Here is a 144,179-nt window from a genome sequence, read left to right on the forward strand (position 1 = left end):
GCGTTTCGGTTTGAAGGTTGGGGCAGCCGTTGTAACTACCTAATTCTTGAGACCTTAGAACTTATATCTCAAGGTGGGTGGCGCATTTACGTTGTGGATAGCTATGGGCTCCAGTAACCACTTAACACCAGGTGGGCTGTGAACACGTCTACCCATAAAATCAATAAAAATAAAATTAAAAAAAAACTTTAGACAACAAAAGGAATCCGACGGACGGACACATCAAAGGAAAAACAAAATTGTTATTTTTATTTAATTCCGAGCATTTTCATTTTTATCTATCTTTTAAACTTTCTCTGGAGTTTCACAAATAATTCAAGACTAAAATTAGCCAAATCGGTCCAGCCGTTCTCGAGTTTTAGCGAGAGTAACGAACAGCAATTAATTTTTATATATATAGATTATTAAGATTTAAATTTCCTTCAATTTCCTTTATTAAATAAACATACAGGAGTAGATATCCACGCAACACACCTGGTGCAAATGATAATACCATTGAAATAGCAGTAATGTTATTTAACAGGAATGTATTGGACGAGATCAGTAAGATTGTGCCAGTAATTCATGCGGGCTTACAACTTACCCGTTTGAAAATTGATTTACATGCTAGCAGCGTGAAGTGGAAACGCATTGAAAATTGCATTAGTGTAAAACAAAAACTTACCATTCTTTTTTATGGGAAATCCACATTCAAATTCCCTTTTTGGGGAATTTCAACTGCTTCGTATACATTGTCATACACATACATAACAAAGGGGAATGCCCACTCTCCATAGTGTGCTAGGCCCAAGGTGGACATCAAATATTACTATAAAAATGGACTGATTCAAATTCTTAAATGTATTAGATATCTAAAAAATATATTGAAATTGACGCCACTATTATAAAAAATATAATAAAAATAAAAACTCGTTTTGAGGTTAATTTTCTATATAAATACCTCAAGAACTTTTCTTTTTTTAATGTTTAAGATGTTCCTAATATATTTTTATCCAATTGTAGTTATTAGGGTATAAAAAACACACATACTTCTTTAAATATCTATATTATTCTATATTTTCTTCATCTTCATACACAATTAGTAAATCATCTAAAAATAGCACAGGAGAGCATATACACGGTTTTAAGTCTCGGTCAGGTTAAAACCACAATAAAATTCACACAATGGTTTTCAGCCGTAGTATGAAACGTTATTGATAAAAGCAAAATAAATCGAAGAAAAATCAAAACACATCCATTTTGAACGCAAGCACAAGCAGCAAGCGAAGTGTCAGTCAGTCAGATTAAAATCAGTGCTGTCAGTATAAAGAAAAATAATTACATGAAATTCATATATCGATCATTTTTTTAAATAACCGATATTGGATTTATTTCTTAATTTTTTTTTTACGAGTACACATTATATTTTATTTTTTATGTTTTTGTTTTAGTTGTACATATTTAAATAACAATACAAGTTGAGTTTTTTTTTTATTGCTTAGATGGGTGGACGATCTCACAGCCACCCCGGTGTTAAGTGGTTACTGGAGCCCACAAACATCTACAACGTAAATGCGCCACCCACCTTGAGATATAAGTTCTAAGGTCTCAAGTATAGTAACAAGTTAAAGTCCAATGGGTATGTCTTTGATGTTATTTTATGTGCTTAAAATCGATTGATTAATGATAATATTTAAAATGATTTATTTATATATTTTTTTAAATACTTAAAATGTTTACTTAATACGTAAAAGGTTTTGATGTTGGCAATATTTTTCCCGCAAAAATAAAATTCTTGTTTTTTTCAATAGAGTTACTTTTTTTAAACTACTTATTGTAAACTGTAGTGGCGCTTATTTGGAAGAAAGTAAATGCATATTTATTTATGACAAAATTAATGCACTAAGTATTTTTTCTCTAATCTATTGTCCGCTTTGGGCCTGAAATGGGCCGTCCCCTTTAATACTCTTAGTTGGTGCATGAATGAGGAAATAAAAACGTGAACGCACCTATGCGTATTTTTTTTTTGGAACGAACTTCCTTATGTGACGATGCGGATGGGTACCCTAACCGGGGAAAAACGTCCGTAACGTAAGATTTTTATTAGTAATGCACACTGTGTACGACTTAACTTTGTAATAACGTACAAAAAATAACATATTTTTTATCATTCATTGATATACGCAATACACTAACTGTTATGCAAACAACCGTGAATGTAGTGTACCACAATAAGTTCGCACGTTACCGAATGACCGTGGGGTGTTGCGAAACCTCCAGTTTTATTTTTTTTATACCTTGAATAGATTTTTAAATTAATATTTTTATATTAAGGAACTTCGTTCCTATCCGGTGTCACACGGCGGCACCACACATTTTTGAAATATTATGTCTAGTTTAAAATCGCTCTCGCTACGCTTCGACTGTGTACCGAACTTTATACAGATGAATTTTCGTCATCTCCGTTTTATTTTCGTTTTATTGTCAACAGTGAGGCGCGACACGAATTACACGAGGCTACGGCTTTTTTTAAATCTCACTTAATCTTATCTGTTACGAAATGTTTCAAAAATATTTTTGCAAGAATTTTTCATGTTTCCAAGTTCACTTAAAATGAAAATTTTCTCTAATTCTTATATTTCTTACATATATTTTTCTATAAACACGAATTATACGAAACTATAATAATATACAACAGCGAATTCAATGTCTGAGGCATTCTATATCAGGCAACCAAAGGAGATGCAGAAATTTATAGTAGATGCATTATATCTATAAATAAATTAACACATAAATTACAATAAAAATAATAATACCTATATAAACAAAACTAAAACTCTATTAAATAAAACCAATTATGATACATAGGTAGATCTTATCTTATCTAAATTTCAAATATAATTTTATTACGTCTATTTTATATTTATTATGTCTGCGTATGTATTCGTTTTTAATATTTAAGAATTAGATATATAAATATAGTAGATATTATTATATATTAATATTATATTATAATGTATGTATATAACTATATCTAGTATCTATATAATAACACAACATAATAATATACTTAAAAAAACATAATATATATCTATTCAAGATGATTCTGGTAATTTTTCTAACACATTCACTGTGAAATTTATTACGTATACAGAATCATGAAATATTCATCAATTTTTCTTAATCTTCTTTTCCTTTCAATCAAGATATATATTTATTATTTTTAATTTTTCTTTTCTATATTACTGAGACGGATGAACGAGCTTATTGCTCACCTGGTATTAAGTGGTCACCGGAGCCCATAGATATTAACTACGTCAATACCGCCACCCATCTTGAGACACGAGCTCTAAATCTCAGTTTTTACAGTATAACGGCTGCCACATCCTTCAAGCAGAAACGCATTACTGCTTCATGGTAAAAATGAACAGGGGTTCTAGTGTTAGCAACGTCCTCAGGTTAGAGCGCCGTGAGCTCACCTACTCGCCCGGTTACGCTGGCATAACCCCATAGGCATCTTAGGTAGAAAAACAAAAAAAGGCAGGGTGGTGGCACCCACCCGCGCGAGCTCACACAATACCCTACCACTAGCAATTACGCGTTTTTTTTACTCTTTTTTGTAGACAATAAAATATCACTATTACACTGATTTAATTAAGAGAGTAAATTATTCAACGTTGGAGTGACACCTCGTTAATACCTAAAGCTCTAGGGTTGTCGATTAAGAAGTTTTTTGAATCAACAATGCTTGATAAAAAAAATTGAGTGAACTGAGTGCCTACACAGGTTGTTACTATCATTTCTGTGTAACGAAGTCGGATATTGTGGATTGAGGCTTGATTTTTTAAATGGATACTTAACTGCTTCAAGAAACAAACGGTCACACTACGGTTGGCAACACATACATCAACGAAAACCTTTAGGGCGTTTAATAATGTTAGTGTTAAAATAAAAATAATAGATAAACGAAATGCTTTTTGAAGTGATATATTCCTTAAGCACTATTGTGATTTCAGGTTTGATGAAACGAAAAAGGTCTTAAGATGCGAAGCGATAGGCAGCGGCTTACAATTAAGCAAAAATGAGCGATGAGGTCTTTAATCTTTAACAAGTAAAAAAACATTATTTAATGTTTTAAACTTTAACGGACCTTTTGACAGCCCTACATAATAAACACATTTGCTCACGCATTCGAGCATGCCTGACGAAAGTTCTCAAACGTCGCGTCTCATTCTCGTGTCAACTCGGGAACGTCCCGTTTGTATAAGAATCTCAAATTGGATTTTGGATGGGACGAAACCCCGTAGAAGATTCGTTGATGGCTGATGCTTCTTTTAAAGATGTAAAAATGTGTGTGGGTGCAAGTCACACACGGTAGAAGTGAAGCTTATAAAAAACAAGAATAATCGCAAGGGTCAACCACCAACCACTCCGCAGTGCAATGGAGCAGCCTCACCCTGGGGGAACCGCCTGCATGATCACGGTGTCTCTACGCCTGGTAAGTATGATTTAGCAAGAGAAATACTAGAACGTCTAACAACTTTTGAAGTCGTCGTGGCCTAAAAGATAAGACGTCCGGAACATTCGTGTTGAAGCGATGCACCGGTGTTCGAATCCCGCAGGCGGGTACCAATATTTCTAATGAAATACGTACTCAACAAATGTTTACGATTGGCTTCCACGGTGAAGGAATAACATCGTGTAATAAAAGTGAAACCCGCAAAATTATAATTTGCGTAATTACTGGTGGTAGGACCTGTTGTGAGTCCGCGCGGGTAGGTACCACCGCCCTGCCTATTTCTGCCGTGAAGCAGTAATACGTTTCGGTTTGAAGGGTGGGGCAGCCGTTTTTACTATACTGAGACCTTACAACTTATATCTCAAGGTGGGTGGCGCATTTACGTTGTAGATGTATATGGGCTCCAGTAACCACTTAACACCAGGTGGGCTGTGAGCTCGTCCAACCATCTAAGCAATAAAAAAAATAAAAAAAAAGTGTAACATCTCGTCATCGCGATTCAGGAATTGTTGAATTTACGAGCAGCGACATCTGTTGATAACAAACTAAATAGAAATAATTGTAAATTATCTTTTATAGTATGAGGTAGCGCTCTCTGTGATATTTTAACTTCACGTTTCATTTTTTCGTTTCATCGAGTTTTAAATCACACCCAACGATTCTAAAGAAGTTTCACTTCAATAACGTAGCAATTTATATACCTAAATTAATATTGGCTCTATTTGCTCGAGGACTGACTCGGTGGTGCAGAAGTTAGCGCGCTTGACTGTTGCGCCAAGGGTTGTGAGTTCAATTCCCACATCGGACAAACATTCGTTGTCTTTTTTATTTTAATTTATTATTACTGTTATTTATAATTGCCCTCGTAGGCAAACCGGTATACAGCCCACCTTGGTGAGTGGTTACCGTCGCCCATGGACTTCAGCAGTGCCAGGGGCAGAGCCAAGCCTCTGCGTTCCGATAACTGATTATGATATTGGGAGGTGAACGACTTGTGACCTTCTAATGCCCTTGTCTTTATTTATACATACCTCACGGTTCCACCTTATTTTAACAAGACACGTCACGAAATACCGTCAAATTAATCAGACGTCTCTCACAGAAATTACAGTGGCACGCTCTGCGACTCGTATTTCGCAAAATTACAACATTTTAACTGAATTACTGTAATTCACGTGAAAAACCCACAAAACGCCAAGTCACTAATTAGGCTGAGGTCTCATTATGAACGTGTTATTACCCGGACAACCGTGTGCACCGCCCTAATGGAGTATAATAAAGAGATGGAATGTTACAAGGCATAATTAAAATCTACTAAGTAATTTGATAGTTCGTCGTGAACTGTATCTTTAGAAAAACATTAATATTTGAAATTCTTTGAATGCAAAAAAAAACTAAATAAGTAGTTTCCGTCGAGAAGGTCATTTAAATGACCAATAGGTAATTGTGATATTTTAAATTGATTTATGAATTCTTACCGTTTGCATGGTGAATAGTAAGCCTGCACGTGTAAGTGAAATAACTCTTTCTATCACGAATCAGTCATGCATGCAGATTTGAAAGGTTGAGACGTTTACTATACAAATGTGACTTAGACATCGTATCTCAGAGTTCAAGGTTTCATCAGTGCGATTTTCGATCACACCTTCTAACCACTTGGACTGGGAGCTCATTTTATCTATGGTAGTAGTCCTGGGGTACCCCGCTGGTACATAGGGCCCTCACAAGATGTCTCCACTACACCCTGTCTTGCACTTGCTCCTTAACATCGCTCCACGTCAGGCTGCAGTCCTCCTCTCATTCTCCACAGTACATCGCTAAGTGCGTACAGAGCGACCAGATCTTCTCCTATCACGAGGTTGCCACTCAAATGCGATCAATGCTGAGCTGACTCCACTACGCCGCAGAGTATGTCCTATCCGGCGCCATTGCGATAGGTAACTCTATCAATTCTACCCATATGTGGGCCGGCCACATATGCCGTCGCACTTACAATCGGTGGAGCACAAAAATACTGGAGTGGAGAGTTCGTACTGGACGTCGTAACGTGGGCAGATAGCCAAGTAGGTGGACCGAAGACCATGACCATGATGATGATAGCCAAGTGGTTGGTGGAGACTGGATGAGAAAGAAGAGATCGAAGAGAATGGGGTGCATTCGAAGAGACCTACACTCAGCATTGGATGGACACGGGTTGAAGAAGAGATCCATAGAAAACAACAAATAAAAAAAATTACAGAAAAAATTCAAATTAGTACTCACTCATCGATTTCACCAGATTTTTGTTATGACTTCTAAATGGAACCCATAACTACTGCTACAGGCGATTCATGAATTCGCAACACAGCGACAATTCAAACGATTTACATTATAATCTATTGGACTTTGGACACGCTACAAATCAACTAAATGATCTCCCCACATCAAATATCGTCCCTTAACAGAATTTAATGTTTTTGCTTTATAGTCGCAGTGCACGGTCATTTCAAAGGATCAGAGGGCGGCTCTCTCGCTGTGGGCAACCGCAAAACTGGTAATATAAGGGAAAATACTAGAGGCGCTTATGTGTGAGTTAAAACACGATAGTGTCAATATACCTCAACGGACTTTCTTGCATTTTGACTTCGATAACATTAAGTAGATTTAACAAAATGTCAATATTTATTTGCTTTGTTGCGTTTAATTTTGAATGTTGATTAATTCGTGTAATAATGCTTGGAAAAACTATTCTATTTTAGTTTTCCCTTATTCTTTTATGAAATAAATACTACAGTTTCAACGAATTTCGAGTAACGTTTTTTCTTCTCTATATTTTTGTTTTCTTTTATAAGGAACCACAAAATCGTTCAAAGTGCCGAAACGTAAATATTTAATGCACAAAAGCTGAATATATTATGGTCCCTCTCGAATGTTCGACAGATAACCGGACCAGTTTTGCCCGCATCTAGCGAATTCGCGAATTTCAGCATAATAATATAGTCGGACTATTTAGTCGTGGGTTGACCCGCACTGCGTTATCCGGTGCGCAGTTACCGCAAGCAATGTACCCTATTCGCTGCCACTTCAACCTCGCAACCCATCGGCTTTTAACCGTTACCAAGGCTCTCCAATTCGATGGCGCTAGCAAACTCCGACCATAGTTTTTGTCTATTTGTCCATTGCTCCCTATGCGTCTTAGAGCCTTTAGAAAGGGCTTCTTATTATTATTTTTATTATCAGTGTACACGGCTATCAACTATCATCCACTACATTATTGAAATGTCCATGCCTCACCGGCACGAGTAACGTGCCCAGTGTAGTCGAAGCGATTGAATCGGCTACACCAAGGTTCAAATATGGTACATCTTCACGAACTGTTTTCACGGGAATAGCAACTTGGGTTGTATGCTCACCCAGAGCCATAAAAAAAGGTATAAACACGATCTAGAACAATTTAATAGTTTGGATTTTGCGTTATTCATATTCTGTGGTGATAATTTATTATGGATGGAGGCTAGGCTAGTGCGGGAGACACAAGCGATACTCGTTCAATGTTTGACTGCTCTTTGTTTAAGAGCATTGAAGACTGAGTTGGAAGATAAAATGGTAAATGACAAATTCTAATTAAAAAATCATTACCATTAATTCTAGAAAGAATTAAATAAAAGCCACCAGCTAATAAAAAAAATAAACTATTTTCAATGTCGAATTAAAACTTTATCACAAAACTCTTCACGTCACATCATAAGCTCCAGCTTGGACACTTTTTTTTATTGCGTTGATGGTTGGACGAGCTCACGACGCATCTGTTGTTAAGTGGTTACCGGAGCCCATAGACATCTACAGCGTAAATTTCGGCACCTACTTTGAGATCTAAGGTCTCAGCTTTTACAGTAGGCTGCTTCACGGCAGAAACAGGCAGGGTGGTGGTACCTACGCGCACGGACTCACAAGACGTCCTAACACCAGTAAATCACCTCTTTAGTGTTATTGGAAAATATTTCTTTCGATAAGCAGTACTGCTTTGTATAACTTTAACTTTTGTTATATTTCCGCACGTTTTTAGTGTATAACTAGCTGACCCGGCAGACTTCGTATTGCCTCAATCGATAAATAAAAGACCTAAGCTTTTGTATAAAATAAACTTAAAACAAATAAAAGGAATCCGTCCGACGGGGGACACATCAAAGGAAAAACAAAATTTTATTTTTATTTAATTCCGAGAGTTTTCATATTTATTTACCTTTTAAACCTTATCTGGACTTCCACAAATAATTCAAGACCAAAATTAGCCAAATCGGTCCAGCCGTTCTCGAGTTTTAGCAAAACTAACGAACAGCAATTCATTTTTATATCTATACTATAATATTATAAAGAGGAAAGATTTGTTTGTTTGTTTGTTTCGAATAGGCTCCGAAACTACTGGACCGATTTAAAAAAATATTTTTCCATTAGAAGCCGACATTGTCCCTGATGAACATAGGCTACTTTTTTAATATTTTTTTTTATTTAGTTTTTTGGTTTCATGTGTGTTTTAATGTTTCCGAAGCGAAGCGAGGGCGGGTCGCTAGTATATAGATAAATAAATGCTGCTTACAACATTCGGCCACGCAACAATCCGGCTCCCACCTATAAATAGGGGCTGCAAAATTTTGTTTAAAGAAGGGAAGGTTCGAAAACAAGTTCAGCCACGCGTAAACATTTGCTCCCGAACTTTATTGATGTTGGTCACCGCGGCACAACTACAGCGACGCACGACGAGCGCCCCACTTTAATACAATTTACGAATTTCCACTTCGTTGACTGCGATACTTTGATGTTTTCTTTGCAGTCTCTCCGGCTCAAGACATCGGACGTATTAGCTACTTTATAACATGCCAATGACACCGGGCCGCGTCCGCTGTCATTGTCTGACGCACATTATTGAAGTCACATAAGCACTGTTTGTCGTATGTCGATTGTATGATGTATTAAAACCTTCCCAGGTATCCCAAAAATAGTTGCATTCGTTGCAAATCAATCGGATAAACATCACTTCGACGTAAAACACGAACAAATAAACAAAAACACATATTATGTTCGTTATAATGAAATAGTAGAAAAGAAGCAAATCCTTTTTCCATTACATAAGAACAAAAAACCTAAAATAAGCTATAGGTAATGTTTTTAAATTGCATATAACAGAAAAGCAAGAATATGAGAATGACGCTCTAACAAGAGTGAAAAACAGAGATTAATGGTATTAAGTGATAGATAGCGTACGAAATTCAAAAGACGATAGTTGACAGAGTGATAATTATATAGAATAAGGGCTAAAATATAGCATAATATATATAGCATAAGGGCTAAAAAATAAGCTACTATATTTTGGGCAAACGAACTTTAAAGCAAATAAAATCAGTTAAAGCATTATTTTAATCTACATTATTGCATATAAACTTAAAGACGCCGAATCACTTAACAATAAGAATAAAAGGTAAAGAACGTTAAAACTATTCACAAAACTAATTCAAACTGAAAGCATTATAATTTAATTGAAAGCAAAGATAAATTAAAATCCGAATCGAAAACCTTCTCTATAAAAGATACATCATTTTTGTTTACGCAATAATTAGGTAAGAAATGTAACAAAGACATTACGTTTTATTAACATGAAAAAAAAATCATGTTTCAAACTAAGAAAAGACGACGAAGTTCCATAATACTGGATTTATACTGGTTCCATAATACATTTTTTTGCAATTCGAACTCATTTTGTAAAAAGGAAAAGAACTTGAGTACACTTTTTTTAGTTACAAATAATATACTAATTGGATTATATTATTTGAATCATGCGGAATATTTTAATGCAATTGTTGAGTATTTGGATTCCTGACGGCGCACGGTCGGTTGGGTATGCATGCAAATAGCACGTCTAGGGGACACGGATAACTACATGCAATGAATGCAAATGCTCTAAGATCTCAACGCGAATTCCATGTTATTACTGTCCAAATTATTATTACCAATCAAATTGGGTCTAAATAGTACTTTTTGATTCTATTCTCCCATGATATGTTTTCCGTATTTTGGTAAAAGAGATAGAGCCGCATAAGATAACTAACTATACCTAACGTATAAAAAATCAGTCGTAGGCAAATGGATAATTCCTGCATTCGCTTTTACTAAAAAATAATAATACATAGCGCATTTCTAAAACCATTTAGTAAAACAGAAAAAGATAAGAAAAGAAATCATTAGACGTTTTCCATAAAGGATAAAAGCAAGAATTTTTGACGACAGGTGAAACTGGCAACTTGCAAAGGGAAAACCGTGCGAGTCTAATTCTGCACGGGCGGGCTACCTTCATTTACGAGGTATTGTGTCTGCAGGATTATTGCCCCCTTTTACTCTGAGATGTACTAAGGAAAACAGGGGTCTTAACCCACGCGACATAATAACAAATAAAACTAATGAGCACTCGTTAATTATTTTCTACGCCAGTTTGGCGCAATTGCCACTCTTTTTGCTTATGCAAACCAAATCAATTTTACAAATCTGTTACGAAAATAAGGTAGACAAAATTACTATTATATCTCAGAGCTTTTAACTAAACATTTATTTTATGTTTATATAATTTTAGAGCCGCAGTTGGCTTAAAAAAAGAGCGATGTCTGAGATTTTTCATGTCGAGGTTAAGGTTGTCCCGCCTGAACCAAAATATTTTGACGTCTGTCTGAAAGCTCAAGAAGTGTGACGAAATGTTGTTTACATTTGTATCTCCAAATATCAAAATGTTAAAAATGGATATATTTCTAAATCCATCCCTGTAACCCCTCAATATCCACTGAGCCCCTCTTCTGTAATGAGTGGAATTATGACTTTTTTGTGCACAAATTACTCTTAAGCCGAGGAAAGAAGCGTATATTTAAGTACAACAAAGACCCTACCTACAAGTCATTGTGAAGTTTACTGATAAAATATGTAGGTAGGTACGCATTTTCTTGAGATTGTTACGATAAGATGCTCATAATAAGTTGTATCTAGCATTTGAAAACTGAGCTAGATAAGATGTTTTTTCTTGCTTTCTCATTTGTTGTTAATTTCTTTTACCTAGTATAGTGAACAAAATACCCCCTTCACTGCTACTCCACATTTCGGTTATTTTAAAATTTATATTTCCCTTTTAAAGTAAAATTTAGATGTAAGGCATTTGTTGAAGCTTACTTTTACTTGATTATATTATTATTATTATTACTTATTGGTTGAACTATTATCATAATTCTGTTTAATTATTTTTCCCCCGAGATCTGACTTACTATTATTTGGTTACTTTTACAATTTTATTTCATATTCTATACTTAAAAAATATTTTTAAAGCTATTTTAAATTCTATTCTGTTTAAGTTACGTTTAATTTTTTCTTGCGCACTTGTTAAATCTCTTTGTTACGTTTTTCTTGTTATCTTATTATTTTATCTTTATCTACCTTCATAGTATTTCTTGAGCGATTTCCCATTTGAGGTCAAAACCATAATAAGAATAATAACAAACATATTTTTTCAAAATTAAAAAAGAAGCGTTCATATTTATGCATACTTTCAGACATTACCGGTGCTAACTCAGCAACTAAATTGAGTTTCAAAATTTTAGTGACACGCCTCAGATAACTACTAGTTTTGTGCAGAATTTTACTAACGAAAATGTATAAAGAAAAAAATCGGGGAAATATTTTAGGTCATACCTTTCTGTATGTGAGATAGTCTAATACAATAATTTTCATTAAAAGACAAGGATTTTGATGAATTTGATAAAGAAATTCCGTTTTCAAACACAGTGAGATAGCTTGTAACTTGTCATATTTCAACAGTTACGTTTAGAAATCCCTGTATTCTTCTAGACTAAATAAGACACAGGAAAACAGATAATTTATTGAAAGAGCCCTTTTAAGTGACATTATTAATTGAGAAAATTTAGTACCAATTAACTTTGAAAAGGTTTGTTATCTACATCATAAAATCAAGTTGAATTGAAACTCGAAACAGAAATAGGAAATCGGATTAATTCCACATCAAAATCTAATAAATTAAATTACTGAATAATAGCTGAGTACATTTTATCCGCCATTTCATCGCGAGGGGAAGACCGGCAGATCTCCAAGTTACTCGACAAAAACTTTGTCATTTTCTTTCATGCAAAATTACATTCGTAAAAGTCCTCTCACGCATAGGAACATTTTTGAGTTAGGTTTTTCGACGGCGACGTAACGTAAACGTGACGATTTAGATGGAAAACAAGCTCGCTTATCTGATGCTACTTGCGTCTGTCTTAATTTTTGCAGTTAAACTGAAATGTTGGTATTTCTATAAACTTATTATCTAAGCAACTTTAAGTTACTATTTTCACTAAGCTTTGGATTATTAAAATATAAATCGGATTTGTTATTAACATATTTAGGAAATACAATTGTTCGCATGAAAAGCTTGTCATGCGCGTGGTATCCTTTTTTATTTCTTGGATGGGTGGACGAGTTCACGGCCCACCTTATTTTGAGTGGTTACCAGAGCCCATCATCTACAGCGTAAATGCCATTTGAAAAGTACATACAATAATTGCAATTCAAGCTTATAACAGTACAACGGCAGCCCTGTCTTTCAAGTCGAAACGTATTTCTGCTTCACGGTAGAAATAGGCAGGGTGGTGATACCTACCCGTGCGGACTCATAAGATGTCCTAGGACAAGTCATATTGTTTTGGCTTAAAGTTTTTTTGAATTATTACTCGTACGGGTGGACGAGCTCACGGCCCACCTTAAATTGAGTGGTTACCAGAGCCCAACATCTACAACGTAAATGCCATTTGAAAAGTACATACAATAATTGCAATTCAAGCTTATAACAGTACAACGGCTGCCCCGCCCTTCAAGTCGAAACGCATTACTGCTTCACGACAGAAATAGGCAGGGTGGTGATACCTACCCGTGCGGACTCACAAGACGTCCTACCATCAGTACCATTCTTTTACCATCCGTTTGCCTTACCGTTCTTTTGCTACGACTGGGTTTTTTTTATCGTTATTGCACGATCCTTGTAGTAGCACCACGATTAATAGAGTCACCGGTTTACGTTACTGTTAGTGCGGAAGAGTATGAGCTTGGGTGTATAGCCACAATTTTCTTAAGCTTTACGCAGTGTAACATATTTTCCGTATGATAATTAGAAATCATATTCAATTAGAGAGTCAATAAATGTTTTATCTACTAATAACCAGAAACAAAATTAAGTTGTATTTATCAAATTTGAAGGACTAAATCAATAAAGCTAGGTATTATATGCATGGTTTCAGTAAATGTTGAATTTATTTTAATCCATACTAATACAAATGCGTTAGTGACGTTGTTTGTCATTTTATTATGACTTCTTAATCTTATGTTAGCTTCTGAACATTATCAAGGAGACCGCGAAAATAAATCGTAAATAAAAAGAATAACTAATACCGTGTAAAAGTATAGAAATCAGATACATAAATTGACAGATAAACATTTAGATTGATTGGACTTCACTTTGTTGAATAATAAATGTCTGATACTTGTGTACTTAATTCTTACTACACATTTCTGGCACGTCACTCGTGTGTATTGCCTTTCTTGTCACACCTAACCGTCTTGCGTTTGATCCAATCTCTTCTATCTCACTCACTCATTCACTTAATCAATATTTGAGAAGTCTCGTATCGTATCGTCAGATTATGAACAGACCTTTAAGCTCCGCATCACATTGAGCGGTGAGAATATTAAAAAACTTTCGGTCGGCCAAGTTGGATTGTCTTTTTTCAAAGACTGTTTACTCCTAGGGATCAGGGTTTTTATTTAGTTTTTGTTCCCAAGACTTCCCAAGCGGAGGCCCGTGACCCAAATCCCGATAACACGTGTTGATATTTTGTATTTTTTCGTATTTTAGTACGCTTTTATTAGCTTCAGACGTATGTATGTAACGGAATCTTTGAACATGATTTTGACCCCCTTCAAAACGTCGGATTAAGTCGAAACTAGGCATACTTATTAAAAGCCGATGACAATTCAATATTTAAAAAACAGATTAGTAGAAGAGTTATTTTGATAATATCCTGAAAAGCAACCCACGCTTGTTTTACAATAAAATCATTTTTTCGTATACTATTTTTAATTCAAATTTATTAAAATTTATTTTCTATTTTTTAGTTGGTTTTTCTATAAAAGCGTATTTTTTTAGTTTTTTGAAACTATTATTTATTTAGAATAAAATCTACCTTCATATTAGATTACTTCAGTGTTAATTAATACACAACCTATTAATGACAGTGAAAGTAATCATGGTACTCATGTCCAAAATAATACATCTTCTAATAGTAAATCTTAAGGATATTCGACTGGTATACACATAAAAAAAAAACTACAGTATCTAGCAGTTGGGTTATGAAGCCATGACGTGCCGTAAGAACAAAAAGTACAATGAGTTGACGCTTGTGATAGATCGTCAAAGCTTGACGTGAGATGAGACGATTATTTCAGATGGTTTGGATTGAGCTATGGGAAATTCGATTTGAATAGAGCCAAGGTTGCATTGTTGTCTATAGTAAATAACTAGTTTATTGGAACGAAAAAGATGAAATCTTTCACGGGCTGGGTGTTTTGCTCGATAAAGCAACTTTTTTTTTCCTACCTAAGCTGATAGCCTTGAGAGGCTATTTCAGCGTAACCTTAACTAGTAGGTGAGCTCACGGGGCTCGAGCCTGACGACGATGCTAACACGAACCCTAGCAAGAGCCGTGCTTCGCAGAATCTACCACCGAACTGGAAACGCGACCCATTGAGAAGATCCGGCGATGAAGCAACAGTTAGAATTTTTCTTAATCAAGATGTTTATGAAAATTTCATTGGCGCGATTTAGGATTTAATTATTTTCTGTTATAGCTACAACGCGATTATGTTTTACGAAGTTTCATTTTTTTTATTTCTCTTATAGGTAGACATTCATACAACCCACCTGATGGTGAGTGGTTACCATCGCCCAAGGACGTCAGCAATGCCAGGGGCACAGCGTAGCTGCCCACCGTTAATGTGCGATCATCTTGTAGATAATCAATAGAAACTAACTAAAATTCGTGTTCCAAATACAAATTTAAAACGGAAACGGAATTTCGTGTTAATCGACCGCATTCTGCTTAGTAAACGGCGCTAATGTTGACTTAGCGATGCGATCCGTTGGAGAGCAGACGCTTTTGTGGGAACGCTTTGAAAACATTTTTGATTCGTTTCTGTTTTTAGTGAAATACACGTTTCGTATGAATGTTGTTGTTGTTTTAGGTGGCGCATTACGTAAGGAATTGCTTTAAGGTTTATGAGCGACTTTTCAACATTTAATAGGAATCGCAAGAAATATTATGTAACATAATGAAAAGGTTTTATGTAAAAAAAAATGTATTGCTTGTTGTTGTGGAATATCAAATAGCACCGATTGTATTAGTTCTCTAGAATACAATTTAACAGGATTTATTTGCTAATAGAACGCTCATAATCTGTACAACTGACGAAATGCATTGATAATCGTGCAAATTTCTTTAGTTCAAATATAATTTTCATAAATATACAGCATTATGCATTTGTATTAACAACTTTTATACAAAAATATCTCCTCTGCAGCTTTACCTACTATAAATTGCTTCAGGATTTTTAATTTAATAACATTATCTTATCAGTTGCCTTTTATTACCGAATATATTTATGACTTTTTTTAACGTTTATACCAATTATCGTTGAAAGTTTTTCGTATAGCTTTATTTATATTACCACCTACCAAATGGACTGATGATTTGGTGAAAATCGCTGGGTCACGTTGGATCCAGGTGACTACGGACCAACCCCACTGGACATCAGTTGGAGAGGTCATGTTCTGCATGGGACTATGGGACAGGTTGAGATGATGATTATTTATATACCACGTATAATTGAAAGAAAAGATGTATTTTACACGACTTCATAACCACATGTCTCACAAATTGAATGTTTAGAAAAGATTCAGAGACCTTGGTAATAAGTTGGTTTCAGTTTTATCATGATGATATCTAATGAAAAATAAAAGTATTCTAAACATACAACACTATCGTATTTAGATAGAGCATTTTGCATTGAATAGAATTCATCCGCCTTCCAATTACATGTAAAGTTCTGATGGCTTTCGAGCCAATAGTTGCAGTTTAGTCTTCTAGTGTGTTTAGTGCGAGTTTTTTAACGTTCTCGATAGCGTTAAAGTTAACTCAAATATGTATGCAGTTGGAACAAAGCCCCAAGCGGCAAACATTGGCAAACCTTCCAACTCCATACAAATTTAACACTTATTCTATCGTGAACGTTAAAAAAAACTCGCACAAGCACATAGATACACGAATTCACGGCCTAAACAGTGATAGCGGGCTACTGCCAAAACAATGATTCTAAGGGACCCACAACACGTCCTAACAGAAGCATAATAATATGTGCCTATGGAACCTTAATAATTTCATGTGAGTCCACACGAGTAGGTACCACCACCTTAACTATTTCTGTCGGGAAGCAGTAATGGGAGGATGAAGTAATTGTACTATAAAACTGAGACTTTAAACTCATGTCTTGAGGTGGGTGACGGCATTGATAGCTATGGGGGTCTGGTAACTACCTAACGTCAGGTGGGTTGTGAGTTCGTCCACCTATCTACGCAATAATTAATAATAATGATATCCGACCTTTTGGATTCGATATCAATGGTTGGTATAACCGTTGTACCGTCGACGTATTCATTTTCAGGACTTTTTGGCGGGAGCGTGAGGAGTGAAGTTGTGTGATTTGTTTTATTTTGTCTATTTACTGTTTCTTCAGGTTTCAATGAGTAATAACGGTGGTTTATTGACTGTTTAATATCTGTTAAAGTGCACAAATATGGGAAAGTGAAACAAAGTTGCTGGACGTAACTACTCGGGATCTTCCAAAAAGTCCACTGAAAAAATCTCTGTAAATGACCACCATTTTACTGAGATTTTTTATTGAGATTATATTTTATCCCATATTATCTCATCTCATTTCATTTAATTTCATCCCAGTTGATTAATGTTTCAAATTAATCATCTTCATTAATTCATTTCACTCCATATTATCGTTTTTCATAAAATTAAGAATATAAATTAAAATAAGACATGACTTAAAGGTTACCAGGTCATAAAATCCCTTACAATAATTTTCAATTCCTCTACAGTAATATATTAGTCGACAAAAACAATGGATGCCAATTCGCACGTAGGGCTTAACGCCAAACATTAACATTAATTACTTTTAAAACCTGGAAGAGTACTGAAATCCACTCGCCGCAATTTGAATTGAAATTGGCAAACGGCGGAGTGCCCGTGGATCCCATTATGGTGATATAGAAGCACTGGATCAGACAAAACTTTTTTCAGATGATCTGTTTTTGTTATCAAGTCACTAAAAATCTTTATAACATAATTGTATTTTCTATGTCTTTTTTATGTATATTATGCTATTTAAGCGCCTGTGATTTATTGAACACTCCGGTTAACGAGCTCATGGCTACCTTGATGTTAAGCTATTACCGGGATCCAAAAGCGGTTATTTTTATTGCTTAAATTGGTGGATATGGCCCACCAGGTTTTAAATGGTTGCCGGTAAATGCCGCCACCTACCTTAAGATATGATTTCTAAGGACTCAGTATTTATAGTACAACTACCCCACCCTCCAACAGAAACGCCTTATTGCTACACAGCAGAAATAGACAGGGCGGTGGTACCTACCCGTGTGGACTTACAATACGTCCTACCACTTGAAACTTTAGAACTTATATCTCAAGGTGGGTGGCCCATTTACGTTGTAGAAGTCTATGGGCTCCAGTAACCACTTAACACCAGGTGGGATGTGAGCTTGATGTTGAGCGAAATGTCTTTTAAACAAGTCTTTCAATCCTCGATACAATGTACCTGTGCCATTTCCATTGGTTATATTTCGACAATGGTACCGCCGGTGATCGATGTCCGCAAATTAGCTGCGACAGGCTGCGTTCCGGCGCGCCGCCGAGACCACGAGGTGATTATTCACGCTAAACTTTTAAAAGGATCTCTTATATGTAATTATACATTTGTGTTTCTGCGCTTTAGAGGCGGAATTCAGACTTCGATCATTGCGAAAAGTATGTGCGTTGAAAAAGAATCGTTTGGGATACATTTTATTTTATTTTCATTACTTAGATGGGTGGACGAGCTCACAGCCCACCTGGTGTTAAGTGGTTACTGGAGCCCATAGACATCTACAACGTAAATGCACCACCCACCTTGAGATAAGTTCTAAGGTCTCTGTATAGTTCAACTGCCGCCCCACCCTTCAAACTGAAACGCATTACTGCTTTACGGCAGAAATAGGCAGGGTGGTGGTACTTACCCGTGCGGACTCACAAGAGGTCCTACCACCAGTGATTAAATATTAAGCACGTAAACTTGCTTGGATGCCTGTATCGGATTTGGCTGGGCCGAAGCTGAAAAGGAGGCTGATACCAATTTATTTTTTTAAATATTCCGTTACATTTTATAAGTCGTCGTGGCCTAAAGGATAAAACGTTCGGTGCATTCGTATGTAGCGATGCACCGGTGTTCGAATCCCGCAGGCGGGTACCAATTTTTCTAATGAAATACGTACTCAACAAATGTTCACGATTGACTTCCACGGTGAAGGAATAACATCGTGTAATAAAAATCAAACTCGCAAAATTATAATTTGCGTAAGTACTGGTGGTAGGACCTCTTGTGAGTCCGCACGGGTAGGTACCACCACCCTGCCTATTTCTGCCGTAAAGCAGTAATGCGTTTCGGTTTGAAGGGTGGGGCGGCAGTTGAACTCATTTCTCAAGGTGTGTGGCGCATTTACGTTGTAGATGTTTATGGGCTCCAGTAACCACTTAACACCAGGTGGGCTGTGAGCTCGTCCACACATCTAAGTAATAAAAAAAAAAAAATAAAAAAAAAAACATATTTAACGTCAACAATGACTTCCAAATTCAAATACTCAAAAACTTTATTGCTTCTTCCCCGGTGATACCATTTTGTGAAATTCGATTGGTAAAATCCATAGCCGTCGATGTCTATTGCAAATCACCGTGTTATATATTTTTGCAACGGATAAAAGATATGTAAGTATTTTTTCTTCAGTCTAAAAAAATATCCTTTTTATCGTACATACTCGCTCTCTCTTTCTACCGTGACGCTTTTGGTTCTCAAGTGTTTTTGTTGAGAATCCCACATTTCTCCACAATATGTCATGTCATACATACTCTCTCTCTTTCTACCGTGACACTTTTGGTTCTCACGTGTTTTTGTTGAGAATTCGTCATTTATCCATAATATGACATGATAAATGTATTCCTCAGTAGACAAAACTTTAGTTTTCCATATTAAGTAATAAAAATGCGAAAGCGTATTTTACTCTGTTCATAAAACCGCCTTTATCCGACCTCAATTTTACTTATTAAGCGCGTATATTCGTACAGGGGGAGAGGATGCGGCGCACCAAATTGTAGATTTAAAGTATTTTTAGATTAATTGATGGATTGGAGGCGTCGCCTGTGAGTGCATTCTCGAGGGGCGAGAGAAATTATAGATACTTAATTTATATATATATATTTGAAAGCCGCGCTTGTTAAATCAAGATTATTTAAAAAGCAATAGCTATTGTATCGACGTACGGTGGGCTTACGTCCCACCAATTGTAAAGGAGATGTTCCTTCGAGCCGATTGGTGCCAACACTCATTCTCCGCGATATAATTTTAATTGTACAGTGTTGATACATATCTATTCTGTTTTGATGTGTTTTTGTGGAACGTTTGAATAAAAATAGTTTTATTTTACTAGTTTTTAATTTCACATTATTTTGAACATTTGCGATTAACAATTACCGTTATTCATCGAAATAGTTCTCTCGCTTTGTTAAAACTTTTCTTACGAGGTAGCAGATATAGACCGAGGAGAGAATAACGAAATAAGTTCAAGTAAAAAGCTCTAGTAACTTTCCGTTCAGTGTCGGAAAGACAAAGTTCAGCAATTTCCTGGCAACGAAGACACTTGACATTCCATCAGTCAGTGTGTTGACAGCGCGTGGGTGCGACTGGAGGTGTGTACTGGACACAGTCTAAATAAAAAGCAGTTATGAAACATCATATTATTTTGAATAATGTGAGTTCTTATATTATTATATTGTTTTAATTTGTAGTCCTTCCAAGTACTTCAACTACTACACAAGACAAATTATATTATTACTCTAAAACCCGGGAGAGGTAAGAGGGCAACTGCGGTCAACAACCCCGAAGTCACGAAAACAACTCTACGTCTACTATACCGGTCAGCGCCCAATTAGACCGCCCAGGCTCAGCCGTAAACAGCCCACCGGGTAAAAACCCGGTACACAGGCCAGTAGGTAAATCATTAAGTCCCAATCTTCAACTGGAGGGGGTTTACGCTACGGGTTGTTCCTTCTACAGATTTTATTGTTTAACCTAGAAACGCAAATATGAATGATCAATGATCTATAAACACTCCTAATAATCATAGTTTTATAAATTTAATTTTCGTGAACTAAGCCGTTTTGCTTTTATAAATCACTAGCGACCCGCCCTCGCTTCGCTTCGGAAACATTAAAACTACACATGAAACCAAAAAAAAAAAAATATAAAAAAAAAAAAAGTAGCCTATGTTCATCAGGGACAATGTCGGCTTCTAATGGAAAAATATTTTTTCAAATCGGTCCAGTAGTTTCGGAGCCTATTCGAAACAAACAAACAAACAAATCTTTCCTCTTTATAATATTAGTATAGATTAACATTGTTGTAAACTAGCCGTAAAGCATTTGCACTGTATTCATGCGGTTAAGGCCGCCTTCGAATACCGCACGCTGACCCATTGTTACTTCAACAACTCGCATAGCTGCATTCACCAAACACGGACTCAAAGGGAATGCTTTACACTGTGACGCGATGATGAGAGGTATTTGGATAAAGCGCGGAGTATGTTTGTGGCGCCCTTTGTACGGTACTAAAGAGCTGAATACATGTTTCCTGCAATGCACCGACCATATATTTTTGTAAAATTTTGTTAATCGTTGTCTTTAATTAACATAGGCAAGACAACTGGTGTAATATTTGCATCATACAGGGTGTTGTTTTATTCAATTGCATTTGTAGACCGCCTAATTTATGGTCTATTAGGACTGATGACGCTTTGTACGTGTTAGTCCTAATTATTTCGGATGCAATGGAAATTTTTCAGTATTTTTTTTTAAATGACATTCAATGTCACTACTCCTACCCGCTGAGTTCCGCTGGATCTTCTTTGAGAATCTTGGAGGCGCTCGTGCGATTGTTAGCAAGCACCACTACTTCTACCAAGCTGGAAAGACCTTCGGGCTCTCACTTATATTCCATCATACACAGCTCAATACAGTGAAATACATATAGGCAGGGTACTTACCACCACCCTGCCTATTTCTTCCGTGAGGCAGTAATGCGTTTCGGTTTGAAGGGTGGGGCAGCCATTGTACTGTAAAAACTGAAACCTTAGAATTCATATCTCAAGGTAGCTGGCGCCAGTTACGTTGGGGTCCGGTAACCACTTAATACCAGGCGTGAGCTCGCGCACTCTCCTAAATAATAAAAAAACCAAAACATAAATTTCCTAATATAAGCTACACGCAAATATATTTTTCACTTTAAGCTTGCCCTAAAACAAAAAAGCTGTTAAATTAAATTTCCTTACATATCGCGCACGTCAATAACATAGTTATTGTGATGTTACTTTTTTGACGCTTAAAAATATCTTGACTGAGTTTTCTCTATAAGACAATGTATGTGAGAAGAAAATTACAAAATAACGCTTGTATCAAAGGAAGTTTCTTTGTGGTTAGAGAAGCAAGCGCTGGCCGATACAATTTCGAGCCATGTACCCATCACTGAATTAAAGGCTTGAGTTGTGAGCGTTTTTTGAAAAATAATTCAGTGCTCTTCATATGCGACATCTTCAACGTAAGAATGATATCATCCGCCATGAGAAATCAGGTATTTTTTTGCCTAGCACTGGCCATTACAAACCGGAAGGTATTTTTGACTCGTGGTAGAAATTGGCATAATTCAAATTACCTGTGGCAATTCGATCTGCGAGCTGGTATGGATTGTTTTATTTCTGCTGTAAAGCAAAGATAGATTACTGTTTGATACTTCAATGAAATCCGCATATTTATTGCACTGGCAATACTGGTTATACTGGTGATTTAATATAGGTATATATGTACATATGTACACTTTTAAGTGGTATTGACGCCGTGAGCGACGACCATACCTTGGCATTAACGCTTGAGACAAACAATAAAAATGTCACCTGAAGATGTTGTAAATTAAACGGGAATAAAAAAAAGTTACGTAACATAATTATTTCAGAGATTCTTATGCAGTTTTAAATCCGAATAAAATATAGAGACAGACCAATGAAATCCCTAACCGCTTTCGCATATCGAGCGAAAACTTAAATTTATTCCACACTAGCGTTTCTCTTAAAACTTCCACCATCGCCACTAAACGTCGCTACAACACGGCGATCTGCGGAAATTGGCAGAATCGAATTAAACTTACCCATTAGATACATTAAGCTCTGGAACCCAATAAAAAACCGATAATCGCTTCAAAGCCACCTTCTACATTTTACTACACCGGTTTGTGTAATTTTAATAGTCAGCAAACATTTTGAGGTATCTTTATGAGTTCCATAATTGTTTCAGATTCCTTTATATTTGGTTTTAAATTGACTTCTACGCGAGTTTTACTAATGAAATTTTCAAGTAAAATTACACCTACTTTATTGTAACATCGTAAAACTTTGCAAAATAATTATTTGCTGTAATTACTAGCAAAATTTTGTATCATCATTTATTTGGTGGATCTGATTTAACTATGAAGAAAATTCTTGGAAGATGGTAGTAGAATCAACTTTTTTGTTTGGACTAATAAAATTGATTTTCGCTACCCTCAATTTAAACTTCCTTTTTACGTTTAAGTTAAATATCCTTCAATTCGATCCAAAAATGGACCAAATGTTGGTGCCGGTACAGACGTAGAGTAAATAACATTATAATTTCCATATTCAACTCGAGAATAAGACTATACGAGTTTTGCTGATTACAGCTTTGTACAACATAGTTATTATACAAAAAAACTAAATGTTTTGAAATTCTTAATGTATATGAAGGCCATCAGCATTAAAGTGGCCTAACCCACAATTTTTCAAAATTGGTGCTTATAAATTGCAAACGCAAAAAAATTTACGCCAAACCGGCCTATCCTTAGTTTCACCCATAGATGGCTTTGTAAATATTATTTTCGCGGGTATTATTTTTGCCTACGAAGCAGTGTAAAAGTAAATTCTAACCTCGATATCTCCACACTAACTAGGGTGGTCTTAGGCCACTTTTGCGCTGACGGCCTTATATAGCAGCACAGTCTTAATGAAGAATGAATTTACTGGTGGTAGGACCTCTTGTGAGTCCGCGCGAGAAGGAACCACCACCCTGCCTATGTCCGCCGTGAAGCAGTAAGCGTTTCGGTGTGAAGCGTAGGGGCAGCCGTTGTAACTATACTTGAGACCTTAGAACTTATATCTCAAGTTGGGTGGCGCATTTACGTTGTAGATGTCTATGGGCTCCAGTAACCGCTTAACACCAGGTGGGCTGTGAGCTCGTCCACCCATCTTAGCAATAAAAAATAAAAATGACGTCTATAAGCTCCAATAACCACTTAATACCAAGTAAGCTCGTCTAAAGCAGTGCAAGAACTGAAAATCGTCGCTAAAAACAACGACAAAGCACACGGATTTGCTATTGTTACGGGTTCTGTACATATGGCGATTTGCCAGAACGCAGTGAACTTTTTTTTTTTTTTTTTTTCCTACCTAAGCTGAGAGCCTTGAGAGGCTATGTCAGCGTAACCCTAACTTTTGTAGGTGAGCTCACGGGGCTCAAACCTGATGACGTTGCTAACACGAACCCTAGCAAGAGTCGTGCTTCGCAGAATCTACCACCGGATCGGAAACGCGACCCACTGAGAAGATCCGGCGAGAAACTCAGTGGGCAATCGCAGTGAACTAGCTGACCACTTAACTGTGGCTCAGAATTTTTTGTTATGAAAATGCTTGTATGTACCTGCCACTATTAAAATTTGTCGATCAAGATCAAAACAATAAAGACGAAATGCGGTAAAATTAAGTGATAATATTAGGGTAAGATAGACCTACCATGAATACAATCGATCAATTATTATCTATACATGTAAAATTAGGTAGTAGGGTCATGTGCCAAAGTATTGAATTATCGGTAATTTTACTCACACGCGTCATCCCGTGTTACGTTCGACAAAAGATGCCCTATCGAATTTTTATTTATTAACACGCTTTTCTTAGCTTGATACGTAGGATTCTATGTAACTAAAAGATTTGAACGTAATTTTCTCCGACATTAAGACGTCCAATTAACTTAACCTTACTAACCATCATGCTCACATCAAGAAGCGATGACAATAATAACCTTTTATAACTTCACTCCAATATCCTGAGTAGTATCGCAAGGATTTAACCCTTTAACGTATTCGATATATACGTATGTAGTTTAGTTTTATTTATATACACAAAAAATAACAAGTAAAAAAAGAAAAAAAAAAAAAAAAGATTTTATTTGTTGGTTCAGTTTATTATTCAAGCGTGTTTTGTTTATGTTTTTAAACTGCATATATTATATGTTATTAAGTATTATCCTATTACTGTTTTGGTAAGGCTAGTATATAATTGGATAATAATGCCATTGTTCGTCCGAATTAATTAAAAACCATTGAACACTGTATTTACAACGTATTCTTCACTTACGTAAATGTGATAAACGTCCATTTTCTGTATAGCCACGTGCGTCATTTGCAATACGTTAATATATTATATATAGTAATATGAGAGAAACTATGCCTAAATTAATAGAAACAATTTTTTTTTTTTATTGCCCTTGTACGCAGACGAGCATACGGCCCACCTGATAGTGAGTGGTTACTGTCGCCCATGGACTTTAACAATGCCAGGGGCAGAGCCAAGCCGCTGCCTACCGCTTAATACTCTCCACAAGCTGAGCTCATTCCATAGCCGGATGGTACGTGGCAAAAAAGACCTCTGGAAACGCACTGTGGATGACCGCAGTGGCTCCAGGTAGTATGGATGAACTCTACTCCGGTGGCGGGCGGTGCGATGGTAAAAACGAGATGCCGGTATCATCTCGAACAATTCCTCAGAGCACTCCCCATGCTCCCCTGCACTCCCCGCAATTTTATCAAAATCGGATAAACTCATAAAGACAACACACACACACACACACACACACACACACATGCGTTTGTTGTTACGCATCTAAATTATAATGAAATTAACTTCACCTTCATTGACGTTAAAGGATTGATCAATTACACAAATCGATCCATTCTCGAATTACCAGCTAAACCGATAAGTTTAAGTACGCACTGGTTTTATTGCTTATCCTTAAAATGATGCTTAAAAAAAAAAAAAAAAAAAAAAAAAAAAAAACAGGAATCACTTAACACCAGGTGGGCTGTGAGCTCGTCCAACCATCTAAGCAATAAAAAAAAAATGCAAATGGTTTGCTGGAAGAAAACTCATGAATGACTTAAGCTCGCCTTTGTACATAGTATTTAGACATTCTTTAAATCTGTTTTTATTGTATTTTCTTTTTGTGTACAATAAGTATAAATAAGTATAAATAATAAAAAAAAAAGTCACTATACATAAATAATTCTCTTGCAACAAAATCCCTTCAAATTGTTTTGTTTTACAATTTGTAGCAGCATTTTAGTACACATCCGACAAACGAAGATCTCCTGGGGGAGTGTAAGCCCTCATTGCTATGTATCAGATATTGCTTACTTTACAAGGTTTTGTAATCTAATTCATGCTCATCATACGGGACTTCTTGTCGAACCGCTCTTTTCGATATCGAGTAGAGGGAACCCGCTCCTCCCCACGACCTCTCACAGCTGGAGTCCCGCAAGGCTCTGTCCTTTCACCCCTCCTATTTAGCTTATTCGTTAACGATATTCCCCGGTCGCCGCCGACCCATTTAGCTTTATTCGCCGACGACACGACTGTTTACTATTCCAGTAGAAACAAGTCCCTAATCGCGAAGAAGCTTCAGAGCGCAGCCCTAGCCCTAGGACAGTGGTTCCGAAAATGGCGCATAGACATCAACCCAACGAAAAGTACTGCGGTGCTATTTCAGAGGGGAAGCTCCACACGGATTTCCTCCCGTATTAGGAGGAGGAATCTCACACCCCCGATTACTCTCTTTAGTCAATCCATACCCTGGGCCAGGAAGGTCAAGTACCTGGGCGTTACCCTGGATGCATCGATGACATTCCGCCCGCATATAAAATCAGTCCGTGACCGTGCCGCGTTTATTCTCGGTAGACTCTACCCCATGATCTGTAAGCGGAGTAAAATGTCCCTTCGGAACAAGGTGACACTTTAGAAAACTTGCATAAGGCCCGTCATGACTTACGCGAGTGTGGTATTCGCTCACGCGGCCCGCACACACATAGACACCCTTCAATCTCTACAATCCCGCTTTTGCAGGTTAGCCGTCGGAGCTCCGTGGTTCGTGAGGAACGTTGACCTACACGAAGACCTGGGCCTCGAATCTATACAGAAATACATGAAGTCAGCGTCGGAACGGTACTTCGATAAGGCTATGCGTTACGATAATCGCCGTATCGTAGCCGCCGCTGACTACTCCCCGAATCCTGATCATGCAGGAGCCAGTCACCGTCGACGCCCTAGACACGTCCTTACGGATCCATCAGATCCAATAACCTTTGCACTAGACGCCTTCAGCTCTAGGAGCAGGCTTAGGGACCTCGGTAACCGTACTCGTCGAACTCGACAAAGAGTTCGCCGTGCAACCTAACCCATGAATCAGCTCGCTGAGTTTCTCGCCGGATCTTCTCAGCGGGTCGCGATTCCGATCCGGTAGTAGATTCATTCGCGAAACAATTGCTCTTGAGTTGTTAGGTCTCCTTCGGAGGCGCTCGGGCAGTTGTTAGCAAATCCCACCCCTCTTGGCTGAGCCTTTGCTCGCCCACCTGTCCTGGTGAAACTGGAAAGGCCTCCGGGCAACCAGTAATACTTCAATCATAAAAAAAAATAAAAAAAAAAAAAAAAAAAAAAAAAAAAAAAAAAAAAAAAAAAAAAAAAAAAAAAAAAAAATCTAATTCATACATTTCAAAGCTTACAGAAATTTCGTGAATTCCCTTTTCAATAAATCAAAAGTAGCTGAAGCCAGCGATACAATTAATTCAAAATCAGTAAATATATAAAGGAACATAACGTGGTTTTAAACAGAGACTGGTGGTAGGGCGTTATGTGAACTAGCAGGGGTATGGACCACAATCTGCTGTGAAGCAGTAAAGCGTATCAGATTGAAAGGCGGGGCAGCCGTTGTACTATTAAACCGTGATTTAGAACTCATGTCTCAAGATGGTATGGCATCATTTACGTTATTAATGCACATGGACTCCGATCACTACTTAGCATCAAATGGAATTTGAACTCGCATATCTGAGCAATTAAAAGAACGCGTTAACGCGTTATTATTGTCTTGCATAAGATAATATAATAAAAAGTAACATATTACAATGTGTCGACATCAAATAAATTTGGTGGAAAGTATTAAACGGTAGGCAGCGGCTTGGCTCTGCCCCTGGCATTGCTGACGTCCATGAGCGACGGTAACCACTCACCATCAGGTGGGCCGTATGCCCGTCTGCCTACGCGGGCAAAAAAAGAAGTTCGTCTATGTATCAAACAGAAAACAACATTTCGAACTTGAATCATTCAAAACGTTTCCATTTTAAAATTAAAAAATATGTATATTTTTTTCATTCAAACATTTCACGATTGTGACACTAGCAACGTGGACGTTCTGGGAATACCCAGAAAATCGATAGTCAATAAGCAATGAGAAAAATGTCCAACGAAATACGTTATGATATTGTAACCGACTTCAAAAAAGGAGGAGGTTCTCAATTGTTTTTTTATGTTTGCTACCTCATAACTTTTGACTGGGTGAATCGATTTTGATAATTCTTTTTTTAGAACGAAGTTCCTTATGGGACGATGCGGAAGGGTACCCTAATCGGGAAAAAACGTCCGTAACGTAAGATTTTATGTTTGTTACCTCATAACTTTTGACTGGGTGAATCGATTTTGATGATTCTTTTATATTAGAAAGTTGACGCTTCCCGTCTGGTCCCATCTCAATTTAGTCTAGTTCTGAAATGGTATCCCTGAGAAAACCATATAAGTCTTAAATTTGCATTAAGTACGTGCGCGACAAATAACTCAATAAATAACTCGATATCACGCCAACCGATTTCGATGATTATTGTTTTTAGTGCATATTAATTTGTTTTGGAATATCTTTTTTTTTCCTATTTGAAGTAGGTTTCTGTTAAAGCATGTCTATTTACAATTATTTGTTAATGCTTAAGGGCAGAGCTTGCAGTGCTTACCAGAGCCTGAGTGATCCACAACATTATTATTTCCCTTAAACTGTAGGATGGACGTACCACTTATGAATTATCTATATATTAATAAGTGAAGCAAAAACTTTGTACCCCTTTTTACGAAAATTGCGTGGACGGAGGAGTATGAAATGTCCCACACTTATAGAGAATAAAGAAAGGGGTGCAGAATGTTAATATTTTTTTTTAATTATGCATAAAAAATACTTTAAATCAATAAAAATTAAAAAACATTACACACACTACCATGTTCTTGACACACATACGCTTGCATACTATTTGTTTATTGTCAAACTTTTCTTATTACTGATAGCTATAGTCTATGGTCAAATTGAGAATAGAGTAATATTGTTTATCTTTATTTAAATATTTGTCTAAAGCGTAGTCTGTAATTATAGAAGTATCTCAATTATACATTAAAGAAGTATAATAGTCTTTGATAATAGAATCATAATACTGTACAAACTTATAATTTCAATTATTTATAGTTGAATTCCGACAACCAGGGGACCACTAGCTATCTTTAAAAAAATCTCAAGAACTAGGTGGTATTTGCTTAAAGATTTCAAAGCGATTACTTATTTAAAATAGCTAGACCAGATATTACTGAATATTAAGATTACTTTTAGGGGGTGTACGTAAATAATAATAATCATAGGTTTTTATTTCAGAATATAAACTTCATAAAGTCGTTAGTAGCAACCCTATATTTAATATAAGTAAAACTAGCCTATGGTTTGGATTAGAAAATACTGCTAACCGGCGTTTTGGAACATTGGTTGTTCAAATGAACCCGCTGCTGATATAAAAAAGGACTATCCATATTTTGCGACAATGCCTTCAAAATAATGTCAGAGCTCACAGTAAAAAGAGTTATTTTTTTTATTGCTTCGATGGATGGACGAGCTCACAGCCCACCTGGTGTTTAGTGGTTACTGGAGCCCATAGACATCCACAACGTAAATGCGCCACCCACCTTGAGATATAAGCTCCAAGGTCTCAAGTATAGTTACAACGGCTGTCCTACCCTTCAAACCGAGACGCATTACTGCTTCATGGCAGAAATAGGCAGGGTGGTGGTACCTACCCGTGCGAACTCACAAAAAGTCCTACCACCAGTAACAATCCAGTAAACTATAATATATTTTCAGATAATATTATTAATATGGGAAGACTGTAAATTCAATTAGTCAAAACTAAGTCCGTTAAAACAAGTCTGTTTATACTTAGAACAGATTTTCTCAAGATGGGCGGCGGCATTAACGTGCTTAATGTCTATGAGCTCCGGTGACCACTCAACACCAGATTGACCGTGAATAAGTTCACCTATCTTAGGAATAAAAGAACCATTTTCATTTCGTCGTTAGACCATTGACCATAAAAACCTGTCAAGGCAACATTGATCGTGTCTCTATAAGTCTACAAACTCTCTTACAATTGCGACCACGTAATATATTGACTCGTAGATGTAAGCGTCCTCTTGTGACCTGCGAAGATACCTCTATCGTATCATAATTTCGGCACGCCGTAAGAATACAAACATGGCATGAATTGTGTTTATGTTAGTATCCGCAAAAAAACATACTTTTTTCTGGTGGACTAACTTGAAAAAATTTTCAAACAACTTTCGCATACGCTCGTAGCTCTGTGATGGTAGGACCTCTTGTGAGTCCGCACGGGTAGGTACCACCACCCTGACTATTTCTGCCTGGAAGTAGTAATGCGTTTCGGTTTGAAGGGCGGGGCAGCCGTTGTAACTATTCTTGAGACCTTAGAACTTATATCTCAAAGTGGGTGGCGCATTTACGTTGTAGATGTCTATGGGCTCCAGTAACCACTTAACATCAGGTGTTAAATTGTTCGATTAACGCAATATCCAAAGATAAAGAAATCGACAAAAGAATGCAGTATTATTTATTTATACTAATATACCATACACATTTTTTCCGATGAGTAAAAATATGTACATATTTTTATTACAGACAATAACAATCAAAGAAAAACAAATGAAATTTAATAAGAAGAAAAGGTATATTGTGTGTTAAGAAATAAAATATTTTATTACTTTATTATTTTCTAAAGCCAATCATAATATGTGTGTCTGTGTGTGTCTTTGTATTTTTTTAACTGCGTTTACTTATTTTGAAATGGCATAAGTGATTTAGGTTTGTAGATATCTCAAAATGAAATATTTTTATTTGTCTATTTGGAAAAGTGGTGTGTGGAATCCACACCTTTTAGAAACATGTATTCGAACTTTGAAACAATTGGAACGCTGTTCATAAATTTGTACAATAATTTACTGGTGGTAGGACCTCTTGTAAGTCCGCACGGGTAGGCACCACCACCCTGCCTATTTCTACCGTGAAGCAGTAATGCGTTTCGGTTCGAAGTGTGGGGCAGCCGCTGTAACTATACTTGAGACCTTAGAACTTATATCTCAAGGTGGGTGGCGCATTTACGTTGTAGATGTCTTTGGTCTCCAGTAACCACTTAACACCAGGTGGGCTGTGAGCTCGTCCACCCATTTAAGCAATAAAAAAATGTATCATAAACCTAAATTCAGCTTAAGTTAATCTCAATGGGATACTTTATAAATAGACTTTTTATTTTTGCTTGACAATTTTTTTTTTAAACGATTTGACGACCCACCTGATGGTAGGTAGTAACATTCGCTCATGGACGTCAGCAATACTGGGAGCACAGCTAAGCCACTGTCTACCGTACCTCAGTACATGTTAAATTTCCAGTTTCGTATCTTCATGTATGACGTCAGTTTGCCAAGGAGACTGATAACTTTGCAAGACCATAATAAAACAAGATAACAATACATAAACATAAACTCCGGCATCGCAGCTCTACACTTAAAATATACAATAAAATGATTCCCAGTGAAATCCGAAGAGTTTGGATGGAACAGAGCAAATTCCGTTTGGAGCATTCCGAACTCGGCTTCGCGAAAGTTCTCAAGTTATAACTTAAAACGTTTACGATTCAGAGCCTCGGATTTTGACGAGCTCTGCAGCGTTCTGATATCGTTTGTTAAGAAATTAAGGCATTGAATTGCGTTACTAAAACATTGAGAGAACGAGAAATAAGAGAAATATTACATGAAATATTACCTGTGTTATAATATATTCATTAATAATACTTGGATATACAGCTATCCACAAACACAAGCCACATTTAGGACAAGAAATAAAAGAATGCAATAACAAAAAACATGTTTTCACGCGCGGGAGAAGTAAAACCAGCACATATATTCTATCTCATTCTCTCCTTTAGATGTTTGGATCGCTTTTCGAGTTTTGTTTTTCTTTCATCTTGCTTCTAAAGACAACGGTTCTAAAGAAGACACACACAGACAGAAAACGGTTTCTCTGCTCGAATTAAGAAAACAAGTTAATCGTCTAGATATAGGCATTTTATCAATACGAGATAGTTAAATTTTATGATTTTCACAGCCATTACCTGTACATACATTTAAATTAACTCTAAATAAATATTTGTGAACCGCCAACCACTCCGCAGTACAATGGAGCACCCTCACCCTGGGGGAACCGCCTGCATGATCACGGTTTGTCTACGCCTGGTAAGTATGATTTGGCAAGAGAAATACGAGAACGTCTATCAACTGTGTAACATCTCGTCATCGCGATTCAGGAATTGTTGAAATTACGTGCAGCTACATCTGTTGATGACAAACCAAATAGAAATACCTAATTGTAAATCATCTTTTATAGTATGAGGTGTCAATTGATATTTTAACTTCACCTTTCATTTTTTCGTTTCATTGAGTTTGAAATCACATCACAACGATTCTAAAGAAGTTTCACTTCAAAAATAGACAGAGCACCTTGCGAACCAATCGACCGTGAAGAGAGGAAAAGGACAAAGCGAGCTAGGTCACTTCTCTTATACAAAGCATTCCCTATTACAAGAGATATTTGATTTAAGGATGGAAAATGAAGAAAACCACAACACAACACACCGCAAAAGAAGATGCACTTCTTTACGTGCACCTGGTGGTAGGGTTCTGTGTAGAAGCCCGCCCGGGTTGGTACCACCGTCCTGTCTATTTCTGCCGCAAAACAGTAATACTGTGTTCCGGTCTGAAGGACAGGATAGCCGGTGTAACATACAAAAGGCTGCCCATCCAGGCCAGGATAGGCAGCGCATCTGAGTCACTGATGTAGTTTGGATGTCTATGGGCGACGGTTATCATTTCCCATCAGATGAGCCGTAAGCTTGTCTGCCTATCGAAAGCAATAAAAAAAAAAAAAAAACCAAGCTACACGCGCCCCATTTTTTTAAACCAATTTTTCATCAGTGTGTCCTAATAGAAAAAAAAAAACTTTGACGTTCCCACCGCCAGAATTTTGATGGCATATTTACGGAGCGGCATGTATATTTATGTTACGTCAAGTTTTGTTTTCAGTTATAGGAAATCAGTGGAAATGAGCAAAAACTCGTAGCCCCGTAGTCACAGGTAATGACGCGAGCTATCAGTTGTTCACACACCATCTCCGATGATCGGCGTCTTTCGGTGTAAATAAACATTTTGTTTACTAACATGTTTCTCATAAAATCTTTGGCGCGTGAAGAAGGATCAAATTTAGTTTATATAACATCAAATAGTTAATTAATGCTAATACGTAAAGTAAGTTACTAAATTGGATATAATCACGTTCCATAATCACGGTCTTCTGATCGAAGTGACTAATGACAATACTAAGTAGAGATTAAACCGTAATAATAGTTTTAATTATGTCTATGACTCGAGGAAACTAAAGAAAATACTTAGGATATATTGTATTCTTTTAAATTAGTGTTTCAAAGACACCGTCCTGGCCTGAAAGGATAAGACACCTAGTGCATCAAGCGATGCGAATGTGCCGGTGTTCGAATCCCGTAGACAGATACCAGTTTTACTAATCATTACGTATGACACATACCAGTTTCACTATTCATTACATATTTAACACATACTAGAGGTCCCGCAGTAGTCGAAATTCGACTATAAATAATCGGAATTGTAAGTTTGTACACTGTTATGATTGTATTTTATACTTCTTTAATCACAAATTTCGCCAAGACTGCACTATAAAAATATTAACAAAGACAAACAATATTTTTAATCTCAATTTGACAACAGACGTCAAGAACAAAAGTTTGACAATAAATAGTATGCATGTAATAGCAACCTAAGCTGACACTATATATTTGTTGAATTGAATATTGAAGCATAGTTCAAAACAGTTACTTCATCAGAAACATCTATCTATTGAGTAATAATAATACCATTATGTAATAATCATTGTATATTCATTTATTTATTAAATGGCAAATAGAAACATTTTACATACATAATAATATTTATTTAATAACGTAATAATTATACTTATCTTTTAATTCACAATGTCCACACTTATACACAGTATCAAGCCAGAGAGAGAGCTCCGCACCGCCCGACGTCTCAACCGAGAATGACTCGAGATTGGTCGGCGCAGGGGCTTTTGTAGGCGGTGACAAACAACTATGCGTCATACTTGTTTGTCATCGCTCGAACGTTGGCTTTAATTTAAAATTGTATTTACTGCAATTATTTATAAATATATTATTACTTAATTTACTAACATTATTTGCGTTATATTTCTATACTATATTATTACTTAATTTACTAACATTATTTGTGTTATATATCTATACCTATACATAGGCATAAGCTATCACGGCCATACTGACAGTACTTCGTCCTCGAAGTATTGTGTTACTATTTTATTTATAATATATGAGTAGGTATATTCGATTCATTAATCAACATAATATACATGGCACAGAAAAAAAAAGAAAGTAGTCAAAACTTTTCAAACAAGTCGAATCAACCATTTGCATAGACACGATGGTCCCCTTTAAATAAGTAACAGAGTATTCTTGCCAACTACATAGACATGTCGATCACATTCACCCGCTGCTTGTGAGATAATCGACACCAAATAGAAGGCCGACCAGCGGTACTCTGACTTCGAGTAATGCCAACTACATAGACATGTCAATCACATTCACCCGCTGCTTGTGAGATAATTGACACCAAATAGAAGGCCGACCAGCGGTACTCGGATTGAAAAATTATTGAGTAATGCCAACTACATAGACATGTCAATCACATTCACCCGCTGCCTGTGAGATAATTGACACCAAATAGAAGGCCGACCAGCGGTACTCGGATTGAAAAATTATTGAGTAATGCCAACTACATAGACATGTCAATCACATTCACCCGCTGCCTGTGAGATAATTGACACCAAATAGAAGGCCGACCAGCGGTACTCGGATTGAAAAATTATTGAGTAATGCCAACTACATAGACATGTCAATCACATTCACCCGCTGCCTGTGAGATAATTGACACCAAATAGAAGGCCGACCAGCGGTACTCAGACATAAAATTTAAAGCCAAATATTTTTACTCATTCACAATATGACGTGAGTTTCTCAATTTCTTTTTGTACCATGTATATATTTTTAGTAACATTTTATGTAGGTAACCTATGTTCCTAAAAAAAACTTTAATTTAAACCAATCTAGTTAGTACAAAACATTCAAACAATTATAATCTTGAAATCTATGCAATCACAAATTATCATCAACCCATTCTCCTGGCCTAAACCGTAATTTTTCCCGTTGCCTTTCAGAGTATAGCGATCATTTGGAGGGATAGATTGAATTTCGTAAGGGCCCATAAATCTAGATCTTAATTTATCATTACGCCTATGATCCTGGCTAACATAGACCAAATCACCTATATTGTATTGTTTAGTATTCCGCCTAACATGATCAAATCGTTGCTTAAATGTTTCTGCTATTTTTTGTAGCCTCTGTTTGGCTATTTCACGATCAGCTTGGACGTCAATATTGGGATGTAAATCCTCATCATTAATAATTCCGTTTAGATGAGATTGTACTATAGGTATATTTGCTTCTATACCGGTTAGTAAACGTATGGGGGTGAAACCAGTCGATTTTTGTACTGTCGTGTTAATTTACTGCTGTACTTTTAGCAATACGTTCGGCCACTCTGACGGCTCCTCGCACATAGTATTTAACATATTGACTACAGTAGTCACATAACACTCAACCTGACCATTGCCTCTAGGTGTACCAGTAGCTATCATATAGTGTTCGATATTCAGTTCTCTAAAAAGGTCTTGGATTTGATTAGAGCTAAAATTCGTACTACGATCAGTTATTACCAATGATAGTAACTATACGAAGAATAACCTTTTCCATGATTTTAATCTCGAGTAAATTCATAGTCGTTTTTCCACGTAAACGATAGTATACTTGCGCTAGGAATAGCAATACGCGAATAGCAGAGTGAATGGTGAACGAAAATAAAATCCGGCAAATAAATGTTGTTGTACAACGGCATAGTGTAAAAGCATACATAATGTCAACTCGATTTTGCCGTATTTTAGTGTGAAAAAGTAGCTGAAGTGTAAGAGAGAGAGAATTCTTTAATGTACACCAAAAAAACAAATAAACAGTTCGATACATTATCAAGATATCTAGCTGTCAAACGTATTAATTTTATTTGTTGTTTATTTGAGGGAATTGTCAAGTTTTGTCGCGTAGTTTTATCTTTTTTCGTTTAAACGTTGCATTATACAATGCCAGACTATTAATAATAATTTAGTGCATTCCGTTGACTTGAAATCAAAACAATAAATATTTATGAAATGACAGAAATCAGATGGACTGACTGACGCCATTCTAGGAATAGCTCCGTTATTCCGTGCGCAACGGCGGTATAGTAACAATTTCCGAATAGGCCCACTATCCTTAGAATTGTAGATGGTAAAACGTAAAATTGATTTACTCTCGATTAACTGACGAGTTATTCTAAGAATAAGATTTACTCTTGTTTGGTCGAATCGACCCTTACTGTTTTAAGGGGTTTTAAGAGACAAAATTTTGTGAAACCATCAACTAACAATAGAATGTGTTTAAAGCCTTCCGTGGTTGTTGGAAAAGGCCCTGTGCAATCTAAATGTATGGTATGGAATGGTACAGCAATTTTAGCGATCGGATGTAATACCCCTTGTTTAGGACCAGAGAATCCCTTCTTTTTAACCCAAGTAAGACAATGGTTAATATATTTTTTTGATAAAAGATGTTATCCCTGGGAACCAAAAAAATATTGTCGGATTTTATGTAAAACCTTATCGAACCCCAAAGGACAATTTTCATCACGAAATAGTTTTAAGATTTTTAACCTACATCCCTTCGGCGCAAACAACCTCGGCTCAGCATCAGGACTAGTTTTATAATGCAATAAATTATTTTTAATTACATATTGGTTAGTGTCTAAGTTACCGACTTGCAATTGCGACATTAGGGTCTGGGTTTCGGGGTCGTTTGTTTGCGCGATTTTTAACCAAGACTCGCGACTTATATTATCGGATATTATCGGCTTCAATAAAATTTACTTTAAGATAATGCTGCCGTTCTGAAGGAGCGGAAACAGGATTGCGATTTAGAAAATCAACATATTGAAAATCCTGCATAAAGGTCCACCAACGTGCTACCCTAGGTGACAAATCTTTTTTCGGCATGGTTGATTTTATTGCATTGCAATCAGTAAAATGGCAAGTGCTTCTAGGTCATAAGAGCCGTACATGGATTCTGCTGGACTTGTCCGTTCACTATAATAAGCGACCACCTTATTCACGTTACCTAACTTGTAATAATATTGTTCCATAACCTATAGCACTAGCATCGGTGTGTAACTGTTAGACGCTGTGGGTCAAATATTGTCAAAAGAGGTTTGGAGGTAAGATGATCAATTACATACTTTCGTGCTCTATCTTGTTCAATGCCCCATTCCCATTTTTCGGTGTTTCTAGTTAATTTTAGAAGGGTCCGTTTTGGGTTTATATCTACAGTAAGAATCTAAATGCCCGGGTTTTTTTGCAATCCAACATTGTTGTTTGGTGTGACCGATTTTACCACAGTTAAAACACTTTATGTCATCGGGTTTAGAATCAGTCTTAAAGCGCTTACGGGGGTTGCGAATTGTAAGGGTTTTTACTGTCTATTGGCCTTCGCGTAAGAAGTAAATAGGGCAATTAATTCTGAAGTAGTTTTAACATTGCTGTTAAACGAAGCCATTTTTACATTAACATCGCATATACTGCCACAGACTAATTCAGTCAATTATAATTCCGTAAATGTAATTTTTGTATTCTTTAGTAACCTTTTTTTTTTTTTTTTTCTTGCGTACTCGCAATAAGAATCTGCAGTTTCAGACGTGCATAGTACTGCCTTTTGAAGTTTTTCTGCTAGATTCTTTTTCTCAGGGAATAAAGTTACCAGCTCTAAACGTAAATTGTCCCACGAACGACCCTCAGCCGGGTCCCATGTTTCAAACCACAATAAGGCGGATCCCTTACGGGCCTTACCAGCTTTGGCGACTGTTGCGGCGTTACTCCATCCAAACTCTTTGGATGAGGATTTAAATATTGTTGCACCATGATTCAGCACCAAGGTCACTTTTAGCTGGATCAAATACTGGCAGAGCGACCTCGCTGTCGTTCTGGCGGGAACCGGAAACTGCGTCTTTGATGGCCTTCAGAAGCGCTTAGGTAAATCCATCTGGAAACTTTAAAAGGAAAATATCAGTTAACAAGCATGGATTATCGTATCCCACTTCTGATAATAGCAACCTAAGCTGACACTATATATTTGTTGAATTGAATATTGAAGCATAGTTCAAAACAGTTACTTCATCAGAAACATCTATCTATTGAGTAATAATAATACCATTATGTAATAATCATTGTATATTCATTTATTTATTAAATGGCAAATAGAAACATTTTACATACATAATAATATTTATTTAATAACGTAATAATTATACTTATCTTTTAATTCACAATGTCCACACTTATACACAGTATCAAGCCAGAGAGAGAGCTCCGCACCGCCCGACGTCTCAACCGAGAATGACTCGAGATTGGTCGGCGCAGGGGCTTTTGTAGGCGGTGACAAACAACTATGCGTCATACTTGTTTGTCATCGCTCGAACGTTGGCTTTAATTTAAAATTGTATTTACTGCAATTATTTATAAATATATTATTACTTAATTTACTAACATTATTTGCGTTATATTTCTATACTATATTATTACTTAATTTACTAACATTATTTGTGTTATATATCTATACCTATACATAGGCATAAGCTATCACATGCGTGTGTGCGTCAAATACATGGTATGTAGTGTGTTTAATGCTTTCTTTATTGATTTAATGTATCTTTTATGCATTATTAAAAAAAAAAATAGCATTGTGCACTTCTTCTCTATTATCCCTATAAGTGTGAAAAATTTCATACTCCTCCGTCCGCGCAATTTTCGTAAAAAGTGATACAAAGTTTTTGCTTCACGTATTAATATATAGATTTTAAAAATCTAATTTACCTGCGGTAGACAGTCTTGTGACCTAAACGGATAGGTATCACCACCACCCTAGATATTTCTGCCCTAATATAATGCCTATAATGCGTTTCGGTTTGAAACGTGGGGCAGCCGTTGTAAATATAAAACTTAGAACTCATAATTATCTCAAGATGGGTGGTGCTATTTACCTTGTTGTCATAATATATCGTCTTTTCGCATTAAAAGGGTGCAATTTCCAAAAATATTCGAAATTGAGTTAATATGCGGAATCATTTGGTATCACCAGCGTTTTTCTCATAAATACTGTCAAAAGAGCATAGTTTAGTTTTAATTTTTTTTTTTTTTTAGTTTACCTATGTTTTGACTACTATTAACAAAATTTATAAATAATTTTATCTTACTTTAAAAAACAGATAACCTAACTGGTAAAAAATAAAAAATTAATGTTGCAAAGATAATTAAAGATGATGATGAGATATTAAAAATATCACATGTTAAGCCTTTAAAACACTCTCCTGTAAAATTTGTAAGTTTTGAAATTATACAGTTTTAATGCGAGAAGACGATATAGGTGCTCCTGTAACTGGTACTGCTTAAAATCCGGTGGGCCGTGACCTCATCTATCCACCTAAGTGATAAATAAAAGCAATCGTACAGAATACTGCTGAAGAACGTCTTCAAGCCAAAGTGTGCCATGAAAAATACGACTTGTTTGTAAAGAGACTAAATACATATTACTTTGCTCCCGTGTGAGGTTAACGAAGGCCATTCTACTTGAGATGACGATTAAATTTGTCCGAATTTCCTACTACAAAATGTTTGACCGCCGAATAACACTGAAATAAGCAACAATGGCGAAATGACGTTAATATTTAAAGGAAAAAATAATAATAAATTTTCAGCATGCCAAATCTATTCTCATATTCTGTGAGACACTGTTTTTTTTATTACTCATAATAATTACAAGCCGCCTATACATAAACAAAGACATTTGAACCACATGCGAACAATAACATAATGGGAATGAATTCAATGGATCATTCAAAAGCGTCGAGCAACGCAAATGTATCTTGGCAAAACAATTTCATTATATGACGTTTGATTACATGAAAACAAAACAAAAAATTAATTATCACCGTTATCAATTATATCAGCATTCAATAAATCAAATTGTTGCATTAATTTCAATTGAAAACTGAATGAAAATAACTATTCTTACTAAACTGACACTTGCGCAGGTGTTGAGCTCCGCTTTCGATGTATATAAAATGCCACATCACATAATATAATGAGCACTTAGTTCTTCCAAACGAAACGTGAAACATACAAGCGACAATGAAAGCCTTCAATTTACTTCTACTGCTTTGCTTGGTAAGTTAAATTTAATAATCACTAGACTATTAATTTCTGGGCGATTTAAAGAACGATAGATATACCTGTTTCAATGAATTAAAGTTCGGTTTCAATCTTCGGCTATTATTTTCTTTATTTATAGCTTAGTTGGGTGTAAGGGCACAGCCTACCCACTACATTTAAGGGTACCATAAATTAACAGCACTCAAAACGCGATCCCTTTGCACGTTTTAGTAGAATACTCAACTGACTTAGTAGTGCAGTAAGTAAGGAGCGCCCCGGAAAATGATAAAAATTCGTCAAATATGTTTAATATCTATTTATGTAAACTTATATACCTATTTGTTTCAGTCTCTTCTCATAATACACATAGATCCAGATTACGGCTAAATTTGTGTGACTTGCCTCGGTCATTTTTTTTCCTGCATTAAGGTTACATGATATAGGATTTTTACATGTCGGTGTTAACTGACATGTAAAAATCTATGCGTTAGCACAGAAACAACCCACTGAGTTTCTCGCTGGATCTTCTCATTGTTTCCGATCAGTTATTAGATTCAACGAAGCGCTGCTTTTTCTAGAGTAGATGTTAACAAATTCTCTCCCCCAGCCATGACGAGCCAGAATAGCCCTTCGAGGACTAATTGGGTTGAAGGGCGGTTAGGTAGGTAAAAAAAGGTTATTATCATTGGTACTAAGCCACTAATTCGTTTATTACAGCTGTACTGCATTGCGGTCGCTCCAAGCTACGCTCAAAACGATGACGACGAAAAGGATATATGTGATAGTATAGTAGTGGACGTCGATGCATTAAATGGAGGCCTTTGAAAAATAAACAATTACATTCTTACGAATACAATTTTTTTTAATAATAAACTCAAAAAAAACATTTTATACAACCAATGTAAATATATAAAATGGATGAATGGAAAGAATGAGTTATAATATCCTCTGATTACTTTTCTTGATATCTCTTACTTTTAAAAGATTTGATATTTCTTTGAAAACTACGATGTGTCTAGCGATGCTCTCTATACTTTGTGTTACATGGGAAATGGTACAGCATCTCCCCACTAGGTACCTACCTGACTCTGTGTATTTTTATAGCGAAACAAAAAAGCGTTCCAGTATTAGAAATGGGACAGCCGTTATATGGTACTATGCAATAAGACTTACATCTTATGTCTCTGGGTGCGTGGTGGTATTCGTGGTCTCCTATAACCACTTAAAACCAGGTGGGCGGCAAATTCGTTCCACGGTATATGCAATAGAAATCATAGACTCTCTGCACAGTGAATTCTAAGAAAACATTTAGACTACGTACAGTGTAGAAGCTTATAAACGCAAATGGATTTTCTAGGCCTTGTGATATATCCTTTATCTAATAAAGTAATATACAAATGTATCTAACTGGATACACAACGGATTAATTATGCTCCTGACATTACTGCCAGCGTCAGATATAATAATAAAAATACAGAAAAATTAATAAAATATGATATTTGCATCTTTTTCATATCTTAATATCTAAATCTTAGTATAAATGATTTTAATAATAAAATGCAACTGGAACCAGAAAGTGTTGAAGTAATAGAAAGACCAAAAGAAGAAACAGAAAAACTCCCCTCTTATAGTACTTTGGAATTGATATATGGACATCGTGGATCAGGCAGACGGCTGGTCGTAAAACTAATGTTTTTATTTATTATTGCTTAGGTGGGTGGACGAGCTCATGAGCCACCTGGTGTTAAGTGGTTACCGGAATCCAAAGGCACCTACGACGTAAATACCGCCACCCACCTCGAGACATAAGTACTAAGGTCTCCGTTTTTACAGTACAACGGCTGCTCCACCCTTCAAACCGAAACTACTGCTTCACGGCATAAATAGGCAGGGTGGTGGTACCTACCCTTTCGGACTTACAAGACGTCCTACCACCAGTAATTACGCAAATAATAATTTGCTAAATCCCTATGCAGTATGATAACAGGATATTCTTCGATGACTTCACATAATGTGGTATAAGAGCGAGAAGAAGAAGAAATAAGAGTGTCAGCGTCTGTCTTGCCTTGTCACCAAGTTGGCCCAACCTCCATAATGATAACAAAAAAAAAAGCAAATTTAGTCATCAAATGGATCCTTTAAAAATTAAAAATTAATGAATCGAATTCCAATTCTACGACAATCGCTATTCTCCTTTACGACTAAAATGGTCTAAACCTCAGCAGTGTAAATTCTGTTGTAAAGTTTTGAACCTGGGAATCGTTCCCCAGGGGATGTTTGACTTGGAAACTCAAACCCCTTGCCCTTTTGTCTCTTTAACTTTCGATTTTGCCACACTTCTTTAACATCGACTTTACCCTCCTAATATTTAATGTGAATTATATTCTCTGTATGTATTTGAGATGATACCATGCTTTTCGGATGTGAAATGGTCAGAATTGTAATAGGTGTGAGCTTTGTGCCATTTCAACATGTGGTAAAAATCTTAGCATTACCAAAGATTATTGACAACTATTTTAGACACCCGGTCCATCTCTAACTACGTCACAATACATCTTCAATAGAATAATAGTGTGTATTAATATGATAATCTAGTTACTGCCTACGTTCACGCTAAGTTTCTGCAAAATATTTTTTTTCCTACCTAATCTGATGGTCTTGAGAAGCCATTTCAGCGTAGCCTTAACTAGTAGGTGAGCTCACGGGGCTTAAACCTGACCTCTCTAATACTAACCCTAGCAAAAGAGCAGTGCTTCGCAGAATCTACCACGTAAACGCGACCTACTGATCCGGCGAGAAACTCAGTGGGCTCTGTGGGTTAATTTATTTGCCGAGCCCTGCGTCGCAAGCGACGTGTTCGACGAGAACGATGACCAGTTCTGCAGAGTTTACTCATGTTTTCGTTGATAATTATTTAAAGCTCAATTCATTTAAGGAATGCTTCAGATTAAATTTAAATAACATGATTTATTTAGTGTATAACTTATATTTATTGAGCGTGACGTCACTTAAGGTAATCGAAGTGAATACAGTAAATCACGTCACACGTATGTAGAACTAATGATTTGCACCTGTCAAAACATCAACAGTTAAATATGACGTTTTCTCCGGTACTTTCCAGTATATAACTAGTGATTTCATTGAATTTAACTACAATACAAGAGCTGTTAATAACGTGCACATGTTATATCTGCAAAAATGAAAATCTTCAATCTGTTCCTGATTATGTGCGTGGCAAGTTATAAAAGATAATACTGATAAATTGTCCATAAAATCTTCCGATCGATTTGAGCGTTACTTTATCTATTCTTCTTCTTTTTTATCACCTTATCCCACTAGGTGGGGTCTGCACAGCAAATTTTTCTCTTCCATTCTCTTCTATCAGCGGTAATCTCAACACTCACTCCTCTCTCTCTCATATCGTCATTCACACACTCCATCCATGTCATTTTCGGTCGACCTCTTCCCCCTCTATCCCTTACTTTTTTATTAACTAGTATAAAACTTTGCGTAAATGTCGTGGAATTTTTCAATATCGAGTATTTAATTTAAAAAAAGGCTCATCATAATGTTCATATCGATGAAGAATATACAGAAAACAAAACAAGTTACAATAAAAGTAACTAAAAAAAAACCTTACTTACTAAGCAAATGCCAGAAATTGAAAATATAATTCCAAATATTTTAAATAAAATTCATTTCGATTTCGAATCTATTAACAACCATACATTAATACTTTTCAAATGGCTAGTATTGTAAAACAGCAACTACATAGGTAACCATCCAAGACCTCGTAATTTTATGTTACTGACGCCATCTGGGCGGGCTCTAGATAGACTGCCGACCGAGAGGGCTGGTGGTCGAGGGGGAGGGTGATGGGAAGGATGTGCTCCGCACTAAGCGCCTTACTCTCCCCCTTTTGCATTTCCATGAGTTCTGTCTCATGCGAGGTTCGGACGCGGGTTGTTGAGCGACAGGAGGTTTTTAGTTGGTTCGACTGTGACATGCCCCGCCCGCCATCCCCAGTGGAGGGTGGGAGCGCGGCGATTTCCTCCTGACCAAAAAAGGAAAAAGAAACGTGATGTTGCATTGTCACCAGTATCAATAGACACTACAGCGTGTAAATCGCCGACTTTGTGTCATGCGGTTGAAGCATAAAATCTTTCGTATCACTGGTCCCCTTAACCTATCGAATCAGAACACTACTGTTTCGTAGCAGAAATAGGTCCAATTGTATCGCCTACACGGTGCTATTTATTCATTTAAAAATTCGTTCGTGAACACATCCTAGGTTTTTGTTTTTTTTTTTATAGTAAAAAAACCTGGTTGCAGTATATTTTTACCGATTAGTGATATATATATATTTTTTAATAGCATCTCAATCGTCCTTTAAGTTGCAACGTTTGACTATTTTGCAGCAGATATAAGCAGGATACCTATCTGCGCTAAATTATTAGATTACATCTTATTTATTATTTATTAGAAGTCGAATTGTATATGTTACTATCCGTACTCGCCCGCTTCGTCCGGGCATTGAAAATGAACATTATTATTTATTGTCATTATTATTAGGGAGTCCAACACTCTTTTAAATATTAACCTATCCATTACGTACATGTATTTTCTACATGGATACCAAGTTTCAAGTCAATCGGATGGGTGGTTTAGTAGTTATAACGGAACATCCGTAAAAACCACTGTAGATTTTTAAATTAGTAAACTAGTCAGGTCATAAGTATTGTCACACAGTAAAAACTTTTCTTTTAGAATGCTGGCCACAAAAAAGTTTGTTGAATTCGAATTTCGAATTGTTCATGAAAATAAAAATGTATACTTTTAGAATTTTACTCATTTTTAAATATGGAGTGGGCGCTTAAAGAAGACCGTGTTGCAGTTATTGCGTTGCATCGTTGCGGTTACGCGCCAATTCAAATTTTTAACATACTGAAAAATTTGAATATAACCAAAAGATTCGTTTATCGTACCATCAAACGATACAATGAAGACTCTAGTGTAGATGACAGGTCAAGAAGTGGTCGCCCTCAGTCTGTTAGGACTCCAGCAGTGATAAAAGCTGTGAAGGCGCGAATTCAAAGAAATCCCAAACGTAAGCAGAAACTGTTGGCCCTTCAGATGGGGTTAAGCAGAACCACGGTGAAAAGGGTTTTAAATGAAGACTTAGGGCTTCGGGCATATCGAAGAAAAACAGGACATCGTTTGAATGCTCGTCTAATGGACCTGAGACTGAAGAGATGCCGCGCTTTGTTGAAGCGGTACGCAGGAAAAAATATCGGGAAATTCTTTTTTCGGATGAAAAAATTTTTGCCGTACAAGAGAGCTACAACAAACAAAATGATAAGGTGTACGCACACAGTAGTGAAGAAGCGAGCAACCGTATTCCGCGTGTCCAACGAGGTCATTTTCCATCCTCACTCATGGTATGGTTGGGAGTTTCTTATTGGGGCTTAACAGAGGTACATTTTTGTGAGAAAGGTGTAAAAACGAATGCAGTTGTGTATCAAAATACAGTCCTGACGAACCTTGTGGAACCTGTTTCTCATACCATGTTCAATAACAGGCACTGGGTATTCCAACAAGATTCGGCGCCAGCTCATAGAGCGAAGAGCACACAAGACTGGCTGGCGGCGCGTGAAATCGACTTCATCCGGCACGAAGACTGGCCCTCCTCCAGTCCAGATTTGAATCCATTAGATTACTAGATATGGCAACACTTGGAGGAAAAGGCGTGCTCAAAGCCTCATCCCAATTTGGAGTCACTCAAGACATCCTTGATTAAGGCAGCCGCCGATATTGACATGGACCTCGTTCGTGCTGCGATAGACGACTGGCCGCGCAGATTGAAGGCCTGTATTTAAAATCACGAAGGTCATTTTGAATAAACTTTAGTGTCATAAGAATCCATGTTTTGTTAAGTTCAGTTATATGAATGGTTACATAATGAATAAACTTGTTTCAATTATTTTACATTAAATATGTGACAGAATTTATGACCTGACTAGGTATATTTGGCATAAAAATTGATGTTATCTGCTAGATATATTATATATGGAATTATAACATGCTTTTCTCATGCATTATTGCAAATAAATGATCAATTTGGAAAGTGGTAATAAAAGATAAATAACTAATATATAAAATAAAATCACTCGCTGTCATTTTTTAATTATAAGAAACCTGAGACCTATAAATACGGCCAAATCTCTAAAACAAAAGAGGAAACCCTCTCAGAGAATCTATATATTAATACGTGAAGCAAAAACTTTGTATCCCTTTTTACGAAAATTGTGCGAACGGAGGAATATGAAATTTTCCACACTTATAGAGAATATAGAGAAGAAGTGCACAATGTTAATTTTTTTTTTAAATAATGCATGAAAGATACATTAAATCAATAAAGAAAACATTACACACACTACATACCATGTATTTGACGCACACACGCATACATACTATTTATTGTCAAACTTTTGTTCTTGACGTCTGTGATGAAATTGATAAATATTGTTTGTCTTTATTAATATATTTTTATAGTGTAGCCTTGGCGAAATTTGTGATTATAGAAGTATAAAATACAATCATAATAGTGTACAAACTTAGAATTCCAATAATTTATAGTCGAATTTCGACTACTGTGGGACCTCTAGTACTCAATAATAATTTGAAGTATTTGTCTTATTTCGAATACGCACCCGCTATTGGTAATCAATACGTGCTTTACTTTTGCCATGTGATGTATGTAATGTATGTGACGTGAGATCGTAAACCCATCTACAATGTTATTAAAAGCTCTGTCCACTACAACTTGATTGAGAAATTTGAATGAGAAATCCGGATTTTTCATAGTTTAAAAAGCCTATCTAGCGGCTACGTCTCAATACCGTATATTATATTACACGCGGTGGTTGTGGAATTTCATGTCCTTATAATAAAATAACATCAATTGCAAAATCAGGCACACGCTAAATATCGCCAAGTTCAATTAGATTCATTGGAGAGTATTTTTCCACTGTAAGCCCAATTAACAGGCTCAGCGAGTTAAAATAGCCAACCTTAAATCTGTTAGTAACTACATGAAAAGGTATGGTACGATAATGGTACATATAATAAATAATATAATATGGTACATAATAATATAATGATACGATAATATATGCTGAACACACCCAATAATAGACTCTACTATTGTTATGATGCCAAAGATATTGTAAACTTTAAGCGAATTCCACGAAGGTAGTATCGATGGCTTGGCGTAGTTTGTCTTCCTTTGTGTAATATGATCATTAGAAAGAAGGAGCGGTCTATCTATCTTCCATCAATTGCGGGAGCCTAAAACAAATTTTTCTATGCCTCCAATGAACACTACGCTAACTCCAAATTCGTAGGTCTACAGGAGGAGCGTTTAAACGAAAAAAGTCGATAAAATCTTTGTTATTGCAGATATATTTATGATTTTTTTTGTGTAGCTAGCTGATTTACTGTTGCTTCGAACCCCATAAATAATTATTTCTAAATCTTTTTGGTTATAGTTTTAGCCCCACTTAGTGGAATGTAACAGGAAAAACTCTAATTCAAATTTAGGATACACTCCGCTAACTCACTGTTGGCGGAATATATAAGGGAATATTAGAGAATACAGCGCAATAAATTAAATACTTATCAGAACAAAAACACGTAAGTATTAGTTAAGTCAATAATCGAACGTAAATGCGTTATAATACTGTAAATTAGTTACAAATTTGTAAATTTGTAGTCCAAAATCGAAAGTCGGGGCTAAAATTAAAACCAAAAAGATTTACAAATCATTTTGATGGGGTTCGAAGCAACAGTAAATCAGCTAGTTACAAAAAAAAATCATAAATTTATCTGCAATAACAAAGATTTTATCGACTTTTTTCGTTTAAACGCTCCTCCTGTAGACCTACGAATTTGGAGTTAGCGTAGTGTTCATTGAAGGCATCGTTTTGATCGCAACGCACTACCTGTATGTGCTGACACTTGACCATATCCCACTTTGTCAGTTCTCTTAGCGTCTATATTGTATGAAGTTTTTCTTTTTAATTGCTTAGATGGGTGGACGAGCCTCAACCCATCTGGTGTTAAGTGGTTACTGGAGCCCATAGTCATCTACAACCTAAATGCGCCACCCACCTTGAGATATGAGTTCTAAGGTCTCAGTATAGTTACAACGGCTGCCCCACCCTTCAAACCGAAACGCATTACTGCTTCAAGGCAGAAATAGGCAGGGCGGTGGTACCTACCCGTGTGAACTCACAAGAGGTCCTACCACCAGTTGACAATTATGACATGAATGCCTTCGCGTCTTCGAATATGAGTATTTTTTTTTTATTGCCCTTGTAAGCAGACGAGCTTACGGCCCACCTGATGGTGAGTGGTTACCGTCGCCCATGGACTTCAGCAATGCCAGGGGCAGAGCCAAGCCGCTGCCTACCGCTTAATACTCTCCACACGCCTCTTTTAAAGAAGGACATGTCATAGCGCTCGGGAAACACCGTGGAGGGGGCTCATTCCATAGCCGGATGGTACGTGGCAAAAAAGACCTCTGGAAACGCACTGTCGATGACCGCAGTGGCTCCAGGTAGTATGGATGAACTCTACTCCGGTAGCGGGCGGTGCGATGGTAAAAACGAGATGCCAGTATCATCTCGAACAATTCCTCAGAGCACTCCCCATGGAACATTCGGTACAAAATACAGAGGGAACCGAAGTCCCTCCGCAGACCCAAAGGTTCCAAACGATCCGCGAGAATGGGATTATCGACGATTCGAACGGCCCTCCTCTGTATGGAGTCAAATGGAAGAAGCTGGTATTTGGGAGCCCCGGCCCAGAGATGGGAGCAGTACTCCACGCGAGGCCGGACTTGTGCTTTATAAAGCAAAAGTCTTTGTCCAGGCGTGAAATACCGCTTCGCTCTGTTGAGGACTCCCAGCATTTTGGACGCCAACTTGGCTTTGCCTTCCAAATGACTCCGAAATTGGACATCACTCGAAACGTCGAGCCCAAGTATCCCGATACTCGCGGAAGGTTGCAGGGATACTCCTTGGAATTGTGACGCCATGACAAAGGGGTCCTTCTTCGCAGTGAACGCGCAAACTTGTGTCTTCAACGGGTTGAATTGAACTAAGTTCGATTCACCCCACTCGGAGACTCGCCCCAGAGAGTTCTCCACTTCAGACACAAGTTTTGATCGTCTCTCTTGCTCCACGCTCCGAGAAAGACTCTGATGGCCGATATATCGCGCATCCCCCGTCCTAAAAAAATCCATTTTATATCCACGGACCATGTGTAAAATAAAAAAGCGAAGCTAAACAATGAAAATTGTTTTCACTTAGCCGTGTCCCGAGAAGATAAAACTAGTATATATTTTATATGTATTGTCGTAGTCACGAACCAGTGTGAATCAATTAAATCACGTCACCACGTACGTAGACCTGGTCGCTTGCACCTGGCAAAACATCAACAGTTAATTATGACGCTTTCTTTAGTACTTTCCAGTATATAAACAGTGATTTCACCGAATGTAATTCAAATACTATAGCTGTTAACAACGTGTACATAGCGCATAGGCAAAAATGAAAATATTCAACCTTTTATTATTTATGTGCGTGGTAAGTATTCCTTTTTCTTCTTTCTTTTTCTTTACCCTCATTGTACTAGTTGGTCCGACACCAAATTTTTTAGTTTATACCAAACGATCCGACATCGTTGACTCCATAATATTGGGCAATTGATCGTAGAATCTGAAATTAGTCGGAGAATTCAGTTCCGAAAACAAAGGGAGCTTAACAAAGCTTTTAGGGCCGAATTGAATCGCCCGGTCGTCACACGTTGACGAACATAAAAGCTAACAAACATCATCATTGTTTTTCCACTTAAGTGTTCGACCCCTCCGAGACAAAGATTGGAAAAGGAAACAAGAGAAGCAAACTACATACCTACCTACTCATTTGAAACTACCTAAACGAGTTTTGGCTCATTATATCTTATCTTATACGTACGTATATATATATAACTAGTCAGGTCATCAGTCCGGCAGTCAGTTGACGGGGACGAGAACGAGCTCCCTCGACTCGATATCGAAAAGAGCGGTTCGACAAGAAGTCCCGTATGATGAGTACGAGACTATCCGGCACGCCCATGTTGAATAGTTTGAAAATCAAACCGTTGTGCCAGACTTTGTCGAACGCTTTTGCGACGTCGAAGAAGAGAGCTCCCGTGTATAACGGTTTTGGTCGATAAAGCCTCACAAGAATGTGCTCCGTGAGGCGGTGCACCTGTTGAACGCATGAGTGATTTGTATGGAATCCGAATTGTTCATCGATGAGAATGCCCTTGGATGAGACGAAGTCTCTGAGGCGTTGGTAGAGCAGACGCTCATACAGTTTGCCTAGAGACAGGAGGCTAATCGGGCGGTAGCTCGTCGGATGATTTTTTGGTTTACCGGGTTTATGTATGCCGATAACGTCCGCTTCTTTCCACACCGCGGGAAAGATACAGTTCGCCATAGCGGCATTGAAAATAGATGCCAACACCACGATGAGTTGGACGGGTAGAAGTTTAATAACGCGGTTGGATATACCGTCGGAACCGGGAGCCTTGCGAGGACGTAGGTCTTTGAGCAATTCTTGTATATTAATATATACCTATATAATTTGAATCTCGGAAACGGCTCCAACGATTTTCATAAAATTTGGTATACAGGGGATTTCGGGGGCGATCAATCGATCTAGCTACGATTTATTTTCAGAAAATGTTGTTTTATTCGTGTTTTCAATAATCAACTTTATCGATAATCAGCTCTATGACTTTTCCCGACATCTATTGACGAATAATAATACTATTTTTCTTAATTGGGGGCCACTAACCGCATTAAAGACAACAAGATGACGTTATCAAAAAAAAAAAACGAGCAAAGCTCGGTCAACATCTAGTGTTTATTAATTTCAGAGAGCTTGTATTCCATCTGATTTGAGTACCATCGTGGTACCATCTGATGCAATAAAATTAGAACAGTATAGTTGTTTCGGTCGCAGAAATAGACAAAACAATACCAGGTGTCAATTATTATTCATGCTGCTCAAAAAATACCTTATCACCAATTAAACTGAAACAGTGAGTTATTTATCTCTCTGATTTAAATTGAAGAGGTGATTTGTTAAATTTAGAGATTTTTGAGAATTATGTTCAAGGTTAAGAACCATTCACAATCTAATTATTGTTCATCTTATTCAAACATCATGAAAATAATAACAATAAAATGTTTTAAATCTACCTAATTCAAGATAAACGTATTTATTTCTTAATTATAATATTATTAATATTAAATAATAATAATAATAGTATTAATATTTACAATTGAACAAATGTAATACTAATCTTTTTTAAATAGAGGTTTTGCCGCTGTTTTAAGCCGAAATTAAAGTTCAGCTAAGCTTTTTATAACAAGACTTAAACATGATGAGCGTGCTGTCATCAATCACCATCAACTTACCTATTTCTCCAAACGTTAGAAGAGACGTAATTATAAAAAAATTAATACTTCACTGTGATAATTATACGTGGGTGGTGACATGAAGTCGTCGTGGCCTAACGGATAAGACGTCCGGTGCACTCGTGTTGAGCGATGCACCGGTGTTCGAATCTCAGGCGGGTACCAATTTTTCTAATGAAATACGTACTCAACAAATGTTCACGATTGACTTCCACGGTGAAGGAATAGCATCGTGTAATAAAAATCAAACCCGCAAAATTATAATTTGCGTAATTACTGGTGGTAGGACCTATTGTGAGTCCGCGCGGGTAGATACCACCGCCCTGCCTATTTCTGCCGTGAAGCAGTAATACGTTTCGGTTTGAAGGGTGGGGCAGCCGCTGTAACTATACTGAGACCTTAGAACTCATATCTCAAGGTGGGTGGCGACATTTACGTTGTAGATGTTTATGAGCTCCAGTAACCATTTAACACCAGGTGGGCTGTGAGCTCGTCCACCCATATAAGCAATAAAAAAAATAAAAAAAATTTACTGCCGCTGTCGATCTTGAGACTGTATACTATAGTTAGCATTGGAGCACAGAAATGTTGTCTCCACTTTTGGAACTGTTTAGTATTGTCTATATACTCAAATAAGTACATTAATTGACGCCTTTGTTAAATGTTGCAATAATTAATAATTTATTTGTTTAATAGTTGAATCTTCAAAACTACAGACCGAAATTACCTAGATTTTTGACCCGTTAACTTTTGAATGCACTAAATTTTTTAAATTTTAAAACTATTTTTTCCGACTGCACGCACCCTTTTAAATTTAGGTAGCTGACGAGATGATTATACTCATATTAACTGAGGGAGCATGGCACTAGTTGGAAATAGCCGTCGTCGCAAATCTATGTCGCCAAATAACTATCCATACAGTCTATTATCATTTTAGGATAATAATAGTTAGAAATAGTGTAGTGCTCATGATAAACTCGATTTGAACATAAACTTTCTCCTGTACTTCGCCTATACTACGCCTTACCGACAAAAGTATATCGATGCGGTGGGCAGCGCCTTGGCTCTGTCCCTGGCATTGCTGAAGTCCATGGGCGACGGTAACCACTCACCATAAGATGGACCGTATGCTAAGTATGCCTACAACTGCAATAAATAAAGAAGATGTTTGGTGTCGTGGGACACCGGATAGGAACAAAGTTCCTTATTATAAAAATATTAATTTTAAGTTCTATTCGAGGTATAAAGAAAATAAAACTGGAGATTTCGCAACAACCCACGGTCATTTGGTAGCGTGCGAACTTATTGTGGTACACTTCATTCACGGTTGTTTGCATAAGAGTTAGTGTATTGCGCAAACGAACGCTCTGAGATCGTGGTCAATCAATGATAAAAAAATATTTTATTTTTTATACGTCATTACAAAATTAAGTCGTACACTGTGTGCATTACTAATTTGTACGTTATTATAAGGTGAAGTCGTACACTGTGTGCATTACTAATAAAAAATCTTACGTTACGGAAGTTTTTTCCCGTTTCATCGTCCCATAAAAAACTTTGTTCCAAAAAGATAAAAAAAAAAAATATTCTATTTAATGACGTTTATTTTTACAGTTTTACTGCCTTACAGCCACATCTTGTTATGCCCTAGAAGAAGGTGAAGAAGGTAAATAAGGTTTTCCGATGTCTGAGGGCAGCAATGACCACTGTCTGTCGCCAGTCGCTTGCCGGACGCATGCATTTTATCTATTGATGCAACAACAAAAAGCTTAAAACAATAAACTTTGTTTTTTGGATTGTTTTCTTAAATAAAATGTTGTAATTGTCTTGTTTATATTGTATTTCTAAAGGATTCACAGAATTCACCCATGGCCAATTCAGATTTCTATGGACAATGGGACAGACTGCCAGAAATTATTAGTATGGTGCCCTTGTGGGCTCATATAGGGCTCATAAAAGAATTTATTATTTAAACTGCATTTAAAAATAATAACAATATGGTAACACATATAAATTTTAATTTGAATAAATTAACAAGAGTTCTCATGTAATATTATATAAATTATTTTTATAGGTGTTTACACAATGCAAATATAAATATAATTTAACAAGCAAGCTTGTATAAAACATATGCGTCTCATTTAAGGGCTTATTTTCACAATCGGGGTAATATTTAATGAATAATTTTAGACGAAATTATAATTCGGATATGCTGCAATGTCCCATAGTCCCATGCGCTGGTGCGATCAGATTAAGACGACTTTGGAATCCAGCATCAATGTCGCTATCCACTGCGCGGAGGACAGGAGTCAATGGAGGAACATAGTCCTAACAAAAGTACTCCGTAAAGGTCAGCACTGAGGAATACGATGCACGGAGGAGGGGAAGATGCTGCAACACTGTTATATTAGCATTCTGCTCGACTTGGGCTACACTTTAAATCGAGTCCACATCAGTTTTAGAAGTCGTCGTGGCCTAAAGGATAAGACACCGGTGCATTCGTATGTAGCGATGCACCGATGTTCGAATCCCGCAGGCGGGTACCAATTATTTCTAATGAAATACGTACTCAACAAATGTTCACGATTGACTTCCACGGTGAAGGAATAACATCGTGTAATAAAAACCAAACCCGCAAAATTATAATTTGCGTAATCACTGGTGGTAGGACCTCTTGTGAGTCCGCACGGGTAGGTACCACCACCCCGCCTATTTCCGCCGTGAAGCAGTAATGCGTTTCGGTTCGAAGGGTGGGGTAGCCGTTGTAACTATACTGAGACCTTAGAACTTATATCTCGAGGTGGGTGGCGCATTTACGTTGTAGATGTCTATGGGCTCCAGTAACCACTTAACACCAGGTGGGCTGTGAGCTCGTCCATCCATCTAAGCAATAAAAAAAAAAAAAAAAAAAAAAAAGTTGGCTGAAAGGTGATATTAATTTTTTTCCCGGGTTCAAGCTAACTTCTCCAATACGAAATTCTATAAAATAACTTCATCGAAGTTGATTTCATCGTTTGACCTGAAAACGTAACAAACAAACAGAGCCACTTTCCTATTAATAAGATTCAATATGTAACTTCTCACGTCTAACAGCGTCAAAGGAAATTGAAAAAAAATTATGAACAAACTATATTTACAAATCCATCTATTATAGTTATGGATTTTATTTAAATACAGACTACACTCTAATCCAAGTTAATCTCTGTTTATGTGTGAATGGTACATGAAAAAGTACTCACTAGTTCTGGAGATGCTAGAACAAAGATAAATATAACTATAATTATAAAAATTGCTACTTTGTGTTCTATTACTCATTTCACTATTACTTATTACTCATTCAACTTACTTCAAACACTACAATTTATTTGATAAAAACTAAAACCACATACAAAAATTAATGAAAATAATTCAAGTGCAGCTTAACAAAAAATACACTTGACACAATATTCATAATTTAGTGTTAAAATTTTAAAATTGATACTCAGTAATCGACTCGTGACTCACTTGATGTTCTCCAAGTCCAGGTCCTCGTCAGTGGTAGCGAAGCAGTTTACAATATCAGTGAAAGTACTAACATATGATGCGATAGCTGTGGTTAAATTGAGTTCAATTTAGATATTAATATTTTACGAGCTGTGCGCAAAGAAGCGGGAATGCGAATAGTTCTGTAATTGTGTGTGAGTTCCAAATTTTAAATTACGTTTTTTGATTATACATTTTCGAAAATCCTTCATATTCAAGGAAGAGTCGCTGTATCCCAAAGAAGCAGTATCACAGGGATGTAAACCCTAAATTCTAAGCTGTGTTGTAGAAGACGCTCATTCATCATTTATTTTTTTAATATCAATCCCAGTCTTTATACGAACATTTACAATTTTGGCTTGACTAAATTTACCATAACCATTAATAGTAAAATTTCAGCTACGAATTTTAAACGATTAGGTATGTACATCTATCTATATGGGTCGGGTAGATCAACAATTGGAATGCAGCATCTTTTCTTTTAAACAAACTACAAACCTACAAATGACAGTGAAAAATCCTTCAAAAAGCAAAAAAATCCCAGATTTTAAAGTGTTCATAGTGACCCTGATGAATTAATGATGATGCATTCCTGTCTTCACCTATCTTAACTAGTTTTTGGAAGTATATATATTTTTAATACCCTCAACTTGAATATCATGACAAAATAAACCTCACACCAACATTATTTCTGTTTTTGACCATACTAGGTGCAATATTTTGTCGTCGTGGCCTAACGGATAAGACGTCCGGTGCATTAGTGTTGAGCGATGCAACGGTGTTCGAATCTCAGGCGGGTACCATTTTTTCTAATGAAATACGTATTTAACAAATGTTCACGATTGACTTCCACGGTGAAGGAATAACATCGTGTAATAAAAATGAAACCCGCAAAATTATAATTTGCGTAATTGCTGTTAGTAAAGATTTCTTGTGAGTCCGCGCGGGTGGGTACCACCACCATGCCTATTTCTGCCGTGAAGCAGTAATGCTTTTCGGTTTGAAGGGTAGGGCAGCCGTTGTAACTATACTTGAGACCTTAGAACTTATATCTCAAGGTGGGTGGCGCATTTACGTTCTGGATGTCTATGGGCTCCAATAATCACTTAACACCAGGTGGGCTGTGATCTCGTCCACCTATGTAAGCAATACAAAAAAAATAGGAATTAGTAGTATAAGTGTATTTAATTTCTCTGTTTCACTTAAGGCGTTCAAGTAGATGATGGTTTTCAAATCAAATCTTCATCAACCTTAAGACTGGGCTCTAATTCCAGGGCTCTAATTCCACGTCCCAGTAATCCCTAAGGTGCTAACATTAAATTAGTAAGTTTTTACAAGGAAATACAATAAAACCCGAAAGATGATTGCAAACTAGCCCTAACCATATGAATACAAACATAAACAAAACCAACATGCAACTTATTTATTAATAATATACACCTGTAAAAATAATAAGATTAATGAGGCGTTAAATATCGGATTCAGTAACACAACGTCGGATGTCCAATTATGAAACCATGAAATCTAAACTTTACAAGAAATATCATAATGTTTCATTTTAAAGTTCGGTTAGAATTATAATACCTAATTGGTTAAGTATCCAAAATAGCTATAAGTAGCGATCAAAGATTTGAAACATTCAATTGCATCAAGAAAAAAAACAAAGAGAACGCCTTGCAAAATGGAAACGCTTAACATATTCTTCGTATTGTGTTTGGTAAGTTTTCTTGTTTCATTATTTTAATATCTAAAAACCTTAAAAAATCCCGAATTTTAAACATTAATAGTAGTTAACCAAATAAAAATTACTAAATGCTTTTTCGAATGAGTTTAGTTTCAAGTGGTGGTACTTTTAACGTGGATATGTGGACAATTTCACGACTTACCTATTTTTCTAAAACGGGAATACATTATTATTATTATTATCAAGGTACCACTGATTAGCCTTACTCCATCACGATATTTGGTTTCTCACAACTTTACTTCATCGCTTTCGCTCAAGTTCTTCAAGGACTCTTACTCAAAGCAATGGCGATAATTGTGACACTAAAGGCTTAATAAACTTGAAACTTCTCGACCAGCATAAAATAATGAGCGCCGATATGCATTCAGTATTGCTTAGCTTGTTGCGTAACTATAGAGAAATACTTAAAAAGGCACCTCAATCGATGGTTATTACCTTCAATGTCGCGACCACCTTAGATTTTTCGTTTGACCTCCCTACAACCACAGAGAATAAGCACGAAAGTTTATGTATGCCAACTTTGACCATATTAACACAATGAAATAAAATCAATATTTATCACATTCGCCAAAAAATATAAATAAATTTTACATAAAAAAATTGAATTTGGTCACATAAACCCGGATGTAATAAATGACTACAAAAACTTCGATAAACAGTAGCCATAACTTATTTTAATCCTTCTAGCTCTAGAAGGATTAAAAGAAAGATTGATCAATCAAAGTACTTAATCAGTGGAATCAACGAGGATAAATAAATGGATTCACCATATTCAGCCATTATTCTAATATTGTTTGTTACAGCTTTTCTTCATCGCTTTCACTCAAGTTGCTCAAGGAGCCCCAGGTCAAGGAGGTTCAGATTCTGGAGTCACTAAAGGCCTGGCAAACGTGGACGCATTGAATTTTTCTCATTAATTAGTCCCATTATATGATTTTGTAGCACTAAATAAAATTATTCTCAATATATATTCGTTTCCTTTTTAACGAGGGCGGCACTGAAAATTTCGAGAATGAACGAAGTGACACAACATTACTATTTAAAAATGTATTTATTGCATTTAGAAGTATTCTCCGCGAAATTTGACACATTTTTCCATACGATGGAACCAATCATTGAAGCAACCATTCCATTCCGAAGTTGGGGTCTCCAAAATGGCCGTTTTGTAGGCGTCCACAGCTTCTTCAGGTGATGAAAATCTCTGTCCACGCAATTTATTCTTTATTTTAGGGAAAGTATAGAAATCATTAGGGCTTAGGTCGGGGCTGTACGGCGGATGGTCTAATAATTCTATGTTTTTTTGCTCTAAAAACTCTTTTGTTCTGTGCGCGGTGTGAGAACTCGCATTGTCGTGATGGAGGATGATGCAGCGGCTGCAATTCTCTTTACGGAGTTCCGAAACGACCTGTGGCAAACAAATGCTAGCATACCATTCTGCATTAACCGTTCTTTGTCCCTCAAGAGAAATAGTCGTAACATGGCCGGTTTTGGAGACAAACGTGGCCACCATTTTTTTTGCAACACTCCGTGAACGAACAATTTTTATTGGCTTTAACTCATTTTCGAACACCCAAACTCGTGACTGGTTTTTTGTTTCGGGTTCGTACGCGTATATCCAGGATTCGTCACCTGATACAATGTTGTATACAGCATTTGAGGATCCTGCGTGGAATCTTTCGAGAGTTCTGACACACCAAGTAACGCGAGCCGCTTTTTGCTCTTCACAGAGCGAATGCGGTATCCATCGGGAAAACAACTTTTTTACACCTAATTGTTCATGTAAGATTATTTGTATTTGACTCATGCCAATGACTAAAGTTGCCTGAATTTCGCGGTATGTCACATGTCGATGTTCCTCAATCACCTTACGCACAGCATCAACGTTTTCTTGGGTGACTGCAGTTTTTGGACGACCTTGACGGGGATCATCACTGAGCTTGACACGTCCACGTTGAAACTCAGCAAACCAGCGATTAATTGTGGTTTTGGATGGGGCTTCATCACCAAATGCAGAAATCATCCGGTCAACACACTGTTTTTGTGTTAAACCACTTCGAAAGTCATAATAAATCATCGCTCTTGAATTTTCTCGAGTCTATTCCACTTTTTCAACGACTAAACAAGTTTGACAAAACCTCGTGACAAGACCGAGAATCTTTTTTTTTAAATAAATAAATGGTATTCGATTTTTAAAACCAAGGAGTTTTCAATTAAAAAAAAATTAACATGACAGGAACAGTGGAAATATTCCATTCCCGATACTTTTAGTGCAGCCTAGTAACACTCTATTGCTAGAAGCCACACTTGATGATGTAGTTATTGAATAAGCACTAGCACTTGAACCAATCCTGGAACCAGAAGATTTACTGGGCGCTGTTGTTGCTAATGTAGTAGCTTAAGTACTTTACGCTGCTACTACGGCTTTTGAAGGTGCGTTAGTATTTGCAATAGTTGCATTTGTAGAGCATTCTGCATTATTATTTATTTAATTAATCAAAGTATGCAATTTCGATGCAGTGGTAGATTCAGCGAAGCCCTGCTCTTCCTAGGGGTACTGTTAGCAAGCTCTCTCAAATTGAGCCCGTGAGCTCACTTACCCAACCCACCGTAGCTAGAATAACCCCTTAGGCTACCAGGACTTAACCCGGCGAGCATGAGGTGAAAAAAAGTTACATCAAGAATGTGGCAGTGTATGACATACCTCATAGGAGAGGACCTCTCGCTGCCGCGCGTCGTGGCTACGATGCTCGGCAGCGACGTGTCCTGGCAGGCGATGCTCGACTTCTGCGAGTCCACCATCTCGCAGAAGGAGGCGGCGGAGCGAGAGTGGGAGAGCTCTTCCCTTTCCGCACCGATCTGTCGCCGTCGAGCCGGGGGCTGGAGGTGGAAATACGCCCGCACGTCCCGGCCCCTGTAGGTAGCGGCCTCCCCCCGGTGAAGGTCAAGGGGCGACCTGAGGGGGTGAGTCCGCGCGGCGCGCTACCAGCACTCTAGCGCGCTGCCGTGGAGTGATTAGAGCGACCGGTCGACGGTGTATCGCGTCCCGACCCGGCAGGCTAGTTCTGGTCCAGCGGGGTATTCCGGGACACCAGCGGCACCGTCTGGGCGGCCCGACGGGCTGCCGTACCGAGACGGCCGACGTTTCAGAGCCTTCGATTCGCCTCGAAGGCTCCGTCGGCTGGGCGTCCTTGGGGTGAGCCGCGCCGTCTGGTTGTAGTGTTGACCGCGGTAGCCCCCCTACCTCATCCGGGTTCTGACCTCGGAGGGGATCGGACGTCGGGTGTAAGAGTGCAGGGGAGTCGTTTAGTGGGTGGGTCCTAAAATCCTTGGGCCCGCGGTCTGCTCACAACACCATGCAGATCGTTGAGTCTCACATACCCCGCGCGCCCCTTTTGCGCGGGGACCTCGTAGAAGGTTCGGCCCTCTACACGAAAAAAAAAAAAAATGGGTATAACATACCCGAAACAGGTTTGCACACGAATATCCCGCCGGTGTCCCGTGCCACACTGCGATCACGCCACTATCACCTCCCGCACGCTCTTGCCTCCAGCTACTGAGCGCGCTAGTGTTGTCAGACGAAAATTTTATATAATACACAACTTTAAAATTTTACCAGGGTATGAGATACCCTGCCTCATGCTCGCCGGGTTAAGTAGGGAACTAACCAAAAAAGTTAAAAAAATCTCTCCACAATTTTTTACCAATTAATCGTTTTTTTAACATTAGAACGTACTGTTATATATCCCTACCGAACCCTAAACTGCTGACACCCTCGAACCGCTGACTAGACGGTCCGAGGTAGAGACTTGATAGGAGACCGGAGAACGGTCAGTAGTGAGTGAACTGTGTTAGAGTACGGGTGCGGCTGCCGGGATTACTCTGAGTGTCATTATCCATATTATTCAATATCCAATAAATAGTTGTGTCCTAAGAATTTTCCTTTTTTAAAACGACCTCAGAGAGAATTCCCATAACAAATTGGTGGCAGCGGTGGGATCCGAAAATCGCCAGTTCGCGCATCCCAAAAACATAAAAACTGAAACTTTATAAACTGTGCCGTGCCCGGTGAAAAGTGAACAAAACTTCAAGTGCTAACAGTTCATCAAATCCACTCGAAGAAGAAAATCTAATTCAAAAAAAAGAAGACCACAATCTCAACATCCAAATCCAAGAACACCCAAACTTTAGTGCAGAAATTTGAATATCCATCTGCAAATAAAAATCATCGAAATACGACATCCACGTCCAGACGTCGCCTTATCGGTCCGGAATGCACCGAGTTGCAGTTTTGAGCTGCGTTATCTTAAACCTGTAAGTCTCTGGTCATTGCAAATTAATAATTAAGTTAGGGATCCTTGATAGAAAATAAAACCATTTTATATTTTATGTCTATGTCCGAATTTAAATTAAAATAACTTTAATTGTAGTTAATAGATCTTGATGACACTGTTTATTAATTTCTTTAAATATCAAAACATCAAATTGTTTCATCGTAATGGTTAAGGGTGCCACAATATCAAAGTCCGAAGACAATAAACTACACTTAGACATCCCAGAATTACCTCCATCCCCCGAACCGGTAAAGTCACCTAGGGTGACAAGGTCAACTTCTGTACAACATATTAATATGGAGTTAAACACATTATTTAAATTTATCAAATCCTATGACGGTTGTCGTGAAACACTAAACTCGTTCTTAATAAATTGCACTAACGCCCATGATTTGGCTACGGAACCACAAAAACCTATACTGTTTAAATATATTCTAAGTCAACTCCAAGGTAAAGCGGAGCTTGCTTGCTCGGTCAAGGACTTTACATCCTGGGACCAACTCAGAGAATTCTTGAGAACACAATTCTCGGAACAAAAACATTATACTCATCTACTAGCCGAGCTTCAAGAGAGTAAACAAGGCCCGCAAGAAAACGTCAGTCAATTCGCACTCAGAGTAGAATCGTGTTTATCACAACTGCTAACAGAGGTCTCCCTAGCATGTAACAATAAAAAAGCGGAAATCGTAGGACGCACCGCAGCGATGGAAGACCTTGCATTACACCACTTTTTGATGGGTCTACATCCACAATTATCAAATATAGTAAGGTGTCGTAGCCCCAAAAACTTAAATACAGCTATAAGTCTCGCTATTTCCGAAGAAAGAATCCAACTAATGCTATATAAAAGATTTATCCCTCAACCTGATCCAAGAACAAATATTAACAACATTAGGCGACCACCGCCGAGATTCCATCAACCCAGATATCCTTCACCGCGCTTTCCTGCTATTCAACAACGCATGCCTACTCCTCATCCACGAGGTCAAATTCAAAATGCATTCTGTAGGTATTGCAAAACGATAGGACACGATATACAAGATTGCAAGAAGCGAGAATTCTACAATAACCGCTATAACGTGCAACCACACAACAGACCTTCGGGATCGAATCCTAATTATAACTTTAGAAACGTAAACTACGTAGAAGAAATAGTAGATGAAAATGTAAAATATCCCGAAGCTTTAAACGAATAGACGTCCCGTTAAGGTGTCGCACGAGACGGCTAAGGCCAGACACCATTAAAGTCGTTACACAACAGGGTAACCAGCCCCAAACCGGAAACGCACAAATACTAAAAAATGAAGTCGTTACACAACAGGGTAACCAGCCCCAAATCGGAAACGCACAAATATCCAAAATAAAGTCGTTACACAACAGGGTAACCAGCCCCAAATCGGAAACGCACAAATATCAAAAAAATAAAGTCGTTACACAACAGGGTAACCAGCCCCAAATCGGAAACGCTCAAATATCCAAAACCGAAAATCCTATTCAATTAAATAAAGAAAATAAGAATCCAACATCCATATATGAAATTAATATCGATACCACGAAAAAATTATTACCACACATCCTAGTTCATACACAAATTTCGGATATCCCTATAACCCTTTTAATTGATTCCGGTTCAGCCATATGCCTATTAAAGGAAACATGTATACTTAAGTATCCGTCACTCACGAAGGAAGTTGTCCAACTTAAGGGTATAGACCCTGGAAATGATACCACACCAACACTTGGTCATTTTAAATTAAATCTACAATTCGATGTAAAGAAACACATTAGCTATAAATTTCACGTTATTAAGGATATCAACTTGCCTTATGATGGGATAATAGGGTCCGACTTTCTTACTACTTTCGGATGTAGTATTGATTACAACAACGATACCCTTCACTTTAAAAAATTCAGTGTGAATCTTCATTTCTTCGATCCAATTTATATCATACCACCCCGAACTGAAACCGTAATCGAATGCACAGTCAAAAACCCCGAAATAAAAGAAGGGATTATAACAGATCAACACTTATCCGAATCCTTATTAATAGCTAATTGTATTGTAAAAGTAAAAGAAAATAACAAAATTAACATCACAGTTGCGAATACATCCGACCACCCAATAAATGTTAATGCCAATCTAAAATTAACAGTCGAACCACTACACACTTGTGCCACAATATTAACCCAAGGGCCTGTAGAACATACATATAACCGCACCCAAAAGGTTATAAATTCATTACGAACTGAACACCTCAATGTCGAAGAACTAACAAATTTAACAGAACTCTGCAGTAAGTATTCCGATATATTTCATTTACCTGAAGAAGCATTAACTTATACTTCCGCCCTAAAACATCAAATTAAAACCACTACTGATATCCCTGTCCACACAAAATCCTATCGTTTCCCCGAATGCCACAAGAAAGAAGTGGAAAAACAAATAACCAAAATGCTTCAAGATAAAATAATTGAACCATCGTCCTCACCTTGGAGCTCACCCATATGGATCGTGCCTAAAAAACTAAACTCACAAGGGGAACGAACTTGGAGAATTGTAATCGATTATAGAAACCTAAATAACATCACTGTTGGGGAGACATATCCTATCCCACAGATATCCGAAATACTAGATCAACTAGGTAATAGCAGATACTTCAGTACTCTCGACCTTACTTCAGGCTTTCACCAAATTCTAATTGATCCCTTAGATGCACCAAAGACGGCTTTCTCAGTGCCGCAAGGTCATTTCCAATTTAACAGAATGCCATTTGGCCTTAAAAATGCACCTACAACGTTCCAAAAACTCATGAACAATTGCCTTTCTGGCCTACAAGGTAATAGGTGTTTCGTTTATCTCGATGATATTGTTATATATAGCTATGATCTTAAATCACACATCAATAACCTCAGTAAAGTATTTGAGAGAATCAGGAACTATAACTTAAAGTTGCAACCGGAAAAATGCGAATTTCTCCGGAAAGAAGTAGGGTATCTAGGTCATATCATCAACGAAGAAGGAGTACAACCGAACCCTGATAAAATTCAAGCCGTGGCAAAATTCCCCACACCGAAGTCACCGAAGGATATAAAATCCTTCCTAGGACTTGTCTCTTACTATAGACGTTTTATCCCCGATTTCTCTAAGTTAGCCAAACCCCTGACATCCCTTCTTAAAAAGGACATTGCCTTCAACTGGCAAAATGAACAACAGTTATCCTTCGAAACCCTAAAATCCAAACTCATATCAGCTCCTATCCTAGCGTATCCTGACTTTTCACAACCATTCCTGCTTACCTGCGACGCTTCAAATTATGCCATTTCCGCCATCCTATCCCAAGGACAGATCGGAAAAGACCGTCCTATCGCGTTTGCATCTAGAACCCTCAACAAAGCGGAATGCAACTATACCGTGACGGAAAAAGAGTGTCTCGCAGTAATTTTTGGAACAAAAATCTTTAGACCATACATCTACGGTCATCATTTTACTGTCATAACAGACCATAAGCCTTTAGAATGGCTATTTAGATGTAAAGATCCTGGTTCTAGGCTTGTACGCTGGAGACTTATCCTAGAAGAATTTGAGTACGATATTAAATATAAAAAGGGAAAGCTCAATACAAATGCCGATGCATTATCCCGTTTTTCGGTAAATCCCATCCAGCCTGTAAACCTTCCTGAATCAAATCAAATTATTGAAGATCAACAGAGTATGAGGTTAGATGAAAATTTGATGGACTTACTAATACCACCACCTTCATTTAATCCAGATGAAATAACCAACTTATCCCCAAATCCTTTATCCGCTGAAGAACACGCCTTTAGTCCGTTAACACTGAATGACCTCGACGTCCATGCTGGTTCTTCTCCTACATTCCTTGATCTTGATGATATTAATGCTCGAAAGAATAGTTCATCAGAAAACAAAGCCCCTGGCAAACTTAACGATGAAAATCCATCCTCATCCGTTCGACAACACCCCACAACGGACAGCTCATTAATAGGAAGTTCACCTTCTTGTATCCCTAGGAAAATCTCCACAAACACTAACTCTTCTACACCTTCTGATGTAAATACAGAAAACCCAGTTTCTCGATCCCCAGTAGAACAACCTCGAGACTCAGACTCACCAATAGAAAACGCTATAATGACTGACGACTACTCCGTTTTCCTCAAATCTATGTCAGATCCTAATAAACATTATAATGTACAGATAGAAGAGCATAATCAAAACCTATTAAAAGGCCAATCGAAAACACTCTTAATACCTACCTCAATCGATCTCGACGAATCCAACCCTTATGTTCAAGAAATCATAGGTAATTTGCCGACTGGCAGCAATATACCTAACATCGAAAAAGAATTACACTCCTTCTGTAAAATTGACTCGAATAATAAAACCTTTTATTTAATATTTATTAAAGTTCACCATTTTGACGAAGCTTCATATCCCGAAATATTCGAGACCCTTAAACGCATCCGCAATGAATTATTAATAAATGATAATACAAAAGACATAGGAATAACGGATTTCAAAAATCCATTTGAAAAACATTCGTTTGTTAAAATTTATAATATGTTAAATTATCTATTCCATAATACAGATATTAAAATTAATATATACCATAATAATATAACCTTCCCGTCTCCAACTGAGATTAAGAAAATCTTATTCGACAATCATGATATCCCAATTGCTGGACACCTCGGCTCAAACCGTATGTTCAACAGGATTAAAGAGAGTTATTATTGGAAAGGTATGCGTAGCGACATTGAAGCCTATGTTAAACAATGTAAGCAATGTCAAGAAAATAAAGCATTGAGGAAAATTAACAGAGCCCCGATGCAAATCACTAGTACGTCCACTGCACCATGTCAACGCATATCCCTTGACATCGTCGGTCCATTGCCAGAAGCAGGTCCTGCAAAACTGAAATACATCCTAACCGTCCAAGATGACCTAACGAAATTCTCCACTGCATATCCCATCCGAAGTACAACCGCTGAAGAAACCAGCGAATGCCTCCTTCACTTCATATCCATTTTCGGTATCCCGAAAATTATCCTAACTGACCAAGGCACAAATTTTACTTCCGAATTATTCCAAAGAACTTGCAATTTCCTTAAGATCAAACAGTTATGGTCATCGCCCTACCATCCCCAGACCCAGGGTGCACTTGAGAGGAGTCACTCTACCCTCAAAGAGTATCTCAAGTCGTATGTAAACGAAGGCCAAGATAACTGGCCCCGCTATGTTTACACCGCGATGTTAGCATATAATACGGCCGTACATTCAACAACTCATTTTACACCATACGAGTTAATGTTTGGAAATAAACCTTTCATACCAAATTCAGTCTTCCAAGAACCGACCGGAACGACATACCCCGAATACGTCCGGATGCTCCAAAATCGATTAAAATACTCTCGTCAAAAAGCAGTAGAACATATCCAGAAATCCAAAGGCATATCTAAAACATACTATGACTCGCGTAGCCGCCCTGCATATTACCAAACCGGAGATTACGTATACCTCAAAAATCACCTGAGATCAAGAAAAGCCTTATCACCTGTATGGAAAGGCCCTTACAGGGTGATTAAAATACACGGTAACAATACTTTATCACTATTGATAAACCGTCGTCACGTGCGGCACCATTACGATGAAATTAAGCCCGCGACTTTGAATGAAAACGTATAATTATAATTATTCGCTAAAGTAACAGATTTAGGCTAAATAACATAATATCTTTAAATAATATACTATTAGGATTAAGCGTATACCTATCTAGTTAATCTCATAGTCTTTTAAATAACTTTTAGAAAATTTAATTCGTAAAATAAGAAATCCTTGTTCTCATTATATAATATCATTTCCAGCATGTCAGCTAAGAGTCAAATCCAACAAGAATTTGTACAACAAATCAATGCAAGTTCCGGACTATATTTGGACAGTTTGGGTCAAATCAAAATATCCAGCGGCCAACTTAATATACTTATACCATTAGATATATCACATTTCAAACCATATTTAGAAAATATCGAAAATGCTATCAATAAAGCACGAGCGCTGTGTCTCGAGACTAACGTCATAGAAAATTTGGAATGTCATAGTATAATTCAACCCTTAGTAATACGATATCACGATATTATCCGTCAATTCACATCCATATCTGAGTTGTTAGATACTAAAGCAAAACGTAGTGCTTGGTTCGGAGGAGTCGGGACAGTAATTAAACACATATTCGGAAACTTGGACGAGACCGATGGCCTTAGATACGATGAAGCAATTGATGCAATACAATATGATCAAAACAAAGTAGCTACATTAATTAAGGAAAATGTTATGGTTACTACTTCAGTCATCTCGTCGTACAATAAAACAATTAATAATATTAAAATTAATGAAGCTAATTTGAACACCGCTATTAATAATTTGTCAGAACATGTTAAGAATATTTCTAGTGCATCTAACGAATTGTATATCCTATCATCCGCTAACCAAGTCATACATTATTTAGAAACTAATATTCTTGCCATATCTTTTCAACTCGAAGACATGATAAATGCTATCTTATTCAGCAGTCAAAATATACTTCATCCTTCAATAATAACACCACGACAATTGTTCCATGAACTCGCCAATAATGTTCGACTCTTGGAGGATGATAAACAATTCCCCGTACCTTTAGAGATAAGCTCGATGCACGTTATTATGAATGTTTCTAGTGTAGTTAGTTATTTTAGTAAGAATAGAATAATTTTTGTCTTAAGAATTCCTTTAGTATGTCCTATTGTGTATAATTTATATCATGCTTTAGCATTACCAACGCCACATGAGGCTCAAAATCCAAGAATGTATTCTATGTTAATACCAAGTAGCAAATATATAGCAATGACCAGAGACAAAACACGTTACTGCACTTTGGACGACCTAAATGTATGTAAAATATTGCATACCGAACTTTACATCTGTGACATAGTGACCATATATCCGACGAGCATCAACCCTAGCTGTGAAGTGGAACTGATGATAAAAGTGACCAGTGATTTACCAGTGCAGTGCAATAACAAATTCATTTACGGAAGTGTTAATGTTTGGCAAACGATTTCTAATAACCGATGGATCTTCGTGCAATCCAATCTAACTAAAGTAAGCGTTGATTGTCCCAAATCTGAATTGTATGAATTTAACATCATAGGTACTGGTATATTAAACATCCCTCACGGATGTACCGGTTATACTAAGGACATTAAGTTTATATCTAAATATGTTAATAACATAACAATTACAGAATATACTTTAGATTTTAATATAAATAATAAGTCATGTTGTAATACTAATAAGATTAAGAACTTTATAGATAGTGTATCCCCTACTCCTGTGGTTTTAAAGAACATTGATTTAGATGACCTATCCTTAAAAAATAATGAGATTATCCTCGATTCCATATTAAGTGGTGCCGATGACGTCATTCATACGCCACACATAGTTAAGTACGGAATACATTACTCTACAGTGACTATCCTTTTACTTATATGTCTATTTAGTTATTTAGCTTTTAAGCTGTATGTAAAATGTAAACCTGGCAGCACACCTAAAGATATAGATCTTTTCAAACGCATGAGATTTAAAAGTAAGCCCGCTACTATAGAAGAAGTTGAATATGCTGATATCCCTGAGGTAGCCCCAGCTTCTGTCAGACGTCACTTATAAATAAACTTCGGACTCTTTCCCGAAGTTTATTAAATATGGGGGGAGGTGTTATATATCCCTACCGAACCCTAAACTGCTGACACCCTCGAACCGCTGACTAGACGGTCCGAGGTAGAGACTTGATAGGAGACCGGAGAACGGTCAGTAGTGAGTGAACTGTGTTAGAGTACGGGTGCGGCTGCCGGGATTACTCTGAGTGTCATTATCCATATTATTCAATATCCAATAAATAGTTGTGTCCTAAGAATTTTCCTTTTTTAAAACGACCTCAGAGAGAATTCCCATAACAGTACGCATAAGACGTTACTGTGTTTTAAACGTCCGTACCGTCGTTATATTCTAAAGATTCTGATGAAGACAATTACAACATAGGACAATTTTGAATTAATTGTAAGTATTGTTATCGGTCGTACCTACCAGATGGACCGACGACCTAGTGAAAATCGCTGGGTCACGTTGGATGCAGGCGGCAGCAGACCGGACGAACTGGAGATCGATTGGACAGGGCTATTTTCAGCAGTGGACAACTTAGTGATTTCTTAAAATAAATCGCAAGGAAGTCAGGGGTCAAACTTTAACTGATACTAACAACGTTACATCGATATGGATATGCGTCATGATAATCGCCTTATCGTTGCCGCTGCTAACTACTCCCCGAATCCTGATCACGCAGGAGCCAGTCATCGTCGTCGCCCTAGACACATACTTACAGATCCATCAGATCCAATAACTCTTGCATTAGACGCTTTCAGCTCTACCACTAGGAGCAGGCAGGGACACCGGTAACTGTACTCCTAGAACTCGGCAAGAAGCTCAACCTGCAACTTAACCTAAGCATCAGCCTGCTGACATTCCGACCGGCCCTTTTCAGCGGGTCGCAATTCCGACCCGGTAGTAGATTCATTCGCGAAGCAGCTGCTCTTGATTGTTAAGTCTCCTTTGGAAGCGATCGAGTAGCTGTTAGCAAATCTCGCCCATCCTGCCTTTGCCCTCAAGCCCCGGCTCGACCACCCATCCCGGTGAAACTGGAAAGGCCTCCGGCTACCAGTAATCCACCAATAATAAAAAAAAAAAATTAACAGAATTCACCCATGGCCCATTCAGACTTCTATGGACCATGGGACAGACTGCCAGAAATTATTAGTATGGTGCCCTTGTGGGCTCATATAGGGCTCATAAAAGAATTTATTATTTGAAATGCATTTAAGAATAATAACAATATGGTAACGCATGTAAATTTTAATTTGAATAAATTTACATGAGTTCTCATGTAATATTATATATGACGGAGGGGAAACCTGCGTAATGTTTTTAAAAGTGTGACGTCAGCATTGCTAACTGTGACGTCAGCATTGCTTATTACTTTCTTTGACGATGACTCATGTTTGGGCTTTCGAAACAAAACTTCACGGGAACTTGGTGAGCTGCGTATATTTCACGAGGAGCGTAACAACGTTCCAGAGAGTTCGGACACGAATGACCGAGCGCTTTTTTTTTCCTACCTAACGGTCTGGCCCCGGGGATCGGTGGTGCGAACGACGAAGCGGTGGATGAGGCGACTATTCGTGCAGCACCGTTTGCAGGCCACGGGTACTCACGTTCGCCGCCGCGACTAGTAAGCAAGTCCGACAGCGAAATGTCTATATCGAAATTATCTCGATATTACTTACAAATTAATAGTTTTTTGGTTCACGACCTATTTGGAAAAGATTGTGGAGTTCATGATTTGAATAAGAATCGGAGTATAGATGGCAAATTCCACAAGAAGTACGATAAATACTTTGGGTGGCTAGACTTCCAAATAGCTGGTCTAGCTAGTATTTCAGCTATAAATTTTATTTTTTTAGGGCTTAGATTGGTGGACGAGCTCACAGCCTACCTTGTGCTAAGTGGTTACTGGAGCCCATAAACATCCACTACGTAAATGCGCCACCCACCTTGAGATATAAGTTTTAAGTTTTCAGTATAGTTACAACGGCTGCCCCATCCTTCAAACCGAAATGCATTACTACTTCACGGCAGAAATAGGCAGGGTGGTGGTAACCACCCGCGCGGACTCACAAGAGGTCCTACCACCAGTAATTACGCAAATTATAATTTTGAGGGTTTCATTTTTATTACACGATGCTATTCCTTAACCGTGGAAATCAATCGTGAACATTTGTTGAGTAGGTACGTATTTCATTAGAAAAATTGGAACCCGCCTGAGATTCAAACACCGGTGTATCGCTCAACACGATTGCACCGGACGGACGTCTTATCCGTTAGGCCACGACGACTTTAAAAATATAAAATATATGTCGGGGGAGATACAGATGGAACGTTTTTAAAAAGTGTGACGTCAGCATTGCTGACGTCACGGCTATTGCTTTGTTGACGACAACTCATGTTTGGGTTTCCGAAACAAAACTTCACGAGAACTTCACAAGAACTTCGTATATTGCACGAGAAGCATAACAACGTTACAGAGATATCCGTACAGTACAACGGCTCGGACACGAATCAATCAGTGCTAGACAGCACGGCCGTATTTATGGGGCTTCGTACCCGTGAGCGTGTTGACACGTTTTAAACACGTGAGCGTGTTTACACGTTTTTCAAACACGTGAGCGGGTTTACACGTTTTTCAAACACGTTTTAAAGTATTGAAATTACAATAAAAGGAACTGTTTAACATTAATTTCTTATCACAGAGTAATTAGTTGATGATCAGTAGGTAAATAGTCATATTTGCGCCGACACGGCCATACTGACAGGCGGTGCGCGCTCTGCACCAGCCGCCCATGTATGGTGTATCACCAGAGAGTTCTTGGAGTCCATCTGAAACAATGGAATGTCTGTTTCTGAGATTGGTATCTGTGTACCTTTTTATGTTACTTTGAAAGTAACTTATTTTGTGTAGTTTTATATTGTGACGTACACTGTGGTACTATGTAGTGGACGTACACTGTGGTACTATGTAGTGGACGTACACTGTGGTACTTATGTAGTGGACGTACACTGTGGTACTTATGTAGTGGACGTACACTGTGGTACTTATGTAGTGGACGTACACTGTGGTACTTATGTAGTGGACGTACACTGTGGTACTTATGTAGTGGACGTACACTGTGGTACTTATGTAGTGGACGTACACTGTGGTACTTATGCAGTGGGCGTACACTGTGGTACTTATGTAGTGGGCGTACACTGTGGTACTTATGTAGTACAGAATAAAGATTGAGAAGCTTTATTCAAAATTGTTATAAGTATAGGAATGCTGTACATGGGAGGTGAGCGATGATATTGAAGTGCTTGTAATGCTCCACGCTTACTCGCACGATTTATGTACTCGTAGATATATCGATACAAATGCTCCACGCATAATTGCACGATTTGATTTCTCGTAGATAGGATTGATGCTGTGGCGCTGAGCGGTCTCGAACGCCGTGGTCCACAGGGGCTCTAATGGAAGTGGGAACTAGGACGATGCTGGGGCCTAGGCCTAAGTCGGTCAAAGTTAGTCAGTCATAGTCAATCATTTTGACCGTGGTCCCCAGAGGCTCTGAAAAGTAATGTTTTTCTTGCCTTTTGTTTAGGCTTATGAGGGTTTGATGCTGTGGTGCTGAGCGGTCTCGTACGCCGTGGTCCACAGGGGCTCTAAAGGATTGTGAAGGTCGATGCTGTGGCCTGGGCCTTATATTTATGACCGTGGTCCACAGAGGCTCTGAAAATAAATAGCGTAATGAAGAGCTCACATGGGAATGATGCTGTGGTGCTGAGCGGTCTCGTACGCCGTGGTCCACAGGGGCTCTAAAGGATGTAGGTAGGACGATGCTGTGGCCTAGGCCTTATGTATTATGACCGTGGTCCACAGGGGCTCTGAAATTGGTTCAAGGAAGGAAAATAGGATAGGGGTAATGTACAGGCTTACTTTTAATGATGGTCGACCCGTCAACAAAGACAAAGGCCAACGGCTGGATCTTACTGCTAATGTTGATACTGACTTTCTCATAAATTGGTAAACATTTTAAGTAACTATCAAGATAGCAGTAAGAAATATAAATCGGCGCGCGGCGGGGATGGTTAAGCGGTAGTTTCCGTTATCACTCGTGTTCGATTGAACTCAGTTTAGTCAATAAAACTTTTTGAATAATAATTATTGAAACCCAACACACACAACTTTCACAATGACAGGGTAAACCGACAGTTTCGTGCCACATACCAACAGACTGACTGACTGCCAGAGACTCATTGACTCTGACGGACGGACCGTCTGATACGGACTGGATGACTGTCTGACACGGAACGCCACGACTCTGTCCACGTACCGCCATTTTATACTGTGGCGTTACGGAGTCTACCCTACATTTTGTGATATTTATCAAAACAGCATTTCATCATTTAAAATAATAGTCAAAATAACGTCTTAATATTACTAAAAGTCTTTAATCACGACACGGCCATTCTGACATGTCACACGTCCCTGTGTGACGCTCCTGCTAGAAAAATAACCTTCTGTAATATCAAACAGGTTTCGTCTCGGCCAATCCTGATTCATTCAAGATTGAGGATTGGGATTCTTTCATTACAAAACATAACGTTAGCTTTCAACAAGATCTTTAACCTGTGTGAGTAGATAATTTAATTACCCAATTATTAGCGACACACTATACAACTGGAAAATTTCATTAACGCTCAATAAGCATTAGAAACCAGAGTCATTACAAAACTAAGTAATGTGAGTAGTATTTCATCAGTATTCAGTATCAATCACAAACTGTCGTTACAATCACCTCCATCTAGTGTGAGTAACTCATGCCACCTATATCGAGTGACGATAACCTTGATACCTCCATCGAGCGACGCAAATAAGTGGGACCTCCATCCGGCACCCAACTTCAACATAAAACACACGCTCGATTTAGGTGATGTGTTCAATTACCAGTTTTATAAATGACACCGAATACTTATCTTTACTAATCACACAAAATAGGACAACAAAAATCCTTACTTTAATCAGTTAGTTGTATCGTGGTCTTTTGACTCTACATCTTCTAAATCACTAGTTTCAACAAAATCGTATTTAGGGATTGCACTACATTTTGATGAATTAAGCACACACACATAGTAAAAGCTTAGAAAATTCTCAAGTATACGGAAATAATTGATCACAATAAACTTCTAGAGCAAATTAAAGAGCGGAGGATGATCAGAGCCTTGTACCACCGTCGTTTATTCATTCAACCATTTAATTAAGCATAATTAAATTATCGAAACTTCACATAAGCCTCTCTATCGCCACGGCTCTCCCGCCGACCAGCAATCGCAATTGCCCTCATGATGCGCATCCACAGCGTGAATCGCCCGTGTGCATCACCCCCTGACTACACACGATGGTATTTACAGACCCCGACCTCCGTCAGAGCCAAACGCGCACCGCGCACCCACGGACTACTTGAGTTGCCTCAAGAGACATCGATTTCTACCGGGCTATGACTACGTAATAGCTACTAGTACGGTCGAACACAATACGGCCGATAGAGTCTTACTAGAGTTTCCAGCACAACTTAGGCTCACTCATCTTCAATAGGATCATTGTCAACATCAACTTCGACTGGTACATGACCTACTGATATCCTCCTCAACCTATCGTGTGCATATTTGTACGTACGCTTACCGGAAAATTTTAAATTTTCGCCTTTGTTTGATTAAATCGCGCCTTATCATAATCTTTTGTTCTCATACGCTATCTCGCGAATTTCGTCAATATCAATTTCAGTCTACATCGCTACACATCAACGACGGTCTTGCAACCTTGCCGATTAAAAGCTCGAGTGGCGATGCTTTCGTTACACGACTCATCGTGCAATTAATAGCTAGCTGAACCTCACCTACAACATCTTGCCACGATCTGGTATCGCTAGTCTACCGCTGTTAATATTGCTTTTAGGACACTCATAACGCGCTCTACCTGTCCATTAGTACGAGGGGAACCGGTTGCTCTCTGGTCTCGTCAAGGTTAATCTCTTGTTTTCAGTATCATTTAAAGTAAAAAGATTTTCGGGGTATGGTACACGAATTATTAAAAGCTCAAGAGGGCTCACCCTTTTTATACGTTGGATAGAACAATTTAAAAAATATGTGCTTCTAGCACTTCTTGTCAAGAACATGTCAAGAACAATTCCATGAGCTAATTGCGAGCTTGGTCAGCAATAACGCAAGTGTGGGCTTCGAATAAGGACACACTAGATTTAAGTGCTTATTTCGCTGAATGCTCAATCTCACTGAACCGATTAAAACAACTATCGGGTAGTACATGACATTAAAATGGTTAAGCAATAAATCATCGCAAAGGATTTGTTCCGTACAGTTTTGGTCAAAACAACAGACCCTTTATGAGAACCATCGCATAAAATTCCTGAATTATGAAGCTACTACTAATAGATTTCTCGACAAGAGAACATTCGGCATCAGATTCCAAATAAAAGTAAAACGACTCACCAGATTTTTCTCATTTACCAAAACACCCGATGTTACGCAGCTACCGGCACGTCGCTCTGCTGCTGCGTTGCTCGCGGCCGTCGATGACATCGCGCCATCAATTTGCCTCGGCGGCAACTCGTGGCAATGTTTTTGCTTAGATGGGTGGACTATGAACGAGCTCATAGCCCACCTGGTGCTATGTAGTTATTGGACCCACATATATCCACAACGCAAACGCGTCATCCACCCCGAGATACAAGTTTCAAGGTCTCAGCATAGCTACAACCGCTGCCCCACCATTCAAACCGAAATACACCACTGCTTCACGGCAGAAATAGGCAGGGTGACGGTACCCGTGCGGTCGATGGCACTATACGGATCACCCGTCTGGTGCCACGTCCTTACCCACTAGAACGTCGCTGCGCTGCGACGGCGGCAGCGCGCGATCGCGGTCAGAGTCATTCAAGGATACCTCACAGTCTCCTACGAGGCGGCGCGCCCTAGCGCAAGTGCAGCCGGAGCGCGAGGGCTCCAAACTCGGCAGTCCGTGCTGGAGGCGTAGTCTCGTCATTTGGCGGACCCGTCGGCCGGCCTCCGTACCGTCGAGGCGATCTGCCCGGTTCTCGCAGACTGGGTGGGCTGCGACCGCAGAAGTCTCACCTCTGGCTACCTGTGCAGACTCACAAGACATCTTACCACCAGCCACCACGCAAATTACAATTTTGCGGGTTCCACCTCTACTACACGATGTTACTCCCACACTGCGGAAGCCAACCGCGAACACTTGTCAAGCACACACTTCACCCGAAAAACTGGCATCCGCCTGCGGGACCCGAACACCGCCGCATCGTCAGACACGAACGCACCGGACGGTGTATCTTACAGGTCACGACGACTTCAAATGTGTCAATTTTCTTCCCCACGAAAAATTGCTTGCTTTCTTGTTTGCTTGCTTGTCGTCATGACAGATCCATTATTGTGATCGAACTTCCACTTGAGACTTGCAACAGCTTGTTTCGTGTCCTATTTCCGCTAGTAAATGCCATGTGATAAAGTTTCTTCGTGGCTCAGATCTTCCATCGAGGTAGCAGACGCTATTACACGACTTGCGTATGCTGCATTCACGCTTTTGTGGCTTACCATTGCTTAAATTGATAAGCGTCGCAGCAAGAATTTTGCATAACGAGCGAGAAATAAGTCGCAAATGCCTCCATGTGACACTTACGTATGAAATCCGCGACAATCATGATAAGGCACCGCCTTTCAGGGCCCCACTGAAGACTACAATGAGCCGTGAACCATCCAGTAGACGTTCATCGAGGTACATATCAATCGTAGCGCACCAAGCACATGGATCGGAATCTGTCTGTTCCCGAAGAATTTCTGACCCGTGATCTCAGATACCGTTACTGGTATTCTCATCTGCATCATGTTTTTCCGCTGTACTTCGAACATGATCAAACACGTCACGCCAGTGAGAGTAGATTCCTGATCCTTCACTTCTGATGTCGGGGGAGATACAGATGGAACGTTTTTAAAAAGTGTGACGTCAGCATTGCTGACGTCACGGCTATTGCTTTGTTGACGACAACTCATGTTTGGGTTTCCGAAACAAAACTTCACGAGAACTTCACAAGAACTTCGTATATTGCACGAGAAGCATAACAACGTTACAGAGATATCCGTACAGTACAACGGCTCGGACACGAATCAATCAGTGCTAGACAGCACGGCCGTATTTATGGGGCTTCGTACCCGTGAGCGTGTTGACACGTTTTAAACACGTGAGCGTGTTTACACGTTTTTCAAACACGTGAGCGGGTTTACACGTTTTTCAAACACGTTTTAAAGTATTGAAATTACAATAAAAGGAACTGTTTAACATTAATTTCTTATCACAGAGTAATTAGTTGATGATCAGTAGGTAAATAGTCATATTTGCGCCGACATATATAAAAAATATAAATATTTCGGTGATCATTTTTCGCGGCGAAAACAACTAAACTCATTTAATCACTGTATTATTCGCCGCGACTACCGCTCGACTCCGTGGCTCGCGCCGTCCTTATTCATGCATTTGTTTTGCTCGCCCGCCGCGTCGTAAGACGCCCGCGCGATTCACTCGGTACATTTCGCCCGTCGCTTCGCCGGTCGCCGGTGCGCGTGGCTTGATAAGTACATTTCTATGCGATTATTTTATTCCCTAGACGCTTCGCCGTTCCCACCGCGCGAATATTCGTATCGGCGAATGTCCCGTGGCCAGGCTGTAAACTGATAGCCTTGAGAGGCTACTATATCAGCGTCGCCTTAACTAGTAGGTGAGCTCACGGCGCTTAAACCTGATGACGTTGCTAACACGAACCCTAGCAAGAGCCGTGCTTCGCAGAATCTCCCACCGGATCGGAAAAGCGGCCCACTGAGAAGATCCGGCGAGAAACTTAGTGGGCTGTATGTGAGGGTTAATTTACTCGTCTAGCCCTTCGTCGCAAGCGACGGGTTCGACGAGAACGATGACCGGTCCGAGCGCTAGACAGCACGGTCGTATTAAGAAGGCTTGGTACACGTGCGCGTGTTTACACGTTTAAAGTATTGAAATTACAATGAAAGGGATAGTGACATTATGTTTAACATCAATTTCTTATCGTAATAACACAGAGTAATTAGTTGATGTTTAGATGATCAGATCATCACATTCAATTATTTTTATTTTTATAATAAGTAGGTGAAACGTGATATTCGCGCCGATATATAAAATATTTTTATAGGTGTGTACACCATGCAAATATACTTTCGCCGACTGGTGGGTTCCTACTTGGAGGACAGATCGGTCACGTGTACCGGACACGGTGGGATCGTACACAGGTTCCCGGTCGTGCGCGGTGTTCCACAGGGGTCGGTGCTCGGCCCCCTTTTATGGAACATCGGGTATGACTGGGTACTGAGGGGTGCCCTCCTCCCGGGCCTAAGCGTAATCTGTTACGCAGACGACACGCTGATCGTGGCCCGGGGGGGGAGTTTTGCTGAGTCTGCTCGTCTTGCCACCGCTGGGGTGGCGCATGTCGTCGGCAAAATCAGGAGATTGGGCCTCGACGTGGGGCTCAGTAAATCCGAGGCCATGTGGTTCCACAGGCCCCGGAGAGTGCCACCTGTCGATGCCCATATCATGGTTGGAGGCGTCCGTATCGAGGTCGGGGTGCAGTTGAAGTACCTCGGCCTCATTCTGGACAGTCGTTGGACCTTCCGTGCTCACTTTCAGAACCTGGTCCCTCGTTTGTTGGGGGTGGCCGGCGCGTTAAGCCGGCTTCTGCCCAACGTGAGGGGGCCTGACCAGGTGACGCGCCGTCTCTATACGGGGGTGGTGCGATCAATGGCCCTATACGGGGCGCCCGTGTGGGGCCAGTCCCTGGCCGTGGGGGTAGCGAAGCTGCTGCAACGGCCGCAACGCACCATCGCGGTCAGGGTCATCCGTGGCTATCGCACCATCTCCTTCGAGGCAGCGTGTGTACTGGCTGGGACGCCGCCTTGGGTCCTGGAGGCGGAGGCGCTCGCCGCTGACTATCAGTGGCGGGCTGACCTTCGTTCCCGGGGCTTGGCGCGTCCCAGCCCCAGTGTGGTCAGAACGCGGAAGGCCCAATCTCGGCGGTCCGTGCTGGAGTCATGGTCCAGACGGCTGGCCGATTCTTCGGCTGGTTGTAGGACCGTCGAGGCGATTCGCCCGGTTCTTGTGAATTGGGTGAATCGTGACAGAGGACGCCTCACTTTTCGGCTCACGCAGGTGCTCACTGGGCATGGTTGCTTCGGTGAGTTCCTGCACCGGATCGGAGCCGAGCCGACGGCAGAGTGCCACCATTGTGGTTGCGACTTGGACACGGTGGAGCACACGCTCGTCGCCTGCCCCGCATGGGAGGGGTGGCGCTGTGTCCTCGTCGCAAAAATAGGAAACGACTTGTCGTTGCCGAGTGTTGTGGCATCGATGCTCGGTGACGACGAGTCGTGGAAGGCGATGCTCGACTTCTGCGAGTGCACCATCTCGCAGAAGGAGGCGGCGGGGCGCGTGAGAGACGCACAGGCCCGCCGCCGTCGAGCGGGGGCCAGGGAGGCGGATCTCGCCCAAGCCCTGGCCCTCTAAGTGTTTCGGGTCCCCCTCATATGTCGGTCTGGGGACCGGCGAGGGGGACCTAAGAAGACGTCGTGCAAGCTGCTCTGCACGCGTTTTACGCATGAGCATCCGGGTGATGGAAGGCCGGCTATCCTCAACCCACGCTGGTTCTGACCCAGCGGGGTATTCCGTAGGATAGACCATTCTAACCGGCGCCATCTAGGCGGGCTTCGGATAGCCTGCCGACCGAGAGGGCTGGTGGTCGTGGCGCCGACGATCACCAGTCCGGCGTCCCGAGGGGGAGGGTGATGGGAGAGATGTGCTCCGCACTAAACGCTTCACTTTCCCCCCTTTGCCTTTTCATGAGTTTTGTCTCATGCGAGGTTTGGACGTTGGTTGTTGAGAGACAGGAGGTTTTAGTCGGTTCGACTCCGACATGCCCCGCCCTCCATCCCCAGGGAAGGGCGGAAGTCCGGCGATTTACTCCTGATAAAAAAATAAAAAAAAATAGTCTGGCCATAAATACTGTTAGAATTAAAAATAAACAAAATGTTACATTTGAATTTGGAATCTGTCATTTTTATATGATTGCTTATTGATTTTTCTCATTTTGGCGCCAGTACATTGTACAATATTTTGCGATATTAAAATGGAGTGGGGTAATAAAGAGATCCGAATCGCTGTGATTGCCTTACACAAAGTAGGTATGGAGCCAAATGCAATTTTGAAAACTCTCCATACGCTTGGTATTAGTAAAATGTTTGTGTACCGGGCTATTAATAGGTGCAATGAGACCTCCTCTGTTTGCGACAGAAAAAGATCTGGCCGTCCACGTAGTGTTCGTACGAAAAAGGTGCTCAAAACAGTAAGGGAAAGAATTCGTAGAAATCCTGTCCGAAAGCAAAAAAAATTATCTCGGGAGATGAAGATAGCACCTAGAACCATGTCGCGTATTTTAAAAGATGACTTAGGACTTGCAGACTATAAGAGACGTACTGGTCATTTCTTAACTGATAATATAAAAGAGAATAGGGTGGTAAAATCGAAACAACTACTGAAGCGGTACGCAAAGGGAGGTCATAGAAAAATTTTGTTTACAGATGAGAAATTTTTTACCATTGAGCAACATTTTAACAAACAAAATGACCGTATTTATGCTCAAAGCTCTAAGGAAGCTTCCCAATTAGTCCACAGAGTGCAACGTGGGCACTATCCGACTTCAGTGATGGTTTGGTGGGGTATTAGCTGTGAAGGAGTGACGGAGCCATACTTTTGTGAAAAAGGTATCAAAACATCGGCACAAGTGTATCAAGATACCATTCTTAAGAAGGTAGTGAAGCCCCTTAACAATACCATGTTCAATAATCAAGAATGGTCCTTCCAGCAAGACTCGGCGCCAGGTCATAAAGCTCGGTCTACGCAGTCTTGGTTGGAAACGAACGTTTCGGACTTCATCAGAGCTGGAGACTGGACGTCGTCTAGTCCCGATCTTAATCCACTGGATTATGATTTATGGTCAGTTTTAGAGAATACGGCTTGCTCTAAATGCCATGATTATTTGGAGTCCCTAAAACAATACGTACCATTGGCAGTGAAAATTTTTCCCATGGAAAGAGTGCGTGCTTCTATGGATAACTGGCCTCAACGTTTAAAGGACTGTATTGCAGCCAATGGAGACCACTTCGAATAAGCTTTTTATACTTTAAATTGTTTTATATTTATGTATTAAACTAACACACTGTAAAAGTAATAAATGTTATTTGCCATAGATTTTTTTTTGTTTTCCTTTGTAACAGTATTTATGGCAAGACTAGGTAAATATAATTTCACAAGCAAGCCTGTATAAAACATATGCGTCTCATTTAAGGGCTTCTTTTCACTATCAGGGTAATATTTTAATTAATAATTTTAGACGAAATTATAATTCGGATATGCTGCAATACTGTTTGTTATATTAGCATTCTGCTCAGCTTGAACTATATTTTAAATCGAGTCCACACATCAGTTGGTAGAAAGGTGATATTAATTTTTGTCCCGGGTTCAAACTAATTTCTTCGATACGATATTCTATAAAATAATTGCATCGAAGTTGATTTCATCGTTTGACCTAAAAACGTAACAAACAAACAGAACTACATTCCTATTAATAAGACTTGATAATATGAACAAACTATATTTACAAATCCAACTAAATAACCATCTATTATAATTATGGATTTTATTAAAATACAGACTACACTCTAATCCAAGTTAATCTCTGTTTATGTGTGAATGGTACATGAAAAACTACTCACTAGTTCCGGAAATGCGAGAACAAAAATAAATATATATGTCGAATAAAATGAGGTTATGGGTGTAAATAAAAGGGAAGACGTGATTTCAATGTATGTAATTTACATGAAATACAAACCACTAAATCGTGGCTTGGAAGGAAGGTATGCAAATGAATTTTACTAATGAGAAGTAAGTCATAATTATTTCACAACTTTTAATTTTGAACTCACAAGAATTACCTAGTTAAACATTTTTAAATGCAAACCGACATAGATTGTACTCACAATGTTTCCTTTCCGAGAGCTGGAGCAAAAGTGCCGGTGTGACGCAGGTCACTCCCTTTTTATACCATTTGTTCCACACCATAACATTTAGAGTTACCCACAATATTTTTACAAAATAATTATTAAGGTAATCGATGCAGTTTTACTTTGTTAAATTGATTTGATTTTATTACAATTGATTTTAAAATATTAGCACTAAAATAATCTATCAGCGAAAGTAATTCATGTCTTAGATTTGACCAATCACAATAAATGTGACTACCACCATTTTAACAAAAATGGAAGTAGTTAAAGGAATTCGGCCTCGTAGTAAAACATCGCCTAATTATTAACGACATTGACATTGCGACATTGTTCACAAATCAACAAATCGTCATTAAATAATTTAAACAATAATTTTATAATGAATAAACTTAAAATCAAGTGTCTAAAAATCGTTGCGGCGACATTCTAAAAATCGTTGCGGCGACATATATAATTATAAAAATTGCTACTTTGTATTTTTTTTTATTATTGCTTAGAGAGTGGACGAGCTCACAGCCCACCTGATGTTAAGTGGTTACTGGAGTCCATAGACTTCTACAACGTAAATGCGCCACCCACCTTGAGATATAAGTTCTAAGGTCTCAAGTATAGTTACAACGGCTGCCCTACCCTTCAAACCAAAACGGATTACTGCTTCACGGCAGAAATAGGTTGAGTGGTGGTACCTACCTGCGCGGACTCACAAGAGGTCCTACCACCAGTGATTACACAAATTAAAATTTGCGGGTTTGATTTTTATTACACGATATTATTCCTACACCGTGGAAGTCAATCGAGAACATTTGTTGAGTACGTATTTCATTAGAAAAATTGGTACCCGCCTGGGATTCGAACACTGGTGCATCGCTCAAGACGAATGCATCGGACGTCTTATCCTTTAGGCCACGACGACTTCAAAATTCAAAACTCGTTTTTACAACCAGATACAATAAAACCAATACAAATTAATACAAACAGAAACAAAATGAACATGCAACTTATTTATTGATAACATACACCTGTAAAAACAATAAAATTAATAAGGCATTAAACAACGAATTCAGTAACACAAGGGCCGGATGTCTATACTAATATTATAAAGAGGAAAGATTTGTTTGTTTGTTTGTTTCGAATAGGCTCCGAAACTACTGGACCGATTTGAAAAATTATTTTTCCATTAGAAGCCGACATTGTCCCTGATGAACATAGGCTACTTTTTTTTTTTTTTTTTTTTTTTTTTCATGTTTTTTTTAATGTTTCCGAAGCGAAGCGAGGGCGGGTCGCTAGTTCAATTATAAAACCATGAAATTTAAACTTTACAAGAAATATCATAATGTTTCATTTTAAAGTTCGGTTAGAATTATAATACCTAATTGGTTAAGAATCCAAAATAGCTATAAGTAGCGATCAAATTTTGAAACATTCAATTGCATCAAGAAAAAAAAAACAAAGAGAACGCCTTGCAAAATGGAAACGCTTAACATATTCTTCGTATTGTGTTTGGTAAGTTTTCTTGTTTCATTAATATCTAAAATCCTTTAAAGGTTCCCGAATAATAAGCATTAATAGTCAACCAAATAAAAAATACTAAGTACTTTTTCGAAGGAATTTAGTTACAAGTGGTGGCACATTTGTCTTATTTTAACGTGGTTCTGTGGACAATCTCACGACTCACCCGCTTTCCTAAAACGGGAATGCATTATTTTTATTATTAGGATACTACTCATTAGCCTTACTTCATCACGATATTTAGTTTTTAACAGCTTTACTTTATCTTTTTCGCTCAAGTTGTTCAAGGGGCTACTCAAAGCAACAGCGATAATTGTGACACTAAGGGCTTAATAAGCTTGAAGGCTGTGAACCATTAATAATTAAATCCCAAATAAAATTGTTTTAGTACCAAATAAAATGTTTATCTAACTATATTCGTTTCATTTAAAACAAAAGGACAGTAACCACACTCGAAGCTGCAGTTATTAAAGCAGCGCTGACATTTGAACCGGTACTATTTTCAAAAGCTATTGTTACGCCGGCACGAGTAACGCCATCTATCGCCGAATAGTCGAACGAATATCAAAGGAACTAGAACGCTCGAGTAGTACAACGCCATCTATTGTCAGATAGCGGAAACTACTAATAGAGATGTGTGGAATATTCTCGATGATTCTAGGGATGTGGTATCGACTATAAAAGCGTTGAGGAATGACACGCAGTCAAAAAAAAAGGAAAAAGAAAAAAAAGGAGGAGAATAGCAGCCGCCCCCCGAAGAACGAAGAAATAAAGGAAGAGAAGATAGAAGAGGAAGACAGAAGAAAGGAGAGACGTCCGACTCATCAAGACTTCAGGCCTGCCAAATCCCAAACCTGCAGCTCATCACCCCTGCCTCTGCCCTGATAGTCTGGGAGCAACATGCCCGGGCAGAGGGGTTTTCCCGAGGCCCGCTTCGTGCCCCCGCAAGGGGACGCGACGACTCCACGGCCACGCAGACGGACGTCAGTAATCGGAACTACTCGAAGCGAAACAGCGAACGGATCACCTAAAGCGAAGGGGAACAAGCGAATTGAGAGTTTTAAAGTTTTTGTGAGGTGTTTAAGTGTTCTAAGTTTCAAATATTAAGTGTACAAATCTATGGTTCTAAGTGTTACAATACAGTTTTTAGTTGTACTTTGGTGAAATTTTATTTATCCCGAACCCCAGCGCGTAACACTATATTTAGTATTGCTACTGGTGTAGTAGGCCCTCGAATTCTTGACCAGCATAAAATAATGAGCGCCGATGCATTCAGCATTGCTTAACTTGTCTGCTTAACTATAGAGAAATACTTAAAAAGGGCTCCTCAATGATGCTTATTACCTTCAGTGTCGCAACCACCTTAGATTTTTCGTTTGACCTCCTTACCACCACAGAGAATAAGAACGAAAGTTTATGTAAGCCAACTCTGATCATATTAACACAATGAAATAAAGTCAATATTTATCTCATTCGCCAGAAAATATAAATAAATTTTACATAATTGAAATTGAAATTTAGTTACATAAAGTCGGATGTAATAAATTACTACAAAAACTTTGATAAACACTAGCCATGATTTCTTGTAACCCTTCTAGAACAATCAAAGTACTTAATCAGTGGAATCAACGAAGATAAATAAATGGATTAACCATATTCAACAATTATTCTAATATTTTTTATTACAGCTTTTCTTCATCGCTTTCACTCAAATTATTGAAGAAACCCCAGATCAAGGAGATCCAGATGCTAGCGAATTGTTATTCATATACTTGGACGCTGCAAAGTCTAGTGAAGCCATATTATCTGCTATTGTTGAAGTGCCAAGAATTAAATAAAATTATTCTCAATCTATATTCGTTTCCTTTGTAACACTGAATTGCTCAAGCCATACTTGATGATGTAGTTATTGAATAAGCACCAGCACTTCACCCAGTCCTGTGATCAGAAGATTTACTTGACGCTGTTGTTGCTGCTGTAGTAGCTTAAGTATCCACTTTTCATCACCAGTAATGATTCGATTTAAAATTCCTTAGTTATTATGTCGGTTGAGCAAAGTAACACAGTTCAACTAAGAAATACAACAAAAAAAAAACCAATACACAATGATTTTTTTTTTGTCAGGAGGAAATGCTTCGAGTCTCCACTAGGAATGGAGAGCGGGGCATGTCGGAGGAAATATAGGTTTAATGCCTCAACTCCCTCTTGCCCCTGAGCTGGACGAGCCTCTATTGCGTGATGATTGTTACTGCCATCACACAGCAAAAAAATAAAAGGGCGGCTGGTGCTGACCTTATACCAGGAGAGCTGATCAAGTACGGTAGAGCGGAATTGCACCCGTTGGAGTGGGAACTGTTTGTTCGTTTGGGAAGAAGAGCGCGTTTCGGATAGCTTTAAAGTATCGATCCGATTTCGACTCCTACCGCGGTATTTCGCTCCTATCGGCTCCCGGAAAGGTCTTTTTTTTCTTTTTTTTTATTGCTTAGATGGGTGGACGAGCGCACAGCCCACCTGGTGCTAAGTGGTTACTGGAACCCATAGACATCCACAACGTAAATGCGCCATCCACCTTGAGATACAAGTTCTAAGGTCTCAAGTATAGTTACAACGGCTGCGCCACCCTTCATACCGAAACGCATTATTGCTTCACGGCAGAAATAGGCAGGGTGGTGGTACCCACCCGCGGGGACTCACAAGACCCACAAGAGGTCCTACCAACAGTAATTACGCAAATTATAATTTTGCGGGTTTGATTTTTATTACACGATGTTATCCCTTCACCGTGGAAGTCAATCGTGAACATTTGTTGAGTACGTATTTCATTATAAAAGTTGGTACCCGCCTGAGATTTCAACACGGTGCATCGCTCAACACGAATGCACCGGACGTCTTATCCGTTAGGCCACGACGACTCGGTCTTTGCTAGGGTACTCTTAAACCGCCTAAAGGACTTATCTGAAAAGATCCTGCCCGAAACTCAGTTTGGCTTCCGACCGGACCGAGGCACATGCGAAGCGATCTTCTCTGTGCGCCAACTACAAGAAAAGAGCAGAGAACAGGGTCGGCAGCTGTACCTCTGTTTTGTTGACCTGGAGAAGGCTTTTGACAGCGTGCCTCGCGCATGTTTGGTGTTGCGGAAACTCGGATGCACGGAGACGCTTGCAGCGCTTCTTAGACTACTGCATGACGACAAGCAATGCTGCGTCGCTGTATGATGAACGGACGGGCTTCTTCCTCGTTACCTGTGGAGCCACACGGAGCTGTGCTCCTGTGGAGCTGGCTTAAGAAAGCAAGAATGCGTCTTAGCGCCTACTCTGTTCGCCTTGTACTTTGCGGTTCCTTTGCGGAGGTTCTACAGACTGTTTGCCAAGGAGTCCGCATCCGCTTTCGTACGAACGGCAGCCTTTTCAATTTGGCTAGACTTAAAGTTCGCACCAAAGTGTCATATTATGCATTGATCACTGAGATCATGTATGCTGATGACTTGTGCTTCTTAGCAGAATCCCCAGACGGCCTGCAACAGCTGATGTCCGTTTTTCATCAAGCCTGCCGTAAATTCAGCTTGAAGATTAGTGTCGATAAGACGGAGGTGATGTCCCTGGAGAGTCACGGTCACAAGACACGAACCATAAAGCTTGGTGAGGATGTGCTGAAGCAGGTGAATAGATTTTGCTATCTGGGGAACACTTTAACATCCAAGTGTGACCTTGATGATGAGATCAATAGCAGGGTCGGTGGCGTTGCTGCAGCATTTGGAAAGCTATGTTCCAAGGTCTTCTGCTCGCATGACCTTAAGTTGGCCACTAAAATTTCAGTTTACATGGCATGTGCTGCCAAACCTCCTATACTCCTCCGAGTCGTGGTGTGTGTACCGCCGCCACATTCGCGCTCTGGATCACTTCCACGTTAAATGCTTTCGTGCCATCATGAAAATCAGATGGTCTAACAGAGTGCGAAATACCGAAGTCTTGCGATGTGCCAATGTTGGTGGCATTGAGGCCTATTTAATGCGTTGGCAGCTTCGTTGGTGCGGTCATGTATCACGCATGGCAGGGGAAAGAGTGGCGAAGCGCATCTTCTCTTCTGAACTGCAGGACGCCAAGCGAAAGCATGGCGGACAGCTCCTGCGGTACAAGAATGTCGTGAAACGACACATGAAGAGAATTTATATATACCCCTGAAAGGGGGAGCGCTTGGCAGCACAGCGGCCAGAATGGCACAGGATGGTGAACAGCCAAGTATGCGAGTTCAAGGATCAGTATAAAGCTGACCTTGATTACAAACACGACCAGTTGAAGGCCCGCTCTCCTATTGCCATAACCTATAATTCTAAGAACAGCGTGCTTACGTGCCCTCAATGCGCAATGAGTTTTGCCGCGAAGATAGGCTATATAAGCTATCTTCGAATGCACGAGTGCCAAATCGACGGATAGGAGTTAAAGTGGTCGCCATGGCCAAAATCGTTCGGATGAATCATCATATCGTGTTTGTATATTTCGATCGTGATTAAAATTGACTTTAGAAAAATGTAGCGTAGTAACAACACTTGGAAGAATCGATAAAGTGAAGATGGTCCATCGAGTGAATGAAATTGATCGACAGACTATTTATTATAATATCCGAATGGGATCCGAATATTTCGGATTTGTGATAATGATCAAATTAATAATCATAATATCGTTAGCGCAATTCAGGAATCTGTCAAATACATTTTGTTCTGCGATAACTGCCGCTACACATCCGTTAATGATAAAGCTTCAAATAAGATCATCAACATTTAAACATATTTTCATCTTAAATTTTAGACTAAATTATTATGTCATTTTAGTTAAATGAGTGACGATACGTACGGTTCGGTAGTCGTCTTTGGCAGTTAACTGACACAATTGTACAGAAAAATGATGCTTGAATGTGTAAGATTCTTGATAATACAGAAAAGAACTAATCATTATTTTGTGTTTCTACTAAAGAATGAAACACAAAATAATGACGGACATTCTAAGAGAACATTACTTTATGACAGATCTGTAGTAATGGTTGAATATTCAACATTTATATCTCTTGACAGCGCGTTATTCTCACTGTCTTTATTGCGAGACTTCGTTATAATTGTGCATGGATTGTAAATACGTTTGTGTTTATTTTTATAATCAAATCAATACTAATTGCCAATCGAGATCAAATTAGATTTATAATTAAGTCAAATTAACAGTTAGATTACTAAAACTTTGATCTAATGCTCAGTTCGCTATATTAAAGTAACAATGTTCAATATCTAATTAAAGAATAAAATATGATTTTAATATACCTATAGAGATACATTAGATACAAAATTTCATTACTTTTATATTTACGGTATGAACATGGAACTCTTTCAAACCTTCGAAAAATGTATACTTGGATGATCGGGATATTCCAATGTACCATAAAAGTATACAAAAGTATATTAAATAAATAACATTTAATAAAAAAACTTGAAAGAATACAAAAACGCGATTACATTTTGTTGTACAACATAATGTTAAATTTATATATTTGTTCTTATTTCGTATTTAAAAACTATTTATTAAGTAGATAATAAATTAAAAAATACCGTAACAGTAATACTGTAATAATGAATCTGAATAGAATCAATGCTTATAACATTTTTGGCATACATATATTGTAAATAGCACGATATGAATGACAAAATTTACAGAAGTAAATGAATGAAATGAAACTATTGAAAATTTCGTTTAGGCCTTTGCAGCAGCTGAAGATGTAGCCGAAGCTGCAGCCGTGGCGGTCGCATTCGCATTTCCAGTTGGTGCGCAGGTCGTGGAAGATTTTCCAGTATCTTCTTCACTGTCATTACAACTGGCTTTTGGAGCTACAGTTGTACTTGTACAATTAGCCGATGCTGGAGTAGTGCTCGTAGCGTCTGAATCTGCGTCCTTTGCCGTGGTCGCACTTGGCGATGCGGTTGTGGAAGCGGCATTGGTACTTGAATCTGTTCCGTTGCCAGAAGCTGCACTAGATGCTGCAGCTGTTGAAGCAGCTTTAGCACTTGAATCAGCTTCATTGCCAGAAGCTACACTAGATGCTGCAGCAGTTGAAGTAGCGTTAGCACTCGAATCTGCTCCGTTACCTGATGCTGCGCTTGATGCTACGGCACTTGAAGTTGCATTAGCATTTGCAGCTGTGTCTTTTTTACAATCTTCACCAGCAGTTGTGGCATTAGAAGTTGCATTAGAGGCGGCGACAGCAGTAGTCGTTGTCGTCGTACTATTGGTGACTGTGGTTGCTGTAGAGTTACTTGCGGCAACTGCCTGTGCATTCGATTTATCTGCAGAGGAATTTGCTGTCGATGCGGCACTTGCAGCAGCCGTCGCTGTTGTATCCCCAGCTGAAATACATTGAGATTAAGGTTATTATTATTATTAATTTTATTGCTTAGATGGGTGGATGCGCTTTCGGCCCACCTGATCTTAAGTGGTTACTGAAGCCCATAGACATTTACAACGTAAATGCCGACACCCACCTTGAGACATGAGTTCTAAGGTCTCCGTTTTTATAGTAAAATGGCTGCCCCACCCTTCAAACCGAAACGCATTACTGCTTCACTGCAGACATAGGCAGGATGGTGGTACCGACCCATGCAGACTCAGAATACGTCCTATCATCAGTATAAAATAAATACAATAAATTATTTTCCCTAGTGTAGTTAATGAAAATTTTAAATTACTGTTTTATTATAGTTTGGAAAACAAAAACATATTACCACGCTGACCTTACTTGGCAATGGTATTGTCCTTGAGTAACCAAGAGTGATGTAGGTTTATCTACCTTCTATTACAAGATACAGACTGAACATAATTTCTTAACGTAATAAAATGATGCCCATAAAATAGCGTTCATTCAAACAACACATTTTACTATAAAATTATTTCCATTTAAAGTTATCTGCATAATGACAGTCATTACAATTTACAAATAAACCAAAATATAATTTACTAGCGGTCCGCTCCGGCTTCACCCGGATCTTTAACAAAAATTTCAACGGTATTTGACGTTGTTTTTAAATAGAAGAGTACTCATTGCAGCATAACTATAATAGTCAGACATATGCTGTCGTGACACTTTTAGTAAATAATAATGTGTTCTACAAAGTCGTAGTGCATTATTTTATTCTATCATCAAGTTTTCGCAGGGCACGCGATGTAAAGAATATTTTAGGTAATTTTTTTATACCTTGGGTTACATTATTAGAGTTTTAGTAAGGGTCCTTTTTTTTTTTTTTTCAAAAAAGATTATAGCCTATGTCACTCGGGAATAGTGTAGCTTCCAAACAGTGAAAGAATTTTTCCAATCAGTTCAGTAGTTTCGGAGCCTATTCAATACAAACAAACAAATCTTTCCTCTTTATAATCCGTCAGATAATAATATTGGTCTGGATTACCGCACTAGCACTGCTGCAAAAAAGCTTTTACATTATCATGAATGGAAGCGGTCAAGTATTTAGATAGAGAAAACTGACGATTAATTAAAAACAAGATGTCTTATTTAAAAAAAAAGATTACCTGGTATAGCTACAATACTGACATAGTAGCAAACCTGAAAAAGAAACAAATGCAAATTTAATTAGCCGAATCCTCAGGAAATTTATCAGTATTCAATGTGAATCAGATTAAGAGACTACAGAAACTGCCAGTTCTTTTTTTCTAGCACAAGATTGGTGAATGACGTTGCGGCCCAACCCAGTATTTAAGCGAAATAGTATTGGATATAGAGAAAAATAACCCAAAATTAATTGTGTAATTACTGCGTTAAGTGACTCTCAGAAACCACAGACTATTTTGAAGACATAAGGCATAGTGTTATTACTAGCGAGAAGAATTATGGGCAAGACGGCGAGTCACATTTCAGTTATAATTACGTAATAATAAAGTAGATTCTTGATATCGGATATCTTGCATTAATTTATTATAATACTTTTATTAAGACGAGCTCACCAAAAACGTTGCACAAAAAGATATTGTCTCTTATTAGCTTATTGGATTGTAAGATATTTTCGTTTAATGTCTATAAACTTATTCGATTTTCATTAGCAAAATCACTGTAATACCATACTCACCAAGATGGAAGCGAAAACAGCCACGCGACTCAAACTCATTGCTGTCTGTGTGCAATCAATCAACACTGTTAATGTGATGATACAGCTACAGACATTCCATTTTATATACGAACATTTTATCTGACGTCATTGGTGGCATAAGTATTGTTGTTAATACAGCTGCCGAAGACACAGCGATGTAGTCATTTTTATTCAAATCGAACATGTTAATATGATTTTTGTCGCATGATTACTCATCGTTGAATAACGATTTTTTCCGTTTGATTTTTTACACACTGTCTACATTCATTGTGAAAGCAGACAGTGTTTGCAGTGAAATGTTTGCTTACACTTCACGGATTACGGTAACAGTAGGAATAACAGAGTGTGGTGTTACAACGACCATATCTATTCTAAGTTCAACTACTTCGTTGATAAACATTTTTCCGCAATGAATCAGTGTTACAATTTAAATTGATCGGTAAAAAATTCTTTTTATGTACACCTTCTGGTATAGTATGAAAGGTGATTCATTAAAATCATGATTTCATTCTCCATTGATGAAATTTCCATCAATGCTTATCAGAATTGTTTGTTGGATTATTGTGTCTTGTTAGTTTATTCTTACGCACTGGACTTAATATGCTTTATTAATCCAATATATATTACAGTAATTCAATACTTTGGTATGAAATATGTTCGACCTTTAAATCTGAAAATAGGTAGATTTTTTTATTGGCTGCAGTAATAGGTAGATTGTTTTTTGATTGGTCAGGTGGTTCACTTGTTCATGGCCTTGTGTTAAATAGTTACTAGAGTCCACAGACACCACAACGTAAATGTCGCCACCCAACTTAAATATAAGAATAGCACCCTCGCAGGTTTACGATACAATAGTTTTATTTTAAATTTATGGACGTGCACTATCAAAATTTGACGATTTTAAAACTCTTCGAAGACTAATGAATGTACATGCTCTTTACGTTGGAAAGATTATTTACAAAGTAGCGAAACCATAACTTTAAATGAGATTGCAAGAACAAACCCTGTACAATGGGGAATGAAATAATGATATTCACTAAATTTCAAATTACTGGGTTCGTATACATATTGTATTGAATTTGTGTCAATCAATCTGTTTTGATAGTAAGCATTATAAATCTATTTAGAAAAGGAGTAGTTCATTTCAATACTTTTGCTGGTAAAAAGTTTTTGAGTCTCATGTTTATTATATTAACTTATGTCTAACTTAGTCTAACTTATGAATCTTTGTATTACATCCATACGAATCGGTTTACGAAGTTAATATTATATTAGAATAAAATTAAAATGGTTCGATAATTGGGAGAGTTTTTTTTGTTTTTTTATAGAACAAATCATCCAATGAGCTTGAAGGAGACACAGTTCCCAAGATACTGGCTGCGTTACCTCGTTGGACAGCTAGACTCACTCTCTGTGCAAAGTACCAGCCAGCCTTAGCATCACGTGTAGCTTCCCTCAAGCGTTTGGAGATTTCTGATAAATTGGGAGAGTTGAATTTATAATTTACTAAGATTTATAAGTAAGATGTCTGATCGCTGTATCACGTTCCACAATATTCCGGTTTCTATTCCGCCTCTATAGCCTCTGAACTATTTAAATAAAATGAAAATGGAAAGTTATTAATTATAGTTATTATAGTTAGTTGTATTAATGATAGTTATTAATTGCTCATCTAAAAATCTATTATACGTTTGAATCGAATGGATTGGACATATGAAAACTAAATTCAATTAATATTAAGGCCAATGATATTTGTTATATTAACTTTAGATTCTTAAGCATACACGTTTTGGAGTATAATTAAATACTAAAAAGCTTTTTATAAATTCTATGCGAAAACAGATTCTTTTCCCTTCGTTGACATCTTAAGGAACTATACCAACTACGTGCGGACTGTTAGTTCAACTAGCAGCTCATGGAGCTCAACCTGAGAGAGCTAGTTAAAACTAGCCCTAGCAAGAGAAGTACTGCTTTGAATCTACCACCCAAAAAACAATCGACTTCGACAATCGAAAAACAATTCGAATCTTTTTCAAAGGGTGTAGTTTTTTTATACAGCCCAAAATTCCACCAAAGTGCAATAACAAATTTATGATAGAAAATTATTATATAATTTTCCTCGATTCACTAATATTTTATGCAGGCTTCGAACATCTTAAATTTTTAATACGTCCGTTCGCTGGAATTTATATTAGCGGGCAGAAACCCTCAACCACGAAATTCCCTTCGGGCGATCAAGCGCCATTATGTAGCGTAATGGAAATATCAAGCATGTTGAGAAAACATTTATGAACTATTGTCGTTTTGAGGATATTTGATTTTTAATATTTTGTATGTTGTAGCTGGTCGCACGAGCTTGCATTCGCCGTGCTATTTAGCGATTACCAGAATCCGGAATTCCCACTTTATTACTTAACTAGCGACCCGCCCTCGCTTCGCTTCGGAAACTGTAATTTATAATTGATTTCTCCACTATTTAATGGATGTTATTATACATATAAACCTTCCTCTTCAATCACTCTATCTATTAAAAAAAACCGCATCAAAATCCGTTGCGTAGTTTTAAAGATTTAAGCATACATAGGAACAGACAGATATAGGGACAGAGAAAGCGACTTTGTTTTATACGATGTAGTGAAGTTATGGACATTACCATTACGTTCATTAGTAAATGTATGGTGGTACTTTTCGTAATATTTCAATTTCCTATGACGTTCCATCTGATTTCTGATTGAGCAATTTTTTTATATATTACTTCGTACACTGAGCTTTGTGCTGTTGCCCCCGGTCTCAGCTAAACGATAGCTTCTCCATTGGTTTACATGGAACCAGCGTTATATTGACGTCAGATTTATAGTGATAGATGAAGGTAATTTTTTATTTTTGTTAAGATTTCTAAAAGAGACTTTTTGGCGGGAACGCGAGGAGTGAAGTTGTGTGATTTGTTTTATTTTGTCTATTTAGTGTTTCTTCAGGCTTAAATGTGTAATAATGGTGGTTTATTAACTGTTTAATATCTGTGAAAGTGCACAAATGTGGGAAAATGAAACAAAGCCGCTGGACGTAACTTCTCGGGATCCTCCAAAAAGCCCACTGAAAAAATCTTAGTAAATGACCACCATTTTACTGAGATTATATTTCATCCTATATCATCTCAATTAATTTCATTTCATTTCATCCCAGTTGATTAATGTCTCAAATTAATCATCTTCATTTCATTTCAATCAATAATATCATTTTTCATAAAAATATGAATATAAATTAAAATAAGACATGACTTAAAGGTCTTAGTTACCAGGTCATAAAATCCCTTAAAAAAAAAACGATTTCTAAAATCAAAGGTTTTTTTTGAGAATTTTACTCCTTAGCATTAGGCAGTGACTTGGTTTTACGTTTATGAGTACTCATCATCAGTTTAGTCGTATGCTCGTGTCTATCAAGAAAGAAATTTCGTCCTTATTTCGTATTTACACAACGCTCATTACTCAGCAGAGCTTGTCAACTTTCGTTCGTTTCGTAAAGACTCATAGAGAACAAACGTAAAATTATATTTTTTTATATAATTATGTATAGATATTGCTACAGACTTCAGGAAAACTTATCTTCTACCTGACCAGAGCTACCGAATTGAGAACATGCATTATTGCGTTCACCCACCAATGTATATACAAATGAGCAAAGTATTAATTATTTTCATAACAGTGACCGTCTTAACGTTGCTACATTATATTTATACTTTCCGACAGAAATGGCAAGGCGTGGGATTTCGATTCTTAATTTTTATGTGTTTAAAAAACCAGATCATGTATCAACGCAGCCGATAACTTATTTAATTTTCATGACACTGTATCAAGTTTTGAGGCTATATTGATAAAAGTATTTACTATTTTTTTTTATTCCTAAGAGGGGTGGACGAGCTTACGACCCACCTGGTGTTAAGTGGTCCCCGAAGCCCATAGACATCTACAACGTAAATTTCGTCACCTACCTTGAGACATGAGTTCTATTTATAGTACAACGGCTGCTCCGCCCTTCAAACCGAAACGCATTACTGCTTCACGGCAGAAATAGGCAGGGTGGTGGTACCTACCCGTGCGGACTCACAAGAAGTCCTAGCACCAGTAATTACGCAAATTATAATTTTGCGGGTTACAGTGCTTAGATGTCCCTCAACCTAAATGACGGATTTTACTTCGTTTTTTGTTCATTTGTGTGCACGCATGCGTAGGTGGTGGCGCGTCTTGTGAGCCCGCATGGGTAAATACCACCACTTTGCATATGCCTGCCGTGTAGCAATAATACGTTTCTGTTTGAAGAGAGAGGCAACTGTTCTATTCTAAAGCTAAAACCCAATACTACCGGGGCTACTGCGTTCATCCACAGTGCGTTTTCAGAGATCTTTTTTGCCACGTACTATCCGGCTTTGAAATGAGCTCCTCTCCACGGTATTTCCCGACCGCTATGACATGTCCTTCTTCAAACGAGGCCTGTGGATAGTACTTAACGGTAGGCAGCGGCTTGGCTCTGCCCCTGGCATTGTTGAGGTTCATGAGCGACAGTAACCACTCAACATCAGGTGAGCCGTATGCTCATCTGCCTACAAGGGCAATAAAAAATAAATAACCCAAATCTCACGGTGGATAGCGGCGGCATTTACGTTTTTGATATCTACGAGCTCTGGTTTTTACGAATTATGTAGTCTTCGTAGCCTAAAGGATAAGACGTCCGGTGCAGTCGTATATAGCGATGCAACGGTGTTCGAATCCAGCAGGCGGGTACCAATTTTTCTAATGAAATACGTAAGTAAATACGTATAATTATTCACGATTGACTTCCACGGTCAAGGAATAGCATCGTGTAATAAAAATCAAACCCGTATAATTGAAATTTGCGTAATTACTGGTGGTAGGACCTCTTGTGAGTCCGTACATAGGTACCACCACCCCGCCTATTTCTGCCGTGAACTAGTTATGGTTTCGGTTTGAAGGGTGGGGCATGTGTTGTAACTATACCGAGACCTTAGAAATAACCTTATATCTCAAGGTGGGTGGCGCGTTTACGTTGTAGATGTCTATGGGCTCCAGTAACCACTTAACACCAGATGGGCTGTGAGCTCGTCCAAACATCTAAGCAATAAAAAAAAGAAAAAACTGAACACCAGATGAGCCTTAAGCTCGTCTACCATAATAATCAATTAATAAAACTCAAAAAAAATAAAGGTTTTTTTGCATGTCCATCCATCCTGGCAATTGATGAGGGGAAGTAGTCATGCGTTCCTGTTTGAAGAGTGGGGCAGCAGTTATATGTCACAACGTCGTTATAAGACGCTGATCGCATGGCTTAAGTTGTGATGGCTAACGACTCCAGTAACCGCTTAAAATCAGGTGAATCGTGAGCTCCTTTACCGATTAATGCAAAAAAAAACTTGTCGAAACGAATTGACGAGTGTACGCATTTAAGCCATGTCACATAAATTTGAAATTTATTTATTTATTATTAACCTAGAAGTAGAAACACAATCATAATTTGCTTCTGTCCTTGAACTAGGTGATAAAACCTGTATCTCAAGTAGCAGTGCTCCTCGTACAAAGAACACAACGGCTTTACTTCAGATACACAAAAATATAAAGTTAATAGACAAGAATTGAACTGAAATCAGAACTGAATATCCCTAGATATTACACATATGTATATGTTAACGGAAATGTATGTAATCCGTCATTGTATACAATTCCTAGGAAATGTATGTAATTCCTAAAATCGCACGGAAATGTGTGAAATAAATTACATTATACTTACACATTACACATTTCCTAGGAAATCTATACATTTCCTAAATAGCAATCGGAAATGTAAAACATTTAAGATATTGGTGGGTACGCGAGGACAGCGGGACGAGGGGAGGGTATTGCTTCGCCTGATCCGGCGATGGCGTAGTGCCTTGTAAGCTGTCAGTGCGTATGCATGTCGCTATTGTTCAAAGATGGCTGCCGAATCACGCATCGCGCTTTTGAAAGAGCGATTTTATAGGACTTTGGCGTCACTAAGAATATTAACAAACGCTTAAAACACTGCTTTTATTGAAGATGAACGCTATAAAGAGTTCATTGAAGAAGTTTCTACGGCAAAAACAACTGCTAGAAAGATTATCCTCAGAGTTTAATTCTAGGTGCCAAGTAAATCTGATAGATTTTCAGTCCCGACCCGACGGTGATAACAAATTTATAATGGTGTATCACGATCATTTAACAAAATTTGTTGTTTTACGGATACTTAAAACAAAACGAGCTAAGGAAGTGGCTCACACTTTATTGGACATATTTACTCTACTTGGTGCTCCTGCAAAACTTCAGTCTGACAACGGCAGAGAATTTTCAAACCGAATTATTAACAATTTAAAAACATATTGGCCTACTATAAAAATTATTCATGGTAAACCCAGGCATTCGCAAAGTCAGGGGAGTGTGGAAAGAGCGAATCAGGATATTGAAAACATGCTAACCACGTGGATGCAAGATAATGATAATTCACATTGGAGTGAGGGCTTGAGATTTGTCCAACTGACGAAAAACAGAGCTTTTCATGCTGATATCAAGCAATCTCCGTATGAGGCTCTTTTTGGGTGTAAAGTAAAAGTTGGTTCACAGTTACCCAATGATTTCACGCAAAATGTTGAAACTGAAGAAGATTTGGAGAAAATCATACAGGACCTTACCAAAAAGGAAGATCCCAAAGTCTTTGCATGTGAACTCTCTAAGGTGAACACGGAGGCAAGTTTCTAACGACGTTTTAGATCAACGCGAAACAAACACGCAACCTCCAAATTGCACCCTCCAATGCAGCGTCTGTTCACAAGAAACTACAGGAGCTCATACATGTAGAGAATGTGGATGTGCAATCCATGCTATTTGCGTTGTTGCTGAAGAATCACCCGATGAAGGATTTGGACCTGTACCTATTGGCGCTTCAGTACGAATTGCAGTTCCTGAGGTTGATAGAGGACGAGATGATGCACGCAACATTATTGGTGTAGTTTTGAGTAAAACCGATGATGAACTCTATCAGATTGGTACCAAGAACGGTATCTTAAAACAATTATATGCTCGATCTCAGATTAATGTGTGTCCAAGAGTTATTCTTGATGCAGACGATGTACCGAGGACCGAGATTGCACTATGGTCAGTTGCCAACTTGCAATCCACTGGAACCGGCCAGAGATTTAATAAGTGCCTTTGCAAGAAAAACTGTGCTACAGCAAGATGTCTGTGTTTTAAAAATAAACTATTATGTACTTCCAAATGCCATTCGAGCTTACCCTGCAAAAATAAATAGCTATATGGACTGACAAAGTATTATAATATAAAGATTTACTTTTATACTTTGACATTTATAATTACTTATCAGACTGATTACTTGCCAAATGAAAATTTGATTTTATAAGAATAAATATAGGTTGATTTTGTGATACGTTATAAGTTAATAGATAGTTGATTTTAGAAGTTTTAATTAGTAAGATAATATAAACATATTATTATTATTTTACGGTATGACTGTTACCCGATTGTCTCAAATAAGTGTTATAATAAAAAAATATTATTAACAACGTGTTTTATTACAGAAAACATTTACTTTATACATTTCCTAATACGATATTGGAATTATATACAATTCCGAGGAAATTTATACATTTCCTAGGATATCTATGCATTAAATAGTTTTTCAAACAATATTTTATACATTTCCTAAATAGTATCGAAATTGTACACATTTCCTAGGATTTGTATACAATTCCTTGATTTCATACATTTCCGGTAACATATACATATAAAACATAAAGTTACGTAATGAACATATAGAGTGAATTCGCGGTTTGCGCACGGGCGTTACAAATATGAATTGTTAATTATATCAACGAAGGTAAACATGGTTCTTCATTAGTACAAAAATGTTTTGAAATATATGGCATACATAGAATTGTTTATTTGAACGGAAAACTTTCGTCTTTCATAGTATTTTTCTGTAGGGTATCGTTGAGATTGTGGAAGCCAGCTGGGTAGATGCTGAAGAAGCCACCCACCGTGAGAGGAGAGCACGTTCCTTTCTGGATTGAGCTGTAGCTGGGTAGAAGGAAGGATTCCGCAATGGCTTTTCGCAATGCCATAGAGATCTTTTTTTTTTAAGCTTAAGATGGGTGGACGAGGTCACAGCCTCCTGGTGTTAAGTGGTTACTGGCGCCCATAGACATCTACAACGTAAATGCGCCACCCACCTTGAAATATAAGTTCTAAGGTCTCAGTGTAATTACAACGGCTGTCCCACCCTTCAAACCGAAACGCATTACTGGTTCACGATAGAAATAGGTAGGGTGGTGGTACCTACGCGCGCGGACTCACAAGAGGTCCTACCACCAGTAAGATCTAGCAAGATAACGCTTTAACTTTTGCTTTCTGCTCGTTACTAGTACAACGAAGAATGACCGGGTAAGAGTTATGTGTATAGTGACTGTTTGGGGCACTGTAAACAACCAGTTCAAGTGTTCCGTAGATCGAAGTTGCAATTCTACACAAATTAACGCTATCCGTCTCGCTTGCTCTTCATGATTTGTGTATAATGTATATGCTGCGGCGATGATCCCATGCTTGGGATTGAAAAATGAAATTTTTTTTTATTTTTTTTTTATTGCTTAGCTGTGTGGACGAGCTCACAGCCCACCTGATGTTAAGTGGTTACTGGAGCCCATAGACATCTACAACGTAAATGCGCCACACACCTTGAGATATAGTTCTAAGGTCTCAGTATAGTCACAACGGCTGCCCCACCCTTCAAACCGAAACGCATTACTGCTTCACGGCAGAAATAGGCGGGGCGGTGGTACCTACCCGTGCGGACTCACAAGAGGTCCTACCACCAGTAATTACGCAAATTATAATTTTGCGGGTTTCATTTTTATTACTCGATGTTATTCCTTCACCGTGGAAGTCAATCGTGAACATTTGTTGAGTACGTATTTCATTAGAAAAATTGGTACCCGCCTGCGGGATTCGAACACCGGTGCATCGCTTCAACACGAATGCACCGGACGTCTTATCCGTTAGGCCACGACGACTTCAATATGGCTGGCTTCATACAGCTTCACGGCTGTAATGTGTTCGAATAAAAATAATATTTTTCAAAACAGTTATTATTCATAAAGTGTTCAAACACGCAATTTACAGCGAACACTTACGGCGGACGATCCCGTGCATAATTCGATATTAAATGCACTAACTAAGTACAAATATTTTCGTTGTATTTTTGTTATTATTGTTGTTTTCCAAGCACATTAACAACTATTGGCATTTTTTTTATTGCCCTTGTAGGCAGACGAGCATACGACCCACCTGATGGTGAGTGGTTACCGTCACCCATGGACTTCAGCAATGGCAGGGGTAGAACCAAGCCGCTGCCTACCGTTGAGTACTCTCCACAAGCCTCGTTTGAAGAAGGACAAGTCACAGCGCTCGGGAAATACCGTGGAGGGGAGCTCATTCCAAAGCCGGATGGTACGTGGCAAAAAAGATCTCTGGAAACGCACTGTGGATGAACGCAGTGGCTCCAGGTAGTAAGGATGAACTCTACTCCGGTGGCGTGCGGTGCGATAGTAAAAACGAGATGATGGAATCATCTCAAATAGTTTCTCCAATTATCTTCGCATTTTTCCTTCATACAAACTTCCCCTTACACTACGATCTCCAAGGTGCTTTTTCCCATCCGAGAGGATTCAACGAACCGATCCTGTCAAACCACGTGCATTTTATTATAAGCGCCATAATATTACAAATGTATAATAATAATAAAGAATCAGTAAATTTCAACATTGAAGTGAACCTTCCAAAAAAAAAAGTAAATCCTCACTAAACAAATTCGACATCACGTTTCAAAGTCATTAATCGCATTCACGTTGACATAATCACATCTTCTAAATATCGAAGCTATACAAATCCAATTAGAGCAATTAAAAAATAAATAGAACTAAACATAATTATAATAAAAATATTACTCGACAATTACCTACGTCAATTATTTGTGCGTGTGATTCTCGCTAGTGGTTCGAGTAACATTTTTGTACTAATCACCGCAATGAACGACTTAAACTTAAGTCGAAGGATGTGTAATCGCAGACGCAATTTTAACTGATGTCGGCGTAAAATCGCATCGCATGTCGGCTTAATACATCACTTGCTACGTTTTGTGGTCTATTTTGATGGCACACGATATTCATGATTAATTCTGTTGAATTTACATAATCTTTCGGCGTATTTATTTGGAAATATAGCTGAGTTCGCTTCTCGCAATCTAATATAAAACAAATATGAATGTAATATTTTTAAAAATAATATAGCATCATTAGTAACAAATACATTGGCTTTTGATCAAATTCCAATTATATTGTTTGTAAAATTGATATTCTTCTGCAAACACTTAAGAAAAAAGCGCGTTTTCTCCACGAATTTTTTTGGTGTATTTTTGCTGAAAAGCAATATGGTTTCTCGGCTTGGCGAGACGGAAGCCATTATTCCAATGAAACAGACGTTTTCTACACAGCAGTTTCTAAAGACTTAAAACCGCCGCCAATAATGTTATGAGCTCCGGTTACCGCTTAAAATCATGCTGACCGGCAGCTGCCCTATGCATCCATTAAATAAATAAATAACCTTATTACTGTCAATTGCATATTCATAACAGGCGGATAAAATTTTCGCGGGAGGTGAATGACGAGATACCTAAGGATTTGGTAAATGCTGTTTGAAAACTATTACGAATGACTATATTATTTATTAAAGTTTGAATAAAATATTGGACAAACTTTGAGCATGGAATGAAATTCGATAGTTCTATCTGATGCTATTTTGCAGTTTGTAGGCGGCGGCTTGGCTCTACCCCTGGCATTGCTGAAATTCATGGGTGACGGTAACTCACTATCAGGTGTCCGTATGCTCGTCTGCCTGCAAGAAAATTCTATAATATTTTATGACTGAAAAGTACATTTAACAATTAACGCACAGCGAGCAAAACGATGGAAATAAAATACTCTATAATATTTATGAGTGTATAGTCACAATTACGATTTCCACTTTATCTTTCGTTTGGAAAACGTTATAGTAAATCAATTACAGAATAAATTACACTAACGTGAATGTTTTTGTCAAAAGATCAAAAGTCGAATGGTTCCTGTAATAAGACGCAGTTCGTCGCCCCGCCTGGCATTTGTCGGCAATACTTTCATCATCAAAGCACAAATTAGCGCAGCAGCCGACAGAGACGGAATTCTTCTCTCACATAACTCACTACATGTTGGGTTATTTTACGAGGTCATACGAGGTCAAAGGTCAACGAATACCAACATTAAACAATTATGTTGGATTTCTACAATGATAATGAACATCAATCTTTGTGCTCTTAATTGGTTTAACAAACAATACACATCCGAAATCCCCAAATATTAGTTTTTATTTATTGCATATATGGGTAGACGAGCTCACAACCCACCTGGTGTAAAGTGATTACCGGAGCCCATAGACATCTACAACGTAAATGCGCCAGCCACCTTGAGATATAAGTTCTAAAGTCTCAGTATAGTTACAACGGCTGCCCCACCCTTCAAGCCGAAACGCATCATTGCTTCACGGCAGAAATAGGCTGGGTGGTGGTACCTACCCGTGCGGCAACACAAGAGGTCCTACCACCAGTAATTACGCAAACTATAATTTTGCGGGTTTGATTTTTATTACATGAAGTTATTCCTTCACCGTGGAAATCAATCGTGAACATTTGTTGAGTACGTATTTCATTAGAAAAATTGGTACCCGCCTGAGATTCGAACACCGTTGCATCGCTCAACACGAATGCACCGAACGTCTTATTCGTTAGGCCACGACGTGTCCAAAATATTCTGGACCGCACTGTTGCCGACCATCTTTAAGAGATGTTAAGTTCCTTTAAGATCGAAGCGTTGGTGCAATGCTCAGTCCAAGATATACGGATCATCCTTTTCCAGCACCATATTTCTAGTGCACCGATCCTTCACCTTTCTCTTTCTTTGACAGTCCATAGGGCGTAGATAGTACATCTAAAAAATAGTTTTGGTTGTAGTTGGTATACGAGATGGTATTGAAATGCAAGAATGTTAGAATAACCAAGAAAGCACATCTTGTTAAATGCCGACCGTCCGGGCTCTGTACAATATTACGTCCCCTTTGAAACTCAAGTTAAAACCCCTTTGTAATGTGAAACTTACGTGGGGCGCGTAATCTCAGTTAATATAACCCTCGCCCTATTGTTCCTAACTTCTGTGCCTTTGAGTTGGCAGATAATCATAAAGTAATGAGATTAATTTTATATTAAATTTCAAAATTTAAGCGCGGTTTGGAAGCCTCCCTTGCATAGCAAGCGTCTAGCTTTTTAGGCAGAGGCACATACCTACCTAATGGTAAGTAGTCACCATCACTCATGGACATTAAAAATGCCGATGGAACAACTGCTGCTCCTACCCTTGAAGACTGTTCGATGACGTGGTAATTGTGCTCGGGAAACACGCATTCCATGCACTCTGAACTCTGGTGGTGAAGTAGAAAAAATGATTTTTTGGCAATGATTTTCTTAAGGTTCCAAGTTCTTATTTTTATCCTTTCCTGTGCAGGCACCTGATGATGAGAGGTTACCGTCAGTAATGCCTGGAATAGAACCAAGTCGCTGACTACCGTTGAGTACTCTCAGCAAATCTTGTTTGAAGAAGGTTACAGAGGTTAGGTTACAACGCTCAGGAAACACCATAGAGAGAAGCTCAGCGCCAATTCGTATGGTATGTGGCAGAAAATATCTCTGAAAACGCAATGTGGTTGAACGCAATGGTTATAAGTAGTATCTCCACTCCGGTGGCAGGCGGTGCGATGATAGACACGTCTTAGAAATTATTAGGTATATGTTTAGTTTGTTTGGGTAAATAATCGTATGAGATTTTCCGGTCCCCGTCCTCGTCGAACCCGTCGCTTGGGACGAAACGCTCGACGATCGAATTAGCCCATAGACACAGCCCACTAAGTTTCTCGCCGGATCTTCTCAGTGGGTCGCGTTTCCAATGCAGTGGTAGATTCTGCAAAGCAATGCTCTTGCTAGGGCCAGTGTTAGCAACACTTCCGGTTTAAGCCCCGTGAACTCACCTACATCTTAGGGTGAAACTGAAATAGCCTCTCAAGGCTATCAGCATATGTAGGAAGAAAAAAAACGTATGAGATAGGGATCATTATGACCTTCAGTGATTAGCGGAGGTCATAAACACAGAGTTACATGACTAGCTTGCGATATGAGGCTCGATATTAGTTGGAAGTTACGTGGCAAAAAAGATCCCTGGAAACGCACTGCGGATGGACGGAATAGTTTAAGATAATATAGAAGAATTATATTCCGATAGCGGAGCAAGAAATGTTAATCCTTTGACTGCCGTGTAGGTCACCGCTGCCCTACGTGGGGCACTGAAGTAAATATGTCGATTTTTCTCTTCGATCTTCTTACTAAAGCTGGAATATTATCTGGACTCTGGGAAAGACGAATCTGAAGGTATTGAGAATGAATCTATTTCTAGGAAACCTAAAAACTGAAACATACAAATCTTCTGGACCGATTTGAGAGCCTCCTGGACCTCCAGAGAAGGTTTAAAAGGTAGATAAATATAAAAATGCTCGGAATTTTATAAAAACAAACAATATTTTTTTTTCCTTTGATGCCCCCCCCCCCCCTTTCGGACGAATTACTTTTGTTTTTTTAAGTTTATTTTATACAAAAGCTTAGGTATTTTATTTATCGATTCAGGCACTACGAAGTCTGCTGGGTCAGCTAGTATATAATATATACTTTTTTAAAGAATTAAAACTTCAATTAATTACGGTAGCTTAAAAATTCATAGCGCAATTTTCTTACACGACCCTCAATAAAAAAAACAATATTTAAAGAACACGTATCGCTTGTCATATGTGTATTTGTACAATATTGTTTTTTTAGAAGCTAATTAACTAAAGTCGACTTAATTATTTTGTGTAAATTTAACAGCGATGATTCAAAAGTATTACATATTTATCGAAGACATATCAAGTCGGATGTGCTTAGTTGGAAGCTTTTAACGATTCGCGTTTTTTTTTTGTTCTTTTTTCTTACAGTCTCAAACTCCGAGCTGTATATTTTAGATTAAATATTTAAAAAACTCATCTCTAATACGGTCTCTTACATAATCTTTGTACATGTTTTTATTGACATAGTTTGCTTTATTTTTATTCATGTAACATGATCTTTCAACGTATATTTAATCAGGTTCAAAATTAATATGTTCGTATATTTCGCGCCATTCTGCAAGTTTAGCCAGGACGGGGGGAATAGTTCACAGACACTGGCATAGCCAACACAGCCGTAAAACACGAAGTCTCACTGTATTGTAAACGATTGTCTCACCCTTCGAATCCGAACGCGGCAGAATGGTGGAAGCCACTCACACGGGTTGCGGTCACACAATATACCCTATCAATAATAGAAATAGGCCTGCTCCAGATATTTTTCATCGGGGATAGAATTTTTTGGCATTAATAATTTCTGGCCCCGGAGGGGATCGGACGTCGGGTGTAATAGTGCAGGGGAATCGTTTAGTGGGTGGGCCCTAAAATTCCTTGGGCCCGCAGTCTGCTTCCAACACCTTGCAGACTGTTGAGTCCCACATACTAGGGGGCGCGCGCCTAGGCGCCTAGGGGGCGCGCGGGGACCCCATAGGAAGTTCGGCCCCCGGCCCGAAAAAAGAAAGGGCTTCATTATGAATATGATATATCATCGAACACATCATGCGGTCTCCCAGACATGAATTAGAGAAGCTCTTAATTGCGGGTCGCATAGAGGGCAAGCGCGCTGTGGGCAGAACACCAGCCAGATAATCAGATCTAGCAAGAGAAGCACTTGGTGGTAGTCTGTACCATGCGGTCCGTGCCACTCATGATCGAACACAGTGGAAGAACGTCACATGTGGTGCGATCCTCAGTAGTGAGGGAACGATATAGAAGAAGGCTTCATTATATCAATCCAGGTTCCCTCGTTTAGTTTATACAATAATTAAAACCATCATTTTAATTAAATAGCTAACATCTGTAAACATGTTTGTCCAATTGCATATTCACTGGTAACGTGCCAACAGCTATATAAATATTGTCTACGTGCGGATTGTTCACGAATGTTGCTGTAGAACAATTATGTATGTTCTAGAATATCTAGGCAACAGTCTGTCCTCTTTTAAGGTCATAAATAGTTGGTATGTTGACTTCGATTTCCTGTAGCGGATGGGGTTTAGATTGGGGTTTTTCCCTTCATTTATCTTTGACATTTAGAGCGTTGTCAATTTTTTTCTGTTTAAATGTTTTTATTACTCACGAAGCTCATCTTTATTAAAATTCTAACCAAAGATCTGTGACGAGGGAAATTTTAAACAAATTCAACTTCAAATATAATGTAGAAATAAATTATAATATATTTTCAAATAAACCAACATTACAAAAGCTCAGGAAAACCATTTTCAAAGAGAGAGAGAGAGAGAGAAATAATAATTTATACTAATATATAAATCTACAGTGGTTTTTACGGATGTTCACCGTCCGATTAGTCTCCTCCCAGCGATAGGCAAAATTTACGAACGGCTCCTTCGGAAACGCCTCTGGGACTTCGTTACCGCGATTAAAATTCTAATAGACGAGCAGTTTGGATTCCGCGCCAAACACTCGTGCGTACAACAAGTGCACCGCCTCACGGAGCACATCTTAATAGGGCTAAATAGGCGTAAACAAATCCCGACCGGCGCCCTCTTCTTCGATGTAGCGAAGGCGTTCGACAAAGTCTGGCACAACGGTTTGATCTACAAACTGTACAACATGGGAGTGCCAGACAGACTCGTGCTCATCATACGAGACTTCTTGTCGAACAGTTCGTTTCGATATCGAGTAGAGGGAACTCGTTCTCGTCCCCGTCATCTGACTGCCGGAGTCCCGCAAGGCTCCGCACTCTCCCCGTTACTATTTAGTTTGTATATCAACGATATACCCCAGTCTCCGGAGACCCATCTAGCGCTCTTCTCCGATGACACGGCTATCTACTACTCGTGTAGGAAGATGTCGTTGCTTCATCGGCGACTCCAGAACGCAGTAACCACCATGGGACAGTGGTTCCGGAAGTGGCGAATAGACATCAACCCCACGAAAAGCACAGCGGTGCTATTCAAAAGGGGTCGCCCTCCGAATACCACTTCGAGCACCCTACTCCCCAATAGGCGCGCAAACACCTCCGCCGTTAGCCCCATCACTCTCTTTGACCAGCCCATACCGTGGGCCTCGAAGATCAAATACCTAGGCGTCACCCTCGACAGAGGGATGACATTCCGTCCCCACGTAAAAACGGTACGCGATCGCGCCGCGTTTATACTAGGACGACTCTACCCAATGCTTTGTAGACGAAGCAAACTGTCCCTCCGTAACAAGGTAACCCTCTACAAAACTTGTATACGCCCCGTCATGACGTATGCAAGCGTAGTGTTCGCTCACGCGGCTCTCTCCAACTTGAGACCCCTTCAGGTTATACAATCCCGATTCTGCAGGATAGCCGTCGGAGCACCATGGTTCCAGAGGAACGTGGACCTCCACGATGACCTGGAGCTCGACTCCGTCAGTAAGTATCTACAGTCGGCATCGCTGCGCCACTTTGAGAAGACGGCACGACATGAGAACCCTCTTGTCGTGGCCGCTGGAAACTACATACCCGATCCTGTAGACCGAATGGTAAACCGTCGACGTCGCCCAAAGCACGTCATCACGGATCCTCCCGATCCATTAACGGTGCTTTTAGGCAATACAAGCACCGGTCACCGTCCTCGTCGAACCCGTCGCTTGCGACGAAGGGCTCGACGAGCGAATTAACCCACAGACACAGCCCACTGAGTTTCTCGCCGGATCTTCTCAGTGGGTCGCGCTTCCGACCCGGTGGTAGATTCTGCGAAGCACTGCTCTTGCTAGGGCGGTGTTAGCAATTCTCCGGTTTGAGCCCCGTGAGCTCACCTACACAAGCTAGGGTAAGCTGAAATAGCCTCTCAAGGCTATCAGCATAGGTAGGAAAAAAAATAATAATACGGATGTTCCGTTAATAACCATGAATCCGATTGACTTGAAACTTGGTATCCATGTAGAAAATGCATGTACTTAATGGATAGGCTAATATTTATATGAGTGTTGTACTACCAAATAATAATGACAATAAATAATAATGTTCATTTTAAATGCCCAGCGAAGCGGTAGGGTACAGTTAGTAAAGTAATAAAATTGCTCAACGAGAAACGAGCGGATGTGAAAGGGGAAAACAATAAGTATATCAGATATCAAAAACATGCTTCAGTATTAGATGAGATAATGTGGAAGAGGTTGGTCATGCAACAAGTTCAATTTAATTGTCTATTATGAACCTTATTATTGTGCTTACTCAATCAAGGCTTTTACATTAAAAATCATTCTATAAAGGACTTCAATGCTTTATTATTTTTTCGTAAACAATAATGAGAAAAAAAACACTTTGACTGATGAAATAAATGGAATGACATTTCGTTATACATACTTCCATATTTCCCAGCTGTTTTCGTATGCTTTACAGAAAAAGAGTTAATGGTAAGATACTTTAAGCCTTTTCCATTAGCATTAAATAATCAAAATATAATATTTTTCTTTTTTTAACAGTAAGCCCCAGAGGCGCACTTGATTTCAGAGAATTATACCGAAATATGAATAGAACCACACACGTCAACCTTGAAAAATGAGATTGAAGTTCTGATAGTACTAAGCAAAAGCGAATTACCAATATTCGAGTAGGAACTGCAAATGCGAGTATAATGTAACCACATCAGGTAGGCTCGTCTGATCACAAGGGCCAAAAAAACCTCTGAGCTAAAGGAAGGTTAAACGAATTCGAATTTTAAAAAAATCTTTACGAATTAATCTTGAATTAATGTGTTGAAAAATAAAGAATCACTCTCGGGAACAATGAGGGGATCGCAGCTGCATCTTCAATATTTGCTAAATAAATTAGCAAAGTCACTCGCACACCGACAGTAAGGCTCAAAACACAGAACGTATTCAGATTTCAGACTCGTCGTTGCAATAAAGTTCAATATTCATACGCAATTAACAGCAACCGAGTTTACAACATAGCCTCTGTCGTGAGCAAAAATCTCTATAGAAAGCAGCAAGGCTGTTCTAGTAAAACATTTCCATGAGAATGGTAATTGAATTAACTGTCATTTTAAGGTAGCTTTCTTTAAATTCCTTCTTTTTTGGAGATCAACGGCGCCTTATGGTGTGCTGCAAAAATAAAATTGTTTGCTAAAACCTTGCTGTGAAAAAACATTACGTCTCAGCCTTTTTCGTCTGCGTGTTGCATGTCGCGTGACGGTCGCCCGCGGAGTAGGGATAAAGTGACGGGCACTCGTCAGAGCAGCCAAGGCCAATATGGCGGCGCCTATAGTTCGCAGCAGCTGACCTTGAAGTGTATAGACTATTACTCATTTGTGCCAGTGCTCCACGCTATTTTGTTTGATTTTGTCAGTGTTTAATGTAAATGTTGTTTGTCAGAGTTAAATGTCTCTAATGTTAAAAAAGTTTCACTTTTACCGTGGTTTCATAAAACCACACAATCCTTTTTTTAGTTTCGATACATAATCACAGCCCTTCACAAGAACTAGAGCTGGGTTTTAAATATATTTATGCGCTTTGCTGAACGACAGAACAGAGTTTCCTTTCAATCGCGTTTCGTCGTCTCTTTCTACAAAATTTCAAATATTGCCTTGCAAGTCTCGGTTTACGTATAAGTCCTTAACTGAATGTAGAAAGAAATGACAACCGAATCACTGATTGAAGAACACTAGAAAAGCTGAATTTTAAACAAGTATTACTTGTTTGTATAACACTAGTAGGACTTATACATAAGTTAAGCAGATAAGTAAGTCTACATGCGATTTGCATAACGTTTTTTTATTTCAGTTGGAAATTAATTAAGGTGGTAGAACAATGTGCCCAAACTCAAATCTGAAACTTGTAACTTTAACGAAATTGCCGCCATGATAACTATATATCGTCGTTGTCAAACCAAAATCTGCTATGTGCACTTTTTGAGATTTTTACTTTTTGACCTTTTCGTATAGTTCACAGCCCTATCTATCGAATAAAAAAAAATCTTATGTGTCTATAGCTTTAATATTTATCTATAGCTTTCATTTGATGTAGTTCTTAAAAACTCACCTTCATATAAAATTTTATACGAAAATCTTTTTACTCGTTAATTCAAAATAGAATTTTTGCACATAGCAGATTTTGGTTTGACAGCGACAGTATAATAATATATAGTATGATCTTCGTCAGCTGCTGATAGTGACCCTGGCGCCTACACCACACGTTTTGGTTGCGCATCAAAGTCTATACTTTTATACAAACACACAACCAATCAATTTGCATTCGTATGTATTTTCCGCATCGCATCTACAAAACAGAAGAGGATTTTACTTTGTGTAAAAATGTGATGCATCTATTTACGTTGTTATTCTGTTTACTATCCTTTCAATGACAACCCCATTGTGTTGCTGCAATAAACGAAAATTGACATAAGGCAAAACGGCCTGGCGTTATTAAAAATTCCATCACAGAAGATTGCCTGCAGCGGCTCTACCAAAGTCATACAAAAGACCCATTCAGCTACTGAGGTGAATATGATAGTGTTTGACTTTGCGATGTTTCAAAATGTTCAAACATACTATTCCTGTGCCTGTGAATATATTGGAATAGGTGGATCTTACTTCGACAATTGAATTCGATTAATACGTTATCGAATCCCAATGAAATGCATTGAAGGCTTAAACTATAGCTTGTTTTAGTATAATTATAAGCTTATACATTAAATATTACCATGATTTTTGGGATTCAAAAGAATTGTTTTGGGAGATTTAACAGAATGTTATTTGCGGTTCAGTATGAAATATTGAATGAATACCTATGATTTTCCAGTCGTTTATCAAGTTGGCGGAGAGAAGGGATAGGTAAGGAAGGGAAGGGTATTTTATTGCTTTCGAAGAAATGATTTTCGCAGAAAAATAATTACCGCTTAATGGGTAGGACCCTAAAAACATCCTTAAGCCTACGTTTTACTTCCCTACAACGCATGTCTCCTAGGCGCCCAGGACTTCGTACAAGGATAGGCATTACTGAAAAAAAGGTGATCACCACGGACCATGGCCGTCAGCAATATCAGTTCAAAAGTATAAAAAATCCTCGAATTCCACCCACCCACCATGTGGAAGTCAGTTGAAAAATTAAGGAACCTTTTTATCGATTCCACCATGAAACAATATTGTAGGTGCCGCTAACACACACATCAAAAGAGATATTTTAGACCGGCCGACCGACTCGTAGGACACAAAGTCAAATATTCATAATAGTTGACGTTGCCATTTCAGAAAATGTCATTTCAGTAAGACATTACTGGTGGTAGGACCTCTTGTTAGTCCGCACGGGTAGGTACCACCACCCTGCCTATTTCTGCCGTGAAGCAGTAATGGGTTTCGGTTTGAAGGGTGGGACAGCCGTTGTAACTATACTGAGACCTTAGAAGTTATATCTCAAGATGGGTGGCGCATTTACGTTGTAGATGTCTATGGGCTCCAGTAACCACTTAATACCAGGTGGGCTGTGAGCTCGTCCACCCATCTAAGCAATAAATAAAAATAAAATAAAAAAAGTAAGACATATCATACATGCGAGATAAAAACAAAAGTATATTCAGACTCCCTATATCTACGACAACCTATGACAAAGTTTGACTTTGACTGGAAATCAAAGTTGGTACTCGTTGTATAATTAAGTGAATGGTTTTTATTGCCTTCGAAGGCAGACAAACAAGAAGCCTGTCTAATGGTGAGTGATATCCTTATTGTCTGTCCAAACACCACAAAAAATATAAAAAGTTTTCCAACAGTGCTCAATTCATATGAGAAACGTTCTAGAATAATCTAAAATCCAAATTCCTATATTACATAAGATCCTGAAGAAATCCGATAGAATTGTCCGCAAAGCACATTCCATCTGAGTCTTGAAAGCGAATAAGAATCGTGGAAAATAAATTAAAGTGAAGACGTGCGCTTGACTAGTCAATTGAAATCTGTTAAGTTTCTCAGTAGATGTGAAGACCTGGAAAGTTAGTTACCGACCGATTTAAGTCCTCTGGATATTTTTTCTTAAAATGGATAAACTAATGCCTCACTTCATGATAATAGGTGATCTAGACACACCTTAACGTGAAAACCGGTACTGACCTTAAGAGATGGGGTCAAAATTTAATACCTTTAAAGTTTACCAATAGTATCCTTCTGAACCCACCATTTTTTTTGCAGTAATTTCCATTGTTTTAACTATATAAACTATTCGTGAGTACTCAGATATAAATCCAAACAAAACTGCATCGCATGCTACGAACATACCCGGTGTCATGATCCCTGAGCACAGACGCTTTCAGAAGTAATAAAAAACTCCCTTTGAACAATTAATCCGAACATCCTCTCAAGCTCTAAAAATCCTTAATGTTGATTTGTTCATTCCATAATTCATTACCAAGAGCCAGGATAAAAGTTGATGATAATCAAGCTTATGGCACTGCGTCTCTGACCTCTGGTTCTTTTTACCCACCAGAGATAAGAAGATATCTCATATGGGATACAATTTGAAATGTAAAGCTAGCTTTAAACAACTAATTGCACCATTAAAGACCCACCAAAATAGCGCTAGTATAGCAATCGGTGTATGAATGTAGCAATGGTAAACGAATGAAGCTATATTTGATTTTTTTATTGCTTAGATGGGTGGACGAACTCACAGCCCACTTGGCGTTAAGTGGTTACTGGAACCCATAGACATCTACGACGTAAATGCGTCACCCACCTTCAGATATAAGTTCTAAGGCCTCAAATATAGTTCCAACGGCTGCCCCACCCTTCAAACCGAAACGCATTACTGCTTTACGGCAGAAATAGGCAGGGTGGTGGTACCTACCCGTGCGGACTCACAAGAGGTCCTACCACCAGTAATTACGCAAATTATAATCACCACCATAAATTATAATACACCACTTCCTCCAGTGGCGCAACCTAACTGGTCGTTTTTCGACGGACACTTTTTCATTACGGAGATAGTGCTTCTTAGCTACACCCTCCATACTCTGGCCGAAGAATATAGAAAATTGTCAACTTAACCAAAATGTAATTTTTATAGCTCTAAATCTATCACTGCCAATAATTGCTAACTGAGCAACTGTCAGACAATTTCAATTGAAACCAAAGCCTGTTTCAAGGAAGTATACACGCTTCACCAGTATTTGTCATGGCTTATTTAAGACTAATGTAATTTTACAATTCTCCAATCAACCTCCGTTGTAAGCAAACACTGATATGATGTATGGTTCTAAATCAGAGCGCTAATGGAATTAAGGCCGTCGTGTTTATTACGATTGACTGAATTTGGCTACAATGGCGAGAACATATACTTAAGCCAAATAATTGTACAGATTAGCCTCGTTATCTAGAGACAGTTCATGTATAATTTCATCGAACTTTATTTGTATGTGTGTTAGTAGCTCGAAAGTTCATGAGTAACAGAAAGACATACCATGTTGTTACTTTAACAAATTAACTATTATACTTGTTCGAAACCAATCTGTGGGTTTTGAATTTTTTACCACGGCAACACTGGACGCGAATTGACGCGGGCTTTCGCGACTTGACATCTGTCACTTCTCAGTTGGCAAGATAGATTCGTGGATTGACCGCGCTGCCACGCTACGGTATCTCATCATCCCATACTTTCCCTACCACATCCTCACCCTGTAACCTCCTATTCTACGGCGCGATACGACGAGGTCATCGGTTCGTGGTGAGTGATAAGCTAATAAAATGAAAATACATACGGCGCCGCGCGATCGCGGCACGTGTTCAACAGGCCCCTCGTGCTGGTTTCCGGAGCCCTAGGCCACGAAGGAGGAGCTGGATTCGGAGTGAAAAATATTCTTTTTTTTTTGGCGAGGAGAACGTAAATTTCCTGCCGATTTTTTTCCCCGAAAACGTACTAGCTCACTCATGGAAAATCATATGGAAGCCTCCACAACAGAACAACAGCGTCGACGAGCCATGAGGCATTATACCAAAATCTCGCTACATTCGAATGATGGTTCTGGTCACACGGTCTCTTTTTCCATTTAGCTTATTATTTAATTTTTTTTTATTACCCTTGTAGGCAGACGAGCATACGGCCCACCTGATGGTGAGTGGTTACCGTCGCCCATGGACTTCGGCAATGCCAGCGGCAGAGCCAAGCCGCTGCCTACCGCTTAATGCTCTCCACAAGCCTCGTTTGAAGAAGGACATAGCACTCGGGAAACACTGTGGAGGGGAGTTCATTCCATAGCCGGATGGTACGTGGCAGAAAAGACCTCTGGGAACGCACTGTGGATGACCGCAGTGGCTCCAGGTAGTATGGATGAACTCTACTCCGGTGGCGGGCGGTGCGATGGTAAAAACGAGATGCTGGTATCATCTCGAACAGTTCCTCAGTTCAATGTTTCTTCCAAACTTCCTCCAAATATTTTTATTGTTTTTTTATTGCTTAGATGGATGGGCGAACTCACGGCCCACCTGGAGTTAAGTGGTTACCGGAGCCCATAGACATCCACAACGTAAATGCCGCCACCTACCTTGAGATATAAGTTCTAAGGTATCGCTATAGTTACAACGGCTGCCCCACCCTTCAAACCGAAACGCATTACTGCTTCACGGCAGAAATAGGCAGGGTGGTGATACCTACCCGTGCGGACTCACAAGAAGTCCTTTCTTTTTAGCTCTACAATCTGTTAAAGGCATTAGCAATACTAAATATTTTATTCTGTCTTGAATTCTCTGTAGATCTTAACTAAGCTGTACATCTTGTTTGCAGGTGCAGTGTAAGTCAATTTGTAGGCGTCGCACCGCGGTCGGTGCGCTAATCTAGTTCAAACCGGATCGAACCGGTTACGTGTTAGCTTGTTTACCGGATTATACCGGCTATCCGGGCAACATTTAGTTTTTAATCTCTTTCAAAGCTTATTATTCAAAGCAGTGATGATTCTTTACTTTGGTATCGAACTTTAGTATTAATATTTACCTAACTGAGTTGGCATATGTCATGGTGAGCACCATTATATCATCAAGATCGCATTGTCTGTTGAAAACGGGGACAATGATACTGTCGGTATTACATTGACAACTGCGTTCAAAAATAATAAATTTGGTTTGTTTTCGTTGCGCGCTATTTACCAGATTTAAATCAGCAGACGCCCAAAGTCCGCGTATTCGACGACGTATAGAAATATCTGCGAACTAACTTCGTTTTAGATTGCCGGTTTTTAAACTGTGAGAAATGAGCGGCAAATGAATTACGCTGTGCATTTATGATAAGCTCTGGTTTGAAAGGTGTGATGTGTCATGTATAGTGACGGATTTTCGCTAATGGTCAACGCCAGCAACATCGAGAGCTTATCTGCTCGTATTAGCGCTAGTCGTCTTAGCCCCCAAAAATAACAATACCTCGAAGCTTAGTAAATAATTGCGAAGTTTCGATACAATGTACAGCGTTATCAATCAAATAAATTCAAAGAACCGTATGATAAAAATAATCAAGATAAGTGAACGTTCATGTATTTTCCGCCCCTTCCTTATAAAGCTGAAATTTCCCCTTTTTATTTTGGCTCACCGAAATTTTTCGATGCTATGCAAAAGTGACTCATTCCATATTCACGGTACTCTGTGACAGGACCTTTTTAAAATTTAACTTAATTAATAGAAGAATAAGGTCACACACAAAACTGGGCCATAAGTCCTTCATGACAGAAGTTAGGAGGACGGTGTCACACTTTTTGTGTTCTTGTATACGACCTATCTGTGAACTTACAGTAAGTAGTACTATTAGTAAGGTGTGGTTTGGTAATACTGGTTTTGTCTTGCGCTTGAACTGATATTGTTTTTTCACATAAAAAGCAACCAAAAATGCAGTCAATAAAGCAAATTACTTTAGTTAATTAACACCATTAACAAGTAAAATTTTAAAATTTAAATGAAGCAGTAATATTTTATCAAGTTTTTTTTTTGGTTCTAAATGCACAAACCCATCCAATTCAAGTCATAAAATTTATTTTTTATCGCTTCGGCCGAGCTCTAAAATAACATCCATCAAACACAATATTGTAATGGGTATTCAGCTGACGTAACGCTACCATGGGATAGCGCAGAACGTAAATAATAATAAAATCTACTTTTAAAAGCATTGCGTGTTTCCAGAAATTTCCATACCGAATAATGTTACTCAATCTGGAGGATTCGTTGTAGTAATATTGTTTGAATCGTAATTTATATCGGAGTGCTCCAATCAAGCTTTGACCATACTATCAATCATAGGGAACACATTCCAATCTGACTATATTTTTTCAGAGTAACGTGCAATAAAACCAGCTCCGTAGTATGTCCGGAACGCTATGAATTGTTCTTCTTAAAAAAGACCTTGTTTGTAGCTTTAGTATTGCTAATGGCCACAAGGGAGGATGACCATTCATCACATGGTCCATCGCCCGTCTCTGAAGGTAATAAGATCATGTTGAAATTATTATATAATGGGGTTCGATTACTTATTCACAACCTTACTTAACTGCAGGTGTGTTAGATTTACAATTATGTGTCTAATTAAACAGTACACTGTAACAAGAATGTCAATAGATGGCTGCACGTATCTGGAGACATCTTCTTAGCCCTATGGATAATCACTATACTATTACTATATTTATAGATAACCAGACTGTAATAATCATAACATGACAGCAGAATGGCTTAACGTCGACTTCAAAGCCCCATGTATTTTTTAAACATTATATCTAAAAATAATATTTGATTGCCCGATTTTAAGGCGTAATGTAACCTAGAACTTCTCCATTTCAGCCGCAGGTCATGACGTAAGGAAACCTCACCTTTGTGTATCGTGGTGGTGAGCGGCATTTGCGCTGTGATGTCTATGGACTCCCATAACCCCTTATCATTTTGCGAGCATATTTAAAATGAAAATAAAAACCCACATTAATTCTATTTCCATTGTATGGAATAGTCTAGAGCAATCTGTAGGCGAGACTATTCGCTTTAGAAAACTTTGCCCTCACAATAGTTCTCTTTGTTTGAGCTCATAAAATATTCTAGTCAACACAAAAAAAAGAGTATTAACGAAACATTTGAGTACTATACCGAGGTTGTTCTAGAAGTTTGTCTATTTTTCTCTGAACATTTTAGTTTTATTAATTTACTAAACTTGATTATACTAAATACATAATTTACAAAATTACAAAAAATACATAATTACAAAAATTACAACATACACATTACATTAAACATTACAAAAATACATAATTTACAAAATAATGTATTTAGTCTATCCTAGTTCTAAATACATTTTATCTACATCTCACACAGGATACAGAAAATTAATGACATATTGCATATCTTCTTCTTCTTCTTTCTGGTCGTTCCCTCAATGCTGAGGATCGTGACTGTATGTCAATCTTCTCCACTCGGTCCGGTTCTGCGCCATATGTACCGCTCCCCATATCTGGCCTCCAGTCACCTCCTTGAGTTGGTCAACCCATCTAGCTGGCGCTCTTCCTCTAGCGCGCTTCCCCTCCATCTGTCCGAGAATTGTGAGTTTCTCCAGGCTGTGCAATGAGGATCGCATTATGTGCCCAAAGAAACTCCGGATCCTTTCCTGGCACATAGTCAGCAGGCGCTTGGTGACCTTCAATTCTTCGAGGATGGAGACATTGGTTCTCATAGCTGTCCAAGGAATGCGTAGCAGCTTTCTCCAGCAATACATTTCAAACGCCTCAATCTTTTTGCGTTCCTTTTTCCTGAGAATTTTGGGCATCGGCCGTTAAAAGTATTTTAAAAACCAATGCAATCATTTTTTTAAGTACGGAACTAACAGTTTACGGGTTCTTATACACCGCACTAAGATTTGTCCGCCTCTGAATTTCCGTTCAACGGGTGGTGGATTTTTAAACCCTCCGGCGTATCGGCGGGTTAAACTTAATTTACGCTTCTGATCCAATTTCCGGGGGGAGCGCTGCCTCGTCTGATTATTGGAAGGATACATAACCATCTTTCTTTCGCTAGGATTATACAGTTTCTATCGTGTGACTTTGCCTTCGAGAATTTTCAAGCATTTTATGTTTGTTTTAAGAAAAATGTTTCAACAAGATTGCAATGTATTTAAAAGAAATCATAAGTTGGATAATCGTACGTATAGAGTCAACAAATTACTAGTAATTAATAGAACCATAAGATATTATTAATGCGTTCTATTTGAAATTAAATTAAAATGTCAAAAAAGATTTTTATAAAAAATAGACGGTAGTCAATATAAACTTAAATCAGGGCGAATAAATAACATCTTCAAATTTCGACCAATAATATCGTTCGTGATTACGTAAGCTGTTAAATATTCGAACGTCGGAAATAATGTCGTTATGATTAAAAAACCGAGATTAAGCCGTGAAAAGTTTTAATTATAAAATACTACTTAATTAGCCGTTTAGCGATCCAATGTATTCTGAGTCGGCACTTTAGAATACCACTATCGTAGCGCTCACAAAATTCTCTACGTGCGTGTACTTAACGATTTTTATGAGATTCAGTAAGCACTTAACTCCACATGTAACGTACAAGCGTCGACAAGTTCGGTACAATAAATAAATAAACAAAAACACAAAATTAAAAAAAAAAATATTTTCACCATAATAGATACCAAACAGTGAATTAAGACTTCGTGCTTCATTACATGCTAACAACACACATATAATAACCTATTGTTATGATCTTAGCGTGACATGGGCTATATAGTGACATACTATTATATAATATATAGGTAGTTTCAGATTTTCTTCAATACTGACTTACCTTTAAAAAAAGAAAAAGAAAAGAAAAAAATGTAAATTTACTAAAGAGTTACACTATCGAACAAGCGTATAAATATTTCCAAACTCAATCTAAAGCACTGGTCATGAATATTCATGTATATACATAGTTAGACAAATCAAAAACCAGACGCCCTAAGGAAATTAAATATTCTATCCATATCTAGAACTTAATTCCGAGGATGCTAAGCCGGAAAATTGTAAATTAAGTCATGGAGTCGGTACAGGAAAATAAGCTTTAACTTTTAACGCTCAGTGGCTGAAATCCAGTGAAAATTTCGGAAAGATAAAATTGCTGATTCCCCCACGAAAGGTTCTAGGTCCAATTAATTAAGGGTCCCATTGAGACTGTTATCGGGGGAAAAAAATGGTTGATCTCGATACGAATGAAAAAAGTTCTACAAAAAGCTTAAAACGATCGATGATGTTTCCAAAGCATAAAATCCCAAAAGATAAGACACCCGGTATACTGGTATCAATCGATGCGACTACGGCGGCGTTCAATTCCCGCAGGCAGGTACCAATGTAAGGAAATGCGTACTCGAGATGTGCTCTGGAATAACTTTGACTATAATGTCAATGACCACTCAATCGAAATCAGATAAGTGTACGTAATAACTGGTGATAGAACGTATTGTTTTTTTAAAGCTATTGCATAGATTTTATCGCGGGCTTTGAGCGCGGCGACCGAATCAAGCAATTCCGTAACGAAGACAACCTAACACCTCTCCGCCTACCGTGTAGCTCGCGTTCAACACATTCACACGTTGCGCTTGTGTAGTGTTTGTGAATAAGCGCGCGGCGTGACGTCACACTGCATGCGCATCATGAAAAGTCTGCCCATCTCTCTCTCGCGCGGTCTAGCTTATGTGTGTGAAGGGGACAGTTAATGTTTTGCTTTAGTTAATTTTTATAAATATAGCGTTGTCTTATTTTATTATTGTTTTAATAGTAAATTATTATTGTCTAATTATAATTGCATAAGTTGATAAAAAATGCTATGCAATAGCTTTACCGTGACAGTCCTCAAGTGGCACACGTGTTTTTTATTGCCCTTATAGGCAATGAGTGGTTACCATCGCTCATGGACATCAACAATATCAGGGGCAGAGCTAAGCCGCTGCCTACCGTTAAGTACTCTCTATAAGCCTCGTTTGAAGGACATGTCATAGCGCTCAGGAAACACTGTAGAGGGGAGCTATATAAAAAAATAATTTATTTTAAAGAACGTATATCACAAAAGCTCCCTTGATATTATATTATGCATACATATAAAGCACATTTTGCTGACACGTTGCGCACATAATGAAGCGATCATAAAATCTGGAAGTGTTGAACAATGTTATCAATGCAAAGTATCGTGTAACGGGCCCCTAAATTTTGTGTCATCAAAAAAGATTGAGGTACAATGAGCTAATTCAACAATTCGATCCTGAGAATATAGCGACGAGAGCTATTTATTAACTCCAAGGAACGTCTTTGACGGTGCGTTTTCAGGTTTCATTTTACCACATACGGTCTAATATACTTACGGTCTAATAAATAAATAAATAAATATTTACTAACAATCACGCCACGTTAACTGGTCCTATGATAAGTTCGTAAAGAACTTGTGTTACAGGTACCAGATAACGGAAATAAATGTAAGATTTTTATTATACACATACATATATATAATATACATCCATAACCCTGGAAAAGACATTTATATTTATCATACAAATATCTTCCCTTGGCGGAATTCGAACCCGCGACCCCCTTGTGTAGTGACCATGTCACTTAACACTACACCGGACGGTCGTTGTAATAATATATGGTCTAATATATTACCCGCTACAGCTTTAAAACGGATTATAATTACCTCATTGCATATTCTTGCCAGGCGGTATCGCAAACGATCATAAAGATATCTAGTATGCACTTGATAACATAAACAATATTGGCATGGGTCTATTTTCAATACTAAGTCCCCTTGGAAGAAATGCGTTAATCTATTCTTGTATATATCTATATGTATAAAAATGAATCGCTGTTCGTTAATCTCGCTAAAACTCGAGAACGGCCAGACCGATTTGGCTAATTTTGGTCTTGAATTATTTGTGGAAGTCCAGAGAAGCTTTAAAAGGTAGATAAATGTGAAAATGCTCGGAATTAAAAAAAAAACAATTTTGGTTTTCCTTTGATGTGTCCCCCGTCGGACGGATTCCTTTTGTTTGTTTTAAGTTTATTTTTTACAAAAGTTTAGGTCTTTTGTTTATCGATTGAGGCACTACGAAGTGCTTCCTACCCGTGCTTACCTACGGAGCCGAAACGTGGACACTGACTGTGCGACTAGTCCACCAACAAAAAGTTACTCAGCGAGCTATGGAGCGAGCTATGCTTGGTTTGTCATTGCGAGACCGAATACGCAATGAGGTTATTCGGGCAAAAACCAAAGTGATCGACATAACTCGAAGAGTTAGTAAGCTGAAATGGCAGTGGGTTCTGTCTGCCGGTTCAGCTAGTTCTTGTATATTTATTTTGTTTTTGCGTCCATTGTGCCATGAACCTGGTAAGCCCGAAACACGAAGTTTAGGGCGGTTAACATTATACTTAATTGTCTGTAAAACAAAAGTTTTCGATGCGATAACGCGAGGGATACGTCAGGAACACCTACAGAGTTTGTTCGTACAAACGACCGATTTACCGATTAGTATACTGATGTGTGCATGACAAAGCCACCATGATGTTTGCGTTTAGAAATTTATTTAAGTATTTACAAAAATAATAATTTAATGTCCTTTGTGTAAAAACGTGACCCACTGTGTAGAATTTTGTTAATCCTATAATAAAAATAGTCTCATTCCCGAACTTAAAGTATACTCGTAACGCCACCATTATTTTAAATTGACAATCATTCGCTTACGCTTCGCATGCTTTTTTTTATTTTTTATTGCTTAGATGGGTGGACGAGCTCACTGCTCACCTGGTGTTAAGTCGTTACTGGAGCTCATAGACATCTACGAGGTAAATGCGCCACCCACCTTGAGATATACGTTCTAAGGTCTCAGTATAGTTACAACGGCTGCCCCACCCTTCAAACCGAAACGCATTACTGCTTCACGGCAGAAATAGGCGGAGGAATACACCTACCTGTGCGGACTCACAAGAGGTCCCACCACCAGTAAAAAATGTATAAATATATAAATGATATGTATAAACAGAGAAGATAAAGCAAATATATAAATATTATGTAGAATAAACCATTTAGCTATGTTCTGAGGCTTGACGATGGGCGAGCCGTCAGCTATCAAGCAGACTGATGCCACCAAAAACATATTTACAAAAATGACGAAAACCACACAATGATAGGCGATTTTAAGTAAATAGAACAAGCACTTAACTCCCCATACAAAATTATCTGCATTCACTCAAATTTCAATCAACACAATCTCGCTAATTACAAAACTTCGCCTTCAAATATTTTATAGCGGAAATTTCTTTCCGTTCTAACCGCTTTATGGGGCACAAAGTTTACGGGCATTGTTTAGTGCTTCTGGCCTGTAATTAACCAAGCTTTCATATAATAATGTAACGTTTTAGTAATTAAAATTTGTACAAGTTGCCGTTGCGCAAAGCTATTTGCGTCTTTACGTACCTATGAGGTTTGAAGTTTTAATACTTCTTGTTTTAATATAGTCAATGATTAAAAATAGTCTTACAATTTGTGTTTAATCTAATGGTTTACTTGACTATTTAAAATTATTATGTTATCGTGGTGCCAAAATTCCTATTATTAGGCCCAAGAAAATTCTATAACTTACTTCTACATATCCCGGCTTTGTTTGTATTAGCTTCATTCAGAAACTTTTTGATTATTCTTAAACTCCTCCGTTCTATTATGACACTAGGTTTAAGGTGATTCCTCAATAGATTATGGAGCATCATCATAGGAATCATATTGCAGATCATTGCTCTATCAGAGTTCATTTCTGCTAGATCATCTATATTTTCATTCCCTTCAACACCAATACATCGAACGGTGACTTCACCTAGTCTTCAAAACCCGGACTAAATCGAGACTATTGTATCGACCCAGTTGATAAACGGTCCCCACAGACTCCCTCGGCACTGCAGAGTTTATTTTATAACGCACCAGTACCTTGAGAAAAACCCGGCTAGCGCTGATAACGTAGATTGGTCAAATGCTATATTTCTCTACAATCTAAGTATAACAATTGCAATGGCTCTCGATATATGTATATGCCATCTCTTGAGGTGATATCAAAACATCAACGTACTAAATTAAACTAACTGTTATGAGCCATAGTCGCTTTGTTTCGTAAGACCATCTCAATCCCCATCAAATATTTTGGACATTTCATAATATCCGAACAGATGTGATATGTATAAGTTAATCAGGATACATATAACATTCATTACACAGATCACTGACCCCGTTTGTAATAAGTATATTTTATAACAGAACATCAAAATGAAATCAAATCCGAAAATGAACAGCGAAACCGCCAGCGCCATAAACTTGATAATCAAAAAAGTCTAATCTCGGATAACTTGTCCGAAACATGTATATTGTAGACGACAGCATCGGCTTCCCGTGACCAAGATCTCAAAAGGCCTCAAAACTTTCTCCGGCCGTCGAACAAAAAAGAAGAAACTTTTAATTTGAAGCTCCCGCTTAGAATTACAAATAACGTTCGGCTGACGAACGCGGATTTAATTTGACGGAAACAAGTCGTAATTAAATCGAAAATAATTCTCGAGTCCGCGCCCCTAACCACTCAGACATTCAAATCTCAATTGTTTATTGATTTTCTCGAATTATCTTTATTTAGTCAATTCTAAACATGAAGCGTTTGTAGCACCGAAATATTTTTTCACGATGAGATGATGAGATGAATATTTTTACTAAGTCGTCGTGGCCTAACGGATAAGACGTCCGGTGCATTCGTGTTGAGCGATGCACCGGTGTTCGAATCCCGCAGGCGGGTACCAATTTTTTCCAATGAAATACGTACTCAACGAATGTTCACGATTGACTTCCACGGTGAAGGAATAACATCGTGTAATAAAAATCAAACCCGCAAAATTATAATTTGCGTAGTTACTGGTGGTAGGACCTCTTCTGAGTCCGCGCGGGTGGGTACCACCACCCTGCCTATTTCTGCCGTGAAGCAGTAATGCGTTTCGGTTTGAAGGGTGGGGCAGCCGTTGTAACTATACTTGAGACCTTAGAACTTATATCTCAAGGTGGGTGGTGCATTTACATTGTGGATGTCTATGGGCTCCAGTAACCACTTAACACCAGGTGGGCTGTGAGCTCGTTCAGCCATCTAAGCAATAAAAGGAAAAAGAAAAAAGAAAAAAGAAGGTAGATTAAAATTTGAATGATTATTTGTTTTACTACAAGTACTATGCAGTGCACTCGTGGTAAGATATAGTTTTTAAATACTTTCTTTCGCCCGTTCATCAATTTCGTAGTATTTTATCTAGCCTATTAAAAATAACTAGTGGTCGCCCAGTGGTCGAAACTCGACCATAATTAATTTAAATTATAAGATTGAAAATTATTATGGTTCTATTGTTAAAGACCATTTATTATATTTCTATAATCATAGAGTTCGCCAAGACTACACAATAGACAAATAATATTAAAGACAAACAATATTAATCTATTCTCAATTTGACCACAGACTTTAACAATAAGAAAAGTTTAACAATAAACAAAAGAGTATATATGCGTGTGTGTTAAATATACGGTAGTGTGTGTAATTTTTTTTATTTATTTAATTTATTTTTTATGCATATTTAAAAAAAATTGCTTTCTGCAAACTTTCTCTATATTCTCTATAGGTGTGAGAATTTTCATACTCCGCCGTCTGTGCAATTTTCGTAAAAAGGGGTACAACATTTTTGCTTCACGTATTAATATATAGATAATATAATCACCTTATTAAAAATAACTTGGCCCGTTAAATAAGAACAAAACACGAACGTATTTATTTTTAATTAATTTTTTTGCGAAGCCCTCCGACAAAGGTGGTCTTTCATATTTAGTTTTTTTTTCCGCTGGAAGAAAGAAGAGAATCTTTCTTCGCGCTCATCCCGTAAATTATTAATTTATCTACCACAGTGGAAACGCCTTGCGGTCTCGGCGCGGCGCTTCAGTTTAATTAAGTATTTTTCGCGTTGATTAAACAACAGTGCCCACTTATTAAATAACAACGGTTCGGAATCCTTCCCTTTAATAAGACGCCTTCATTTACCTTGGAACGCGTTCTAAGGAGTTTTTATGTTGATTTCTTGAAAACAAATATTTTTCTTATTAAAATGAATCATCTTTTTGTTGGCTGATTAACGTACGATTTTCTAGCGATCGGAGTTCAAAGGCGAGACAGAAAAACAAAGAGAAAATATACTTTAGTGCACAATTAAAATTCTAGAACAGTTAATACACAGATATAATTCTACAATATGCGGTCTTTTCGCTAAAAGCGATCTTTTCCAGACAGCCGTTTAATCTATTGGAAAAAGATACAGCAGGTATGTTGCGTTGTAGGTACTTGTTATTAATAATATAATTTTTTTTGCAGGCTAGCTGTCAGAGCGTTGCGAGAAACGTGGATCTTCATGGCGGTCTAGACCTCAAGCTCAGCAGAAAACAACTAATGTCAGCATCGGAACGCTACTTCGATAAGGCGATGCGATAGCCGCCTTGTCGTAGACGTAGCTGACTAATCCCCGGAATCGGAAGTGCCAGTCACTGACAGGAACCTAGTCCATAGTATCAGCCCGCTGGGTTTCCCGCCGAATCTCCTCAACGAGTCGCGATTCCGATCCGGTAGTAGATGTATTCGCGAAGCAGCTGCTCCTGAGCTGTTGGGTCTCCTTCGAAGGCGCTTGGCTGACTGTTAGCCAATCCGAGCCTCCTGGTTGAGCCCGTGCTTACTCACCTATTCTGGCGAAGCAGCAAAGCTCCCAGCTGTCCTTCCATAAAAAATGCATTTTTACCTTACTGCAGAATTACACAGGTAAACTACTAGCGTTGGCTACCGGACTTTAACACGTCTTGCTAACAATAATACCCTTTAAAAACGCGTATCAATCATCAAGGCATTTTTTTTCATTTACCCTCACCCTTTTTCCTCGCAACGAGACCGAAAAACTCGAAATCTTACGTAGGCAAGTGGTGGAGAGTCTTGTGGAGACGTCTAATTATTGCAGGATTGATGCGTTTGTCTGATGTGCCATCCAGCCATATGAGTATGACGGAGTAGGGACGTCCGTATTGTTTTTAAAAAGTGTGTAGTCAGCACCGCCGACGTCGCGGTCATTACTTTCTTGACGAATGACTCATGTTTGGGTTTCCGAAACAAAACTTCACGAGAACTTCGTATATTGCACGAGAAGCATAACAACGTTACAGAGATATCCGTACAGTACAACGGCTCGGACACGAATCAATCAGTACTTTTTTTTTTTTTTTTTCCTACCTATGCTGATAGCCTTGAGAGGCTATTTCAGCTTCACCCTAACGTTAGTAGGTGAGCTCGCGGGGCTCAACCGGAGAGTTGCTAACACTGACCCTAGCAAGAGCAGTGCTTCGCAGAATCTACCACCGGATCGGAAACGCGACCCACTGAGAAGATCCGGCGAGAAACTCAGTGGGCTGTGTCTATGGGTTAGTTCGCTCGTCGAGCCCTTCGTCGCAAGCGACGGGTTCGACGAGGACGGTGACCGGTGCTTGTGGTGCCTAAAAGCACCGTTAATGGATCAGGAGGATCCGTAATGACGTGCTTTGGGCGACGTCGACGGTTTACCATTCGGTCTACTGGGTCGGGTATGTAATTTCCAGCGGCTACGATGAGAGGGTTCTCATGTCGTGCCGCCTTCTCAAAATGGCGCAGCGATGCCGACTGTAGATACTTACTAAAAGAGTCGAGCTCCAGGTCGTCGTGGAGATCCACATTCCTAAGGAACCAAGGCGCTCCGACGGCTATCCTGCAGAATCGTGATTGAATAACCTGAAGGGATTTCAAGTTGGTGCGGGCTGCGTGAGCGAACACTACGCTTGCATACGTCATGACGGGGCGTATACAAGTTTTGTAGAGAGTTACCTTATTGCGGAGGGACAGTTTGCTTCGACTACAAAGCATTGGATAGAGTCGTCCTAGAATAAACGCGGCGCGGTCGCGTACCGTTTTTATATGGGGACGGAATGTCATCCCTCTGTCGAGGGTGACGCCTAGATATTTGACCTTCGAGACCCACGGAATGGGCTGGCCAAAGAGAGTGATGGGACTAACGGCGGAGGTGTTTGCGCGCCTACTACGGAGTGGGATGCTCGAAGTGATGTTCGGAGGGCGACCCCTTTTGAAGAGCACCGCTGCGCTTTTCGTGGGGTTGATGTCTATTCGCCACTTCCGGAACCACTGTCCCATGGTGGCTACTGCGATCTGGAGTCGCCGATGAAGCAGCGACATCTTCCTACACGAGTAGTAGATAGCCGTGTCATCGGCGAAGAGCGCTAGATGGGTCTGCGGAGACCGGGGTATATCATTGATATACAAACTAAATAATAACGGGGAGAGCGCGGAGCCTTGCGGGACTCCGGCGGTCAGTTGACGGGGACGAGAACGAGTTCCCTCTACTCGATATCGAAACGAACGGTTCGACAAGAAGTCTCGTATGATGAGCACGAGTCTGTCTGGCACTCCCATGTTGTACAATCAGTACTAGACAGCACGGCCGTATTTATGGGGCTTCGTACCCGTGAGCGTGTTGACACGTTTTAAACACGTGAGCGTGTTTACACGTTTTTCAAACACGTGAGCGGGTTTACACGTTTTTCAAACACGTTTTAAAGTATTGAAATTACAATAAAAGGAACTGTTTAACATCAATTTCTTATCACAGAGTAATTAGTTGATGATCAGTAGGTAAATAGTTATATTTGCGCCGATAAATTTCAACGATATTTGACGTTGTTTTATTTTTTAAAATAAAAGAACACTTATTGCGGCATAACTGTAATAGTCAGACATATGCTGTCCCGACACTTTCTGTAAATAATAATGTGTTCTACAAAGTCGTAGTACATTATTTTATTATATCATCAATAGTTTTCGCAGGACACGCGATGTAAAGAATGTTTTAGGTAATTTTTTTACACTTTGGGTTACATTATTGGAGTTTTAGTAAGGATCCCTAATTTTTTTCAAAAAATATTATAGCCTATGTCACTCTGGAATAGTGTAGCTTTCTAACAATGAAATAATGTTTCAAATCGGTTCAGTATTTTCGAAGCCTATTCAACACAAACAAGCAAACAAATATTTCCTCTTTATAATATTAGTATAGATATTATAAACCCAAAATACATTTCAAAACGAACCACGTAATTACTCGAATAACCAGAATTTGGCGTTCGAAGCTGTTATATGTAAATGTATGACAAATAAACCCATTCACGACTCGTCTTTCTACGGGTTCTCAACGCTAAGAAAACGATATAAAGCATTTTCTCTTCATTTCCAATGTTACAAAAACACGATTCATATTCCCTTTCATATATTATTGAAGAAACGTTTCAAAGCCGTTAAAGAAATATTCTCGAGCTCTTATATAAACCATTAAATTGCCACACTTTAGAAGGCGCGAGATGTACCCTTTTAAATGTTTTTTCTTTTTTTATCTCGTTTAAAGTACAAAACGTAACGTATAAGGATTTGCAGACGATACTTTGAAGGACGATATCATAGAATAATGTTTGTAGACACTACGTCTAATTCGTAAAATAAGTAAAAAAATAAATTTGCTTACTTTATAATTTATACGGGATTAAGAGAAATATTAAAATTCTGAGCCGTGGAATGCCGTTTAGGACAATGACAAATGACGATCAGCTAGCTTGACTACCAGTATCAATGTACCGTCATCTTATTTTATAAAATATAATAAAAACGTCAAACGGTTCGATTAAATGCTTCAGAACCAAGACAAACAGACAAGATCAGACATCATAGGTGGCATAGTGCCACCCATATTGAAGCATCGCCTAAGGACAACCCCACCCTATGAACTGGAACGAATTACTATCTCACCACTGGAATTGTTAAAAATAAAATAAAAATAAAAAAGCCTTTTATTTCCTGCTAAAATACAAAGTAAATAGGTATTTGATGTTTATTTTTCTTCACTAATGTTTGGCAGGAACCCGTTAAACATGGTGAAAGCCTCCTCCTAGTCCTTCCAATTGGTTCTGTTTTAAACTACCTGTATCCATCGAGGGCCAGCAATAGCTTTTATCTCGTCCTCCCATTTTGATATCGGGAGACCCTCATTCTTTTCTCCTGTGGCCGTTCCCATGCAGTTATTCTTGCAGCCCATCTCTGGTCCTTAAGTCTTCTACATGACCAGCCCACTTCCACTTCAAGTTTCTGGCAGATGGACTGGAATTGTTATAACTATGTATTTAGAAACCATGTACCCACTAAACATGATGAAAAAAAAACATTTACTAACTAGAAATTATGAGAGAAATAAAAGTTACTATATTTACGCTAAAATGGGCTCTGCGAGGACTTAAAGGACACACACGCTCCAGTTATCCCACTGGCCGCCCTAATCGCGTTACACATGGTTAATTATGCACATCCTTTTAAGGTTTGGTCCAAGATATGAACTTACAAACTTTGGCTGTGGATGTTGGCCACAACCACACCAACCTATGTCTTTCCGTAGGCTTCATATAAGTCAACGAACTGATTTACCAGAGAACTACTGATGGTAGGACCTCTTGTAGTCCGCGTGGGTGGGTACCACCACCCTGCCTATTTCTACCGTGAAGCAGTAATGCGTTTCGGTTTGAAGGGTGGGGCAGCCGGTGTAACTATACGTGAGACCTTAGAACTTGTATCTCAGGGTGGTTGGCGCATTTATGTTGTGGATGTCTATGGGCTCCAGTAACCACTTAACATCAGATGGGCTGTGAGCTCGTCCACCCATCTAGGCAATAAAAAAAAAGAACTGATAGTAGCGCTCTCGGAGTATTTTTGCGAGCGTGCTGTGGTCGCCAATTGGTTTTTACTCGTGGTAGGGCGTTTAATACTCGCATGGGTAGGGACCACCGTGCTATACATTTCTGACGCAAAACGGAGCTCAATTAAATCAAGAAGTGTTCGCCCGAACATAGAATTTCGACTATAACCCCAAAAATATTTAGTTTATAACCAATTTTTTTTAAGGGCGGTAAAAATATAACAATTTTTTCATTAGACTTTAAGATCATAATATCTATAAAACTAAACCAAACTTAAACAAACAAAAAAAGAAAATCGCTTAATAAACAGAACAGAAAAAGTTCAACCAAAAAAAGATGAGCAGTCGTTGGCAGGTATTACAAAGTGACGTTATCTACCTTTGTAGAGACAAGCAGCAAAGCGCTGGATATGTTGCTAATCCGTGCGGATTGTAATGTTGAGTACACTAATACAATAGGACCTTACTATAGATTAAATTTACTAATTATGTACTCGGTAGCCTTTAGCTTGTAAATTGCACCAGACCCTACAACAGTAGACGGAGATTATCAAGGGTTACCTAGGTGGAATCGAGAAATTAATTATGAGAAAAACGTTGACTAAATTAAAAGGATTTAGAGTATTTAACATTGGTGTAGGCTTTGCAAGTGATTTACTACCGTATCCTTTCGTGTGAGCCGTTTAGCCTTTAGTTTATTGAAAATAGCTCTTATGTACACTGAACAAGAAAGCTGATTTTGCGATGTACGTAAAAATAAAAAAATACCGATATGCAAAGCTATGTTTATGAAAATTGGTTTTGCCTTTTATGTTCAATTTCTCACGTCTATTTCAACAAAGTTAGATCAAAAATGTGAATTACATCATTAGTTGTTTACATTAGTAGATAATAAGTAATTTAATTTATTTTGTTGTATATCCCTATTTTATTAACATTTATAGGTTTTATTGAATATATACGCGACTAGTATACCTTTATAACCTTGTTTAATACAAAATGCACAGCGTAGTAAATTGCCTAAATACATTTATTGTAGAGTCGCTTGAAAGATATCACGAGTGTTAGCTACTAGCCTATCTTCACAATATGAACGCCGCTACGCACCTTGATAAATGAGATCAAAGTCTCCTTTGTATTGTATTGTGGCTGTCCCAAGCTGAAATATGACTGGTACGAGGTAGATTTAGGCGAGATCGCGGCGCTCATATATACTTAGAATACCTCCTACCCCTTACCACCTCCTTACTACTTAGTCTTATTAGACCGATGATTTTTCACGATTATTGTCATACAGTTAGACAAACAAAACATAAAACAAATGGTATTTTGGTTCTTAATATATTTACAGGAATTTTCAGATACAGAGTTGGTAACCCTCATATTGTTTAATTCTAAAGAATCAACGCCTAATCCGGCGTAGTGTCTAGTCCGCGTCAGAAACTAAAATGTATGCTAGGTAACGTATGCTGTATAAAACTTTACGTATCGTTCTAACACGAGCCGTATTAAAATGCTAGACAGATACACATATAAAAATCACGTAAAACCATAAAATATCCAAAACATCGGAAATAATACATTATAATGACCAAATAAAAAAAAAGATGTGTGGTGTCGTGGGACACCGGATAGGAACGAAGTTCCTTATTATAAAAATCTTAATTTGAAGTTCTCTTCGAGGTATAAAGAAAATAATTATTCGGGTATACATTTTTTATTATGATTTTTTTATTGATAAAAATAAAATAATAACAACTTTACAAAGCTATCAACTTTATTTTATTCACAATGATTTATAAAGAATATTTTTTTTTTTTTTTTTTCTCCACCTTATCCCACTATGTGGGGTCGGCACAGCTAATTTTTCTCTTCCATTCTCTTCTATCAGCCGTCATCTCAACACTCACTCCTCTCTCTCTCATATCGTCATTCACACACTCCATCCATGTCTTCTTCGGTCGACCTCTTCCCCCTCTACCTTGCACTACCATTTCCATACATCTCCTAATAATAATATACACAGAAACAGCTATTTATATGAATAATAATAATAACCGTCATAACGTAGACTACACATTAGACGCTGTATAGCCATCATACTAAGACTATACATAAATAATAAAAATCTTACGATACGAACGTTTTTTCCCGTTAGGGTACCCCTCCGCATCGTCCCATAAGGAACATCGTTCTAAAACGCGAGACAAATTCGTAAAAGTAAATTTAATTATAATTATAACGTTCTAAACTAAAAAAATCCGATCCCTTTGCTGAACTTATTTAGTGACAAGCTTCATTTTATTTTCCACAGATTATACAAAAGTGTTTTCTCTACGGTAACAATCAAAGCCACGTTCTGAGGCATGAAGCATGGGATAAAGTGATTAGTTGCCGACACGTCCGCTAAGCTACGTGACGTCACACTCCGAACTACTGAGTATGCAAATTTCTTCTTTAACAACATTACTTTTTATAGCACACGTCTTGTACTTCAGTAGGAGAGGCTTAAAGATAGTATTATACATAAAATTATTCCAAATCACTTCTCAAACTGAGAAATTCAAATTGAATGTAATTAGTTTTACTTTTTTTTTTTTGAAGTAATGGGTGAACTATTTCTCGGACCATCTGGTACTTAATACCAGGTGTTGGTAATAACCTCTTAAGGTTACGGAAGTTTATACGCGGAAAATCGTGGATCCACGTTTGAACATGATATGATGAGTTGGAAGTTTTAATTGCATTGGATTTTAACCGTCTCTGATGATTTTTGTTTATAAAATCGGCATGATTGTACTTTCGTATGTGGGCTTACGTCCAGCAGCCAGTAGGTAATAATAAAAATACACCACAAGTTTGATTACAAATATCTATAGCGCAACTTATCGGAGTTTACCGAATATTTTCCTTCTTCATTCACAAACATCGTTCTTAAAGCTAGATCCGTTGATGAAATCAGTTTCAATCCAGTATTAATGGCCACCATCAGTCAGCCAGGAACTGATTGAATCAGGCCAGTGCAACCAACGCCGATGCTCAATATCGAAAACGGCTCATCCGCCATTCAACTTTCATAACTAACGACCTTATTGGATAAGACTAAAGAGCGTAAAGTTGCAAACGCAAAACGACTTAAGCGCTCCCGGGGCAGAGTTGTTTAAGACTTTTAGGAATTGAGGTCGGAAACTTATTAACGATCCAACTACAACTCTTGGTAACTCGTTACCCGAGTAATAAATATAGTAACAACTGCCTTTGGAAGTGGAGTCTTTCGTTTTCGTCGTCTGCGATTTACTCCCCGTGATTTATTCTTTTGTAAAAGACGGCTCAATAAAACTGAAGCTATAATAAATGAGTCGTTATTTCCCGCGCGAATGTTTTACCCGAACCAAGCAATGTCAATGGAGGGTTAGGATTTAAGCAGTAAAGACGTCTTAATAAATCATTAATGGATATACGAAAATGAGAATACTTAATATGAAGTCGTCTTGGCCTAAAGGATAAGACGTCCGCTGCATTCGTATCGAGCGATGCACCGGTGTTCGAATCCCGGTGACGGGTACCAATTTTTCTAATGAAATACGTACTCAACAAATGTTCACGATTAACTTCCACGGTGAAGGAATAACATCGTGCAATAAAAATCAAACCCGCAAAATTATAATTTGCGTAATTACGGGTGGTAGGACCTCTTGTGAGTCCGCACGGGTAGGTACCACCACCCCGCCTATTTCTGCCGTGAAGCAGTAATGCGTTTCGGTTTGAAGGGTGGGGCAGCCGTTGTAACTATACTGAGACCTGAGAACTATATCTCATGGTGTGTGGCGCATTTACGTTGTAGATGTCTATGGGCTCCAGTAACCACTTAACACCAGGTGGCTGTGAGCTCGTCCACACATCTAAGCAATAAAAAAAAAAAAAATGAAAGTTTTATTAACAGCGGTAGATATAGTACTAGCAAAGACGTAGACAATTAAACTAGTCTAATAAAATGTAATGCGTAGTACGAAATTAATGTTTAGTTTCATGAGTTTACATTTATGAGTTCCTAGGCCACTCATCCCATTCCTGTGTAACTTAGTACAGTTGTTGTTGGCACTCAGGGGAGTCTCGTGTGTCGTGTGAAGAGTCCGTAGTCCATAGACTTACGAGAGGTGGCGCGCGCGTTGCTTCAACATATTATGTGTTTTATACATTTGGCGATGGTCGCAACGGCGCATGGCCGGGCTCCACTGGCTATTAATAAAACCATTAAACTTAATGCGGAACCCATGTTATTAGGCCACGTCATAAACTCGCCTTAGTAATTCTAAGTGATACTAACGCATTTACTTTAGAAGCGAATTTTATTATAATGCATGTTATATTTTACGGCTACAGTTTTAATGCTGAATTTATCCTACTATAATAAATGACTGTATTATTATAGAATACATTTTGTATGTTCCACGGGGAACGCTCTGAGGAATTATTCGAGATGATCCCCTCATCTCCTTTTTATCATCGCACCTCCCGCCATCGGAGCAGAGTTCATCCATATTATCTGGAACCGCTGCGTTCATCGACAGTGCGTTTTGCAAAGATCTTTTTTGCCACGTACCATCCGGCTATGGAATGAGCTCCCCTCCACGGTGTTTCCCGAGCGCTATGACATGTCCTTCTTCAAACGAGGCTTGCGGAGAGTACTTAATGGTAGGCGGCGGCTTGACTCTGCTCCTGGCATTACTAACGTCCATGAGCGACGGTGACCATTTACCATCAGGTAGGCCTATGCTGGTCTGCCTACAAAGGCAATAAAAAAAACATGTTCTGTTATGACTTATACGTACTTAGTACGAATGTAATGAAATGATCAAATAAAATTTTCACCCACTCATTTTAATTAGAAGGTTCGTTGGTTTTTCCGAACCAAAGATAGAATTTAAACTTATCGTGCTAACCATAAAGGTTGTAAATTATTTGAAATTTCGTGTTGGATCTAATAAAGAGATTTTGCCATTGAAGTAGTATTTATTATATCTACTTTTAGTTTTTACACCTTTGAATGTAACAATATAATGCCGTCGACCTGGTCTTTTATCAGTTTGATCGTCTTGGCCTAAAAGATAAGACGCCCGGTGCATACGCATCGAGCGATGCAACTGTGCCGGTGTTCGAATCCAGCGGACAGGTATCAATTTTTGTAATTAAATACGTACTTAATAAATATTCACGATTAACATCCACGTTGAAAGAATAACATCGTGTTATAATAATGAAACCCATCAAAATTAGTATTTGCGTAATTACTGGTAGTAGGACATCTTGTGAGTCCGCATGAGTAGGTACAACCACCCTGCCCACTTCCGTCGTGAAGCAGTAATGCGTTTCGGTTTGAAGGGTGGGGCAGCCGTTGCACTGTAATACTAAGACTTAAAACTGATGTCTAAGGGGGTGGCGGTCTTTACGTATTTGGAGGATGTGGGTGGTGGTAACCATTTAACATCAGATGCGCCGTGAGCTCATCCACCCATCTAAGCAATAAAGAAAGATTAACGTGTAAATCTATAGGATGGATCTTGGACAACTACTAAACTTTAAAAATCTCATCGACTCTTCCAACTGTATTTTTTTTAACTACATACCTAATTATCATTAGCCTCGAAGGGGTATTCTCGTTTCGTCGGATGTGAAGGTGAGTTTACAAAAGACTTTGCTAAAATCTACCATAGCAAGAACTGCTTCTCTGAATCTGTCATTGGATTAGTATGGCGACCCACTGAGAAGGACTGATGAGAACCTCCCATTTGGTTGGTTATGCTGCATGTCTAACCCTTCGTCCCATCCGACGAGAACGATGAGTGGTACTTGAAATATCTAAAAACACCGTGTGGGTCAGGAGGATCCGGACTTCGTCTGTATGTCTCCCGGTCGTCGGGGCAGGTAAGAAATTCGAATTGGATTTATTTTAATGAATAATAGCTTAACATTTGATTGCAATACAAGATTATCGCTTATTGGATTCGTCTTAGTGGGGAATTCGTTTAGGATTACAGACATAAGATTGTCTATAACCAGACTTCACTATCTTTATATTAATAAATGGTCACCAGAGCCTATAGACATCGCAAAGCAAAATATATGCTTCAAGGTAGAATTAGATGGTACATGGTACAAGGTAGTTGGTGGTACCATCTTATCTACCTTATTAATCTATTTATCACGGGAAACCTACAATGTTCTGTAGTTTATTATTCTGATATCATACGGTTATCAGTATGTTGGAAAATTGATATGTAAGGCCCCCTATTCTAGTGTGCGCGTTGTATAGCTGTACCCACTGTTTATTTTAGAAAACATTCTCATTTCCATCCTCCGGTGGGAAAAGGACGTAAACGACATCAAAGTAAGCCTCCGAACTCGAGACAAACAGTTATGTTATGTGCGATACCAAATTTAGAAGCCGAAACGCATATATATATAACACAAAAGACGCGTTTACGAGTTGGAAAGTGAAAAGCCGTGTACGAGCGGATAGACGTGTCAATGTCGCGTTCCTCGTGGCCCCCCGAGGTTTTATGGCCACACGTGGTTATTACTTTTTTTCTTAAGAAATTACTCGCGTCTAAAGTGCCCTCTATAGGTATGTTCGGGCTTATAGCTAGTTTGTGGGGAGCGTTCTTGTGAACTGAATATAAGAAGTTGTAAGTTAAATGAGAAATATATTCGGTCCTTGATGAGATCGAGATATATTACATTGAGAGAATTTGAGCGTATTGATCTAATCTTAAGATTTCAGTAGGGTATTTCAATAATCTGAAGTATATAAAAATACTAGCCGTACTCGCCCGCTGAGCTGCGCATTTAAAATTAACATTTTTATTTATTGTTATTATTATTAGGGAGTCCAACACTCATATAAATATTAGACTATCCATTAAGTACATGTATTTACATGGATACCATGTTTCAAGTCAATCGCATGCATAAAAATCACTGTAGATTTATATATTAGTATAGATTTTCCTAATCATTGTTTGAGTCATTAAAAGTAAACAGAGCAGTTTAGATAATTTAATTGCCCACCAAGCTACTACCCAACAGCCCTAGACACGTCCTTACGGATCCATCAGATCCAATAACCTTTGCATTAGACGCCTTCAGCTCTAACACTAGGAGCAGGCTTAGGGACCTCGGTAACCGTACTCGTCGAACTCGACAAAGAGTTCGACGTGCAACCTAACCCATGAATCAGCTCGCTGAGTTTCTTGCCGGATCTTCTCAGCGGGTCGCGATTCCGATCCGGTAGTAGATTCATTCGCGAAGCAGCTACTCTTGAGCTGTTAGGTCTCCTTCGGAGGCGCTCGGGTAGCTGTTAGCAAATCCCACCCCTCCTGGCTGAGCCTTTGCTCACCCATCTGTCCTGGTGAAACTGGAAAGGCCTCCGGGCCACCAGTAATCCTTCAATCATAAAAAAAAAAAACTACCCAACAAGGTTATTTGTTAACATCTACATGTTGCCTGTTGTAGCACTATTGAAATAAGCTAGGCAAAACACAAATATATTTTTATAAACTTAGCGACAGTCGAAGAAGCTACGCGAGGCTAAGATATAAGAATGAAAACACATTTTTAAATTACAGTGACGTCTCGAAAGGTGCACTGGAGCAAATTTATCACGGAAACTGACTTCAAAGCGCATTTTATGGTTCCTACTTCGAGATCAAACACGAATTGTCGCGAACCACATTCCGCGCCACTGTGTCGAAATGTTCCTTTGAAAATCAACAACACAGTTCGACAAATAAAACACGCTTTACAACACACGTGATCACGTTTTCCAATAAATTGTGTCGTGTCATAAACGCAATGTCACGTACAGTCATTTCGGAGGTTAAACTGTCTCCGTCCATACACTGTGTACATATGTGACAAATAAACTTGTAGGAAATTGGCTCGTTGCGAACGTTTGTTCGAATTTACGGCTTAATATAATGTAGGCTTTGGACTTATATTCAGAGTTTTGTGCGGTCGTTTCGTGATTGCACGTACCTTAGTCAGTAATGTTCTATATTATGAATAGGTGGTAGGACCTCTTGTGAGTCCGCACGGGTAGGTACCACCACCCTGCCTATTTCTGCCGTTCTTTCAGTGTAAGTCTTCCTTGAAATCGAAAAATCGACCACTGATAGTCATGTCACGAGCACACGTGGGGTTATACGAACGAAGCTACGAAGCAGAGATTCCTAGTAGTATCTCCTCTCTAAAATTAACTTTGCTGTCTCAGAAAGACGGTGATAATCTATAGATTAATAATAATGAGGATAATCTATTTCTTCTTTTTCTCGCTTCGGTTTCCTCAATACTGAGGGTCATGAACACCACCCCGCAATAGGAATTTATTCTGAATCATTCTACGCCATTTGCTCCATCCGCCTCCGAGTTTAGAGCATCGTGAACTTTGATGTCGAGAGTCTGATGTCTGATGTCGGATCTGGTCAGTCCAACGTGTCGGGCCCCTAAGGGATAATCTATACTGTTTTATTAATTGGATCTCAATCAGGTGGCCTGTGATTACACCGCAATGCTGATACCTGCCCAAACTATCTAAGAAAAGGGGGGAAAACGCATTTTGTTTGGAACAACAAACAACAATGGGTCATGTAATTGTAAAGTTGTCGACGTCATAAATCATTTAAAAAAATGCGCCGGAAAATAATTAAAAATGCGATTACGAAAATTCTAAATTCAAACGTTACAAATTTAAAGAAGTTGGCAAATAAATCGGGTCCGCGATAAATTATCGGCGCGCGAAGGAATCTCCTTGGATTCTAAACGAAAATCGTACAAATTGATGGATTCCACAAATTCTCCCCGGTGCCCACCCAAGCGTGTATTTAAATGAATTTTCTTAAGCACGTTCGAGCTTTAACAATTTTTGATGTTTCCACTTGATAAATTGAAAATAATTCTACGTACATTATTATTTAGGTAGCATTGGTCTGCAAATTTATTCTGTGCATTCAACAGGTATTGTGAATGAAACGAAAGAGGTTGATTAATTAATTTCTCGGAAACATTCTGTGAGTGAGATTAAATATCGAATACGCTTAAAATGATTGTTCTCTAAGAGTTCTTCAACGCTTCATTCGATTGTAATAAAACTTGGCACAGTTGTTTTTGGTACTCCATGGAAGGTTTGTCGTAGTACCATTAGAATTGAAGAAAGATGGCGTGTGAGTAGCTTCTAAAAATCGATCTTTTATTCTGTAACTATCATTATTTTTTGGGTCAAGAAAAAATCGCCCTCCACTGTGGATGGGCACGTCGGAATCGAACCGACTAAAAACCTCCTGTCGCTCAACAGGCCACGTCCGAACCTCGCATGAGACAGAGCCCATGAAAAGTCAAAGGAGGAAAAGTGAAGCGCTTAGTGCGGAGCACATCTCTCCCGTCACCCCAGCAATTACCATGCATGGTACTCTTCATTCCAATTGAGTGCATATGTCGATTTCTTATTAGCAGCCGTGGCTGAGGTTGCAAGCCATGATTCGTTGGCCATCTCGGAGATAAACAGTGGTTACTGATGCTCATTTATACCACTATACTGTGCTTACGTGAGCACGACAAATTTTTTTTGTAATGAACAGTCCTCTCGGACTATTCCAAATACGACCAATATTTATTTGCGACGGATACTTAATACTTACGAAGTCAAACTCTGTATTCACTTCGGATAATAATTGCCGTACAACCGACAAAATTACTATTCGCATTTACTGTTTCAATTTTCAGTTTCATTTTTAAACTGCTATTAAATATTGCTATGCTTGCTTGCTTTTCTGTGATATTTGATGTTTTTTTTTACGGCTATAAAAAAGTGTTGGGCATTATCCTGTTATACACACGTCTGTACACAGGACCAATTCGCACGTAACTACAAAATCTTACAAAAGATACAGAGCTAACTAATTATTCTGTTGAAGTTAAACAAACTCATTTTCTCGTTCGAATACAAAATGCCTTAACGAAAAAGTGTATATTGTTTATCGAACCGAAACTTTCTTTTGTCTACTTTAGAATGGAGCCCTAAATATCAAATCTATTCAAACGTTGAACACTAAAAGAAAATGAATTCTGAAAAACAATACTCATCTCTTTTATTATAACAAATAATGTAAACAATAAATTCAGTATAAATTTCTTATTAAATTCAGCTATAAATAAAAATACAAACCTATTTTGCGGCAATGATAGCGCAGGAAAGTTTAAGTCTATCAACTAATCGCTTTTAAGACACAGCCCATTCATCAACCAGTAATAGCGAAACTGGTTTTTTTTTATTGCTAGATGGGTGGACGAGCTCACAGCCCACCTAATGTTAAGTGGTTACTGGAGCCCATAGACATCTACGACGTAAATGCGCCACCCACCTTGAGATATAAGTTCTGAGGTCTCAGTAGTGTTACGACGGCTGCCCCACCTTTCAAACTGAAACGCATGCTTCACAGCAGAAACAGGCAGGGTGGTGGTACCTACCCGCGCGGACTCACAAGTAGTCCTACCACCAGTAGATGGTCCTACCACCAGTAGAAAACGCTACGTAGTTTATGTTTATTTCTTAACAGACTGCACTAAAATGAAACGACACTTATTATCTATTAGAAATCAATATATATATATATATATATATATATATATATATATATATATATATATATATATATATATATGAGCAAATTCGCGCAATCCTTCCTAGCTCCTAAACGGCTGATTGTATTTTGCGTTTCCTCTTAAAGCGCATTGTATTAAACAACGAAGATTTCGAAATGTTATTTTGAATTAATGTTTTGTTGAATCAAAAATTCGGAGTGCTTTGACATCGCAGTTTTTATTTAGTTGTGAATTTTATGTAGAACAGTATTGTTACGCGCTTGGGTTCGGGATAAATAAAATTCCACCAATGTACAACTTAAAACTGTATTCAACACTTGGAACACTTAAAACACTCAACAAACACTTTAAAATTCTCAATTCGCTTCTTTCCTTCGCTTCAAGTGATCCGTTCGCTTTTTCGCTTCGATTAGTTCCGATTACCAACTGACTGCATGCCATCTCTGCAACGCTTTTATAGCCGATACCACATTCCTAGAATTATCGAGAATATTCCACACATTTCGAGTATTGTGTTTTTCCGCTATCTGACAATAAATGGCGTTGTACTCGAGCGTTCTAGATGCTACTAGATCCTTCGATATTTGTTCGGCTATTCGGCGATAGATGGCGTTACTCTTACCGGCGTAACAGTATTGTTTGTTGAAATACTAATAGTTATAGAAGACTGTTTATTCGTTTGCTTCTGTAGCGTCTGTATGTTTTGTCTTCTATTTATTTATTGCTACATAAACGAATAGTGGGCAAACAAACAGCCACGTCACGTTCTTGCAAATTGTGAGGTACAAATCGTTTTATTCTGGCGCTAAATGGGTCGGACCACCGTGTATTATGATGTTAAATTTAGCTTATTTCTCTGCACATTTATGGAATCAACTAAGATTTAGAATTATCTTGAAGCACGCAAACTCATTTATACTGTTTCGTCGGTATGCCTTCACGAAGGCTGCGTCTTAATTAATTACATTGAATCGTCAACCGTTGAACTGTCTTCGCTGGTGTCCTCATAAATTTAGTTTTCGTCGTAGACTTCTTAATCATGAGAAATGGTAGAATATTTTCATTACATTTTAGCAGGTTGAAACCTGCTTCATCGAAGCCATTTGTTTTTATTGCATAGAAAAATAAAATTTTGGAATAACAAAAAATTTTGGCTTTTGCATTGCGTAGATACGTCTGAATACATTTTGCAGGTCTGCTCATTATTTTATTGCCACTGCAGACAATCACAGTCCACTTTATATAAGAGACTATCGTCGCTCAAGAAATTCGGCAATGGAAGGAGCAGAATTAATCCACTGCCTATTATTCTGTTTTGTCAATGCAAACATCAAACCAACCGCTACCGGAACAGACTTCATAAATGCCAGTAGGTTTATTTTTGTTTTTTTTTTTCTAATTACATTGCGACTTAGACAAGATACAACGCAAAGCTATCATCGCTCTAAGCATGTCTTATCATCAGATCCTACCGAACCACTCTCAGCGCACTCCAAGTACTGGTCACCGTTCCCGTAGAACTTGTCGAATGAGATGGCGAGTTCGACAAGTAGGCCATAGACACAACCAACTAAGTTTCTCTTTAAGCACTGCTCTTGCTAGGGCTAATGTTGGCACTTCCTCCGTAAACTTAAAACTACTAAACGCGCCTAGCTGGGACAGCTCTTTAGGGTACCAGAAATAAAATAGGAATAAATAAATAGAGCTCGAAATAATAGGTATCGTTTGGTGTGACGAAGTGGTGTTGTGGTGATGGTGAAAAAAAAAAAAAAAAATCAAAATGAAAACTT

The 144,179-nt window shown here is 38.5% G+C and overlaps 2 protein-coding genes, 1 long non-coding RNA gene and 2 pseudogenes across 4 annotated transcripts; 3 read left to right on the forward strand and 2 right to left on the reverse strand.

Annotated features, from left to right (window-relative positions):
• Positions 1–19,639: 19,639 nt before the first annotated feature.
• Positions 19,640–41,876, forward strand: LOC114241230 (uncharacterized). Its single transcript, XR_016325250.1, has 3 exons — positions 19,640–19,659; positions 40,830–40,962; positions 41,665–41,876. It is a non-coding gene; the product is annotated as an uncharacterized LOC114241230 (long non-coding RNA).
• LOC149500113 (uncharacterized) lies at positions 32,435–40,360 on the reverse strand (annotated as a pseudogene). The gene is made up of 2 exons (XR_016325236.1): positions 40,330–40,360; positions 32,435–38,767 (listed from the first exon to the last, which is right to left on the reverse strand). The product of XR_016325236.1 is annotated as an uncharacterized LOC149500113 (transcript).
• A 19,597-nt stretch (positions 41,877–61,473) lies between the features above and the next one.
• LOC149500114 (uncharacterized) lies at positions 61,474–63,279 on the forward strand. Its single transcript, XM_089737732.1, has one exon. It carries the CDS (start codon positions 62,239–62,241, stop codon positions 63,268–63,270), a length of 1,032 nt encoding a protein of 343 aa, XP_089593858.1. The 5' UTR covers positions 61,474–62,238; the 3' UTR covers positions 63,271–63,279.
• A 23,405-nt stretch (positions 63,280–86,684) lies between these two features.
• Positions 86,685–88,972, forward strand: LOC149500115 (uncharacterized; annotated as a pseudogene).
• A 918-nt stretch (positions 88,973–89,890) lies between these two features.
• Positions 89,891–92,702, reverse strand: LOC114241203 (uncharacterized). The gene is made up of 3 exons (XM_028171984.2): positions 92,560–92,702; positions 92,006–92,039; positions 89,891–90,831 (listed from the first exon to the last, which is right to left on the reverse strand). The coding sequence occupies exons 1-3, from the start codon at positions 92,596–92,598 to the stop codon at positions 90,182–90,184; spliced, it is 723 nt and encodes a 240-aa protein (XP_028027785.2). The 5' UTR covers positions 92,599–92,702; the 3' UTR covers positions 89,891–90,181.
• Positions 92,703–144,179: the final 51,477 nt, after the last annotated feature.

Source organism: Bombyx mandarina, chromosome 23, assembly GCF_030267445.1.
Source record: "Bombyx mandarina strain Sakado chromosome 23, ASM3026744v2".
Lineage (NCBI taxonomy): Eukaryota > Metazoa > Arthropoda > Insecta > Lepidoptera > Bombycidae > Bombyx > Bombyx mandarina.

Bases quoted from the DNA above. Each gene is read 5' to 3' on its own strand.
- LOC149500114 (XM_089737732.1), top strand. From the start codon at position 62,239: ATGGTTAAGGGTGCCACAATATCAAAGTCCGAAGACAATAAACTACAC.
- LOC114241203 (XM_028171984.2), bottom strand. From the start codon at position 92,598: ATGAGTTTGAGTCGCGTGGCTGTTTTCGCTTCCATCTTG. The intron at 92,040-92,559 runs GTGAGTATGGTA...TTTCTTTTTCAG, and splicing joins CTGTTTTCGCTTCCATCTTG to GTTTGCTACTATGTCAGTAT. The intron at 90,832-92,005 runs GTAATCTTTTTT...AATGTATTTCAG, and splicing joins CAGTATTGTAGCTATACCAG to CTGGGGATACAACAGCGACG.